At 40.5% G+C, this 125942-nt stretch overlaps 6 protein-coding genes across 23 annotated transcripts in view; 3 read left to right on the top strand and 3 right to left on the bottom strand.

Moving 5' to 3' along the window:
• The window catches only part of pigc (phosphatidylinositol glycan anchor biosynthesis, class C), a 7603-nt gene extending 2640 nt beyond the window's left edge, over nucleotides 1-4963 (top strand). For both annotated transcript variants that reach the window (XM_061978231.2, XM_061978232.2), the window contains exon 3: nucleotides 3607-4963. In XM_061978231.2, the coding sequence (XP_061834215.1) occupies nucleotides 3607-4257 (651 nt within the window). In that variant the 3' untranslated portion in view covers nucleotides 4258-4963. The remainder of the gene's footprint in view (nucleotides 1-3606) is intronic.
• Nucleotides 4964-6191: 1228 nt separating this feature from the next.
• Nucleotides 6192-53644, bottom strand: dnm3a (dynamin 3a). 6 transcript variants are annotated; one of them, XM_061978221.2, is made up of 22 exons: nucleotides 53305-53644; nucleotides 52549-52792; nucleotides 43667-43757; nucleotides 39576-39725; nucleotides 39298-39501; nucleotides 39129-39227; nucleotides 34228-34388; nucleotides 34023-34165; nucleotides 33810-33945; nucleotides 31270-31337; nucleotides 31054-31192; nucleotides 30898-30984; nucleotides 30730-30800; nucleotides 30597-30657; nucleotides 28865-28891; nucleotides 28373-28477; nucleotides 25071-25180; nucleotides 17157-17268; nucleotides 16606-16767; nucleotides 12755-12972; nucleotides 12594-12689; nucleotides 6192-6428 (listed from the first exon to the last, which is right to left on the bottom strand). In XM_061978221.2, exons 1-22 carry the CDS (start codon nucleotides 53316-53318, stop codon nucleotides 6392-6394), a joined length of 2535 nt encoding a protein of 844 aa, XP_061834205.2. In that variant the 5' UTR covers nucleotides 53319-53644; the 3' UTR covers nucleotides 6192-6391. The 6 variants fall into 6 exon arrangements, with proteins under 6 accessions (XP_061834205.2, XP_061834208.2, XP_061834207.2 ...); XM_061978224.2 differs by having other exon boundaries at nucleotides 43667-43740; nucleotides 53305-53643; XM_061978223.2 differs by lacking the exon at nucleotides 12594-12689.
• Nucleotides 53645-56195: 2551 nt separating this feature from the next.
• mettl13 (methyltransferase 13, eEF1A lysine and N-terminal methyltransferase) lies at nucleotides 56196-114496 on the bottom strand. 2 transcript variants are annotated; one of them, XM_061978229.2, is made up of 9 exons: nucleotides 114338-114496; nucleotides 66694-66966; nucleotides 66163-66637; nucleotides 63426-63625; nucleotides 63180-63369; nucleotides 61343-61501; nucleotides 58093-58305; nucleotides 57882-58013; nucleotides 56196-57815 (listed from the first exon to the last, which is right to left on the bottom strand). In XM_061978229.2, exons 2-9 carry the CDS (start codon nucleotides 66859-66861, stop codon nucleotides 57550-57552), a joined length of 1803 nt encoding a protein of 600 aa, XP_061834213.2. In that variant the 5' UTR covers nucleotides 66862-66966; nucleotides 114338-114496; the 3' UTR covers nucleotides 56196-57549. The 2 variants fall into 2 exon arrangements, with proteins under 2 accessions (XP_061834213.2, XP_061834212.2); XM_061978228.2 differs by lacking the exon at nucleotides 114338-114496 and adding an exon at nucleotides 70450-70702 and having other exon boundaries at nucleotides 56200-57815.
• On the top strand, nucleotides 76323-87116 carry itpa (inosine triphosphatase (nucleoside triphosphate pyrophosphatase)). Its single transcript, XM_061978233.2, has 8 exons — nucleotides 76323-76523; nucleotides 76706-76763; nucleotides 76829-76893; nucleotides 76971-77044; nucleotides 80810-80841; nucleotides 80902-81014; nucleotides 81092-81168; nucleotides 86418-87116. Exons 1-8 carry the CDS (start codon nucleotides 76461-76463, stop codon nucleotides 86530-86532), a joined length of 597 nt encoding a protein of 198 aa, XP_061834217.2. The 5' UTR covers nucleotides 76323-76460; the 3' UTR covers nucleotides 86533-87116.
• On the bottom strand, nucleotides 98229-99060 carry rangrf (RAN guanine nucleotide release factor). Its single transcript, XM_061978611.2, has one exon. The coding sequence runs from the start codon at nucleotides 98877-98879 to the stop codon at nucleotides 98316-98318; it is 564 nt and encodes a 187-aa protein (XP_061834595.2). The 5' UTR covers nucleotides 98880-99060; the 3' UTR covers nucleotides 98229-98315.
• Nucleotides 104157-121213, top strand: vamp4 (vesicle-associated membrane protein 4). 11 transcript variants are annotated; one of them, XM_072915101.1, is made up of 9 exons: nucleotides 104157-104309; nucleotides 104769-104890; nucleotides 108657-108786; nucleotides 113854-113900; nucleotides 114091-114141; nucleotides 114416-114516; nucleotides 117632-117711; nucleotides 117797-117848; nucleotides 120294-121213. In XM_072915101.1, exons 3-9 carry the CDS (start codon nucleotides 108721-108723, stop codon nucleotides 120317-120319), a joined length of 423 nt encoding a protein of 140 aa, XP_072771202.1. In that variant the 5' UTR covers nucleotides 104157-104309; nucleotides 104769-104890; nucleotides 108657-108720; the 3' UTR covers nucleotides 120320-121213. The 11 variants fall into 11 exon arrangements, with proteins under 11 accessions (XP_072771202.1, XP_061834219.1, XP_061834222.1 ...); XM_061978235.2 differs by having other exon boundaries at nucleotides 108682-108786; XM_061978238.2 differs by having other exon boundaries at nucleotides 108685-108786.
• Nucleotides 121214-125942: the final 4729 nt, after the last annotated feature.

Consider the following 125942-nt stretch of genomic DNA (forward strand, 5'->3'; position numbering starts at 1 on the left):
ATCCGAGCTAATGTCGCTATACCTTGCTGTTCTATGCGCCATGTTTGTTTGTGTTGGCATCACTATGTGACGTCACAGGAAAATGGACGGGTGTTTATAACGATGGTTAAAATCAGGCACTTTGAAGCTTTTTTTAGGGATATTGCGTGATGGGTAAAATTTTGAAAAAAACTTCGAAAAATAAAATAAGCCACTGGGAACTGATTTTTAATGGTTTTAACCCTTCTGAAATTGTGATAATGTTCCCCTTTAATGATGCAGTTACATTATTATATCAACTATCAGAGACAGAAACTCTTCATTTAACATAATGTCATTTTTTGCCAAGACTGTGCAAAACGGTAATCAGAGCAATGGGTGGCTATTTTGAGGAAACTAGAATATAAAACATGTTTTCAGTTATTTCACCTTTTTGTTTAGTACATAACTCCACATGTGTTCATTCATAGTTTTGATGCCTTCAGTTACAATCTACAATGTAAATAGTCATGAAAATAAAGAAAACGCATTGAATGAGGAGAAGGTGTGTCCAAACTGTTGGCCTGTACTGTACATTTAAAAATAAATCAGTGTTATTAATTAGCATTAACATATATTTGTTCTCATATATTATTATGCTCTATTAATTCATTATTGATGCTTAATCTACGATGTATTTTGTTGAGAATCTTTCAAGTTACTACAGATGTATCCAATTCTTTGACTTTTTCTTTATTAAAACGAATAGCAACAAATCGAGCATCTTGTTCTGGTGTTATTGGAGGCTTTACTCGTGTTGAGGTACCTCTGTCCCTCCACGTCCTCGATTAACAGCGAGCATGACATCACACTTGAGCCTTTCTCTCCTTCAACGCAGCCGACACTCTTAATATTTGCACAAAGAACATTTTGTAGATCGCTGTACGCGGATGTATCTTATATATAATAAAGTATGTCCACATGGCAGACAAACGTGCGCTCTGCTTACGTCATCACAACATCCAGTTTCGCAGCACTGTTTTTGTGATTAAAGTGTTTTTTTGGCGGACACATTTTCGGTGCATCACTAGTAAATAGTGCGCAAACAATAGGCTACATATATATCCGTTCATTCTGTAACGACCTGCTGGTGTTAATGTGTGTGTTCATGTGTTGTTCATTGTTCCCATGACGGTGAACATATCGTGCCTGAAAAAGGATTGGCGGAGAATGAGGAAGTGTTGTGTGTCTGCGAGTGAAGCACGAAGACGGACGTGTGCGTAGGATACGTGTTGGAATTGTGCCAGTTGGTGGCAATAAAGATTGGCAATAAAAATTCACAAGGGCATCAGAGTTTGACTTCTTCTGGAGGCTACAATACATTTCTTACTTGAATTTATTTTCACGTGAAACATTTTTTTTAAGGTGTAGCGGCTTTTATTTTTCTGTGGCGGGCGGCCACGATCAATTAAATTAAGGGGAAACCCTGGACATCATTTTCAGCATTATTGAGACCCAAATAATCACTAATGTAATCCTAATATATAATAATACCAATGCAAGTATTCCTTTCAGTAGTAATAAAAACATTTGAACCATTGTAATTGAAAATAACTTTAAATTATACTAGGTAAGTAAACAATGAAAATACAATTTATTCTGAATCGCTGTGAGCAAAAATTGCACTTCAATAAGTATTAACGATCTTGAAGTGTAGCGTTTCACCAGTTGGAAAAGCTGGGTCGGGTGTTTGGTATTTTTTGTTTCTATCTCTTTCCAAAAAATTGGGAATACTTGCTTGTTCGTCCGTGTTGACGCGCTCATCTTTCTCACTCGTTTGAAGATGAAATATTCGCACTATGAAATGATCTTTTTTCCTCCTCATTTTTGTTAACCTGCGGTGCTTTTCCCTACACTGCAAAAAGTCAGTGTTCAAAAACAAGAAAAAAAATACAAAAATGAGGGGTATTTACGGAGCCCCGAAAGGGACATGGGGGAAATTTTATTTTTTTATAATTTTTTTTTATTTTATTTGTATTTTTTTTAAGACATGTATCTCATGTCTTAAAAAAATAAAAATAAAAAAACATTTCCTCATGTCCCTTTAGGGGCTCTGTAGGTATTTTATTTGAACTAAGCAAAATTATCTGCCAATAGAACAAGAACATTTGGCTTGTCAAGACTTTCCAAAACAAGTAAAATTAGCTAACCTCAATGGACCCAAAAATACCTTAAAATAAGTATATTCTCACTAATAACAAGTGCACTTTTCTTGGTAGAAAAAAAAGAGATATTTTTTGCTTAATATGTTGAAAAATATTCTTAAATGAAGTAAATGCTAGTGCCATTATCTTGACATGATGATATGCGCTCGGCATTACATTTCTTGAAACCAGCAAACTTACACTAAAAACTAATTTATTGTTCTTAATGGAAAGGCAACAAGGCAACCCCTTGTTACTCTCGGGGTCTCCTAGCCGCTCAGGCAAATCATATTGTCTAAAACTGCATTTTTCCATGGATAACATGACATCATCGCGCCAAGTGCGTGCTCTTTCAGTCAATTAGTACGCATATATACAGCCCGGCCCCCGGCAAAAAAAATTTAATTGTAATTTTGAAGAATTTATCTGAATGTGCATGAACTATTTCTGCTCAAAATTGTTAGAAATGTCGCATGTTAAATGTTTAAATATTAACTGTCAGTTTACTGTACTGTGCCAACTGTACTACTATATGAGTACGTATTTTCTATTGTTTCATTGAAAATAAAACAGCAAAGTCCATTTGGCTGTCATCTGTTTTAATTATGAGACACAGTTGTGTCAAAGTCATGATTATTTTTTTCAAGCTTGAAATAACAAATTATTACTTTAAAAAAGTAGTTTTATACTTGTGAGTGTTGATGACACAGCTTTGCAACACTTGATTTTCTAGTTTCAAGCATGTTTTACTCAATATAGGTCATCAAATCTCAGCAACAAGCTGTAATATTTTACTGAGATCATTTAGGACCAAAACACTTAAATCAAGTAAAACAGTCTAACATAAAATCTGTTTAGTGAGAAGAATTATCTTATCAGACAGAAAATAAGCAAATATCACCCTTATTTGAGATATTTCATCTTACCTAGATTTCAGTTTTTGCAGTGTGGCGACTGGAGTGTGTAAGCTAGCGGTCCCACCTTTGTCCACGGAGACAAACATTGTGGATGACATACAAGAAGATTTACTGTGATCATTTCATTCTGCTACTGAATAAACCCTCTGGTATGGCGACTAAGTTATCGTGTTCATTTTCATTGAATTGAGTCTGACAGTGAGTCATGTCAGTGACAATTGTTGACTACACCATAATGGATAAATGTTCATGTGTATTTGAAGACATTTGTGGAAAACTTGCTGGGGGAATAGATATTTTTAAACGTTTAATAACCCATAATTTCACAACCCCCATTCAGTAGGACCCCTATGCTATACACTACTACGCGTTGCGCTCCATAGTTTTGCGTTGTGCAGTAATAGTCATAATTAGCATGCTGTTTATCCTTTATTTACACATCAATCTTCTATACTGCTTGTCCTCAGTGCACTTATGATTTAATTGGCTGCACAATTACAATAAACGTATTGCATCATTGCTTTCAGGGCCTACTGTCCCCAGAGATTCTACTCGGATCCAGCCTGGCAAGCGCCCTGCTGGGCTACGGACTGTACCAAGTCCTCACACCTCCGACGGAGTGCAACACCCGTACTCGTCTCACCGACCTACAGAGCGCCATTAACTTCCTCTCCTTCACCTTTGGCTTCTCGCCGGTGCTAAAGACACTAACCGAGTCAGTGAGCACAGACACTGTGTACGCCATGTCGGCGGTCATGCTGCTGGCCCACCTGGTGTCGTTCCCGTACGCCCATCCCTCGCCGCCCGGCAGCCTGTCCTTGAACGCGGCGCTTTTCGCCTCCGTCTGCCTGGCCTCCAGACTCCCGGGCGCCCTCCACACCTTTGCCATGCTCAGCTGCGCCCTGCTGGTGTTCGCCCTGTGGCCGTGCCTGCTGCGGAGGATAAGGGACAACGCTCCGAGCCACTTCACCGCAGTGTGCGCCGGGGTGAGCGCGGCGGGCACGGGCGGCCTGGCGTCGCAGTCGCCCGGCGGCGCCCTGCTCTTGTCCCTGGCGGTCCTGAGCGTGACGCTGCTTTGCCCCGCGCTGCTGGTGTGGCTGCAGAGGCACAAGGACAACATCCAGGGGCCCTGGGACGAAGCGGAGATCCGCGAGGACCTCAGCCACTTCCTCCGCTGAAGACCTAAGCACATACAGCAGACACACTGGACACTTCATTAGGTACACCGGCACTATCAAGTGAGAGTTAGTACATGACTTGAAGATTGTGCAGGTGAAGCGGTGTGTTCAATCCACAGTACACCTTTTAGATCAAGTCTACTCTTGGACAACTTATCTGCGGGTAAAAGCTGTTTTTTAGTTGAAAATGCTATTTTAATATTTTAAATGCTGACCTCAATATTTTATGAATCACTGGACACTTCATTAGGTACACCGGCACTATCGAATGAGAGTTAATACATGGCTCGAAGATTGTGCAGGTGAAGCGGTGTATTGTTATATTTACTGTCAATCCACCGTACACCTTTTAAATCAGGTCTACTCTTGGACAACTTATCTGCGGGTAAAAGCTGTTTTTTTTAGCTGAAACTGCTATTTTAATATGTTAAAATACTGACCTCAATAGTTTATGAAATGTGTTATGGACACATGATGCTATTTTGCACACATTTTTAACTGTCATTACATACTGTGGATTTGCAATGTTGAATATCATAGTATTGATTACAATACTGCCGTATGAAGGGAAAAAAAGTGTCACCTGAAGCCTTTTAATACAATTCATGGGTTGTCAAGTTAAAAAAAAACCTGTAAATTGTTTAAGAAAACACTGGGATTATTTTTAATTTAGTCTGGGTTTTTCTTCACATGTTTCATGACATCAGTGAGTTTCCTATGTATTCAGTTGCAGTGTTAGAAATAACTGTTACTAATTCTAACTTGGTGTATTCAGGAGGCATTATAATGTAGTTCATGTAAAAGACAAGGACATTAAGTGCATGTCAAGTTTTTAAGATGTTTCAAAATAACAGACTTCTCTCAGTAACTAAACATATATATGAAGGGCTAGTTCCGTTATGAATTAATTACTTATTGGGAGAAAGGAAGTACATTTATAACAGTAATTTTCCCATCTCGGTTGTGTAGTAACGTCCGCGTTTTGCCACTATTTCTGACGTTTAGTGATTTAACCTCTAGAGGGCAGCACACTACAACTACAGTATATAAATGTAATGTACCACCACTGAAGGTTATTTTCCCATTGACTTTTATTACAGGCTGGTTTCATAGACACTCACCGGCCACGACATTAGGTACAGCTGCATGAAAGCTACTAGGGGTGCACAAAAAAATTATTCATTCAAATTTTAAATCGATTTGTAATTTTTAAAGTATCGATTAAAAAAAAATATTTCATTTTTTTTTCAGTAAGAATCCATTTAAAAAAATAAGATTTAAGTCCATCTCCGCACAACCAGAAGGAGCTTTTCTAACCTGTAACCTGTTTTGAAAAGGTTTCATTATAATTCTAAATAATACAGAATAGTGTTCAATCGAGAAACGATCCTATATCGAATAGTCGATCCAGGATTTGGGATCGCATCCGATCGTTAGGTGCCCAAATATTGTATTATTTATGATAGTGCAATCATATGTGCAATATGTAATTTTATTTTTTTAGTATTTTTTATTTGCATTTTACTTTTGGTAAAAATGCCGCCACTGAAGTGGTGAGTCGCCAATGTATCGCCGCACAAAAATAAAGAGGCCTCCTTGCTGCACTTTGCCGGCCGTCTCTGCATTCTGGGGTCCAGAACAACACTGACAGACCACCCTATTGTGGTTGTAGTCGGCATTTGTGTACAATTGTTACACACAGCTGTGGCAAAATGTTCCATACAACCTTTTCAGTATCACCGCAGCCTACAGACACGCTTGGTTTCAGACAACCACAATGTATGCTAACAGGCATCTTATACGTTAAATGTGTAACTAATGACGTGGCCAGTCAGTGACTGTTTTGCCAGTTGCGACGAGCCCTGAATTCACCACAGGTTCTCCGAATTAAAGACAATTGATATTCAAAAATAAAACACCTCTTTATTTAAAAAAAAAAAAAAAAGTTTTTTAAAAATAGTGTTTCGCAGAATAGCTGTTGTTTCTATTTACACAGGCACTTGAGGAAAGTCAGCAGACAGCCGAGGACATTCCTGCGACTGCGGCCAACGCGACTATGAACAAAACAGGCTCACGAATGGTGGCGGACGCTCCCGGTGGAGGGCGAGCCGGGGGAGGGGTGGACCGTGTCCTCCTACTTGGTGCTCGTTGGGATGGCTGGAGCAGGCCTCCTGGGGGGAAATGATTGGAATCAGTGATTAAAAACCAACCACCATGTTGTGTTCCCAAAAGCACCTTGTGATTAACACACAGGGAAAGGAAAGGCTCGTGGAAAGATGCTCAAAATATAGATGCAACATTCGGCTAACTTGCATAACGACTAGCTGAATAATGCTTAGTTGTTTTTCTTCAGTGCTTAATATGTAAGCCTGAACTTATTTTGTCATGCCACGGTCATAATGTAAAGTCGTCCCTCGCCACATTGCGCTTCAAATTTTGCGGCTTCACTGCATTGTGGATTTTTTAATAAAACCATTTTTGGCCTAAATTACGCATTTTTAAACATACACATGGCCAAACGAAGTAAACATATCAATACCACTAGATGAGACCAAACCAATTAGAGCGCGCTGTTCAGTATCTTCTTATAATCAAAAGACCGCAGTAATTTCAATGAGATTATTATGTTACTTAGAATGAAAATAACAAAAAAAATATTGTTTCTCATGAGCTATGTACTAGTATTGTATGTCTGGGTGGGGTCCAGCTTTGGGAATAATTTGTACCCCTTTCAGAGATCATTTCCCCTTGAAACATTCGCATGTTGCACAATGAGATGTAAACAGGGGCTTAAGTGCACATTCCTGTAACTTTGTCTGTAAAATATATCTTTATTAGCACTTCTGTAATCTTTCAACAGTTTTCATGATTAATATCCATAAATTAACATTCTTAATAAATGACAGTATAATAAGCACATATTCACAGTGCAACAACCTGGCATTCATAGTTTATGTGTGGTTCTGGAGATGTCCCGACTTTTTGTGCGGCCATAAACGCATCAGTGGCTAAGTGCCATGAGTGCAGGTGAGAGAGCGCCAGCGGGTGCTGTTGATATGACAGATGACGAAAAGTTGGTTTTGGCCTATGCCCAATTTTGCTAGATAGAAAGTTTTCACTAATGTTTTTGATGTGGTTACGGACGAAAATAAACAATTTTGCTCGATGAAGTGATCGATGGAATTTCTTTCCTCCTTAAAGCGTTTCGACAGACGTTACAATAATTGAACAGTGTTGATTTTGTTTAGGGTTCAGATTGGATTTGACTGTGCGCAGCGGACGCAGTGTGCAATGAGGAAACGTTGGTGGCCAATCACCTTGTTTCCATGCACTAAGTTAGTCTGATTTCTCAAAAATATATTTTTTTAATTTTCCCACCTGTGTGTGAAGTCCAAGTGTCCATGCACACACTCTAATGCAAATATTGGTCATACGCCATATGCCTCCTGTAAACTGGGGGGGGCGCTTATTTCATTTTACCGCGGATAAATTAATTACTTTTCCGGTTGACCTATGACGTCACACTAGGCATAGCGGATCCTTACAACTTGTTTTAACTGATGTCCGCTGTAATATTGGCACAGATTACAAATATTACAGTACAGGCCAAAAGTTTGGACACACCTTCTCATTCAATGGGTTTTCTTTATTTTCATGACTATTTACATTGTAGATTGTCACTGAAGGCATCAAAACTATGAATGAACACATGTGGAGTTATGTACTTAACAAAAAAAGGTGAAATAACTGTGTGGAGGGGGGCGTGGCCTGCGGGCCTGTCGCGGAACGGGGTGTGCCAGGACCGGCCTCGAAGACAGCGACGGGTGAGTAGATGGCCCAGGTGGACCTTGTTATCTAATCACCTGTCGCCTTTATAAGCAGCAGCCGGATTGAGACACGCGGTTGGGGGGAGGGAGGGAGGGGGAGAGAGAGAGAGAGAGAGAGACACGAACTCAGAAAAATAAATTTTGCTGGAAAGCAAAAACCTGGCACTATAGATGAAAATAAAACTGTGTTATACCCTGAATTCCGGGCTCTCCTGGCAGTGTGTGGTGGTCCGAAGAACCCACTATAGGGCAACCCCTACAAACTGAAAACATGTTTATATTCTAGTTTCTTCAAACGAGCCACCTTTTGCTCTGATTATCGCTTTGCACACTCTTGGCATTCTCTCGATGGGCTTCATTTCAGATGACTACCTCTTGCTACTGACTACTGACATTGCTGCGTTGTTTCAGTAAAAGTTCTCTAACTTTTCGTTCTGTCGTTATCCAATATGTCGGCTGTTCTGGTTTGGATTTCCCAGCGGCGCTCTCATCAGCGTCACGGGTTGATTCTGATGTGAGTGGTTGAAGTAGCACGTCATTCAAGGTACAAGTAGTTTATCCAATCACATACAATGATTTTTTTACAAGGCCCCCGCCTTCTGAAATACATCTCCGATTGAGAAGTCCCAGATCCTCATCGAGAGAATGCCAAGAGTGTGCAAAGCATTAATCAGAGCAAAGGGTGGCTATTTTGAAGAAACTAGAATATAAATCATGTTTTCAGTTATTTCACCTTTTTTTGTTAAGTACATAACTCCACATGTGTTCATTCATAGTTTTGATGCCTTCAGTGACAATCTACAATGTAAATATTCATGAAAATAAAGAAAACACATTAAAATGAGAAGGTGTGTCCAAACTTTTGGCCTGTACTGTACGTCTCTGATGGCTATGCTGACGTTAATTAGCGGACAGAATCAAGAAATTATCTTGGACTGCGCTGCGAACATGAAGGTGCGACTAAGTACGTATCGGGGCGGATGCCGGTCCGATGCAAAGAAAGAAGGAACTTTCGGACGAAAATCATGGAAACAAAACTTCTGAATGTCTCGAAGTTTATTCACAAGGCTCTGTGGATTTATGGGAGGAGTTTTAAATCTGAAGGAAAAGGGCCGTAGGACCCCCGACTGATACTGTTCTAGTGCTTTTGTTCTGGACTATCTTGCGAGTTGTGCGAAAAGTTAATCAGTTGGTTATTTATTAGTATTATTTTACTCTATTTTTATTTTATTATTATTACATTTTTTGTTTATTTTATTATTATTATTATATATTTTTTTATATATATATTTTTTTTTTCCTCCCTCTCTCTCCTTTTCAGCCCGTCTGTCTGTCTCTGGCCTCGTATGTGTGTGTGTGTGTGTGTGTGTGTGTGTGTGTGTGTGTGTGTGTGTGTGTGTGTGTGTGAGAATGTGTCTGTCTTTGTCGTCTTACTTGTTATATAATTGTGCCATTTGTCCCTCGTTGGTAGGACCTGAGTGGGGTGGGAGGGTGGGTGGGTGGTTTGGATTTTAAGGGAAAGGGTGTGAATAATTTACTGACTTTAAAATTGTACTGTTTCGACTTGGACCTTTTTCTGTCTATTTGAAAATGCCAATAAAAAAAGTTGGGGAAAAAAAAAAAAGTTAATCAGTTGGGAGTGCACAAATACAGCGGGAAGAGGTTTGTGTGGGACTAATTTAGTGCATGGACACGTGCTGACTGATTGGCTCAGCCTCAGGCAGCATTGCTATATTGGATTAAAAGAGTGTAAAGGTGACTAAATGGTGTTATTTAATGTCTAGAGGGCTCTAGTAATATTAAAACATTTTATAGAAGGTTATGGACAGGTTTATAGTTTAATTATGAAAATATTCTATTCATAATTTTTAAGTCCAACTTTGTGAAAATCTGTTAACGGCCATGTCCGGAACCAATTAACAGCAATAAACGAGGGACGACTGTATTGACTTTTAAACATGTAGTCGTCATGTTCATCCTCAGTTTGTTGTCAATGTAAAAGGACATTCATCCATTTTCACCGCTTGTCCCTTTCGGGGTCGCAGGGGGTGCTGGAGCCTATCTCAGCTGCATTCGGGCGGAAGGCGGGGTACACCCTGGACAAGTCGCCACCTCATCACAGGGCCAACACAGATAGACAGACAACATTCACACTCACATTCACACACTAGGGACCATTTAGTGTTGCCAATCAACCTATCCCCAGGGGCATGTCTAAACTATGTCTAATTCCAATTGTCTTTGTTTCCTTTAATACATGCATTCTGAGATTTAAAAAAAAAAAAGATGGTTTCAATCACGTTGTGTTAATGTCTAACCATGCAAAAGTGAGAGGCCCACTCAGCTTGATTTCAAGTCGACCAGGGAGTAGCGAGAGAGGTCATTGATGACGAGTGCGAAGCAGACTTTTGGAGGAGGGATGTGGGGAAGTGAGTGATTATTAGTAGATAACTACAAAACCCAAAACAAGTTAAGTTGGCACGTTGTGTAAATGGTAAATTAAAAACAGAATACAATGATTTGCAAATCCTTTTCACCTTATATTCAACTGAACAGACTGCAAAGACAAGATATTTAATGTTGGAACTGAGAAACTTAATTATTTTTATTGCAAATAATCATAAACTTAGAATTTAATGGCAGCAACACTTAGCAAAAAAGTTGGCACAGGGGCATTTTTACCACTGTGTTACATGGCCTTTCCTTTTAACAACACTCAGTAAACGTTTGGGAATTGAGGAGACACATTTTTGAAGCTTTTCGGGTGGAATTCTTTCCCATTCTTGCTTGATGTACAGCTTAAGTTGTTTAACAGTCCGGGGGTCTCCGTTGTGGTATTTTAGGCTTCATAATGCGCCACACATTTTCAATGGGAGACAGGTCTGGACTACAGGCAGGCCAGTCTAGTACCCACACTCTTTTACAATGAAGCCACGCTGTTGTAACACGTGGCTTGGCATTGTCTTGCTGAAATAAGCAGGGGCGTCCATGATAACGTTGATGGCAACATATGTTGCTCCAAAACCTGTATGTACCTTTCAGCATTAATGGTGCCTTCACAGATGTGTAAGTTACCCATGCCTTGGGCACTAATACACCCCCATACCATCACAGATGCTGGCTTTTCAACTTTGCACCTATAACAGTCCGGATGGTTCTTTTCCCTTTTTGGTCCGAAGGACATAACGTCCACAATTTCCAAAAACAATTTGAAATGTGGACTTGTCAGACCACAGAACACTTTCCACTCCTGCATCAGTCCATCTTAGATGAACTCGGGCCCAGCGAAGCCGGCGGCGTTTCTGGGTGTTGTTGATAAATGGCTTTCGCTTTGCATAGTAGAGTTTTAACTTGCACTTACAGATGTAGCGACCAACTGTACTTACTGACAGTGGTTTTCTGAAGTGTTCCTGAGCCCATGTGGTGATATCCTTTAACAGCTGATGTCGATTTTTGATGCAGTACCGCCTGAGGGATCGAAGGATCCCTAATATCATTGCTTAAGTGTAGTGATTTCTCCAGATTCTCTGAACCTTTAGATGAAATTACAGACCGTAGATGGTGAAATCCCTAAATTCCTTGCAATAGCTCGTTGAGAAATGTTGTTCTTAAACTGATGGACAATTTGCTCACGCATTTGTTGACAAAGTGGTGACCCTCGCCGCATCCTTGTTTGTGAATGACTGAGCATTTCATTGAAACTGCTTTTATAGCCAATCATGGCCGCCGCCTGTTCCCAATTAGCTGTTCACCTGTGGGATGTTCCACATAAGTGTTTGATGAGCATTCTTCAACTTTTTCAGTCTTTTTTGCTACTTGTGCCAGCTTTTTTGAAACATGTGGCAGGCATCAAATTCCAAATGAGCTCATATTTGCAAAAAATAAAGTTTTGCCAGTTCGAACGTTAAATATCTTGTCTTTGCAGTCTATTTAATTGAATATAAGTTGAAAAGGATTTGCAAATCATTGTATTCTGTTTTTATTTACCATTTACACAACGTGACAACTTCACTGGTTTTGGGGTTTGTACAATTTCAGTTTGCTACAGTGTGATAAGTACAACATATGTGTGCATCTATAGGGGGAAGAGACGGATAAGGTAGGGGGGAAAGGAAAAGAGGTGGACCGTGAGCGGGAAAGAACCTAAAAAGCATTGGAGAGCACAGAGGAAATGAGGCAGGGCGAAAAGGGAGAGACGGGCCAAAAAGCAGGGGAGGAACCAGTGAAGAAATGTACAAGACATAGGAGGGAGGGAGGGAGGGAAGAAAAATAACGGCCATTGCATGAGGGAAATCGGGGACGGCAATAAAACAAACGAGCAGAGACAGGAAGGAGGAGGGGTGCAGGAGAGAAAGAGGACAGCTTGACGGGCCTGTTGTCTCTGGCTGCAGTAGAAAGCATGCAGGTCCAGTCTGCTCCAACAGCCAATATGAGAAACACATTTTGCAGCACACCCCCGCCCAGCTCAGATTACAGCACCGTGCACCCGTGAGCCCACGCGGCTTCTACCTGGGCACGCAAGCCGGGCCGGCGTGTGCTGGAACAGGTGGGGCGTGGCCACGGGCTCGGGACTTGTCGCCGGTCGCCTTTTTAGGGAGCGTGGCGCTGCGTGGTGGAGAGGGGGTGATGCTGCGGTCTGGTCTCGGGCATTAGTGCGGGACGGCGCGTACCTGCAGGGCTGCGTCAAAGGCCGAGAGGTGTGCGAGGGGGCGGAGTGGTGCGAGGCGCTGATCTCCCCGATGACGGCGAGCGCGGCCTGCAGGGCGCCGTGTTTACCCAGCACTTTTTCCCGCCGCTGCCGCTGCTCGGGTGACTCATCCATCAGCGCAGAGGAGTCTCCCACAGCGTAGAGCTGGGCCAGGAGCTCCGAGCTAATGAACTCCTTCACCTAGCCAGGGGGATTACAAACAGATGCGACAAGTCAAACACGTTATACTCTTATATATTTAGATTTCGCCGTAGTTTACGGCTCTTCTGATGAAAATGATATTTCACCGTGGTTCAACAGCCCTTTTGATGAACGGCGGTTGAAAAAAAAGAAATGTGGCTTTGTACTACTTTTCTCTGTGGAGCCACTGGAAAAAAATAATCACATGCTGCAGAACCTCTAAAGCAAACACGGATGCCTCCGATTTGCAAACTTTTAACAATAATGGCATTAGAATTGATCTGTTCCGGGGTCAAACTGTCGCCATCGTAAAAAACGATATTGACATTCCAGGCAATGTTTTAAATCAGGGGTTTTCAAAGTAAGAGTATGTACCAGCTTGGGGGAAATAAAGAAAATCACATTTTTTTCCAAACCTGCTAAGCTAACTAACTTGTGTAACGGATTTTTGGTAAGCCATGCTGAGAGAAAACTCCAATAAAACACTGCATAACTGACCTATGCTCTGATGTTGTAAACACGACTCTCAATTCAGAATCAATTAGATGCAAAAAACAAACAATTTAGAAATATATTTAAAACATATGTTTGATAGAAAAAATATTTAATTTAATTTAAAAGAGGGTCATGTATTTCCAATTAACAAAATGAGGATGTAATTTGTGTTGTGATGTATCCTATAACTATTTATTGAATGAAGTGAGTATGCATTGTTTTTTGCAATAAATTAAGAATCAGTTAATTGTGTATAAAGAATAAAGTAAAGATGTAAAAAGGCAATATAAGTGATGAGGCAAGACATAAGCTTTTGCTTCTTCCTGTTCCTTTTTGTACACATCACGTGTTTTCCTTTCCCCGAATAACACCTTTTGTTTTTAGTAGTGCCCTTTTGCTTGAAATGATATTGATGGAGGTGATTTTTGATATTATTGTTGTGTTTGAAATGAAATAAATTAACTGAAAAACTTACAAGAAATATTACAAAAGTGTAAAAATACACTTTGGATTTTATTTAACTGTGTTATTTTAGTACATTGATTAATTGTATGATGTGTTAGAGTATGTATGTTATTTACTTGAAAGCCCAGACAAGAGTGGGAAATTAGCAATAACTATAAATTCTCTGAACGGCCCATTAGTTGCATTAATTGTTTTAGAACTATGTTGAACTGTATCATCCCTATTCAAATAAAATAAAATCATATTCCTTAAGCTAAGCAGTGGTCATTACTAAAACACTCAATGTTAACATAAGCTTTGAAGTGACAGCGTAATGCAGGGGTTCTTAACCTTTTTGACCTCGGGGCCCAACTTTTCCACTACAGAGGGGCCCGGGACCCACTCAGATATTGAGACTGAATTAGTAATCTGACTCTTGATTTTTATCGTAATCAATAATCATATATAACCTACTTGCAGCTCGCAATATTTATTAACCTTGTCGAATGATATTAAACCAAAATTATTATTTATCTAACACATAAACCTTAGGTCAGGCTGATTAGAAAAATTAGTACTTACCAAATATACTGCATAAAAAAGGGACTCATAAATAACTGACAAAAAAAACATTTACATGCAAATATGTTGTGCTAAAATAAACCAAATTAATAATGAATGTTTCTTAACTAAACTGTCAATAAATTTAAGTGCAAATGAAAAGAAAGCTCCACCACTTTAGTCATAATTTTTTGCGCTTAAAAAAAACTTCCCTATGAATTTAGTTTCAGACTTCTTCTGTTTGTTTGATGTTGTCATTACTGCCACAAGTGGTGGACATGTGTATTACAACTGGAGTACCAATGCGGACCACACAGACCACAGCTGAGGAACAGATATCTTTTGCCGGCCCTCTAGGTGGCGCTTGTGGCCCAACAATGGACAATATTAAGAAACATTGGCATAAATAGCTCATTTTCACGCAAGTGTAAAAATTAAGTTAAAGACTAGAACAGGGGTGCCCATTACGTCGATTGCGAGCTACCTGTCGACCGTGAAGGGTGTGTTGGTCGATCGCCAGCCAGGCATTAAAAAAATAGACCTAAAAATTAGCAATCATCAATCTTCACCAAGACGTCACTTTCGCCATTTGATTGACATTCACGGCACCCGAGGGTCTTGTGAGATGACGCTAGCTGCTGCGAGATCATTATTAAGAAAAAATGACCGACAGGAAGGCGAGAATCACTTTTTATTTCTCGCGTGCCGTACCTACCGTCAAAACTCTAAAGACCGACTGCACAGAAGAGAAATATAATCTTGCAGAAAAATTTAATTTAAAACATCTGTACGCACGTACAACACTTAAGTCCTTCAGTATATCAGTATGTGGAATTAAATTATGGAATGGATTAAGCAAAGGAATCAAACAATGTACTAATATGATCCACTTCAAGAAACTCTTCAAACTTAAAGTGTTTACAAAGTACAAAGAAGAACCATGATAAACATTCTGAATTTATCTTATCCATCCTTTCATTTTCAAGATAATCTTACACATCTCACCATATGAAATGTAACTTACTTCACCGAGTAGTATTTATTTATTTTTTTATTGTGATTACTTATGGAGTTTATTGTGAATAAATTGAGAACAGGAAGTGAACAAACGTTTTAGCAACTGTTATGTGAAAGAAAAGGGGTAGGATTAAATAAGCTCTGCTTCTTCCTACTCCTTTTCGAACATGTTGAGTAGAGAAACTGGAAATTGTGATGTATCATGTTGTATGCATGCATGTTTCAAATAAACTCAAACTCAACTCAACTGAACAGTTCCGGTCTTCACAATAAAAGCCCTGCTTCATCCTGCCTGCGCTAACAAAATAAGAGTCTCAGAAAGCTAGTGTGCACAAGCTAGCACGCTACGGAGTTTGCTGCAAATGTATTTCTTGTAAAGTGTTTAAAAAGGAATATGGAAGCTGGACAAATAAGATGCCAAAAACCAACCACTTTCATGTGAGTATTGGACAGAAAGGAGGACTTTTTTTCTCCTCCATTTGAAAATGTGGATGTTATCATCACTACTGTCTGATTCCTATCAATGCAAGTCATCAGAATCAGGTAATACACCAACTTATACTCTTGTTTTCATGAAAGAAAGGAATCTATATGTGTTAAACATGCTTGTATTATCATTAAACACCTTTAACTTGTTAACAAAAACATCTCTTTTATAAATAAATAAATACAAATGATATATGTGAATGAGGTAGAGCCCCTCGACTTGGTCAATTGAAAAGTAGCTCGCCTGCAGAAAAAGTGTGGGCACCCCTGGACTAGAGTATGATTTTGTTGGAAAACTTTTGCTGTGTTTTGCTTTAAATCACTTTGTTGGGGCTGGCCCTCTTTTTGAACTGGTGTCACTCCCAAAAAAAGAGAGAAGAAAAGTGAACTATCTGTTGATGACGTGAGGTCTTGGGAGGTACTTTAAAATCTCTTGTGACATCTACACGTCGTTGTGGTTCTGACTATGACGTTTTGTGCGACTTTTATAGGTGTGTTTTTTCCAACCATCAAAGGTGTTTGACTTTAGGAGTTCTTCTGTGGTTTCTAATGGCGACTGACAAGACAAGTGTTGAAGATGGATGTTTGGGTCCATATAGGTGTGTGTGTGTGTGTGTGATGTTGGCATACACTGTTGATCATCAAGTGCATGATGGCCTTGGGCATCAAGTCCTTGACGGTCTTGTGGATAATGCCCATGTAGGAGTCCACCAGGTTGCGAATGGTTTCCACCTGGCGCTCCAGTTGGGGGTCGGTGAAGTTCTCGGGTGCCCCGTTATTCAGCTTTTGGACCTGGAAGGGAAACACACACAGAAGCATGTACAATCTCAGGCACTGATGATGCGTAGTGGAGAGTGCAAAATGGAGGGGATGCATACGGGGGAGTGGGCAGGAGAAATAATAAGAAAAAAGGGGGTGAAAAGACGGGGAACTGCTGATTAGAACCAGACTGGAACACACACACATTGCAGTGACATCACGGGCCAAGAATGTTGAGCCGAGGAGCCAACGACAGAGCGAGATGGAAGGGGTGGGGGTCCTTGCAGAGGAAAATGGTGTAGGGTTCAACAAAAAGGGGGGCGATGGGGTGCAAAGGCAATATGTGCATGGAGCTCAAGGGCATAAGGGTGCAGGTACGGGGTCACGACAAGGCTTTGACAACAGGGGGTCACGGTACTCACTTTGACATCTTCAGGGAAGACGCCGGCCCGGAGCATTGAGGACTTCCAGCTGTCCAGCTCCTCCCGAGAGTTACAGGACAGCTCCAAGAATTTGTGGTCCTTGTAGACATTCCTGCGAGTTCATACAATAATAATATGGTTATGTGTCACATACTGCATATGACAATGTGGCCAGAAGTATTGGGACAAATGTCTCAGTCTTATTTCTTCATTTTCATCTAGAGGTTGTGGACAATTCTAACTAGAACATAGTGAGAGAAATTATTGGCCAAGAGACAATACGATGGACACTACTTTAGAGGAGTCCGTGTACATCTTAAATAGCAAAACAGATTTAAAAACTGGAAAAAAAACCCATCTTTAAGCCGCTTCATAAATGTCACTTCAGAATGAGCTGTTTTGAGGGCGGTCTTATTTACATATCTAAGTCCTCCTCTTGGACTTTATCTTCTTCCCGTCAGCCATGTTGTAGTTTTGGCGCTTCCATATCAATACATGTTCAAACTATATGCTAGTTTTTATTACAAATGGCAACAGCTGAGGATTTTAGCAAGTATGTGCATGTACGAGCCAGTCTGCCCCACAACAAAAGGATGTCGAAAACCAAGGAACTTTGTGACTACAACTTAAAAATACATAATTTCGCAGAAACATTTTCAAAAAGTTGCGTAAAAGTTGAGCTTAATCTTTTCAATAACCCGTGGTTATGTAATTAATGTGTTAGTAATGCAGAACCTTTATGTCTTATTTAAGTTTTGTCTCCATTTTACCACCAGGGGGCATTACCATCTCAGTGAATCAGTTGGCAAAGCATGGATTTTGTTCTCGGCTTCCATAGGACTAGTTCTTCTCAAATAATGGGGCGAGCCACCCTCGGGGTGGGGCGGTGGAACGCCAAGGGGGACTTTGGGGGAGCATGTTTTATCAGTAGGGGCATCAAAAAAAAAAAGTAGATTTTTTTAAATTAATCGATTAAAGAAAAAAATCAAAAATCGATTTAAAAAAATGTACATTATTATTTATTTTTTTTTTTTATTTTTTTTTTACAAATCTGTCCTGTCCAGCCACTCAGACAAACCATATTGTTGATGTAGATCAGGGGTGTCAAACTCATTTTAGCTCATAGGCCGCATGGAGGAAAATCTGTGCACACACTATTAAAACCACGACATTAAAACTAAACAATAAAGACAACTTCAGATTGTTTTCTTTGTCTTACTTTGGCCAAAAATAGAACAAACACATTCTGAAAATATTACAATAAGAAATATATATATATATATATATATATATATATATATATATATATATATATATATATTTAAAAAAATACCGGAAGCGGTAAAGTTTAGATCCATGAAGGAAAGAAGAAAGTGAATGCATGTTTATAACTGAATACATTTACATATGCATAAACATGTGTTATTTTTTTGTATTATTTTTTTTAATGCATTAATAAGTAAGTAACATTTATGACAACCTTTTTCCTAAACACAATATAGAATGTGAGATATAACAGTATAATGCATACATTTTGTCATTTGTTTTCAATAAGCTTACAAAAAAGTGGGACACCCAAAATTTACTGTGGGACCCCATTTTTATGACTTGATGGGGTCCCTGGGACCTCATTTTGAAAATTCCTAGCGCCAACACTGATGGAGTATTGGTGCGTGCAAAACAGCAGCAGGCGGGGGCCATAGATATCCCGGGGGCCATAGATAATTAATCCGTGGGCCAGATCTGGCCCGCGGGCCTTGACTTTGACACATAGGATGTAGATGATCCTATCTGCTGTACAGATTTACTTTAGAAAAGAGAAGTGTTGGATACTTCCCTTGTTGCCTTGTTTGTATTCGACTTCATTAAATGTTTGGGTAGCATTTTGTTAAACAAAACCAGTTTTATTTTTGGTAATATGGACAATTATCCGAGCGGTTTGTCTATTTAATGAAAGAATGTAGTTAATTAAAGAACTGGCACCCAATGTTATTGAAAAAGTATTGATTTTGAATGGAATGGTGTGGTGCCCAAAGATTCACCGCCTTATTTATCCGTATCATGCAGTATCGCGCTTCAAAAAGCTGAGCACTACAAAACGTGCTCATTGTAGCCATTAATCTTGACTTCCTCAATTGATGAAGAAAAAAATCCGCACAAATTGTTTTATTAATTTTTGTCTTGTCGGTTCATATGTTTAATACGTATGTTGTGCTCCTGAGTTAATGCTAATTGACGATCAATTTGAATTTATTATTATTTATTGAGTTGATATAATTGTATTTTTCAGTATGAAATAGTCCAAGTCAGTAAAAAAATGTTTAGGACACAGGTGTCAAACAAGGCCCAGATCTGGCCCGCGACATCAATTTATCTGGCCGGCAAACACCTAGAAATGATATGTCTCAATAAAGTACTTAATATCCATCCATCCATCCATTTTCTACCGCTTATTCCCTTTGGGGTCGCTGGAGCCTATCTCAGCTACAATCGGGCGGAAGGCGGGGTACACCCTAGACAAGTCGCCACCTCATCGCAGGGCCAACACAGATAGACAGACAACATTCACACTCACATCCACACACTAGGGCCAATTTAGTGTTGCCAATCAACTTATCCCCAGGTGCATGTCTTTGGAGGTGGGAGGAAGCCGGAGTACCCGGAGGGAACCCACGCAGTCACGGGGAGGACATGCAAACTCCACACAGAAAGATCCCGAGCCCGGGATTGAACCCAAGACTACTAGGGACCTTCGTTTTGTGAGGCAGATGCACTAACCCCTCTGCCACCGTGAAGCCCAAGTACTTAATATTTCCTCACTAAATGTAATGGATTTTTTTTCCTTTTGACAGAAAAAAATTTGTAGTGCTGCAAATTGCATGCCTTTTAAACTTTAATAGTATCCAATATTGCAACAAATATTACAGTATATTATCATACTTTCCAAACATTCTTTGTCTAAATAAAAATACTTAACTTTACAGCAAAGTACCCATCAAATGAATAAAAATTACAATAAATTTTACGTTGTTCTTTAAAGCATATTACTGTAAATTGAAAAAAACAACTACAGTTTTTTGTGTTAAAATTTTTGTTGACTGAGCTGCCAGTTTTTGACTGTAAAATCCACAGTGGTTTTTAACGGTGTATTATTGTAAATGGAAAGACGGTACATTTGTTTTTACGGTAGAAAAACTGGCAGCTAAGTTGCCAGAATAAAAAAAGAACTTGTACTGTTTTTACATTATAATGTAAAAAACAATGTAAATTTAACACAAAAATGTAAATTTAACACAAAAATTCTGGCAACTAAGCTGCCAGCTTTTTCTGTAAACCCCCCCAAAAAAACAGCGGTACTGTTTTTCCATTTACCGTAAAATGTTGTAAAAAATTGTTTTACATTTTGTAAATGTAAAGTTTTTACTGTAAAATCCACCGTCTACTTAAAACAATTTATATAAGTAATAATGAAACCCAGAGGCAAATTCATACATTATTCGCTGTTACAAGCTGCCCTCTGATGGCAGCCATAACTGCAATGTGGCCCTCAATGAAAACCAGTTTGGCATCCCTGGTTTAGGATTTTAAAAATGTTTTCAAACACATTGATGCACTTTAAATATTTTCTGTTACAGACTAAAAAAAACTGTTAATAAAGTTATTTTTTTGTTTCAAGTTGATCTAAATTTCTTTCTTTCTTCTTTTCCTTAAATGTAAATAAAGATACAATGTTATGCAGAGGTGTACTTTTTACAATATTATAGACAAATGATACTATCGGTATTTATGGTTGCGGTAAAGAGTTGGGGAGAGGGGCGCGGGTTTTTGGTTGGGTGCAAAAATAATTGAGAGGCACAGAGTTAGACAGACGCAAGAGAGGAACATAATTTCTGTGTCCTTTACATGACCACATAATCTGTCTATGGGCCTCACCTCGGAGCGCGCAATTTCCATCTGCTGGCATTTCTACACATGTGACAGATGTGGTACGTAGGACTGGGGATTAGCAAGGACTTCACTATACGATACCTATCATAATACATGAGTCACGATACAGTATTGTGACATTGTAATATGATGATATATTGTGGTCTTCAACATAATTGACTGATTAATGTCAAATGTGGTTTAAAATACATGTGTACATGTACACAAGATGACAGTAATCGTTCAATAAATAAGTCAATAAATACATTTAAAAAAAGGATTATTTAGATTGTAAAGTTAGAAAAGTATTGCGATATATTGCAATTGGGATATTTTTACCCATCCCTAGTGGTGCAGCCATGTTATTTTATTGCCGTGCTTTTATTTTGAAGGCCTAATGAACCTGGGCTACAGGACTTGTTACCAGTGGTGTGCGGTCAGGGCCAGCAAGGCCTTCTCTGTTGGCCTAACATAACCAGAAATCATGATCATAATTCAAGATAAAAGTAATTTTTAATTTACTTTCCCTAAATATTTAAAAGTATTCATATTCTCTTCATGTCATATTATGCTCCTTCCAGCGCTGTTGTTTTTAGGTTATAGAGTTTTTATCCAATCAGAATTCAGCTAGCTTATGTTGCCATGCTGTACGAAATCTGCCCGAGGTCTTCAGAATCAACAATTCACTTACAGTGCACGGACACAAACATTTGACAGACAGTTGAGATAGCCAATCAGATCACGAGTTGTTGTCAGTAAGGCCTTCTAGCTGGCCTAAGGCAGATATATATTGTGATGTTATGAGCTAGGTAACATAAGAACTCCATTACCCAGCATGCGCAGTAGCCCCGTTTAGGTTGAATGTACACATGCCGGCAGCTGGATGTTTTTGATGAGCACGCTGTGGAGTAAACTTTAAGAACTCAGTCAACACGCCTCGTCTGCATCTTTTATGAGGAGACACGACAACACATATACTTGCAAGGCCATTTTCAAGAAGAATATTTAAAGAGAAAAACTACATCTTGTGAGACGATGTCGGCCAACCCCGGAAGCTCGAATGGGTGCTACAGATTGTGAGTTCAGATATTTTATTTCTCTATTTTTTCACGTTTAATATGTGTTTTGCAATTTTAAATTTGACAGTACCACATAAGATGTACTTATGTGGTACTTATACTTTACTTCCATAACGTAAATGACCGCCATAACCACAACACCAAGGGGAGCTCCACAAACCACGTCAAACCCAGATTCCGATCTAACAAAAGTCTTAACTCATTCTCCTTCTATGCCACATCAATATGGAATGCACTTGTAACACACTGTAAACAATCAAATGTAAATAATCCAATGTATATACTTGTTCTTATGCTTTCTGAACTCACTATGTTCACCGCTCGCTGTACATGTCATACGAAGTGAGACCTACACTGTTACAATGTCCATTTCTCAGATGATATAATTGTTGATGACTGAGGTATGCTGATAGCAACCCAACCTAACCCCCCGCCCCAACCCCTCCACATCCCACCCCCCGGATTGTAAATAATGTAAATAATTCAATGTATATACTCTGATGATTAACTTGTGTGATGACTGTATTATGCTGATAGTATATATTTGACTGTATTATGCTCATAGTATATATCTGTATCATGAATTGATTCACGTGGACCCCGACTTAAACAAGTTGAAAAACGTATTCGGGTGTTACCATTTAGTGGTCAATTGTACGGAATATGTACTGTACTGTACAATCTATTAATAAAAGTTTCAATTCAATATGTTTTAATTGCTGATGCGGGTTTATTTGATTTTTAAATGCGCCAGAAAATAACCTGTTTTGTACACTGTTGATGTGATTTCAAATCCCAGTAGTGCGTGAATGTGTTTCTGTATAGTATTTCTCCAGCAATGGTTATGTGGTGACATAAATGATGGGATTTTGAGAGGTAATCATTGGACAAAGGACATCACTGAAGGCCTAGGTGGGAAACGCACGGCCCGCCACTGCTTGTTACTTAGCCCTATATTTGCTTGTCAATTATAACCTTTCAATTATATTCCAACACATTGCATAATTTTCTCCCGCTTTTGTTGAGAACACGCTATAGCGGTTATTTTTGTTGGTAAACAACACAAAGTCCATCGACATCAACGGGGGGAAGTGAGGATATGGTTTGTGCGATGCAGGGACACGTTTGATCGGGGAGACAGGTGATGTGCGCCACGGGACAAAGTCGATTGAAGAAATAAAGATAAAATTTGCAAGAAAATTGCGGGTATTGGGCAAAGTTACAAGGCAGCGCATTATTGAGGGGATTGGTTGAATTTGTGTGAATTGAGGGTCTGACTCACCATCCTACTCATTTGTGTTGCAAGCTGTCAACTCATCTTCAGTGGATAGTAAATGTATACTGCTATACAAGCAGTGCACTGACTACTCTAAAGCATGTCCACGCTTAATTTTTTTGGTATTGGCTATTGAAAATCTATACACGTTGCTGAAATGTGAGGTATTGTAAACAATTAAACAGCAGAAAGTAACATATCATCTCAGTCACTGGCTGCTATTTACAAACCAGTGCAAAAGATGCAGACAGCACTTTTCCCCCTCAACTCGTCCTCAGTCCCACAGATATCTATGTAATTAAAATATAATTTGCTTATAATTTATAGTCCATGCAAAGCTCCAGGACTCCATGAAGCTTGGCCTGGGTCCACTTTGAGCGCGCAGCTTTCTTATGAGCTCTCTGGCAGCTTCTATTCTCAACTAATTGTACGGCTGTAACTGCAGGATAATTACCATGTAGCAATAACACTCAAGTCAACGTACATGAGGGAGCTGGGGTCAAAATTCGTACCGATCGGCATTTACTTTCCTATTTTCCTCCTTTGTTTGCATTTAGTGTCTGTGCGTCCACATCATCATCATGGAAGTGCTATGGCTGCGCAATCGACTCAACCAGAAAAAAAACCCCAAGCAATCTGTGTCCCATCTGTAAGACATTTTTGTTTAATCGCTTGGTTGTTTCTTCCCTCCTCTCGTTGTTCCCGTCTCAACATCACAACCTCAAATATGTGAGATCGTTGAGCGTGTATGAGACAACTGCAACGCAGAACACACCAGAGAGAGGGATCAACAAACAGGCCGGAGCTAACGCTGGGTGAGGCTAATAAGTCAGGGTGTGGTGGCTAGCAGTCAGGGCAGCGGGCCAACAATGACAATACTAGAATGCTATTACTCTACAATCAGGACACATGTGTGCACCGAGATTGCTGCGCACGGTAAAAAGTGTTCTCCGTGCGCATTTATCACACGGTCTAACTTTTTTTTTTTTACACATCTGGAAGTAACCCTGCTGCTTGAGAGCGTTTTTCTGATTAGTGAAAATAGAAGAAGAAGAAGAAAAAGAAAAGGCGGGGTGGTGCTAGTGGTCGGGGTTCAGAGTCAGAGGACAGATTTTGACACATTCCTGGCTGATGCCGCTGATACGATTCGGTCCTCCCCTCTACCCTTTTTCGCGTTCGCCTTTTTTTTTTTTTTTCTGCGGCGAGTCGAGCAATTCTTTCCAAACGAGAGCCGCATCGTCTCTGATCCAAGCACTCTGGCTTTGATTAGCTGCTTAATGAGCCTGCCGTCGGTATGCTGTGGTCCACACACACTCGCATTCTAATTCAGGTTGTGTGTGTGTGTGTGTGTGTGTGTGTGTGTGTGTGTGATAAACACAGCACATATGCGCTGGGTCCAATCAGCTCTGATTACACTCTTTCTTTCCCCCTCTCTTATGTTTAAGGCAACAAATCCATGTGGCGTAACCACACCCGCTGCCACCGGCACCACCGGTATCAAGAGGATATCTCAGCAGAGCGGGCCAGGTCACAGGAAGGGCATTAAAAGCATCTTCCCTCGTTTTTCCTAGCAGGTGACAGGAACACAACCCCCCTCCCGTCTTGCTGACTCACAAGCCTTTATGCACGCACCTTGACTCTGTATTGAAGACAGCGAAGGCGAATTTGCTGGACATGAAGCCCTTGTCCACGTCACGGAGCTTCAGGTTGTCCAACGGAAGCATGTACCTTTTCTCAGTCTCCTGCAGAGGGAGGGGGGGAATGTTTCAAAAAGGGTGATAAAGATAAAAGTTGACAGCAGTATGCGTGGTTAAAATATGACACAGGTGTTTTTTTGGTTTTCACAGAGAGAAAACGGTACTCTTGGGCCTAGTGAGGTCACATGTCTGGTGCTAAACATTTTTCAGGCTGCGTCCTGAAGAAGTCGGCCGCCAGCTGCACGGTGGGGATGTGTGTGCGTGATGCAGAAGAGGAGCCCACCAACTAACTGCTGTGTGGGATCCTGCATGTCCCTCATCACCCCCAGGAACATTTGCATGACAGTTAAAGTGTGGAGGCAAGGAACACAAGAGCCCAAGCTGGCAGTGAACGAGAGAAGTGGAAGAAAAAAAAAAGAAAAAAAAAGAGGTTGGTTCCACATGTGAAAGTGATTACTCAGATTCGGGCTCCAACGAAACACTTCTCTGAGAGTGAAGCCCACCCTCCGCCCCCTCATCTCTCTTTCTGTAACCTTCAGGGGAAAGAAGGAAGGGGGGGGGGCTTCCAAAAGGCTGTTAAGAGGTACAGCTGTTGATGAGGTAGTCTTGGAGGACGTGTGACTAACACGGAAAAGAAAAGTATGTCTTGCAAACATTTTCTTGGTGTGTGCGTGTGTTTGTGTGTGTGTGTGTGTGTGCGCAAGCAAGATGCACCCATAGAACAATTTGGTCTTCCCCTGTGCTCCCCTGAACCCTACAACTCTCTTCCTCTTGTCGCTCTTTCCTTTTTTCCCCCCAAAAGAGGCCCACTTCCTGTAACAGAGGCCGAGCGCACACACACACACACACACACAAAAATGACAGAAAGCGATTGGCGCTCATACAGCAACATCTGGGATCGTTTTAGACGTGAGGGGGGAGGAGACTGGATGGAGTATAGGGTGCTCCGAGAAGCAGAAAGTAGAGATGAAGAAAAGGAAGGATAGAGAAGGAGAGAGAGAGGTTAATTTTACAGGAGTTAGATGCGGCAAATGGGTCGAGGAAGGCTGGAAAGGTCCAAAAGTTGATCCCGGTCAAGCCATATAAGGCTTCTCGCTTCCTCCCTAATGCTCGCTCTCCCTTTCTCTATTTCCTTATGGCTTCCCAAGCTCACAGGGAGGACTCGTGAGCCCAACGAGTTGATGTGCCACGTCAAGACTGGATACTATCCCGGGACCTGAGGAGTGGAACGTCAGACGCACGAGAGACGGGACCAGAAAGGAGGGGAAAACGTTTTTTGCTAGGCCGTCCATCAGGCAGCCCGGGTGAGAAGAGGCCACAGAGTCAGTTGGCTCCTGCTCCGTCATCCCAGTGTTCAGACTACCTGTTCAGGATCTTGGTGGTGTACAGTAGTCTGCACATTGGTTAGACTGTGCACGGAAAGGCAACCTGAGAGCGTGCAGGCTCTCAATGAGCGGCAAATATGTGTACATTTTGTATTTTGTGTAGTTTTACGTGCACAATACTTGTTGCACTGTAAAATTCCGCCACCCATGTTGGGTGTTTTTGCATGGCCACATAATGAGCGCTTGTGTTTGCAGACATCTTGGCTCTACTTTTGGACGTGTGTTTGTGTGTGCGCGCCTTAAATCTGGTGGTGTCAGGGTCGTTTGCGAGGTATCATTCATCAGCGCTGTTGTGTCTGAGGTGGTGTCTAATGGAGGTGAGATAGGGCACAGGCCTTGCATGCACACACACAAACACACAGAGGTGTGTAGATTAAGTGTATGTATTAGTCAGACGTCTGTTTATCCTCAAGAAGGGGCTGCAGGAGGCCTGTCGGCTGAGGAGGGTGAAGGAATGTCTATCTGCTCAGTGCACAGCGGAGATAAGAGCGGTCGCTGCGATACGGGATGAGAGAAAAAACGGGTTGTAATTCAGGAAAAAAAAAAAAAAGGCGGGCAGTGTGGCGAAACAAGGGATGGAAAAGGTGGGGAGAAATGGTCATGTGGGAATTCTCTGGGCAAGCTCTTGGAAGCTGGTGTTTGGACAACGCTTCATTTTTCCAGCCAGGAATGTGCAAAGTCCCAGCGAGACTGCCAACCACAGAGAGAGAGAAAAGGGGGGAGGAAAAGGGAGGTAAAGAAATAGAACATAAAATCAAAGTTGGAGGGGAGGCAGCTAGTGTAGAAGGGAAAAAAATGTGTGTGGAGTTAGTGTGGGCGGAAATGTGAGAGTCGCGAGAGAGGAAGCAGACGCTTAGCCTGTATGCGTGCGCGCGCACACACACAGAGAGACGCATATGGGAATGTCACAGATCTGATCCGCGGCAATAAAGTGGATGACTGAAAACGCGTTCAAGCCTCCTACGCGCTTAAACCCAGATAAACCCTCCAAGGGACGCTACGGTGACGCCATCCCTAAACGCTTGCATGCCCGCTTGTGTGAAAGTTGTAAAGGCTAAGTAAGAAGTTGACAAGGAATCTGTGTATGTGGGAACGTTCAGTGTTTATCTCGAAAGCAACCATGTGTGCGTCCAAATGAGTGTATATTTTGTCAGCGCTATTTGCATGTCACTTTGTTTACATCAGGCTCTGTGTGTGTACTGTATACTGTATATACAAGTCTGTCCTCTGTGTGCGCTTGTGTGTGTGTGTGTGTGTGTGTTTGGTCTTTGTTTGGATTGGGGCAACTCCAGCTGTGTCAAAGTGAGCCGTTCCAAATGCCTGAAATCCCAGCGGAGGAAGAAGAGGGGGAGTAAGGGGAAGAGTGAATGGAAGGCGAGACCAAAGGGGTGGAGTATTGAACATGGGAGATGCAAGTGGCAAGCCCGGGTGGTAGAAGAAAAAACACACTGGTTTTGCTAATGCAATTGACAGGTTTTGCATGATGGCGACTATAAGCCACACATGCAGTCTTCACTGTCTCTCAACCAAGCGTCACAAGTGTTGATACTCTTGAGGTGCTTGCTTTTTTCCCCCTGCACATCTTCCCATGACGTCAGCTGCGACCAGACTGTTGTGGTGTGTCTGCCTGTCTACACTTGCTGTGCAGACCTTCTGCTCCTGTACAGCAGGCACAGACAGGCAGACAGATGGCAGCCCCACTGACACCAGGACCGCCCGGCAAAATGTGACGGAACATACCTCCTCTCCACTACAATGCTGTTGCAATGAGTTTTAAACTGAGCTGTTTTAATAAAAACATGGTGGATTCTAGTGCACTACTCTTGTTCTTTTACTACTAAGAAGTACACACCTCATTATCCTTGAACCAGGAGAGGCTCTCCGCAGTAAGAACGAACCAGTAGTCCTTGGCGATGATGCTAACGTTGGTGATGGTGAGCCAGCCTTTGTGTATAACCTGCACGATAAGCAAACATGAAGTACTTAGAAGCCTATATAGAGTATATGGACTATGATGGTAAAGCAGATCGTATGCAGCAAAAGTTGTGAAAATTGACAGAATAAAAAGATCAGAACGGGTATTTCCCAGGACAGATTGTGGCGCCAAACACAAACTAAATTCCATTCGGAGGTTCAAGGTGGAAAGAGACGATGAATAAATAGAAGAAAGAACTAAAGTAGGGAAGAAAGGCCAACATTAGTAGCGTACACGTATGACAAAACAAACAATTAATGAAGCCGCACAAGCCATTTTTGTCAGTGTGCACCATTGCAGCCGTCATGCCGGCCCAGAATCCTGTGCACACATTTGTCCGGTAGAGGCTTAAAGAGATTGGTATCCTACTATTAGACTGGAGGGAGGGGCCACACCCTGGAAGGAAAACACAAGAAATAAAGTGCTGGCTCATATCAACACTTTTGGCTCTTGATCCTGATCATATAACATATAACAAAAAGGTGACACCGCCATTAAAAAGTCTGGAGACTATTTAATGAATCCGCCAGAGCTTCCGGTTTCAAAAGCAGCATGTGGAAAGTGCTGCTTGCTGTTAGACGGCGAGAAGAAATCATCATCATTGGAAACACTTCAGTAAAGTCTTACTTTCGTGTGCAGCTACAGAGGCGCATTAATTCTGATGCGTGTGTGAAATGGTAAGAGGGCAAAAAAGCTTAATCTTGTAATTTAAAACATGTCCTGAAGACAAATACTAATTGTCATAACACAGTTGTCCCTCGTTTATTGTTTTCAATTGATTCCAAACATGACCGCAATAAATGAAGTAGGAATCTTTCATTATAAAATCATAAATATTTTCATAGCTCAAGCATAAAAAAACTTTTATGACCTTCTAAAAACATTTTTCAACATTATGAGAGCGATTTAGACATGAAACAACACCCATTAGTCACCTTTACAGGCTTTTAATCTATATAGTAATGCTGCCTAAGATTGAGCCAATCAGTGGCCACAATACTGGTTTGGTCTCATCTAGATACCAAAAATACTACTATAGTATTGACACTTTCAGTTTATCTGTAGAATTGTAGAATATGCTTTAAAATTAGGGATGTCCGATATTATCGGCCGATAAATGCTTTAAAATGTTGTATCGGAAATGATCGGTATTGGTTTCAAAATTATCGGTATCGGTTTCAAAAAGTAAAATTTATGACTTTTTAAAACGCCGCTGTGTACACGGACGTAGGGAGAAGTACAGAGCGCCAATAAACCTTAAAGGCACTGCGTTTACGTGCCGGCCCAGTCACATAATATCTACGGCTTTTCACACACACAAGTGAATGCAATGCGTACTTGGTCAACAGCCATACAGGTCACACTGAGGGTGGCCGCATAAACAACTTTAACACTGTTACAAATATGCGCCACACTGTGAACCCACACCAAACAAGAATGACAAACACAATTCGGGAGAACATCCGCACCGTAACACAACAGAACAAATACCCAGAACCCCTTGCAGCACTAACTCTTCCGGGACGCTACAATATACACGCCCCGCGCCCCCTAGATGCCCCCACCTCAACCCCGCCCACCTCAACCTCCTCATGCTCTCTCAGGGAGAGCATGTCCCAAATTCCAAGCTGCTGTTTTGAGGCATGTTAAAAAAAAAAATGCACTTTGTGACTTCAATAATAAATATGGCAGTGCCATGTTGGCATTTTTTTCCATAACTTGAGTTGATTTATTTTGGAAAACCTTGTTACATTGTTTAATGCATCCAGCGGGGCATCACAACAAAATTAGGCATAATAATGTGTTAATTCCACGACTGTATATATCGGTATCGGTTGATATCGGAATCGGTAATTAAGAGTTGGACAATATCGGAATATCGGATATAGGCAAAAAAGCCATTATCGGACATCTCTATACTATAGTATTGACACTTTCAGTTTATCTGTAGAATTGTAGAATATTCTTTAAAATAATATAAAATTCTGCAATGTGTTGAAGCCGCAATATTTGAAGCGCAATGTGGCGAGGGACGACTGCGCCATCAAAACATGCAACTCTGGTGGAATAAATACTGCAAGTATGTCAACTCAATTCTCACCTGTTGTGCTGGACTGCCTGGGATAGTCTTGTTATCGCTTCGGTTGAACGTGTTCTGAGCACTGATGGACACAACATTTGTATCATTCCACAGGTTTTTAATGCACTTATATGCTGCAAAAGCGTCAACTCACTGAGCAAAGCCGATAAAATCTTCATGCTTGGTGTTAATGTAAGCAAGCTGCATGTCGATGAGCAGCGAGATCTGAGGAAGAAGAGACGTACATTAAGTCGGAGGGGAACAAAGTCGAGCTATCTGGTAATAGAAAACAAATGTGCCAGTCCAAATGTGCGTGACTGACCTGATCTCGGCATGTGCTCTCTTGTTCTCGAATTTCAGCGGCGACAATTCGCTCCGTTTCATCCCGCAGTTTGGGAAAGGAGCTGAGCTTTAGGGAGAAGTCTGTTAAATTCGGCCAAGTTCTGTTGTTTACGGCGGCGCTGTTGCCGATATGTACCTTATTGATGCACTCATACACGGTGGCCGCGAGCTCTTTACTGACCATGTCGACAAATTCAAAACATGGCCCTTTCAGCCGTGAGATCTGCTTCTTCACGATGGCCTGAAAAGCCATGTCGGGGGTGAACAGACCTGTCCTGTAGTGCACCGGGAGGAGAGTGACGTCAACAAAAAGTCAGGAAACAATAACAGCAACCACCAAGGATGCAAGCACCTGACACCGTGGATGTTCCTGATGGCGTAGGCGATCTCTTGCCGCAGCTTCCTCTCATCACACTTCATCTGTCACAGAAACAACATAGGCAATATATAATGAAAGGGAAAAAAACTTGCTCCTACCACTAGTACCGGTACTTAAAGATAACTGCCACCTTACACCAGTCTTTTTCAACCTTTTTTTGAGCCAAGGCACAGTTTTTTCATTGAAAAAATGCGGAGGCACACCACCCGCAGAAAACATTAAAAATGAAACTCAGCAGATATAGACAGTAAAAAGTTGTCCTCGCAAGTGTTGGATATGAATTCAAACCATAACTAAGCATGCATCACTATAGCTCTTGTCTCAAAGTACTGTCACCACCTGTCACATCACGCCGCGACTTATTTAGAGTTTTTTGGTGTTTTCCTGTGTGTAGTGTTTTAGTTCTTGTCGTTTGGTGGCTTTTCCTGTTTTGTTGGTATTTTCCTGGAGCAGTTTAATTTCTTCCCTGAGCACTATTCCCCACACCTGCTTTGTTTTAGCAATCAAGACTATTTAAGTTCTTACTATCCTTGTCATGTACGGATGTAAGTCTTGTCTGTAAGTCTTTGCTGTCGTCCAGAATTCTGTTTTTGTTTACTTTGTAGCCAGTTTGGTTTTAGTTTCATTCTGCATAGCCATCCCTAAACTTCAATGCCTTTTCTTAGCGGCACTCACCTTTTGTTTATTTTTGGTTTAAGCATTCGATACCTTTTGACCTGCACGCTGCCTCCCGCTGTCATCTGCATATTGTGATGACGACAAAGCAATTAGCTACCTACTGCCATCTACTGATATGGAAGAGTATTACACGGTTACTCTGCCGAGCTCTAGACAATACAGACACTCAACGGCACATTATTTGCGGACTATAATAACTGGTTTGCAAAAAATATTTTTAACACAATTAGGTGAAAGGACAATCTCCCACGGCACACTAGACTGTATCTCACGGCACACTAGTGTGCCGCGGCACAGTGGTTGAAAAACACTGCTCTAGACAGCACCGACACTCAAAAACAACACATAATTTGCAGACTATAACTACTGGTTTGCAAAATATATTTTTTGCCCCAAATAGGTGAAATTAGATAATCTCCCACGACACACCAGACTGTATCTCACTGCACACTAGTGTGCCGCGGCACAGTGGTTGAAAAACACTGCCTTACACAATAGAAATGAAAGTAACAACTCAACCAGTGGAACCTGGATTTACGAATCCCTCTTTTTGCAAACTTTTCGATGTCTCAACTATTAGGTCAAGCCAGGTATGCCTCTGTGTGCCAACCATGTCCTTGTGTACGAATGCTATATTAATTCATTTTGTGTCCAGTGTGTGAATGGGAGTGTGAATGTTGTCTGTCTGTGTTGGCCCTGCGATGAGGTGGCGACTTGTCCATGGTGTACTCCGCCTTCCGCCCGAATGCAGCTGAGATAGGCTCCAGCACCCTCCGCTACCCCAAAAGGGACAAGCATTAGAAAATGGATGGATGGATGGATCTGCAAACTCTACTAAAGCACATCTGATTCGCCGCGTCATGTTATGTGGCCCGTGAAAGCTTGGCAATAAGAAGACACTTCATCTTTCTTGCGAAATGTATTTCAATTTTGACAGAAAAAAAAAAGTACTGCATGTAGCTGCAGTTATTCTTAATGGAATAGTATTTTATTATTAGATGCAAAAATGTATTCAATTATTTTGGTCATTGTAACCCATTTTCAAATAAATTCAACAATAGCTGAAATGTATTATTTGCTTGCCACCTTGACTTGTTAAAAGTTAAAGTTAAAGTACCAATGATTGTCACACACACACTAGGTGTGGCGAGATTATTCTCTGCATTTGACCCATCACCCTTGATCACCCCCTGGGAGGTGAGGGGAGCAGTGGGCAGCAGCGGTGGCCGCGCCCGGGAATCATTGATGCTGAGTGCCAAGCAGGGAGGTAATGGGTCCCATTTTTATAGTCTTTGGTATGACTCGGCCGGGGTTTGAACTCACAACCTACCGATCTCAGGGCGGACACTCTAACCACTAGGCCACTGAGTACTTGTGATTTCAAAGCAGGTTTGTAGGTAAACAATGATAATCATCAAATGGATTGGCAATTGTTTAAAAACATGACGTGCTTATACTCTACATTTATATGGTTGTATCATAGATGTTTCAAAGCGGCCCTCTAAAGGCAGACATACGTAACTGTGATGTGACCCATGATGAGAGCGAATTGGAAACCCATATTCTAAGGAATAATCACCGCAAAGCAAGTACCCTGTGGGTTTTGAACAATATCTGACCCCAGGTGGCTGACATAAATGTCGAGTCATCATTATAACCTATCTACTTTTACAATTGTTGTCATTTTAAGACGTTTTTTCAAAGTTGACCGCACAGTGGAAAAAACCTGTAATGGAGGAAGCCGTAAATCTCAGGGCGTCAGTGGGGATTTGTGGGTAGTGGCTAAGTCAAAATGCAGCAGGTTCGTGATGCATGATGAAAAACAGGAAACGTACTTTTAGCAGTTCATATGGGAAGCGCTCATGGAATAGTCGGTTGATCCTCGCACCGCCTGACAGGTTCACAGTGTCTACTTCATCTGCTGAGCCCTCGATGAACTTCTCAACGTTGCCAGCCAGGTGCTGCACGAGCCTGTGAAGACAAAGACGTATTAGGTGGCGTGAGGCAAAATAGCATATAAACGTAGACCCGCAGAGCAAGTGACTGACTTGATGAGTGCTTTGGTCCTGCCGATGGCGTCGTCGCTATCATACAGTTTACACTCTTCAACTTCTTTACTGATGGACACAAGCTGACACTGCAGCTGGCTGTGCAGCGCAGGCAGACTTTCCCAGATGTGCTTTGTCAGTTGCTGCAAACAAACGCCGTTAAAACGACAATGCACACGACATTACCTCTATGTGCTTCTGTAACCTGGTTGAGGGTCTTCTGTAAATACGGCGTGCCCATTCTGTCGCACATGTCTCTGTAAGCCGGGTGGGACAGGAAGAAGTTCTTCTCCGCAATCAGGGCTGCCTCTATATCCTTTTTCCCGTTGATGTCCTTCTGACTGCGGTTCACCAGCCCGATATAACCTTGGGGAGGAAAAGGAAGAGAATGTGATCGGTGTGAGGAAGTGACTAGCATGTGATACTTCATTTTTTTCAGGTTGTATAATCTTAAAGCAACTGTCAGCAAATTTGGACCTGTGTGAAGTTGGGCCCCCTTATCATTGCATATTAATAACAAAACTATAATAGTTACACATACATTTTTTGCAGCACAAACGATTGGGACAAGTTTGTTTTGACCATGTGGGAGACCGGGGGCTGGGTATGAATTTTAAAACATTAACAAAAAAACTATAATTGTTCCATCCATCCATCCATCCATTCTCTACCGCTTGTCCCTTGTGGGGTTCCGGGGGGTGCTGGAGCCTATCTCAGCTGCATTCAGGCGAAAGGCGGGGTACACCCTGGACTAGCGTTGTCCCGATACCAATATTTTGGTACCCGTACCAAAATTATTTCAAAACTTTTCGGTACTTTTCTAAATAAAGGGGACCACAAAAAATGGCATTATAGGCTTTATTTGAACAAAAAATCTTAGGGTACATTAAACATATGCTTCTTATTGCAAGTTTGTCCTTAAATAAAATAGTGAACATACTAGACAACTTGTCTTTTATTAGTAAGTACACAAACAAAGGCTCCTAATTTAGTCTGCTGACCTATGCAGTAACATATTGTGTCATTTATCCTTCTATTATTTTGTCAACATTATGAAGGACAAGTGGTAGAAAATGAATTATTAATCCACTTGTTCATTTACTGTTAATATCTGCTTACTTTCTCCTTTAACATGTTCTATCTACACTTCTGTTAAAATGTAATAATCAAGTATTCTTCTGTTGTTTGATACTTTACATTAGTTTTGGATGATACCACAAATTTGGGTATCATTCCGATACCAAGTAGTTACAGGATCATACATTGGTCATATTCAAAGTCCTCATGTGTCCAGGGACATATTTCCTGACTTTATAAAAATCATATAAATAAATAAAAAACGAAAGACGATGTTGTGATGCCAAAAAATATTGACGTAATCATAGTAGTATCGACTAGATACGCTCCTGTACTTGGTATCATTACAGTGTATGTTAGGTGTAGATCCACCTATGGCGTTTGTTTATATTTTGACGCCGGTGAGCTACAGTGTGTAGTGAAGCATGTTTACCTATTCCTCGTCCTGCAGGGATGATACTTGTAAGAAACATACTTTATTTGTCGCCGTGGAGGCGAGGATTAGTGATATAGAAGTAGCTAAAACACTGCCGACTGCAGGTGGACTTTAGCCGCTAGCTAACTAGCCATGTCTTAAAGCACCTCTTCCGGTCGGTGTTTCAGTGTTATAACTTCACCTTTATCTTTAGTTTTTAAGCCAAAATGCGTCCGTTCTCCCTTTTCTGTCTACACACTGTGTCTGCTTGTAAGTACTCCGTGATTGTGCGCTGCCGAACATGCTCCTCTGCTCGTAAACCAGCAATGACACGACGTGGCACTGGTACTTTTCAGAGGCGGTATAGTACCGAATATGATTCATTAATATCGTGGTACTATACTAATACCGGTATACCGTACATTCCTACACTGGACAAGTTGCCACCTCATGACAGGGCGTCAAAAAAAATTGCAGCACAAACAATTGGGACAATTCTGGGGGGGATTTTGACATGGTTGGTGAGCTGGTTTTGAATAACAACACGTTAATTGCATGTTCGTAACATAAATATAAACATTAACATACAAACTATAAAACAATATCATAAAAACTATAATAGACAAAACAATAGCAGCACAAACGTTTGGGACAAGTTTGAGGAAATTTTGACAAAGGGGGGCTGGTTATGAATGATAAAATGTTAACACAAAAAAATATAATAGACATAAAACAGCACAAAATAGTGGGACAAGTTTGGGGGGTTTTGACAAGGGGGTGAGGGGGCTGCATGACAGAAAATGTATTTAGAATACCTTAAAAACTGTAATGGACAAAACATGTTTTACGGCACAAACGTAGAACAAACAAATGGTAGTGTTATTTTAATATTTGCAATGACAAGGGGGTCTTCACACAGCAAAATACTGGACATATGGTGCACACAACTTGCTTGTCAATTCCCCGCTCAGCTGCAAATTCTCAAAATGACATTGAGGCCCAGGACTAATACAGTGGTCTATCACTTTTCGTTAGTAATACTTTCCAAAAGGTCCAAAAGCCTGTAAGAAAAATCAAATTATTCCGTTCCAGACACCCACAAATATGAACACCAAATACCTTTACTGAGAATAATCATAGTTTTACATTCAGGAAAATGTGAAATACATATGAATGATTAATAAAATGTATAAATTAACAGTGAAAAACACTAACTTACTGATGAGCAGGGGGACGACGCAGTCGCACTTTGCTTCGGGTCGTTTTTTGTTTTTTTTCTTAAATAGTGTTTCTCACCTTTTATATAAAAGTGCTGTCACTCACAACTTTCATTGGTTCCATGGTGGTTTATTTTGCAGTCGGACTCAAATTAAAATAAAAGCACATATTGAGTTACAAACTCACGAGGTTCCATGTTTGGGGAAACCATTATACGAAATTGTTTTAATTTTGTAAATTATCCAAAACGTCACTATGGAGTTATTGAGTCTGTTTAGCTGATTGGAGAGCTGGCTTCCAAGCTCGTGGGTCAAAGATGATCATTTCTGTTTTGTTTGATCAGCCATTTTACTGCCGTGTGACAGGAACCGCTTGGAAGCAGTTAAGGTATGCAAACAAATATTTACAAAATCTTTTGTACCGGTATATATCTGGGGCCTACAGTACAGTACGACTAATGTGTACAAATATTTATTTCTTCTAAAATTTGGTGGGTGCAGCTTAAATACTGGTGCGCTCTATAGCCCAGAAAGTATGATATTTGTATGACAGTTAAGAAAGTTAAAATGTTACTTCAAACAATGCCTATCATTTTTTTATTTTTGTTGGCAAGTCATATAGTTGATGTAGATTCCCATATAGTTGTTCAGATTTACTTTACAAAAGAGAAGAGTAGGATACTTCTCTTGTTGCCTTATTTGTATTTGACTTTATTAAATGTATTTATATTATCATTTGGTGCAGCCGGGCCGGAGCAGGAGGGGATAGAAAGAGGAAAAAAAGGAAGACAGAAGGGGAAATTGTGGGGACAAGAGGGGGATAAGACAGAGAGACAAAAGCAACAACAGCAAACACAACAATAACAACAACAATAGAGCAACATCAGCAAATTGGATATGTACAAATATGATAGTAAAAGTGATAGCAAAGAAGCAGTTAGCGAAATAAATAAATAATACAGAAATGACAATGAGCATTATTACACTACAAATGGAGCAATACAAATACCAATAGAAATAGCACTATTGATAATGAACAATACCTATAATTTACCTCTATTATCAACAATACAGTTGTTCAAATGCAACAATACATATACGTAATGATAACTAGAGATACAGAAGAATGCAGAAGAATGGAGGGGAAGAAAGAGAAGCAACTTATATTAACCTTGTAGATAGCTGTAGTAAAATAGCTTAAGTTTTGTCAGCGTGCCATGTGTTGCCCAGTTTCCCCTAGAGCAGGGGTCGGCAACCCAAAATGTTGAAAGAGCCATATTGGACCAAAAATACAAAAAAAAATCTGTCTGGAGCCGCAAAAAATTAAAAGCCATATTACATGCAGATAGTGTGTCATGAGATATACATTGAATTAAGAGGACTTAAAGGAAACTAAATGACCTCAAATATAGCTACAAATGAGGCATTATGATGCAATATGTACATATAGCTAGCCTAAATAGCATGTTAGCATCGATTAGCTTGCAGTCATGCAGTGACCAAATATGTCTGATTAGTCAACAAAACTCACCTTTCATGCACAACGTTAAAAGGTTAGTGGACAAAATGAGACAGAAAAAGAAGTGGCATAAAACACGTCCTAGAAAGTTATACATGTAAACAAACTACGGTGAGTTCAAGGACCGCCAAAATTAGTAGGACAAAACGGGGCTCGCCAAATACTCGAATCAGTGAAGCATGTTTAATATAAACAGTGTGCTTTATAACAATTAGGGAGGTTTGTGTCATGTTTGTCCTCCTACAGAAACCATATTAAAACAAAAAATAGATTGTTTTCCCCTCATCTTTTTCCATTTTTCATACATTTCTGAAAAAGCTCCAGACCTTTTATAACAGAGAGCTTTTGTAACAGAGAGCCACTAGGGCGGCGCTAAAGAGCCGCATGCGGCTCCAGAGCCGCGGGTTGCCGACCCCTGCCCTAGAGCAACAACGTTAATATATGTTTGATGAAACGTGATTATGTGCATGAGTGTATGTATGTATATGTACTTGTATATGTACAGAATGTGTATATGTATCAAATGTATCAATCCCTTTTCTACCGCTTGTCCCTTTTGTGGTGGTGGGGGGTGCTGGAGCATCAAACAATGCCTAGGCAGTTATTAAAGCTTATATAAAGGCAACAGTTTGAGCCTGACACGGTTTCCTATGAGAAAAAGAATTTGACAATGTCAAGCGAGAATGACAAAATCAGCTGTTTACAAAAAGTAATAGGTGTAACAGGATTAGGCTCCATGACTAAAGCTCAGTTTCTGTGCGGCTGACTTCAGGGGCTTTTCCGTGGATAATGCATTAGCTTTTTGGAAGAAGCATGAAGAAGGTGCACCTGGTTGTGCTTCGCTGGCCTCATCTCATCACGCGTAAACACCCGCCTACCTCTTCGGAGTGGAAGCAGCTTGTTCTCAAGTATTTCCCGTGCATCTGTTCCTTCATCCATAAGGTCCAGCATGGTGATCACTCCCATCGTGCGCCGACCTAAAAAGTGCAGCGAAATGAGACTTAACAAGCTGTGGTTGACTTAAGGGCTTAGACGCAGTCGACTCACCCAGCGGGTCCACGTCTTTGGCCAGTTTGAGCGCGTCCGAGGTGGCCAGGTCCATGTTGGCGGGAGTCACAGCCAGGATGAGGCAGTTCTTCTTAGAGATGTACTGCATGATCATGTCTCGTATTTGGTATTCGATGTCCGGCGGCTGGTCGCCCACGGGCACCTTGGTGATGCCCGGCAGGTCCACGAGAGTCAGGTTGAGCACTGTACATGACAAAACGTTATAAAAGAGACTTGACAGTGAATATGTTAAGATAAAGAGCAGGCACACAAGCTACCGTTAGGGGAATAAATCCGCAGGTTAATGGGGATGGGAGAGATGCCTTTATTGGATCCGGTGAGTCGGTGAGTTTCAACCTCAATTTCCTGGCGAATCTCATCAAAATCTGTGAACTTCTTTCCCCGGCAGTGTAAAAATTCACCGTACTCTAGGGAGACACAACACATCCGAGCAAAGACTTTGAATACAAGGAGTATCTGGTGTTGAACACTGTGTTGGTGGTTTAATAATTGAGGGAACAGAGTGATAACATGTCAGTAGAGAATGTTGGGAGCACAGCACGCTAGGCCAAACAGTCCTTACTTTTCTCTCCTGTTTGCCTACAACTGTGCCATCTAGTGGAGGCTTTTGACATGTTCTGAAAATCAACAACTATCTACATTCCATCAGTCAATTGTTTCTGAAAGCAGTAGACCATGAGTGACTGTCCTGTCCACTAACACAGATTGTCAATAACATTTGAGCTGGAGGTGAAATATTGTCGCTATTAACAGACATAAGGGGCATAAACAGGGGTCTCCAAATGTTGCTTTTTAATTAGGTAGGCAAAAGCAATATATTGTCGACGAAGCTAGTAAAATCTATTGAGGGAAAACACAACAAACAATTCAGCTTTGTGCTGACAAATACTTTCCCATCACATTACTATTTTTGTCCCTCAAAACATTATTTTCAGTGGGGGCTTGATCCTAGTTGGTAATGTGATGCAGGTTGTGTTGAATTATATTTCAAAGATCAAGCTGCATGCCACAAATTGCTTCCATGTATAGACTTTGGACCCTCCTGGCTGGGCACATATCAGGAATTCTGTGTTTCCTATACATTTTTTTTTTAAATTGTGGCCCGCCGACAAATTGATTCGGCGCTACTTGTTCTTTTGGGCGTATCAGGTGCTGCCCTGTGCCCCTCCCCCTTTTAAAAGCACCAACGGGCCGACCATTTTTTTGGTGACATTTAAAACATTAAAAAAAATAAAAACAGAATTGTCATTATGAACATGTTTGTTTTGAAGTTAATTATATTTATATAGCGCTTTTTTCTAGTGACTCAAAGCTCTTTACATAGTCCATCCATCCATCCATCTTCTTCCGCTTATCCGAGGTCGGGTCGCGGGGGCAGCAGCCTAAGCAGGGAAGCCCAGACTTCCCTCTCCCCAACCACTTCGTCCAGCTCTTCCTGTGGGACCCCGAGGCGTTCCAAGGCCAGCCGGGAGACATAGTCTTCCCAACGTGTCCTGGGTCTTCCCCGCGGCCTCCTACCGGTCGGACGTGCCCTAAACACCTCCCTAGGGAGGCGTTCGGGTGGCATCCTGACCAGATGCCCGAACCACCTCATCTGGCTCCTCTCAATGTGGAGGAGCAGCGGCTTTACTTTGAGCTCCCCCCGGATGGCAGAGCTTCTCACCCTATCTCTAAGGGAGAGCCCCGCCACCCGGCGGAGGAAACTCATTTCGGCCGCTTGTACCCGTGATCTTGTCCTTTCGGTCATAACCCAAAGCTCATGACCATAGGTGAGGATGGGAACGTAGATCGACCGGTAAATTGAGAGCTTTGCCTTCCGGCTCAGCTCCTTCTTCACCACAACGGATCGATACAGCGTCCGCATTACTGAAGACGCCGCACCGATCCGCCTGTCGATTTCACGATCCACTCTTCCCTCACTCGTGAACAAGACTCCGAGGTACTTGAACTCCTCCACTTGGGGCAAGATCTCCTCCCCAACCCGGAGATGGCACTCCACCCTTTTCCGGGCGAGAACCATGGACTCGGACTTGGAGGTGCTGATTCTCATCCCAGTCTTTACATAGTGAAACCCAATATCTAAATTACATTTAAACCAGTGTGGGTGGCACTGGGAGCAGGTGGGTAAAGTGTCTTGCCCAAGGACACAATGGCAGTGACTAGGATGGCAGAAGCGGGGATCGAACCTGCAACTCTCAAGTTGCTGGCACAGCCACTCTACCAACAGAGCTATACCACCCCATGCTCTTCATGTTTTTAAACGCACTTACTTCAAGTACAGTACAGGCCAAAAGTTTGGACACACCTTCTCATTTCAATGGGTTTTCTTTATTCTCATGACTATTTACATTGTAGATTGTCACTGAAGGCATCAAAACTATGACACCTTTGAAGTGAAAACCATGAGAGAATGCCAGGAGTGTGCAAAACAGTAATCAGAGCAAAGGGTGGCTATTTTGAAGAAACTACAATAGAAAACATGTTTTCAGTTATTTCGCCTTTTTTTGTTACATAACTCCACATGTGTCCATTCTTAGTTTTGATGCCTTCAGTGACATACAGTACAATGTAAATAGTCATGAAAATAAAGAAAACGCATTGAATGAAAAGGTGTGTCCAAACTTTTGGCCTGTACAGTATGTCGTGGCCAATTATGCAAATTTGACAATATAATAACGCCATTACTTCATTCCTGCGCTGCCACTAATAGATTTATGGGAAACACTGGAAAAGTCATGAAGTCCTGTCCATAAACATAGATGGTCTAACAGATGAGCCAATAGTTAAAGGGGACATTCTATGCAAAACCAACTTTTCGTACCTATTTTTGTGTATTCGCAATCTGCGTAAATCCTGAAAACTTGAAATAAAAACCATGGAGGCATGGTGGCGATATTTATAAAACAATCTTGCCTTCCTTAATATTTCCTTTGAAACGAACTGTTCGGAATTTTACCAATTTGTGACATTTTTACAAAAAGTGACATCAACGGATATTTCCATACATAGTACAGATTTACCCAAAGAGCGTCAATAAGTTTCTTTCTTCCTTTCCTCTATCCTCTTGTTGTGGGGCAGACTGGCTCGTACATGCACGTGCACACTACGCTTCTGCTATTTCTCATACAAAGTAGCGTATAGTTCTAACTTATATCTGTATGTAGACTACATACAGAAGCAGTAAAAACTACAACAAAGTTGGCGGGGAGAAGATGCAGTCAAAGTGGAGCCACCTAAAAAAATGGCACATCCTGTAGGGACTGTTAGAAAGCGGTCAGTATAACATTAACCATGCAACATTTACAAAGGACATACAACATAAAGAACCACCATTGCATATTATGTACACCACAAGGAAGTGTTTTAAATACAGAAAACAAAACATAAAATTTCGGCTTTATTATGCAGTATACTAACACTAGAGATGTCCGATAATGGCTTTTTTGCCGATATCCGATATTGTCCAACTCTTAATTACCGATTCCGTTATCAACCAATACCGATATATATACAGTCGTGGAATTAACACATTATTATGCCTAATTTTGTTGTGATGCCCCGCTGGATGCATTAAACAATGTAACAAGGTTTTCCAAAATAAATCAACTCAAGTTATGGAAAAAAATGCCAACATGGCACTGCCATATTTATTATTGAAGTCACAAAGCGCATTATTTTTTTTAACATGCCTCAAAACAGCAGCTTGGAATTTTGGGACATGCTCTCCCTGAGAGAGCATGAGGAGGTTGAGGTGGGCGGGGTTGGGGGTGGCGGGGGCATAGGGGGTGTATATAATAGCGTCCCGGAAGAGTTAGTGCTGCAAGGGGTTCTGGGTATTTGTTCTGTTGTGTTTATGTTGTGTTACAGTGCTGATGTTCTCCCGAAATGTGTTTGTCATTCTTGTTTGGTGTGGGTTCACAGTGTGGCGCATATTTGTAACAGTGTTAAAGTTGTTTATACGGCCACCCTTTGTGTGACATGTATGGCTGTTGACCAAGTATGCATGGCATTCACTTGTGTGTGTGAAAAGCCGTAGATATTATGTGATTGGGCCGGCACACAAAGGCAGTGCCTTTAAGGTTTATTGGCGCTCTGTACTTCTCCCTACGTCCGTGTACCACACCGTACAGCGGCGTTTTAAAAAGTCATACATTTTACTTTTTGAAACCTGTACCGATAATTTCCGATATCACATTTTAAAGCACTTATCGGCCGATAATATCGGCAGTCCGATATTATCGGACATCTCTAACTAACACTATACAATACTGTGTGACAGAAACACTTTTTAAAAAGGAAAAAGATATGGACATCATGCATGCACGGCTGATTGGGAAGTTCTGCTCACCGGCGTCCGCATAATGCAGCTGCAAGATTAAAGGCCTGCGAGTGACAATTCCTGAACCACGGGGAAGGAAGTCTCTGTCGGAGAAAACAAACTGAAAAGGAGAAGGAAATACACGTGTGCCTACACACACAAAAGACTTCTGTCTGGAGCATCAACATGACCTTTTAAAAAAAAAGAAATCTTTTTAAAGCAAAGTCTCATGGCTGTCTAGATAGAGAAAGTGTCATCAAAAAAAAAACTGTCCTTTCCCATATAAGTCATACCTCAGGAATTGTTTTAAGTGCATCCTGCCACAGAACAAATTGGGGTTGGGTGTCATAACACACAAAGACAAAGGAACTGCAAATATCAATGCACATTCAGGAAGGAAGGCCAGAATAAAAAGCCTTTCACGTGTGGCTGGAAACTATTCCTACTCGGTCTGCAGGGATTTCTGGACTGGTCTCTACTCTCTCCTTAACCTCACCTAGCCTGTGTTTTCCAGCCTTTATTGAGCCAAGGCACATACAGTATTTACCATTAGAAAAATCTTACATTTTAGGTGTTATGATTAATTTAAAGAACATTTGCCATAGAAATCACATATACATTATACAATGGTTAAAATAATCAAAAATGTAGCTTTTTTTACATAAGGTAAAGGAATTCCTGAAAAAAAGCATTGTATATTTTTCTCTAATTCACTGATTGTTCCATATCTGACATATTGCATTAAAGTGTGGGAAAATACCCGCAAAACATTTAAATCCAATCTTCTTTTTAAAGAAGACAGTTATAAGAGTCATTAGTGGAAATGTATTCAAGGAACCCACAAATTCAATATTTAACTTATTGAAATGTAATGAACTGGTAAAGTACAATATTCTAAGTTATGTTTTAAGGACAAAGAACAATTCTACAACAACATACATTGTAAAAAGAGACAGTAATTCTAACCTACAAATAAGTGAGACTTAAATTATATATATATATATATATATATATATATATATATATATATATATATATATATATATCGTATTTTTTGGAGTATAAGTCGCTCCGGAGTATAAGTCGCACCGGCCGAAAATGCATAATAAAGAAGGAAAAAAAACATATATAAGTCGCACTGGAGTATAAGTCGCATTTTTGGGGGAAATTTATTTGATAAAAGCCAACACCAAGAATAGACATTTGAAAGGCAATTTAAAATAAATAAAGAATAGTGAACAACAGGCTGAATAAGTTTACGTTATATGAGGCATAAATAACCAACTGAGAACGTGCCTGGTATGTGGTTCTCAAATGGGGGGTACTTGAAGGTATGCCAAGGGGTACAGTGGGGCAAATAAGTATTTAGTCAGCCACCGATTGTGCAAGTTCTCCCACTTAAAAGGATGACAGAGGTCTGTATTTTTCATCATAGGTACACTTCAACTGTGAGAAACAGAATGTGAAAAAAAAATCCAGGAATTCACATTGTAGGATTTTTAAATAATTTATTTGTAAATTATGGTGGAAAATAAGTATTTGGTCAATAACAAAAATTCAACTCAATACTTTGTAATATAACCTTTGTTGGCAATAACAGAGGTCAAACGATTACTATAGGTCTTTAACAGGTTTGCACACACAGTAGCTGGTATTTTGGCCCATTCCTCCATGCAGATCTTCTCGAGAGCAGTGATGTTTTGGGGCTGTCGCCGAGCAACACAGACTTTCAACTCCCTCCACAGATTTTCTATGGGGTTGAGGTCTGGAGACTGGCTAGGCCACTCCAGGACTTTCAAATGCTTCTTACGGAACCACTCCTTCGTTGCCCGGGCGGTGTGTTTGGGATCATTGTCATGATGGAAGACCCAGCCACGTTTCATCTTCAAAGCTCTCACTGATGGAAGGAGGTTTTGGCTTCAAATCTCACGATACATGGCCTCATTCATTCTTTCCGTAACACGGATCAGTCGGCCTGTCCCCTTAGCAGAAAAACAGCCCCATAGCATGATGTTTCCACCCCCATGCTTCACAGTAGGTATGGTGTTCTTGGGATGCAACTCAGTATTCTTCTTCCTCCAAACACGATGAGTTGAGTTTATACCAAAAAGTTCTATTTTGGTTTCATCTGACCACATGACATTCTCCCAATCCTCTGCTGTATCATCCATGTGCTCTCTGGCAAACTTCAGACGGGCCTGGACATGCACTGGCTTAAGCAGGGGGACACGTCTGGCACTGCAGGATTTGATTCCCTGTTGGTGTAGTGTGTTACTGATGGTAACCTTTGTTACTTTGGTCCCAGCTCTCTGCAGGTCATTCACCAGGTCCCCCCGTGTGGTTCTGGGATTTTTGCTCACCGTTCTCATGATCATTTTGACTCCACGGGATGAGATCTTGCGTGGAGCCCCAGATCGAGGGAGATTATCAGTGGTCTTGTATGTCTTCCATTTTCTGATAATTGCTCCCACAGTTGATTTTTTCACACCAAGCTGCTTGCCTATTGTAGATTCACTCTTCACAGTCTGGTGCAGGTCTACAATTATTTTCTTGGTGTCCTTCGACAGCTCTTTGGTCTTGGCCATAGTGCAGTTTGGAGTCTGACTGTTTGAGGCTGTGGACAGGTGTCTTTTGTACAGATAAGTTCAAACAGGTGCCATTAATACAGGTAACGAGTGGAGGACAGAAGAGCTTCTTAAAGAAGAAGTTACAGGTCTGTGAAAGCCAGAGATCTTCCTTGTTTGAAGTGACCAAATACTTATTTTCCACCATAATTTACAAATAAATTCTTTAAAATTCCTACAATGTGAATTCCTGGATTTTTTTTCACATTCTGTCTCTCACAGTTGAAGTGTACCTATGATGAAAATTACAGACCTCTGTCATCATTTTAAGTGGGAGAATTTGCACAATCGGTGGCTGACTAAATACTTTTTTGCCCCACTGTACGTGAGATTTTTTTTTAAATGTCTGTCAAAAAGAACTGTGAAAAGAAATGCAACAATGCAATATTCAGTGTTGACAGCTAGATTTTTTGTGGACATGTTCCATAAATATTGATGTTAAAAATGTCTTTTTTTGTGAAGAAATGTTTGGAATTAAGTTCATGAATCCAGATGGATCTCTATTACAATCCCCAAAGAGGGCACTTTAAGTTGATGATTACTTCTTTGTGTAGAAATCTTTATTTATAATTGAATCACTTGTTTATTTTTCAACAAGTTTTTAGTTATTTTTATATCTTTTTTTCCAAATAGTTCAAGAAAGACCACTACAAATGAGCAATATTTTGCACTGTTAAACAATTTAATAAATCAGAAACTGATGACATAGTGCTGTATTTTACTTCTTTATCTCTTTTTTTCAACCAAAAATGCTTTGCTCTGATTAGGGGGTACTTGAATTAAAAAAATGTTCACAGGGGGGGGTACATCACTGAAAAAAGGTTGAGAACCACTGTGTTAACATAACATATTATGGTAAGAATCATTCAAATAACTATAACATATAGAACATGCTATACGTTTACCAAACAATCTGTCACTCCTAATCGCTAAATCCCATGAAATCTTATACGTCTAGTCTCTTACGTGAATGAGCTAAATAATATTATTTGATATTTTACGGTAATGTGTTAATCATTTCACACATAAGTCGCTCCTGAGTATAAGTCGCACCACCGGCCAAACTATGAAAAAAACTGTGACTTATAGTCCGAAAAATACGGTGTATATATGTATGTATGTGTGTGTATATATATATATATATATATATATATATATACATATATATATATATACATATATGTATGTATGTATGTATGTATGTATGTATGTATGTATGTATGTATGTATATATATATATATATATATATATATATATATATATATAGCTCGTTTGGTAGAAGTGGCCGTGCCAGCAACTTGAGGGTTCCAGGTTCGATCCCCGCTTCTGCCATCCTAGTCACTGCCGTTGTGTCCATGGGCAAGACACTTTACCCACCTGCTCCCAGTGCCACCCACACTGCTTTAAAAATGTAACTTAGATATAGGGTTTCACTATGTAAAGCGCTTTGAGTCACTACATAAAAGTGCTGTATAAATATAATTCACTTCACACATATATATATATACATATATATTGCATTTCAATTAAGGGTGTTGCAAACTTAACAGTAGAACAAAACAATGTAATCTTTCTCTGTAATAAATACATTTTTAATCATGATGATAAAAACGCATTAAATTAATCCCCTCAATTCCCCCAAAAATTGATTAACTGGCTGGAATATAAAGACAATATAACATACATCCATATACATGGATGCATATGCAAAAGTGCAATATATTTATCTGTACAGTAATCTATTTATTTATATCTGCACTTTATTGGTCTTTTATCCTGCACTACCATGAGCTAATGCAACGAAATTACGTTCTTATCTGTACTGCAAAGTTCAAATTTGAATGACAATAAAAGGAAGTCTGTCTAAGTCTAAAAGATATGACTATGAGTAAGCTGATGTTTTTATTTTTCTGTTCTATGTTATGAAACATAAACATGGCTTTAATAGTCTACTGAGTTGAATAGCTAATATATATTGTATCAGATCTTCTTAGGCCATCTAATCACCAAATCATGTGTTGTATTTTTGTCTCGCCAAAAGTTTAGACACACTTTCGTATGCCACTGACTTAGAGAAGGGAATTATAGCTCCTTGAAGGGAGCCGTTCAGGTTATAGTTTAGTTTTTTTTTTTAAACTGTTCTTTTTTTTTAATCAAGGAAACAATCAATAGTATCAGTTTTGCAATAAGCTGTGGATAAGAATCATTAATTTTACACAAATATTACTCTATTGATGGGACTTATTCTGAAATATTGGCTATAATTGTATTGTTTGTTGTATTTTCATTGTTAACATTCCATCAAGCAGTGACATATTTCCATGCTTTGGCAGTTATGTCTACATAAGTATGATACGTCCTTAATCTTCGAAATAATATTTTTGGAGCAGTCCACAAGTTCTTCTCAGTTTGAATTTTGTGTAGTAGTTTAACAATATAGAAAAAGAAGCGTAGAGTGAAAACCAGTGGTGGTAATACAAGCCAAGATGGCTGTTGACAGCAAGCACTGTGCAAACTATCTGAATACAAAAGAGGCTTACATCTTCCTGCAAAAAGCAGATACGAGCAAAAAAAATCTAAAATATGCAATGAAAAAGATCCCTATAGTTTGTCAAAAAAAGATTTGTCGAGTAATAAAGGATTGTACGTCGGTCGCGTTCCCAGACGGCATTCTCCTCGACAAAACAGATGCAAACTTGGAAAAGCATGGAGGTCTACAACTTCTTTGTGTGTGGCTAGGTCAAGGACATTGGTATCAAGACTCTCCCGGATAAATATGCATCGTTTTTGCTGGGGTATGGTTGCATTTTATGATTTACCTTCACGTCTACAGCCATGTTTGTTGTTGTTGCACTTGCCCTTTAAGAGTAGCATGCTTTTCCCTGTCTTTATCAAAATATAACTATAGATGTAAACATTGTGTATGTGCTGAAAGCTTCATTTTTGATTGCTGCCTTTGGTAAAAACGTAATCCTTTAAGTATTTGCTCACGTTTGATTTCTTTTCGAAACACTCGTAGCAAACATCTGTTTAAGCAGTGTTTTCCCACAGGGCAACTTTAGCCTACTACTCCAACCATATTATTTACCAGCAACATAAAGTGAAACAGATGCAGAGGTGTATGTTTTGTCGTGGTGTGGAATATAAATTAGGACCCTTTTCATGAGAAAAGTGCATTTCTGATCTGACCCTGCTTTATTTTTCAGTGTTTGCTGAGTCTTACCTGTTCCCTCCGCCCTAATTTTTCTACTTGCCCAACTTCTCAAATCTACTTGCCCCAATATTTTTACTTGTCCTGCCTAGGTTTTTTTCTGGCTGTGTAGTGCTCATGGCTTATATCTTACTAAAATCCTTCCCGTTGACTATTTACAACACTACACAGTATTTATTATTATTATTATTATCTATAATTACATTTAAATGGCATTGCATACATGTAAAATTAAATGCTATTTCACATTATTTGACCAGTAGCAGTTACACCCATCTGAACAGGTCAGCTACCTGTTTAAAGCCCGATCACAGTTGAAATCTTGAAATGAAGGGCCTTTAATGGCCAAAACATTAACCTGGACAACATTTTAACAGCTGGTTGGCTCAGATTTTATTATTTTCATTGCATTCACATGCTGCAGTGGACAGTGGACATTTTAGCTTGAGTATTAATGTAGTATCTGAAGCACCGTCTCCATGTGTGTTTATTGACAACAGGGTTATAACCTGGACACGTTAGCTCGTCGGTAAGAAAACAGGTGATTGTTATTACGTGCGTCTGCCCCAGACTCCGAGTCAAACAGCGGCGGTGTTAATGAAGCAGTGTCAGGCTCGGTGAAATCGCGGATTAACGTTAAATATATGACGAGCCGCGAGCGATGCAGCTATAACCTATCTACCTATAAGCTGTATTACCCTCGTATTTTGATCCCGTCCGTCCGTCCGTCTTCGTCTTCTGGCCCACCAGGTGAATTAAGTGCTATTGGCGGAGTTACAATGCATAGTAGGCTACCGCCACCTACTGCACCGGAGTTGTGACTACAAGGTACATTCACAGACAGAGTCCCATTATTTTATGAGCGGTCGAGCGAGTCAAAAGCCGAAAAATCCAACTGTGGCGGACGTAATTCTTTCGTGGCGGGCCGCCACAAATAAATGAATGTGTGGGAAACACTGTAAGAAATAATAAATAACATCAAGACAATACTTAACTGGGAAATAGTAACCTTTAAAAGTGTATTAAACAAACCTTTAACGAAGTGATCTCTGTAAATTCATGTATTCTTCGACTATGCTCCCCTGGACTGGAGTTTGAGCTGCATGCTTTTCTCATCCTCGTTTCGTAAAATCGTTCACTCTGCCGCCCTTTTTGGTTACCCCTCGAGGAACTCTGAAGAAACGTTTATCCTTTTCACGATTCGTACAGCCGAAAACCATACAAGCATAGGGCATTTTTCTTTGAGAAATGCTAAGTGGCGCCTAGTACCCATTGAGAACAGAGCTAGCTTAACCACCACGCATTATTAATGGCTGGGACAGGAGACCGTCAGTAAAATCAAAGCAATACTGAATGGGAATTAGTGTCCAAAATTGTGATTTTTGATACTTTCCTTTTAGCAGTAGTTCAAATGTAGTGAAAGAGATTACAGTTCTAAGAACTTCGGCTTATTAGTGATTCCCAGAGCCCCAAAAAAGTCTGCGGGCTATAGAGCGTTTTCTATTGGGGCTCCAGTACTCTGGAATGCCCTCCTGGTAACAGTTAGAGATGCTACCTCAGTAGAAGCATTTAAGTCCCATCTTAGAACTCATTTGTATACACTAGCCTTTAAATAGACCCCCCCCCCTTTAGACCAGTTGATCTGCCGTCTCTTTTCTGCTCTTCCCCCCTCTACTGCGTGGAGAGGTTATTAGGTGACCACAGATGACGTGCTAGCTGTTCAAAGTCGGGACCCTGCGGTCTGCGATCCCCTCCTAGGTTTCTCATTGTACCCTATTGGGTTGAGTTTTTTTCTTGCCCTGATGTGGGATCTGAGCCGAGGATGTCGTTGTGGCTTGTGCACCCATTTGAGACACTTGTGATTTAGAGCTATATAAATAAACTTTGATTGATTGATTGATACTATTAAACATCGAAACCTCCACGATTTCCGAACCCTTTCCTTGGCGGATACATAAAAAAAACAGTGATATCGTCACAATTTGCAATGCTGCAAGTAATTCCTTAAAGCAGTGTTTTTCAACTAGTGTGCCGTGAGATACAGTCTGGTGTGCCGTGGGAGATTATGTAATTTCACCTAATTGGGTTAATAATATTTTTTTTGCAAACCAGTAGTTAGAATTCGCAAACGTGCTGCTGTTGAATGACTGTGCTGTCTAGACCTCAGCAGAGTAACCATGTAATACTCTTCCAAATCAGTAGGTGGCAGTAGGTAGCTAATTGCGTTGTAGATGTCGGGAACATGGTTTGTCATAGTCACAATATGCAGATGACAGCGGGAGGCAGCGTGTAAAAAGGTATCTAATGCTTAAACCAAAAATAAACAAAAGGCATTGAAGCTTAGGGATGGCTATGCATAATGAAACTAAAACTGAAATGGCTGCAAAGTAAACAAAAACAGAATGCTGGACGACAGCAAAGACTTACAGCGCGTGGAGCAGACGGTGTCCACAAAGTACATCCGTACATGACAATCAACAATGTCCACACAAAGAAGGATAAAAACAACTTAAATAGTCTTGATTGCTAAAACAAAGCAGATGCGGGGAATATCGCTCAAAGGAAGACCTGAAACTGCAACAGGAAAATACCAACAAAACAGGAAAAGCCACCAAAATAGGAGCGCAAGACAAGAACTAAAAGACTACGCACGGGAAAACACCAAAAAACTCAAAATAAGTGATGTGACAGGTGGTGCCAGTACACCTACTTTGAGACAGGAGCTATATTGATGCATGCTTGGTTATGGTTTGAATTCATATACAACAATTGCGACAACGACTTTTTATTGTCCACTGTGTTTCATTTTTTTATGATTTCTGCTGGTGGTGTGCCTCTGGATTTTTTCAATGAAAAAAATGTGCCTTGGCTCAAAAAAGGTTGAAAAACACACAAACTCTGCCTTGAAGGGCCAAAGGGTATTTTCAAAAGTGACAAATGTTACTGGTTTTTGCTCAAAAAGGTTATTAAAAACCTCAAGCTCATTTTTAAAAATCTGCATGTTCAAAATGTTTGTGGCTCTCATATTTGAGTTAAAAAATAAATAAAATAAAAAGGTCACCGAAGGGAAGCTTACCTGCCCACAAAGTTCTCCAGGACGGAGCTCTTCCCGCAGCTTTGGCCGCCCACCACGGCGATCTGCGGCAGGAGGAGGGAGTAGCTCTGCCCGGCGCCGCTTAGCGCGTCTTGGAGGCGGTTGATCGTGGAAATCATGCTGCTCAGTCAAGGTGCTGCTGGGAAGTCGGAATTTCCGAGCCGAAGAACAACCCCTGAACTCCACCTGAACTTCGACGAGGTCTGCTCGGTGTTTCAACAGCAAGCTGAAGCGAAGGGGGGGTAATTGCATTTTACATAAACCACTTTCTAACTTAAATAGTGATTAAATTGATAACACTCCTGTCATATTTTTACACGCTCGACCTATGAGCTGAAAGCATTAAAGGCGACATAACGCTGTCATCGTCAGTTGCGTTCAAGGTCCCTTCCAGTGGCACATTCTTGGGAGTGTTGCGTTCACGTGCAAAACTCCATCCCGCGGTTGCCCCTAGCAACGCCGGAGTACAAGTACTTTGAAAAACCATTGAAATTCAACACCACTTTTCCGATAAATGGTCGAGTGAACTCTTACTTATGCCTGGGTAACGCAATTAAAAAGTTATCGTTCAAAATATACGCGTAACAAAAAACGGCATGGGCGTGTTGCTAGCTTGTTGAACGCAAGTTCACGGGACGGCTAGCAAGGAAGAATGTGCGGTTGCGGCTAATAATACAATTCGAAGACCATTTTCCGCTCGTTTAGCTCACTATTCACGGAGTTCAAGTTCCTCCTTACCTCCGGGGAGACATTTAGCGGTGTGTCCGCGGCGCTGAGTGGGCTCCACGGCAGAGAGAAGCAGGAGGGGAAGAGGGGGGAAAAAACTTTTTGACAGCTAGCTAACGGGCGCGATGTGAGTGCGCATGCGCGGAATTTAACACATTTGCGTTACTCATGCGAGCAATGTCAGGCAAGTTAAGGTTAAAGTCATACATTTATCCCGTCTAATCTACTTAAATGCATTTTACTGGCTATGTTGCTTTAAAAAAGAAGAGAGCCAGGAGGGAAGAGCCCAGCACTCTCTAAATAACTCTTCCTCATTCCTGGCCAGTGAGGTGTGAGGGGACTGACTACAGTGCAGAGAAACACTTGGAAGCTAAATCAGGAATGAAAAAAAAAGCTAAATCTTTTGGCAACAGGGAGCGCCACGTTTTGGTGAACCATAAAATAAGATGCCGCTTTAATTAACATCGAACACGCAGCAAATGACAGGTCTACGCGTTTCTCCTCATTGAGCCAAATTGAATTCTGTCTCTGTTGAATTCCTCGCTTCTTTGTCTGTTTAATAGATGTCGTCAGTGTTTGAACCTGACAATTATCGGCGGACGAGACGACTCCCTATTACTTGCATTGTTGGCCGCCTCTTGTTTGCAGTTTTTTACGATTTAGGACAGATGGAAAAGTGAAAGAAGTGTTGTTAATTCACATAAAACATGTGGGTGACGGGCAATATTTTAAAAAGTGAAGTTCTCCTTTAAGTGCCCATGAAGGCCATGATGAGAGTACACCGTATTTTTCGGACTATAAGTCGCAGTTTTTTTCATAGTTTGGCAGCTCAGTCAACAGAATTTTAACGCAAAAACCTGGTAGTTTTTTTCAATTTACAGTAATATGCTGTAAAGAACATCGTAAAATGTATTCTATTTTTTATTAATTTGATGGGTAGTTTGCTGTAAAATCATAAGTCAAGCAGATATTTAAGTACCGTATTTTTCGGACTATAAGTCGCAGTTTTTTTCATAGTTTGGAGTGCGACTTATACTCAGGAGCGACTTATGTGTGAAATTATTAACAAATTACCGTAAAATATAAAACAATATTATTTATCTCATTCACGTAAGAGACTAGACATATAAGATTTCATGGGATTTAGCGATTAGGAGTGACAGATTGTTTGGTAAACGTATAGCATGTTCTATATGTTATAGTTATTTGAATGACTCTTACCATAATATGTTACGTTAACATACCAGTTGGTTATTTATGCCTCATATAACGTACACTTATTCAGCCTGTTGTTCACTATTCTTTATTTATTTTAAATTGCCTTTCAAATGTCTATTCTTGGTGTTGGCTTTTATCAAATAAATTTCCTCCAAAAATGCGACTTATACTCCAGTGCAACTTATATGTTTTTTTTCTTCTTTATTATGCATTTTCGGCCGATGCGACTTATACTCCGAAGCGACTTATAGTCCGAAAAATACGGTACATACATACATACAGTATATATATATATATATATATATATATATATATTAGAGATGCGCGGTTTGCGGGCACAACCGCGGAGTCCGCGGATTATCCGCGGATCGGGCGGATGAAATTAAAAAAAATTAGATTTTAAATAGATTCAGGCGGGTGGCAGTTAAACCAATTCGGAAATATATATACATAGTTAAATGTTGTTACCCACATACGAAAAACGAGCAGGCACCTGCTGCATATGCCACAACAGAAGAAAAAAAAAGAAAAGAGATGGACACTTTTACGGAGCGGAGAAGGGACGCCTCGCCGGGGTCCGGGACCGAGGCCCCTTCCCCCGAGAGGGCACCACCGGGAGCCGTAGCTGAGGCGATCCGCGAGAAGGGCCCGACGCACGTCCAGGGTCACCACCGCGCCCACCGCACCGACACCCCGCCTCGTCCGCCTCGTCCGCCTTCGCCGCGGCCGGGGGCTCGTAACAGGGGTCACTCCGCCCGCGCAGCTTACCTGCCCGCCACCCCTGTTGCCGGGGGCGCGTAACAGGGGTCACTCCGCGCGCTCACGAAAGGGGTGGGGCTCACCCTGGTTGATATAGACAGCAGGACGGTGGCCATGGAAGTTGGAACCCGCTAAGGAGTGTGTAACAACCCACCTGCCGAATCAACTAGCCCTGAAAATGGATGGCGCTGGAGCGTCGGGCCCATATACCCGGCCGTCCCCGGCAGCGAGATGCGCTTGGAGGTGCGCTCAGCGCGGCTCCCATATGATTGCGCACTGGTGTGCGTCTGGGTCGTGACAGCGTGGCACACGAATGTCTGTGCTGCATTGGATCAGTCTCCTTTCTTTAACAGGCAAAAGCTTTATAACCTCACTAATGCCTTGCATCGTCTATATTAGATATATAACAACGGGCGGGTGCGGTTCTGATCAAATGTTAGATCGGGTGGATGGCGGATGGTTGACGACTTTCTGATGCGGTTGCGGATGAAATAATTGCCTATCCGCGCATCTCTAATATATATATATATATATATATATATATATATATATACACCTCACGCACTAACTGACTAAAAAAAAAATATATATATATATATATATATATATACCTCACGCACTAACTGACTAAAAGAGTGCGCCGCGTGTGCACGCTCACCCGACACTGCGGCACGAGCGCAATGATGTCATGTTATCGATGGGAAAATGCATTTTTAGACAATATGATTTGCCTGAGCGGACCCCGAAAGTAACAAGTGGTATAAAATAGATTAAAAAGGACAAATTAAAAAAAAAAACTTGAGACTTCCCGCGGGCCGGATTTTGGACGCTGGCGGGCCGTAGTTTGGGGAACACTGATGTAAACTTTACCGCTGCCTGGTATTTTTTGCTATACTTTTGTTGTCGTATTTTCAGAATGTGTTTGTTCTGTTTTTGGCCAAAGTAAGACCAAGAAAACAATCTGAAGTTGTCTTTATTTTTTTAGTTTCAATGCCATGATTTTAATAGTCCGGCCCGCGTGTGCACAGATTTCCCTCTATGCGGCCCCCGAGTTAAAATGAGTTGGACACCTCTGATGTACAATATTACAGTATATGCAACAGCTGCAGCAAATAAAAGGGCAGCATAAAATAGAGAGTAGATCCAGCAGAAAATAAACATTATAAACAAAGAGAGGCAGCTAACAGAAGCGGTCCATAAAAAGACAAAACTTGAGACTTCCCGTGGGCTGGATTTTGGACGCTGGCGGGCCGTATTCAGCCCGCGGGCCGTAGTTTGGGGACCCCTGCTCTAACGTTTGTCTGCTCTTGAATGGGATTTTGCTGAAAATCTCAAATTTCCCCTCTGGGATTAATAAAGTATTTCTGATTCTGATTGTTTCTCTCTCACACACACACACACACACACACACACACACACACACACACACACACACACACACACACACACACACACACACACACACACACACACACACACACACAGAGATTTGTTTTTACAAACACACAAATCTAAATATGGACATAAAATAAAATATGCAAATCTCATTACACACACACAGAGATTGAAATACAAACAAGCAAATTAGTACACGGGTATCGGATTACAGACGCACTGATTGAGATAGGCTTCCTGCGCTCTTTTACTATGAAGGTGTTGTAACACTTGGCAGGGGCGTCCATGATAACGTTGCTTGGATGGCAACATATACAGTAATATCATCGCTTACGTGCAGTGATTTCTCCAGATTCTCTGGACCCTTTGATGATATTACAGACAGTAGATGGTGAAATCCCTAAATTCCTTGCAATAGCTGGTTGAGAAATGTTGTTCTTAAACTGTTGGACAATTTGCTCACGCACTTGTTGACAAAGTGGTGACCCTCGCCCCATCCTTGTTTGTGAATGACTGAGCATTTCATGGAAGCTGCTTTTATACCCAATCATGGCACCCACCTGTTCCCAATTAGCCTGTTCACCTGTGGGATGTTCCAAATAAGTGTTTGATGAGCATTCCTCAACTTTATCAGTCTTTTTTGACACCTTTCTTGAAACATGTTGCGGGCATCAAATTCCAAATGAGCTAATATTTGAGAAAATAAATAAAATTCCAGTTCGAACGTTAAGTATCTTGTCTTTGCAGTCTATTCAATTGAATATAAGTTGAAAATGATTTGCAGATTATTGTATTCTGTTTTTATTTACCATTTACGCAACGTGCTAACTTCACTGGTTTTGGGTTTTGTACATTAATACTTCCGTACTTAGGTGCCCGGTGCTCTCACGCGACTCTCAAGTCTTTCAACAAGTCGGCAATGTCTATCTGGGGCCCCCTGCTCACGTCTGAGCGCAGCGCGCTCTGCAGGCGGCCGCTCGCTCGCTTCAGCGACGCTAACGGGGCGCTTTCCCCGCGAGCGCAGAGGAGCACCTCGTTCACCTCCCCGTCGATCGCCCTGAAGAGGATAGTCGGGAACACGCGGCTCACACGCTCCAGCACGTCTTTCCTCAAGGCGGAGTCTCGGCACACCAGGTTAAGTATGAAAACACCTGGGGGCAAGAGGGAGGTATGAAGTCGCTCGCATTTTTCATGGTTATTAAAAATGTAAAGCGTACCTTTGGGGGTTAGAAGGCGACTGACTTGGTGCAAGACGGCACTTTCTACAAAGGCAGCAGGCGGACTGCTCATACCCACCGTGCTGTCTTTGTTGTCCACGTCGAACATGATGGCGTCAAAAAAGCGTCCGCCTGTTTTTAAAAGAAGAAAAAAAGAAAAGAAAAGCTACAGCCGGGTCTAGCTCTGTATTGTTTACATCCCGCCATTAACCTTCTTTTTCCAAGGCACAGATGCGTTCCAGGCCGTCCCCGAGCGTGACGGTCAGGTGATCGTCGGGCCGAAAGCAGAACCACTCCTTGGCCACTTCCAGCACCGCCGGATCCAGTTCCACCACCTCCACAGAAACACCGGGTACAAAGTCCCGCAGGAACTGAGGCAGGCCTCCTCCTCCCAGACCCACCAGGAGCACCGACACAGGGACATCTACGGAGCGGGGGAGGAAAGAAGGGTTAATATTAGTCGATCCGTATCGTCACATTTTTGTGAAAAAGTATGTGATCGCTATAGCCGATTAATGCTTTTTATCCATCCATCCATCTTCTTCCGCTTGTCCGAGGTCGGGTCGCGGGGGCAGCAGCCTAAGCAGGGAAGCCCAGACTTCCCTCTCCCCAGCCACTTCGTCCAGCTCCTCCCGGGGGATCCCGAGGCGTTCCCAGGCCAGCCGGGAGACATAGTCTTCCCAACGTGTCCTGGGTCTTCCCCGTGGCCTCCTACCGGTCGGACGTGCCCTAAACACCTCCCGAGGGAGGCGATCGGGTGGCATCCTGACCAGATGCCCGAACCACCTCATCTGGCTCCTCTCGATGTGGAGGAGCAGCGGCTTTACTTTGAGCTCCCCCCGGATGACAGAGCTTCTCAACCTATCTCTAAGGGAGAGCCCTGCCACCCGGCGGAGGAAACTCATTTCGGCCGCTTGTACCCGTGATCTTGTCCTTTCGGTCATAACCCAAAGCTCATGACCATAGGTGAGGATGGGAACGTAGATCGACCGGTAAATTGAGAGCTTTGCCTTCCGGCTCAGCTCCTTCTTCACCACAACGGATCGATACAGCGTCCGCATTACTGAAGATGCCGCACCGATCCGCCTGTCGATCTCACGATCCACTCTTCCCTCACTCGTGAACAAGACTCCGAGGTACTTGAACTCCTCCACTTGGGGCAGTGGAGGAGTTAAAATGCTTTTTAATGTCGATCAAAAATGGCTTATACTGTATTTATTTATAGTCCCGCGGCTGACGAGTGGCTAGAAGCTAATTATGTGTAGAACCGCTTCTCTAAGCTATTATTAATCACATCCATCACAGCAAATAGACTGCATTTCTTAGCATTTGAAGTATCATTATTAAGCATCATTATCACTGGAGGACAAGCATAAACATTTTACACACCGAGATAGGGTTGTACGGTATACCGGTACTGGTATAGTATCGTGGTACTAATGAGTCAAAAACGGTACTATACCGGTTCTGTCTATCTGTGTTGGCCCTGAGATGAGGTGGCGACTTGTCCAGGGTGTACCCCGCCTTCCGCCCGAATACAGCGGAGATAAACTTGAAATTGCATGCCTTTTAAACTTTAATAGTATCCATTATTGCAACAAATATTACAGTATATTATCATACTCTCCAAACATTTTTTGTCTAAATAAAAATAAATACTTAAATATCTGCTTGACTTATGATTTTACAGCAAACTAACCATCAAATTAATAAAAATGACAATACATTTTACGGTGTTCTTTCCAGCCTATTACTGTAAATTGAAAAAAACTACCAGGTTTTTGCGTTAAAATTTTGTTGAGAGCTTGGCAGATCTATAGATGATGGAGATTGGGATTCTGCCTTAACCCAAATTAATAACAGTACATCCTGTTCAAGGCTTAATTTAATACAATTTAAGGTTGTCCATCGTATTTATTTTACTAATTCCAAACTCTCCAAAATATACCCCAATATCTCGGATACTTGTAACAGATGTTACATGTCACCTGCAAACATGACGCACATGTTTTGGTCTTGTCCCCATTTGCTGGATTATTGGACAACTATTTTCAAACACCTTGCTAAGGCATTGGATTTAAATCTGACACCATGTGCAGAAATGACTATTTTTGGGACGGTATCAGATCCCCAAATAAGGAGAAAATTTAAGAATAGTATCGCCTTTGCATCCTTATTAGCACGTAGGAGAATTTTGCTGGAGTGGAAGTCACCAGTTTGCCCCAAAGCCTCCTTATGGCTTAAAGACCTTATGATGTATTTAGATCTGGAGAAAATAAAGTTCAATCTTAGGGGGGGCACCTGGGAAGTTTTATTCTGTTTGGGGCTGTGTGGTTGACTACATAGCTAAATTAAAGACGCTACAGGACACATGAAAAGTTCACCTTTCATAAACCAGCTTCCTTTTTGTTTTTTTTATTTATATTTATTCTGGGTGTATATTTACTATCTGCCTATGTTGAGAAGAAAGTGATGTACTAATTATTTTCCATTTGTGACTGTACCTTTAACTTACTGTATGTAGGACCTGGGGGGGGGGTTATGTGTGTATGGAGTATGTGTCGGGTTGTTGTTCTTGGAAGTGGGTGGGAAAAAAAAGGGGAAAATGTGACTACTGTTCTATTGTATATTGTAATACCTGTCAAATTTAATAAAAACATTTATTTAAAAAAAAAAAAAAAAAATTGTTGACTGAGCTGCCAGTTTTTGACGGTAAAATCTACGATTGTTGTTTTTAACGGTGTATTACTGTAATTGGAAAGACGGTAACATTTTTTTTTTACAGTTGCCAGAATAAAAAATGAACTTGTACTGTTTTTCCATTAACAATATAATGTTGTAAAAAACAATGTAAATTTAATAGTAAAATTCTGGCAACCAAGCTGCCAGCTTTTTCTGTAATACCCCCCCTAAAAACAGTGGTACTGTTTTTCCATTTACCATAACATTTTGTAAAAAAACAACAACAAAAAAACACCATATTTTACAGTCAAATGTTTTAAATGTAAAGTTTTTACTGTAAAATCAACAGTCTACTTAAAACAATTTATGTAAGTAATAATAAAATCCAGAGCCAAGTTCAAACATTATTCACTGTTACAAGCGGCCCTCTGATGGCAGCCATAACTGCCATGTGGCCCTCAATGAAAACCAGATTGACATCCCTGAGCTAAACAATCCAAGCAAAATACAGAACACTGGATACCACTACTTCGCAACAGCCAGCAGAGGGCGCACTTAATTCAAACCCAGCTCAAAAGCAAAGTAAATAGGAAGAACATGACAATAGTCCAGGGCCACTTGAACTACAAACAAGAGTGATTGATTATTTTGATTGATTTATTGATTGATGGCAGCACAATCAATACAGTGATGTTCTCCGGTACGGCAAAAGAGTATTCATTCTAACAACTTCTGTAACTTTTCAATAGGCGAAAGTGTGAGCGTGAGTTGATGTGTACCTTTGTCGTTCTCCATGTCCAAGTCCAGCATGGCGAGGGCAGCGACCATGACTTTGTGGTGAGCGCAGCACAGGAAGCCGCTGTGCACTGACAGAGAGGACGGCGGCGCCGCCGAGGATTGTTTGCTTTTCTTTTTGCTCTTCTTCTTGTGACTGGATGCTGGCGGAACAGAAACGTTTTTGTTTTTTTACATGCATGTTTTTTTTATTGTTTATTTGTAGTAAATATCAATACCAAACTACACTATGCAGTGTTATTGTCTAAGAATAACATTTGTTTAAAAACATGAGGGATTATCTAACTCACAGGTGTCAAAAGTGCTCATTGCTCAAAAAATAATCAACAATTAAAATCAATGTTGTTATTAATTATTGACCTATTTAAGACTCCAATTACTTCACATCAAATATTGCACTTTGAATCATTTTTGGGGAGAAATATTGCCATGTATAAAAAAGTTTTCTTTGACAAAAAGGGCATAAAAAAACATAGCATAAAAAATTATAAAAACTGTATAGTGGACTGATAGATCTGAAGATTATCTGGAGACTTTAGTGTTGAAAGTAACAAATGTAAAAACAAAGTAAAAAAAATGTATACCATATTTTATTTTAACATTTCTATTACTAGGGATACTTTGGATTCCCAAGATTTTTTGTGGATTTTTTTTAAACAGTCATTGCTTAAAAATGAACAATACATTGAAATTAACGGTGTTATAAACTATTGACCCACTTAAGACTCCCATTATTTCACATTAGATATTCCCCATTGAAATATTTTACAGGGAAAATATTGCATATTTTGTGTTTTTGTCATAAAAAACAGGATTTTCTTTGACAAAAAGGGCATCCTCTTTTTTTTTTAAAACTTTATATCAACAGATAGACCTGAAGCTGATTTAGAGATATAAGCCTTGAATAATAAAAAATAAAACAATATATTACGTAATTTTTGCATTTTTATGACTAAGACCCTTTCAAGTCACCGGGACCAACCTTGAGGAGAGCCCTAAGGATAAAAGAAATCTATATGTACTGGTTTTAAAAATTTAAAACATTAAAATGGCCTCCACATGCTTTAATTTTTTAGCTACTTACATCATGTGTTGCCATCATTATAACACTTACCGTATTTTTCGGACTATAAGTCGCAGTTTTTTTCATAGTTTGGCCGGGGGTGCGACTTATACTCAGGAGCGACTTATGTGTGAAATTATTAACACATTAGCGTAAAATATCAAATAATATTATTTATCTCATTCACGTAAGAGACTAGACGTATAAGATTTCATGGGATTTAGCGATTAGGAGTGACAGATTGTTTGGTAAACGTATAGCATGTTCTATATGTTATAGTTATTTGAATGACTCTTACCATAATATGTTACGTTAACATACCAGTTGGTTATTTATGCCTCATATAACGTACACTTATTCAGCCTGTTGTTCACTATTCTTTATTTATTTTAAATTGCCTTTCAAATGTCTATTCTTGGTGTTGGGTTTTATCAAATAAATTTCCCCAAAAAATGCGACTTATACTCCAGTGCGACTTATATGTGTTTTTTCCTTCTTTATTATGCATTTTCGGCCGGTGCGACTTATACTCCGAAAAATACGGTATATAAGACTTTTAATTTTTTGCGGCTCCAGACAGATTACTTTTTTGTATTTGTGGTCCAATATGGCTCTTCCAACGTTTTGGGTTGCCGACCCCTGCTTTAACTCAACGGTGAGATGGAAAAAATAAATAATTCCAAGAACTTTTTGAACCTTAAAATGACAAAAAAACAGCAGTTTGGAAACGACGATGAACAGGCAAATGTAAAACTGACCGCTGATCGAGGAGACGAGGCGACTCTCAGACTGTACCAGATCCACGTTGGACAGGAAGACCAGTCTGCGGTACAGCTCGCCGTCCTCCCCTCTGACGTTCTCCACGCAGTACTCGCCACTGTGCTCGCTCACGCCCCTGCTGACCACCTCTCGCCAGCCCAGGTCGCCGCCGACGGACAGAAAGGGGACCTGAAGTGGGGTTCCAGTCAGTACAGACAAAATCCCGGTGATCGAGCGCAACCTACCTGCTGATTGTCGGCCATTCCCGGTGGAGCCAGGTCCATCACCATCGGCGAGAGTTCTGATTGGACGGCCTGCATGTCGGCGTACTCCTGATTCCTGTGCATGGCCACAATGAGCAGGCGGCGAAAGTTAGCGCTGGCTGCCAGCTGCCGGCGTCCCTCGCTGGAGCTGTAGAGCCACGCTGTCTCACTCCCTTGAGGCACTGAAAGCACGAACGCATGGCCACTACATTAGGTACTCCTGCACAACATCAAAACAATGCACTGGACAGTCATGACTGGATGCATTTGTATGTGTAACTCTTCTGAGCCCCTGCACACAAAAACAGGAAAAACTGGTTAAAATATGCACCTCTACCCCAGCAGGCACAAGACGTTGATACAACGTTGATTATACGTACATGTCCTTTAAAACTGACATTGAAACAACGTTGCAAAATAGTCGCATATGTAAATTGAGACAACGTTGGATCCGCGTTGTTGGTTGGGAAATGACCAAATTTCAATGGTCAAATCAACGTCACAACATGACATTGAATAAATGTCGTCAAAAAGCATGTTGTTTCAACGTTGTATTTGTGTTGTAGAATATTGGTTGAGAAATGACCACATTTTAACGGTTAAATTGTCAGAACTCAACATTGATTAAACGTTTTCAAAAAGCATGTTGTTTCAATGTTGTATTTGTGTTGTAGAATATTGGTTGGGAAATGACCAAATTTCAACGGTCAAATCAACGTCAGAACCCAACATTGATTAAACGTTGTGTCAACGTTGTATTTGTGTTTTAGAATATTGGTTGGGAAATGACCAAAGTTCAACAGTCAAATCAACGTCACAACATGACATTGAATAAACGTTGTCAAAAAGCATGTTGTTTCAACGTTGCGTTTGTGTTGTAGAATATTGGTTTGGAAATGACCAAATTTCAACGGTCAAATCAACATCACAACCTGACATTGAATAAACGTTGTCAAAAAGCATGTTGTTTCAACGTTGTGTTTGTGTTGTAGAATATTGGTTTGGAAATGACCAAATTTCAACGGTCAAATCAACATCACAACCTGACATTGAATAAACGTTGTCAAAAAGCATGTTGTTTCAACGTTGTGTTTGTGTTGTAGAATATTGGTTTGGAAATGACCAAATTTCAACGGTCAGAACTCAACATCGATTAAACGTTGTCAAAAAGCATGTTGTTTCAACGTTGCATTTGTGTTGAAGAATATTGGTTTGGAAATGACCAAATTTCAACGGTCAAATCTTCAGAACTCAACATTGATTAAATGTTGTCAAAAAGCATGTTGTTTCAACGTTGTATTTGTGTTGTAGAATATTGGTTGGGAAATGACCACATTTCAATGGTCAAATCGACATCAGAACTCAATGATTAAATGTTGTCAAAAAGCATGTTGTTTCAACGTTATGTTTGTGATGTAGAATATTGGTTGGGAAATGACTAAATTTCAACGGTCACATCGTCAGAACTCAACATTGATTAAACGTCAAAAAGCATATTGTTTTAACGTTGCATTTGTGTTGTAGAATATTGGTTGGGAAATGACCACATTTCAACGGTCAAATCAACTTCAGAACCCAACATTGATTAAACGTTGTCAAAAAGCATGTTGTTTCAACGTTGTGTTTGTGTTGTAGAATATTGGTTGGGAAATGACCAAATTTCAATGGTCAGAACTCAACATCGATTAAACGTTGTCAAAAAGCATGTTGTTTCAACATTGCTATTGTGTTGAAGAATATTGGTTGGGAAATGACCAAATTTCAACAGTCATATCGTCAGAACTCAACATTGATTAAACGTTGTCAAAAAGCATGTTGTTTCAATGTTGCATTTGTGTTGTACAATATTGGTTGGGAAATAACCACATTTCAACAGTCAAACAAACTTCAGAACCCAACATTGATTAAACGTTGTCAAAAAGCATGTTGTTTCAATGTTGCATTTGGGTTGTAGAATATTGTTTGGAAAATGACCAAATTTCTATGGTCAAATCAACTTCAGAACTCAACATTGATTAAACGTTATCAAAAAGTATGTTGTTTCAATGTTATATTTGTGTTGTAGAATATTGACCAAATTGCAAGTGTCAAATCAATTTCAGAACTCTACATTGATTAAACGTTGTTAAAAAGCATGTTGTTTCAATGTTGTGTTTGTGTTGTAGAATGTTGGTTGGGAAATGACCAAATTGAAATGGTCAAATCAACGTCAGAACCCTACATTGATTAAACGTTGTCAAAAAGCATGTTGTGTCAACGTTGTATTTATGTTGTAAGAAATACAAGTAGGAGATCCCCACTTCTGCTCTCCATTAGTTTGGGGGGTTTTGGCCTGAAAAACATTGAAGACTCATTATTTAAAGCAGCGGTACGTGTACCACTAGTGGTACGCGGGCTATATCTCATGGTACGCCAAAGAATCACTTAAATATTCAAACACAGTGTTACTGTTCAAAGTGTGTGTAATGTTATATTGGCCAGAAATATTAAATATACTTGTTAAATAAAACCTTTGCCTTGTTGTTAATGAGCACTTAGGCCTACTACGCTACTGTATTTTAATGTTGGTCATTATGGTGGTACTTGGAGTGTTTTGAGGTGGTACTTGGTGGAAAAAGTTTCAGAACCACTTAAGTATTTAGAACACAACTGAGAATGTGAAAAAATGAGGAGACTCAATGCATGTCGTTGAAGTGAGTCAAACAGAAAAGACACTCACCAATAAAAATGGCAAACGGGTTGGACCTCGGCACTTTGGTCCCGGGTGGTGAATCCTGCACAGTCAGCGTGTATCTGGGCAGCCCCGTCTTGGCCTGGCACAGAGTGAGCGACAGGTTGGCGGCGGCGTCCGTCCCGGTGCGGAGCCTCTTCCTCAGGACCGAGTACGCCTGACGCTCCCGCACGGCCGTCAGCAAGTCCGCCACCCGCGCGAGGCGGGTCGGGGCCCCGTCTTCGCCGAGGCACATCTCCAAAATGGGCGTCGGCATGGGCTGGCGGAACTTGGTGCAGACCAGGACGAAAACGGGCAGAGCGAAGGAGCCCTCCGCCTCATCCGCGCTAGTTTCTTCCTGCAGGCAGTGAAGCCTCACCGCCCATCCAAGCTGGGCAAAGTGCTCCACAGCCAGGCGGATCACGGCCTCCTGAGCCAGCGTGACGCACACGTATCTACCGCCCACACTCAGCACGCGGCCTACCTGCAAACACAGACCGTCACTCTCCTGTCCGTCCACGCCACCATTTCCTGAGCTACCTCAGCGAGCATATTCCTCGCCAGCGCTCCTTCTTCCTCGGCCGCCATGGCATCCAGAGTGCCCTTGTCCAGAGCCGCCTGGAAGCACGCGTCCTCGTACGGCGTCCGAGTGGCGTCCACCTGCTGGAACGTCAAGCCGGGCCGACGGTCGGCGTTCCTCTGGTTCATGTGGGACACGACGGTCTCGCTGATGTCGATGTTGGTCAGATGTTTGTAGCCGACGTCATACAGCTGCTCGCTCAGCTCCGAGTTGCCGCAGCCGACCACCAGCACCTGCAATGGGGAATAATAATGAGGCTTCAAACAGGATACTCTCATAGGGAAGTGGTCATTGAGCTTCGTGTGTCATCAGCAGATTACAACAGAAATACAGAAAAATAATGAAATTGTCCACGGCGCCAACCCTGATTGAATAACAATTGAAATGTGGGTGGTTGATGAGCCTTTTGTGTGCCCATGGGTTGCTACGTATATCTCAAGTCTAAGGCCATTCAGGAATGCAGCTGTCTATGGTTTTATGTTGACATCTGTCCATGGTTTCTTAGACTAAGACAAACTTTAATGATCCACAAGGGAAATTGTTCCACACAGTAGCTCAGTTACAAAGGATGGAAAGGTTAATGCACACAAGGGCACAAAAAAAAGGCAAAAACAAAAGGTATAAAGTAGACTAAAAATGTACCATAGTAGCAATATACAACATAACATATAAGTAATATTTACATATTATATATTAGGGCTGCGAATCTTTGGGTGTCCCACAATTCGATTCGATTCAATATCGATTCTTGAGATCACGATTCGATTCAAAATCGATATTTTTCGATTCAACACGATTCTCGATTCAAAAACGATATTTTCCCGATTCAAAAGGATTCTCTATTCATTCAATACATAGGATTTCAGCAGGATCTACCCCAATCTGCTGACATGCAAGCAGAGTAGTAGATTTTTGTAAAAAGCTTTTATAACTGTAAAGGACAATGTTTTATCAACTGATTGCAATAATGTAAATTTGTTTTAACTATTAAATGAACCAAAAATATGACTTATTTTATCTTTGTGAAAATATTGGACACAGTGTGTTGTCAAGCTTATGAGATGCGATGCAAGTGTAAGCCACTGTGACATTATTGTTCCTTTTTTTTTATTTTTATAAATGTCTAATGATAATGTCAATGAGGGATTTTTAATCACTGCTATGTTGAAATTGTTACTAATATTGATACTGTTGTTGATAATATTCATTTTTGTTTCACTATTTTTGGATTGTTTTGTGTCTCCTCTCAATTGCTCTGTTTATTGCTGTTCTGAGTGTCGCTGGGTCGGGTTTGGTTTTGGAACTGGATTGCATTGTTATGGTATTGCTGTGTATTGTTTTGTTGGATTGATTAATTAAAAAAATAAAAATAAAATTAAAAAAAATAAAAATCGATTTTTGAAAATTGACAATCGATACTGAATCGTACAACGTGAGAATGACGATTTGAATTCGAATCGATTTTTTCCCACACTCCTATCATATATACATATACACAACATACAACAAATCCCAATTACCATGTACAATATTACAGTATATGTAACAGCTGCAGCATAAAAAAAAGAGTAGATCCAGCATCTTACTTTATTTCTTACTGTTGCTATTTTTTCTTTTTTACATTTTATTTTACTTATGGGGGGGAAACATCCCATTTGATGTATGTTTGACATCTTGTTTCAAATAATCAAATGTTTAAAAAAAATTAAATGTCCACGACGCCGCACTTTCTTAGTGTTTATATTTCATTTCAGATATGATGCGTCATTTTAATAACAGATCACCGCACAAAATGACAAGGTTCATACTGTTTGAGTGGATTAACATGCATGCAAAACTCACCAATTTTTGCAGGCACGTCCCGGCTCTTTCGTAAAAATTGGCTCTCTAGCGCCCCCTTTAAAATTGGAAAAATTTAGCCCCTGCTAGGGCTGGGCGATATGGATCAAAACTGATATCTCTGTATTTCTTAGGCCAAATGGGGATAAACGATATACAGTACAAGCCAAAAGTTTGGACACACCTTCTCACATCAATATGTTTTCTTTATTTACATGACTATTTACATTGTATATTGACACCATACTTGCCAACCTTGAGACCTCCGATTTCGGGAGGTGGGGGTTGGGGGCGGGGGCGTGGTCGGGGGTGGGGGTGGGGCGGGGGTCGTGGTTAAGATATATATATATATATATATATATAAGAAATACTTGACTTTCAGTGAACTCTAGCTATATATATATATATATATATATATATATATATATATATACATAAAATAAATACTTTAATTTCAGTGTTCATTTATTTACACATATACACACACATAACACTCATCTACTCATTGTTGAGTTAAGGGTTGAATTGTCCATCCTTGTTCTATTTTCTGTCACTATTTCAGAACACACACATTATACAAATATACATTATAAAATCAATAAGAAAACGGGAGCTCTAATTTGGGAGTCTGAATTAGGATCAGAAGTTCCTATATAAACATTGCGTACTCACGTCGCCTTTTTGTATTGATTACTGCAGCTGTGCACTGGATTCATTCACAAATACAAACTACAACTCACAAACACTTTAGAGTTAGGCTCCACCATCAGAATGTGTACTTAAACTTATAAAGATCACATGGATATTATTCAGTGAGTTGATTCACCAAAACTAACCTGTTATACAGGAGGAAAAAGCACACAGGACGTTTCAATTGTTGACAGACTGGTCGCTCTCATCAGAATGACAAGACACTTCCGGTCTGCAGGTGATAGCTTTCAATTGGGAAGAAACGCCCTACTGCCCCCTACTGACCAATGTGAATACTGATAAATGTGTAATGACAGCTCCAAAAACGAATTCAAACCACAAAATAAAATAAATAAATCAACACAAAAATGTGACACATTGTGGGTGGGTCACATATGCATGTACAGTAGATGGCAGTATTGTCCTGTTTAAAAGTGTCACAACATTGCTGTTTACGGCAGACGAACTGCCTTACGGTAGACGCTGTTGTTGTGTGTTGTCAACACGTCACTCAGGTCCGCATGGAGCTGGAGGGGGCGTGGCCTCCAGTTCCGCCTGAATTTCGGGAGAAAATTTGTCCAGGGAGGTTTTCGGGAGAGGCGCTGAATTTCGGGAGTCTCCCGGAAAATCCGGGAGGGTTGGCAAGTATGCTTGACACTGAAGGAATCAAAACTATGAATGAACACATGTGGAGTTATGTACTCAACAAAAAAAGGTGAAATAAAAAAAAACATGTTTTATATTCTAGTTTCTTCAAAATACCAACCCTTTGCTCGGATTACTGCTTTGCACACTCTTGGCATTCTCTGGATGAACTTCAAGAGGTAGTCACCTGAAATGTTTTTTACTTCACATGTGTCATAGTTTTGATGCCTTCAGTGACAATCTACAATGTAAATGTGAAGTGAAGTGAATTACATTTAGTCATGAAAATAAAGAAAACACATTGAAATGAGGTGTGTCCAAACATTTGGCCTGTACTGTACGTGGGTGGTTCTGAAATTTCCTTAATAGCCTTTTTTATCGTTTCCATATCAATTGTAAGATCTATTTCGTCAGTAAAGTACAATTCAATGTGCGAAAGTAGCTCTAACAGTAAAGAAAGTGCAGTGTTGAGTTTTGTCCACTCTAGCTTTCATTAGCATAGTCGACATGAGTATGTTTTATTGAAGTGACGTTTTTCTCACCTTGTCTTGTATTTTGATGTACTTATGTAGCACCCCACACAGTTTGTTGTAGTCGCCATACCACTCGAAGGACTTCTCTCCGCGCTTCTTAAAGAATCTTTCCCAGTACTCTGCCGAACTGAACTCCTCGGCGGTACGCGGTAACAAATTCATATTTTTGCTCAAAAAATATTATAATACTAGAAGAAATGTAGGGCTAACTAGGACATATGACACTCCACATGGTGTTTTTGAGCCGATGTTTCGAGCCGGACAACTTTGTATTTCGGACAACTTGCCAATTGGGCCAGTGTACTTCAATTCGGTCTCCGATTGGTTGAAACTGACACCCCTAGTCTTTGCTCCGTACAGCAACAAAACCGGAGATCATTGATTCCTGTTTGCAATCAGATAAGTATATAAAAACATTACACGGGAAATTCAAATGGTGCTTTTGGTTTTCACCAAACAATGCATTAGTAACACGTTACATATCATTTCTGGTTCTGGCGGTCATGATTTTGCGCACTTTGAATGAATGAATGAAATTAGTTTATTTCGGTCATATAATTAACCATTTTGTGTGATCAATTTAACAGCACAATATTAGCAATCATACACACCCAAAAAAAGAATGACCAAAAAAAGGAATAGGCTGAAGCCAAGGCTTATATTTGCATATTCTATAGATCAGGGGTGCTCACACTTTTTCTGCAGGCGAGCTACTTTTCAATTGATCAAGTCGTGGGGATCTACCTCATTCATATATATAATTTATATTTACTTATTTATAAAATATATGTTTTTGTTAACAAGTTAAAGGTGTTTAATGATAATGCAAGCATGTTTAACACATATAGTTAATAATGTTAAAAAATTAAAGGTGTTTAATGATAATACAAGTATGTTTAATACATATAGTTAATATTGTTAACAAGTTAAAGGTGTTTAAAGAAAATGCAAGCATGTTTAACACATATAGTTAATATTGTTAATAAGTTAAAGGTGTTAAAGATAATACAAGCATGTTTAACACATAGATTCCTTTCTTTCATGAAGACAAGAATATAAGTTGGTGTATTACCTGATTCTGATGACTTGCATTGATTGGAATCAGACAGTGGTGCTGATAATGTCCGCATTTTCGAATGGAGGAGAAAAAAAGTCCTCCTTTCTGTCCAATACCACATGAAAGTGGTTGGCTTTTGGCATCTTATTTGTCCAGCTTCCGTACTCCTTTGTATACACTTTACAAGAAATACATTGTCGGCAAACTCTGTAGCTTGCTAGCTTGTGCACGCCAGCTTTCTGAGACTCTTATTTTGTTAGCACAACTGTGCAACTGTGCAGTCTGTCTTTGAAGTTTTGACGACAGGTACGGCGCCAGAGTCTGTTGAAATAAAGTGTTTCTCGCCTTCCAGTCGGTAATTTTAATGAGCTGGCAGCAGCCAGCGTCATCTCAGAAGACCCTCGGGTGCCGTGAATGTCAATCAAGTGACGAAAGTGACGTCATAGTGAAGATTTATGATCGCTCATTTTTAGGACTATTTTTTTAATGCCTGGCTGGTGATCAACTGACACACCCTCCGAGATCGACCGTTAGCTCGCGATCGACGTAATGAGCAACCTTGCTATAGATTCACTGAAAATTAGATTGCATGGAACATCAACGTTCAAAAACTAAATCAGATAAAAGTAGTCGTTTCTATATTTTTCCATTATTTCATCTTTCAAGTCTTTCTTAAACCGTAACAAAGAACTACATGTCTTCAGCTCATCACTGAGCTTGTTCCACCATTTAACTCCTAAAACTGAAATTAATTTGTATTTCATGTTCGTTCTTACTTTACATATTTCAAAAATCAATATCCCCCGTAAATTATAGTTTTCTCCTCTTAATTTAAATGACCTAAGAAAACAAGCTGGAAGGCTGTTGTTCTTTACTCCAAACATCATTTCCATTGTTTTTAAAAACACAATATCTGAAAATGTTAACACATTAGAACTTATGAATAATGGATTGGTATGTTCATTGTAGCACACTTTGTGTATTATTCTAATTACCCTTTCTTGGAGTTTAATTATTGGGTCTATGTTTGTTTGTTTTATAAACATTTCCCCAAACTTCAACACAATATGTTAAATATGGAAAAATAACATATAAACAATGCAGACATTTCTTATTCAGCATGTTTTTTTACTTTATAAAGCATAGCAATGGATTTGGATATTTTCCCTTTATATATTCAATCTGCAGTTTCCAACATAATTTATGATCAATTATTATTCCCAATAATTTACTTTCATATACTCTATCAATTTCCACTTGATTTAATTTTAATTTTGCTTCACAATTTGTCCTTGCACCACTAAACATCATACATTTATTTTCATTATCATTTAATGATAACTTGTTAATATCAAACCATTTTTGTAGCTGAATCAACTCAACCTCTACTATCCTCAACACTTCCTTCAAGTCTTCTCCTCAACAATATACATTTGTATCATCTGCAAACATAATAGATTTCAATTTATTAAAGTATAAATCAATTAGGTCCCAATACCAAGCCTTGTGGAACCCCACAAGTTACTCTTATTGGCTGTGTGTATTAATCAATCAATCAATGTTTACTTATATAGCCCTAAATCACGAGTGTCTCAAAGGGCTGCACAAGCCACAACGACATCCTCGGCTCAGATCTCACATCAGGGCAAGGAAAAACTCAACCCAATGGGACAATGAGAAACCTTGGAGAGGACCGCAGATGTGGGCAACCGGTGCAATGGACGTCGAGTGGATCTAACATAAAATTGTGAGAGTCCAGTCCATAGTGGATCTAACATAATAGTGAGAGTCCAGTCCATAGTGGATCTAACATAATAGTGAGAGTCCAGTCCATAGTGGATCTAACATAATAGTGAGAGTCCAGTCCATAGTGGATCTAACATAATAGTGAGAGTCCAGTCCATAGTGGATCTAACATAATAGTGAGAGTCCAGTCCATAGTGGATCTAACATAATATTGAGAGTCCAGTCCATAGTGGATCTAACATAATAGTGAGAGTCCAGTCCATAGTGGATCTAACATAATAGTGAGAGAGTCCAGTCCATAGTGGATCTAACATAATAGTGAGAGTCCAGTCCATAGTGGATCTAACATAATAGTGAGAGTCCAGTCCATAGTGGATCTAACATAATAGTGAGAGTCCAGTCCATAGTGGATCTAACATAATAGTGAGAGAGTCTAGTCCATAGTGGCTCTAGCATAATAGTGAGAGTCCAGTCCATAGTGGATCTAACATAACAGTGAGATTCCAGTCCATAGTGGATCTAACATAATAGTGAGAGAGTCTAGTCCATAGTGGCTCTAGCATAATAGTGAGAGTCCAGTCCATAGTGGATCTAACATAATAGTGAGAGTCCAGTCCTTAGTGGATCTAACATAATAGTGAGAGTCCAGTCCATAGTGGATCTAACATAATAGTGAGAGTCCAGTCCATAGTGGATCTAACATAATAGTGAGAGTCCAGTCCATAGTGGATCTAACATAATAGTGAGAGTCCAGTCCATAGTGGACCTAACATAATAGTGAGAGTCCAGTCCATAGTGGATCTAACATAATAGTGAGAGAGTCTAGTCCATAGTGGCTCTAGCATAATAGTGAGAGTCCAGTCCATAGTGGATCTAACATAATAGTGAGAGTCCAGTCCTTAGTGGATCTAACATAATAGTGAGAGTCCAGTCCATAGTGGATCTAACATAATAGTGAGAGTCCAGTCCATAGTGGATCTAACATAATAGTGAGAGTCCAGTCCATAGTGGATCTAACATAATAGTGAGAGTCCAGTCCATAGTGGACCTAACATAATAGTGAGAGTCCAGTCTATAGTGGATCTAACATAATAGTGAGAGAGTCCAGTCCATAGTGGATCTAACATAATAGTGAGAGTCCAGTCCATAGTGGATCTAACATAATAGTGAGAGTCCAGTCCATAGTGGATCTAACATAATAGTGTGAGAGTCTAGTCCATAGTGGATCTAACATAATAGTGAGAGTCCAGTCCATAGTGGATCTAACATATAGTGAGAGTCCAGTCCATAGTGTATCTAACATATAGTGAGAGTCCAGTCCATAGTGGATCTAACATAATAGTGAGAGTGCAGTCCATAGTGGATCTAACATAATAGTGAGAGTCCAGTCCATAGTGGACCTAACATAATAGTGAGAGTCCAGTCCATAGTGGACCTAACATAATAGTGAGAGTCCAGTCTATAGTGGATCTAACATAATAGTGAGAGTCCAGTCCATGGTGGATCTAACACAATAGTGAGAGTCCAGTCCATAGTGGACCTAACATAATAGTGAGAGTCCAGTCTATAGTGGATCTAACATAATAGTGAGAGTCCAGTCCATAGTGGACCTAACATAATAGTGAGAGTCCAGTCTATAGTGGATCTAACATAATAGCGAGAGTCCAGTCCATAGTGGATCTAACATATAGTGAGAGTCCAGTCCATAGTGTATCTAACATATAGTGAGAGTCCAGTCCATAGTGGATCTAACATAATAGTGAGAGTGCAGTCCATAGTGGATCTAACATAATAGTGAGAGTCCAGTCCATAGTGGACCTAACATAATAGTGAGAGTCCAGTCCATAGTGGACCTAACATAATAGTGAGAGTCAGTCTATAGTGGATCTAACATAATAGTGAGAGTCCAGTCCATGGTGGATCTAACACAATAGTGAGAGTCCAGTCCATAGTGGACCTAACATAATAGTGAGAGTCCAGTCTATAGTGGATCTAACATAATAGTGAGAGTCCAGTCCATAGTGGACCTAACATAATAGTGAGAGTCCAGTCCATAGTGGATCTAACACAATAGTGAGAGTCCAGTCCATAGTGTACCTAACATAATAGTGAGAGTCCAGTCTATAGTGGATCTAACATAATAGTGAGAGTCCAGTCCATAGTGGACCTAACATAATAGTGAGAGTCCAGTCCATAGTGGATCTAACATAATAGTGAGAGAGTCTAGTCCATAGTGGCTCTAGCATAATAGTGAGAGTCCAGTCCATAGTGGATCTAACATAATAGTGAGAGTCCAGTCCATAGTGGATCTAACATAATAGTGAGAGTCCAGTCCATAGTGGATCTAACATAATAGTGACAGAGTCTAGTCCATAGTGGCTCTAGCATAATAGTGAGAGTCCAGTCCATAGTGGATCTAACATAATAGTGAGAGTCCAGTCCATAGTGGATCTAACATAATAGTGAGAGAGTCTAGTCCATAGTGGCTCTAGCATAATAGTGAGAGTCCAGTCCATAGTGGATCTAACATAATAGTGAGAGTCCAGTCCATATAGGATCTAACATAATAGTGAGAGAGTCCAGTCCATAGTGGATCTAACATAATAGTGAGAGTCCAGTCCATAGTGGATCTAACATAATAGTGAGAGTCCAGTCCATAGTGGATCTAACATAATAGTGAGAGTCCAGTCCATAGTGGATCTAACATAATAGTGAGAGTCCAGTCCATAGTGGGGCCAGCAGGAGACCATCCCGAGCGGAGACAGGTCAATTAATTTCCACATATTGAGATCTATTACTTAAATAACTACTTAACCACTGTTGTGAAACAGCTCTTATGTCATAGTTTTCCATTTTTTGCAGAAGTAAGGAATGATCGATTGAGTAACTTTAAATGTATAAAATATAAAACAGGACATACGCCAGCTAAGCGACGTGTCTACTTGGCGGCCATCTTTGTGGGGGCAAAACTCCAAGCAATGCACGTACTGTATGTTAGAATGAATTATAACGTGCTCATTTCTTAACCGATTTCCATGCAGTTAACTTCAATGCCGACTTCCAGACATGTGCTGTTAATACGCATTTTGTTTGGTTTTAAGGTTACCCCTGGCGTTCTTGTTTAAATTGGCGCGGCCCATCTAACTATTAATATCTCGGCGGAATACCGCCAAGACACCGTAGAAGAAGAGGGAATACAACGAAGAAGACGACCAACATGGCGGTACCGGTAGGAAGGTCTGTCGTGTTTGTGACAGGAAACGGAAAAAAACTTGAAGAGGTAAGCGAAATTCCATTATTCGGGATGTAGCCATGTGCAGCTTTCTTTCCGGAGGTGTAGAAAATGTAATACATTAAAGCGCGTTTAACCGTTCATTCGAGACGCCTGCTGGTCAACCCAAAAGAAGGAGGAACGCTCTCAAGGCGTACTAATCAATTGCCGATGTTGTTTTGGTTCTGCAGGTGATTCAGATTCTGGGCGACACCTTTCCCTACAAACTCATCTCAAAGAAGATTGACTGTAAGTAAGAGTTATTACCACTCTTATTAAACCATGAAATATCACGTAACCACTTATTTTGCTAGTGCCTGAATACCAAGGGGAGCCAGATGAAATTTCTATTCATAAGTGCAAGGCGGCTGCGCAGCAGGTACACTTGTTTCTTTATATCATATTAAAACGGAAATAGAAATACAAAAAGTGCTCTGTCTGTCTGTGTTTGTTTAGATTGATGGCCCGGTCATCGTGGAGGACACCTGTCTGTGTTTCAAGGCACTGGGAGGCTTGCCTGGCCCTTACATGTTAGTTTTACCACTCTGATTACAAAAAGGAGCCATAGTGCCCATTAACACAGTGTTTTTCAACCACTGTGCCGCGGCACACTAGTGTACCGTGAGATATTGTTTGGTGTACCATGGAAGATTATGCAATTTCACCTAATTGGGTTAAAAATATTTTTTGCAAACCAGTAATTATAATCCGCAAATGTGCCGTTGTTGAGTGTCGGTGCTGTCTAGAGCTCGGCAGACTAACCGTGTAATACTCTTCCATATCAGTGGGTGGCAGCAGGTAGCTAATTGCTTTGTAAGTGTCAGGAACGATGATGGTGGTTTGCAGGTGTAAAGGTGTCTAATGCTTAAACCAAAAATAAACAAAAGGCGAGTGCCGCTAAAAAAAAGGCATTGAAGCTTAGAGATGGCTATGCAAAACGAAGCTAATACTGAACTGGCTCCAAAGTAAACAAAAACAGAATGCTGAACGACAACAAATACTTACAGCGTGTGGAGCAGCAGACGGCGTTCACAAAGTACATCCGCACATGACATGACAATCAACACCAAAATAGGAGCGCAAGACAAGAACTAAAAGACTACACACAGGAAAACACCAATAAACTCAAAATAAGTCAGGGCGTGATGTGACAGGTCGAGACAGTACACATACTTTGAGACAACAGCTATAGTGATGCATGGTTGGTTATGGTTTGAATTAATATCCAACAATTGCGAGAACAACTTTTTACTGTCAATATCGGCTGCTGAGTTTCATTTTTTGATGTTTTCTGCTGGTGGTGTGCCTCGGGATTTTTTCAATGGAAAAAAATGTGCCTTGGCTCAGAAAAGGTTGAAAAACACTGCATTAACACATTCTCTTTGTGTTTTTTGCTCCTAAAAACTAATCTGGCAGGCTATCAATTAGTTTTTGAGTGATGTGTATTTGGAACGCCCACTTTCCATCGCCAGACTCGATGTGCCACTCCCTCTTGGTGTGACGTCATCTACAGAATTAGAGCCCATTTCCCCGCATTGACAGTGTGTCCATTATGTCAAAAGTAATATGGTTAAAAATTCGAGCAAAAATAAATATAAAAGAATCACAGTATAGATCATAGCCTGCTGTTTCAGCATTTCCTAAACATCTTGAGGAAAACATCAGTAGAAGAGGACGCAAAACAGAACTTATATATAGACTTATATTCTTTTTGTACACCAGGTTTTCTCTTCTTTCTGCGTCTTTGGTTCTGACTTAGTCTTTCCTCTCCTGATTTTAGGGATAGCTTTTGGCTTGAGTCTTTTCAAAAAGTTCCATTCAAACTCAGACTAAAAAAAATGTCTTTGAAGGCAGAATCATTAAAATGTCCGCCGCAAATTACACTCATCATTTGGTCAGTTTGATAGGAGAGGGCCAGACTTTTCTTGTATTACAATCATTTGGAAATGTACGCAGGCTTTAGTTCAGGGGTGCTCATTACATACCTGCCAACTTTTGAAATCAGAAAAACCTAGTAGCCAGGATCCAGGGGCCGCAGGCCCCGGTAGGTCCAGGACAAAGTCCTGGTGGGGGGTTCCCCGACGCAAAATGATTATTAGCATTCAGACAGGTTAAAATGTTGCTAAAACCATCACTTTTCTATCAGTCACAGTGACTTTTCAAAATTATCGGTGCTGCCGTCAGTCGACGTGCTAAATGGTTCCGTCTTCATGACATCGGCGATACTTTTTGAGGATTCTGTTCCAAGACACTGAATAATGTTTGATGTTTTGGTTCGACCACATCCATATTTTTTGGCGATTTTCGAGTCGGGAAACATTTTCCGAAATAACTGTCCCAAGTGATCAGCCAGTGCGATTGGAAGTCCATGCTCAATTATTGCCTCCGTAAATAAAACTTCGGCATTTATCACATCCAAAGAATCTGTTTGGGCGACGAAAAACGTTGAAAGTTTTCCACTTGTATCGCTAGCAACGGCATTAGACTTGTGTTTTTTTGTCCCAACGTGGTCTTTTACATCGCTAATTCCTCCGTGTCCGATCGAAAAATCTTGTCTGCACAAGGTGCAATTCGCGTAGTTTTCACCCTTTTTGGAACGGATAATTATTCCCGGATAGGCTTTTGAATATTCTTCACGGAATGACTGCAGTTTTCTTTTCGGTTTAAGACTCGTTTGCGATTTTTCTCCGGCTGATTCCATGATCGTTCGCTCGTTTGGAAACAATGGCAACTGGTGCCTCGTGCTTGGCAGCGGTGCTATAAATAGCCTCGCGCATGGCATTCGGAATGGCTCGATAGGAAGTTACGGGAAGCAGTGTCGATTGTCATTGTTGTTACGCAATTTCGTGAATAAAACATTAAAAAAAAATTCTTTTTTAAATTAATTAAAAACCGTATTTTTTATCACTGCAACCGTACTAATTACGGGAAAACCGGAGTAGTTGGCAGGTATGTCATTACGTCGATCGCGAGCTACCGGTCGATCTCGGAGGGTGTGTCAGTCGATCACCAGCCAGGCATTAAAAAAATAGTCCTAAAAATGAGCGATCATAAATCTTCACTATGACGTCACTTTCGTCACTTGATTGACATTCACGGCACCCGAGGGTCTTCTGAGATGACGCTGGCTGCTGCCAGCTCATTAAAATTACAGACTAGAAGGCGAGAAACACTTTATTTCAACAGACTCTGGCGCCGTACCTGTCGTCAAAACTCCAAAGACCGACTGCACAGTTGCATAGTTGCGCTAACAAAATAAGAGTCTCAGAAAGCTGGCGTGCACAAGCTAGCAAGCTACAGAGTTTGCCGACAATGTATTTCTTGTAAAGTGTATACAAAGGAGTACGGAAGCTGGACAAATAAGATGCCAAAAAGCAACCACTTTCATGTGGTATTGGACAGAAAGGAGGACTTTTTTTCTCCTCCATTCGAAAATGCGGACGTTATCAGCACCACTGTCCAATCAATGCAAGTCATCAGAATCAGGTAATACACCAACTTATATTCTTGTCTTCATGAAAGAAAGGAATCTATATGTGTTAAACATGCTTGTATTATCTTTTAACACCTTTAACTTATTAACGATATTAACTATATGTGTTAAACATGCTTGTATTATCTTTAAACACCTTTAACTTGTTAACAATATTAACTATATGTGTTAAACATGCTTGTATTATCATTAAACACCTTTAACTTGTTAACAATATTAACTATATGTGTTAAACATGCTTGTATTATCTTTAAACACCTTTAAATTTTAACAATATTAACTATATGTATTAAATATACTTGTATTATCATTAAACACCTTTAACTTTTAACAATATTAACTATATGTGTTAAACATGCTTGCATTATCATTAAACACCTTTTAACTTGTTAACAAAAACATATATTTCATAAATAAGTAAATATAAATTATATATATGAATGAGGTAGATCCCCACGACTTGATCAATTGAAAAGTTGCTCGCCTGCAGAAAAAGTGTGAGCACCCCTGCTTTAGTTGTATTCTTACAACCTGCAACAGTGCATCTGGCAGACATATTTGATCCTTCTTCAAATTCTGTGTGAAAATCGTGATTCGGGATGAAGATGCTACCTAATCACAAACTACGTAATGTGAAATTGCCTCCAGTAGGTAAAAATGGGCGTTTCAAAATGTGCTTAAACTCAAAAAGTAAAATCACTACTGTGTCTATTTTTACGTCCGGAACTGTAAAATAAATGTGGATTTTGTCATTAGAGGGCCCCAGGAAGCTTTAAGTAACCTAAATGTCATTGTTTTACAGAAAGTGGTTCCTAGATCAACTCAAGCCAGAAGGTCAGTACTAGAAAATCAGGATGTTCCTTTGTAATTAAATGACCTGTGTTCTATTTAAAGGCTTGTACAAACTCCTGGCCGGATTTGAGGATAAGTCCGCGTGGGCCCTCTGCACCTTTGCTTTCACGCCCGGAAAAGACAAACCAGTGGAGCTCTTCAGAGGAATTACTCAGGTGACACAATTTCTCTTGACAGTTCTTCACAAGTGTTAAAGGGTTTTGTCTCGATCTAATGTGATTAGTCTTTTTAGGGGCACATTGTGGAACCAAGAGGACCACGAGACTTTGGATGGGATCCCTGTTTCCAACCAGAGGGCTATGACAAAACGTAAGGGGGATTTTTGTGTTTTGTTGCTATGTATCACTAGGGGGAGCCAGAGATTAAGGGCGTACTGGTCCAGGCTATCTGTACTGTCCTGCTTTAACACTGTAAAGTCAAGCCAAGCATTCTTTACTTCTCCACTCACCTCTATTCTGCTGTATTGCTGCAATTTCTCTGACTTGGTAGAGTTATAAATGGGGTCTTTCTGAGCTTTTGTGCTAGTTTCTAATTAATTACAATAATCAAATGAGGCAGGAATGTAGTTTTGGGTTAGCAAGCGTGTTGGTTTTATGTTTCATTTCGATTAGGGTTTTCCCGATACCAATATTTTTTTACCGGTAGTACAATATACAGTACAGGCCAAAAGTTTGGACACACCTTCTCATTCAATGGGTTTTTTTAATTTTCATGACTATTTACATTGTAGATTGTCACTGAAGGCATCAAAACTATGAATGAACACATGTGGAGTTATGTACTTAACAAAAAAAGGTGAAATAACTGAAAACATGTTTTATATTCTAGTTTCTTCAAAATAGCCACCCTTTGCTCTGATTACTGCTTTGCACACTCTTTGCATTCTCTCGATGAGCTTCAAGAGGTAGTCACCTGAAAGGGTTTTCACTTCACAGGTGTCAAAGTTGTGATGCCTTCAGTGACAATCTACAATGTAAATAGTCATGAAAATAAAGAAAACGCATTGAATTGAAAAGGTGTGTCCAAACTTTTGGCCTGTACTGTGTAATAATAAAACATAATAAAAGTGACCAAATACAATTTAATTATTGTCTTAATTTTAACAGAAAATGTTACGATACATTAAACATATGCCTCCTATTGCACGCAAAGAACAATCTTAAAAGGTTAAAATAAAATTTAAAAGGCATACTGCGCTCGAAGAACATTTTACAAGTGTATTAAAAGCGTCATGATTGCTCATTTTGATCTGTGCTTTAAAAAAGATATATCCATCCATCTTCTTCCGCTTATCCGAGGTCGGGTCGCGGGGGCAGCAGCCTAAGCAGGGAAGCCCAGACTTCCCTCTCCCCAGCCACTTCGTCCAGCTCCTCCCGGGGGATCCCGAGGCGTTCCCAGGCCAGCCGGGAGACATAGTCTTCCCAGCGTGTCCTGGGTCTTCCCCGTGGCCTAAACACCTCCCGAGGGAGGCGATCGGGTGGCATCCTGACCAGATGCCCGAACCACCTCATCTGGCTCCTCTCGATGTGGAGGAGCAGCGGCTTTACTTTGAGCTCCCCCCGGATGACAGAGCTTCTCACCCTATCTCTAAGGGAGAGCCCTGCCACCCGGCGGAGGAAACTCATTTCGGCCGCTTGTACCCGTGATCTTGTCCTTTCGGTCATAACCCAAAGCTCATGACCATAGGTGAGGATGGGAACGTAGATCGACCGGTAAATTGAGAGCTTTGCCTTCCGGCTCAGCTCCTTCTTCACCACAACGGATCGATACAGCGTCCGCATTACTGAAGATGCCGCACCGATCCGCCTGTCGATCTCACGATCCACTCTTCCCTCACTCGTGAACAAGACTCCGAGGTACTTGAACTCCTCCACTTGGGGCAGGGTCTGCTCCCCAACCCGAAGATAGCATTCCACCCTTTTCAAAATTAAATTACCATTGCTAAAAATAGATCAGTAAGAAATACAGCGGATAAAACACACGTTTGTTAAAGATAATACACAAATTGTAGGAATTTGTTACAAAATTCAGTAATTTCACTTGCATTAGTTTACGTTGAGGTGGGCGGTTTGGACTGCGCTAATTGGCAACAAGCCAACCAGCTGTGTGCGTCTGCGTATCTATATGTGCACAGCAGGGAAGCTGTTAACTATATCACCTGTCACTCCTAAAACTCCTTGTGCAGATTTGAAAGCTTCTTATTTAAATAAATGATAAATGATAAATGATAAATGGGTTGTACTTGTATAGCGCTTTTCTACCTTTAAGGTACTCAAAGCGCTTTGACACTACTTCCACATTTACCCATTCACACACACATTCACACACTGATGGAGGGAGCTGCCATGCAAGGCGCTAACCAGCACCCATCAGGAGCAAGGGTGAAGTGTCTTGCTCAGGACACAACAGACATGACGAGGTTGGTACTAGGTGGGGATTGAACCAGGGACCCTCGGGTTGCGCACGGCCACTCTCCCACTGTGCCACGCCGTCCCTGTTTGTGTTTACCTAAGTTTGAAGCAAAGATGGCAATGCTGTATTGACACATTTGGCAAGTCATGTTTTAAAGCACCGCTTGCAGAGCAACGCTTCTGTGTTAAAGCATCATGTTTATCGGTAGTTTTGAAGCCCAAATACCTCCTTCATGCACCCTCTTTATGAACTAGAGCAGGGGTGCTCATTACGTCGATCGCGAGCTACCGGTCGATCGTGGAGGGTGTGTCAGTCGATCACCAGCCAGTCATTAAAAAAATAGTCCTAAAAATGAGCGATCATAAATCTTCACTATGACGTCACTTTCGTCACTTGATTGACATTCACGGCACCCGAGGGTCTTCTGAGATGACGCTGGCTGCTGCCAGCTCATTAAAATTACCGACTGGAAGGCGAGAAACACTTTATTTCAACAGACTCTGGCGCCGTACCTGTCGTCAAAACTCCAAAGACCGACTGCACAGTTGCACAGTTGCGCTACCAAAATAAGAGTCTCAGAAAGCTGGCGTGCACAAGCTAGCAAGCTACGGAGTTTGCCGACAATGTATTTCTTGTAAAGTGTATACAAAGGAGTACGGAAGCTGGACAAATAAGATGCCAAAAACCAACCACTTTCATGTGGTATTGGACAGAAAGGAGGACTTTTTTTCTCCTCCATTCGAAAATGCGGATGTTATCATCACCACTGTCTGATTCCTATCAATGCAAGTCATCAGAATCAGGTAATACACCAACTTATATTCTTGTCTTCATGAAAGAAAGGAATCTATATGTGTTAAACGTGCTTGTATTATCTTTAAACACCTTTAACTTATTAACAATATTAACTATGTGTTAAACATGCTTGTATTATCTTTAAACACCTTTAAGTTGTTAACAATATTAACTATATGTATTAAACATTCTTGTATTATCATTAAACACCTTTAATTTTTTAACAATATTAACTTTATGTGTTAAACATGCTTGTATTATCTTTAAACACCTTTAACTTGTTAACAATATTAACTATATGTGTTAAACATGCTTGCATTATCATTAAACACCTTTAACTTGTTAACAAAAACATATATTTCATAAATAAGTAAATATAAATTATATATATGAATGAGGTAGATCCCCACGACTTGATCAATTGAAAAGTAGCTCGCCTGCAGAAAAAGTGTGAGCACCCCTGAACTAGAGGAATTGTTTTTTTTTGCCATTCTTCCTGACAGTGCTGCTTGTTTGTGCTTGTTGACACACTCAACATCATGCGCCTCAGCATGCGGCTGATAAAAAGTACCGGTATTTTTAAAAGGGGTATAGTATTGTTTTAACTCGATAGTACTTTAGTACCGGTATATCATACAACCTTGGTTTTATTATGAATTGTGTCGGTTAATAAGAATTTGCAAGGAGCTGTCTCATTCTTGTCATTCTGTGACTCCAACTCATCTTTGCATGAGTGGCATTGTTGTTTTTATGGAAAAAGCTTTTAGAATTACAAATTAACCTACCGGTACTTTTACTGCTTCTTCTCGTATTTGTTTTATTGTCACAAGCAAGACAAAGCCCCTTCCAAGAAGAGGGAGGGGCACCGCAGCATCAACTCGGGTGAAAAAAACAGTGTTTTCACCTTAGAGCAAGGATTAAGTCATTAAATGGATTTTGCTAAAATGAAGGCTTTGAATGGCATTAAAACCACGACATATGAGGTCCCGAGGCATTAAAAGAATTTAATACAATTGCAATAGGCGACAAAAAAGATTAAGCAAATCATCCTACCCATTTTTTCCAATTGGGAGGGGGGACTGCATTTCAACATGTTTTATATTTATGGAAGTGCAATTTTTGCTAACAAATATTAAGTCCATTCTGTTCTGATGTTTGTTTACTTAAGTTATTCACCTATTCCAATAGTACAAAATACTACAGTAATGAAAAATGTTTATTGCTGTTGAAAGGGTTACTTGCATTTTTATTATTTTATGTTATGATTACATTAGTGCCTAATTTGGCCACAATTTATTTTCAGTTATTTTTTAACTATACAACATTACTATTGTGAAATGCTTACAATTCTGTCTATACATCCAATTGTATGCTTTTGCCTGTATATAATAACGCTCTGCAGTTTGACACGGCCATTACATTTGTTTTAAGTTGCATTAAACTAGATATGCTGATACTTGCAGAAATCCTAACCTAGTCTCGAATAAATCTAGAAAAGTCGCTAAATGTGTTGCTGGTTACTTCTTATTTTTTTTGGACAAAACAAAATCTAGAGGGGTCTTAGTACTCGTTAAATATAGCGAAAACATTTCTAAATTGGCAACACATTCTCCGTCAGACCCCTGCAAATGAGTTGTGTTGCATCAGAGTTATATAGACATCTACTGTCCGGGGTTGGAACGACAAGCTACATTCACACACAGTCCCATTATAATGTGTTTATAAGCAATTCATGGCGGTTTGATTTTATCCACAAACGTTCGTCTCTTCCGGAGACATATAGTGACCGGCAGACTAATTCTTTGTCCTCCCACTAGGTGGCAGAAAGTACACAAATGTTTACTTTGTCAATTCTGTGCCTTAAGCAGTGATTCTCACTGTGGTATGTGTATCACTAGTGGTGCACAGGCTCCATCCAGTGGTATGCCAAATAATCGCTTGATTAAAGTACAGTGTTTTCTTTTCCTATATTCAAACTGTGTGTAATGTTACAGTGGCCAAATGATGAATTATACTTGTTAAATAAAACCTCTGTATTGTTTTCAATGAATACTTAAGCTTACTACGCTACTGTATTTTAATGTTATGGTGTTACTCGGAGGGACAAGTTTTTCCCGAGGTGGTACTTGGTGAAAAAGGAATCACTGCTCTAGCCTAATAAATGTGGGCCATCCATAGTTTTGTCATGTACATTATTTGTAACTCTATGATCCTTTTATTTCAAAATAAAACTGTAAATGGTAACAGGAAACAGGTATTGGAATATAGTTGTCGAAAAACAAATATTGTACATAAAATCCCTCTTTTTTTCCTCACATTCTCATGATTGCTTCCTCTTTTTTTGTGTCCAGCTACGCAGAGCTTCCCAAAGAAGTAAAGAACTCAATTTCTCACCGATACCGAGCCCTGGCGGCCATGTCGGAGCACTTCTCGCCGTACGGCAAGAAGAAGAGGGCGAACAATTGAATCGTCATGTTTGTTCATACAGTGGAACTTTGATTTAAGAACTTAATTGGTTCTTGAACAGGGTTCGTGAACCAAAAAGTTTGGAAACTGAAGCAAATGTTTCCATAAAAAAACAATGTAAATATGAATAATGGGTTCCAGCCTCAACAAAAGTTCATATTTTAGTAAAAGTTTGTACACTTTGAACACAATATCAAGTGAAATACAGTACTGTATGTCAAACAAACATATCATGGGGTGATAACTATTTATTAACAAGCCAAAACAACTAATGACAAGCTGCGCCAACATGCGCACAGACATAAGTCAATTTGGTGCCCTCACAAACGATCAGAAATTCCCAAAAAATCCTTAACTTTACCAACCATATTGCTACAATAATAAACATGTAAAAAAGTAAATTCCACTTACATTAACATTGGCGAAGGAGGAGCTGACAAGAAAGGAGGGATGGGGAGAGGGGCTGTATGTGTGCTTTGGAAAAGGCCTCGCTGAATGAGAGGTAGCTTTTCTACGCTGTGAATTGAGTCTGCTTTGGCATATTTCTCCAGTCTCATCACAATTAAAAGTTACTGTGGTACGAAGCCTGCTTTGTTTATTCTTCCATACTTGCGAGTGCCATTAACGTACTCCTCACAAATCATATTATTTTCTTTTTTTTTTTAAATCCACTGCGAGTCCCTCCTTACCACGCTGGGGTGTTGTCTTTTTGGGACATATATTAAGTTAGCAAAATGGACCGAACTTGTCAAAAGGCGAAAAAAAACAACAGAAAAGCCCCACACAGTACCATAGTGTGACGTTGAGAGCTCCGCCTCTCTAAAAATCCTGCGCCCTGCTTTTTGTCTGCAGGCGTGACACAAAATGAAAAAAGCGATTGTACAGAGACATGGTTCGCACACGGAGGCATATTTAGCTTGATCTAAAAGTTCGCAAATCAAGGTTCCACTGTACATGACAGATCCTCTAAAGCAAATTAGCTTTTATATCATCTACTCATAATAAATGTCTCTTTGCTAATTTTTTTTAATAAACATGGCCGTTATTTCGAGTGACCTGAGATGTGAGGTTCTAGCTTCCAACATGGAGCATAAGTCATACGCAAGAAGCTCCAGATGATGAGAGCAGCAGATTGAGGCCGAGAATTGGCCAGGGAGGATGATGATAGTTCAGGATGGAGGGAGAATGGAGTCCAAACACAACATTAATAACAAATCAGGTTGGTTATTAAATGAACCATAAAGTCTACATGTGACTGGTAAATACCTCGAAGTGCCACACGTGCATCGGCTTCTTGAAACAAAAGGCCTTTATTTCGTCTTTGGAGGAGGGAAAAAATCTTTCAAAATTTGATAAAGATACAATTATCCTGATTGTGTCATGGTAACCACAAAAATAATAGGTAAAACTCCAAACTGGATGACTTTTGTCTTTGACTTTTGTCCATTGTATCGCACACAGAAATAAAATATAATAAATGGAATAACCAGTGTCAATATAATGTGTTACAGGGGAACTACACATTTTTTCGTTCAATCATTCAAAATCATGAGGGACAAGAAGACACGTCTCTTTATTTTTAGGATTCTAAAGATGATAAACGCTTGCAAGATGCGGCTTATGGGAGTCACCATTGTAGCCTTCAAAGCCCTCTAAAACTACTTCAACGTTTTATATACACACTGCAACATACATAAATACATTTAAAAAATGTATATCTATCATATATATATATATATATATATATATATATATATATATATATATATATATATATATATATATATATATATATACGTATACACAGTACGGGCCAAAAGTTTGGACACACATTCTCATTCACAACACAACTGATGGTCCCAACCCCATTGATAAAGCAAGAACTTCCACTAATCAACCCTGATAAGGCACACCTGTGAAGTTCATCCAGAGAATGCCAAGAGTGTGCAAAGCAGTAATCAGAGCAAATGGTGGCTAGTTTGAAGAAACTAGAATATAAAACCTGTTTTCAGTTATTTCACCTTTTTTTGTTAAGTACATAACTCCACATGTCTTCATTCATAGTTTTGATGCCTTCAGTGACAATCTACAATGTAAATAGTCATTCATATATATATATATATATATATATATATATATATATATATATATATATATATATATATATATATATACATATATACACATTTGTAGTGACAGACACGTTCATAACAACATGTAATATGTTCAATATTTACCGTGTTTTGTCATTTTAAGCATTACCAGAACTTCTTTCCTCAGCGCATTTATTATTTCCGTTCCCATTGCAACGCACTTCCGACAACAAATGTGTGTTCCAACTTCTGGAAACAAACGCATGTGTGTGTTCTAATCATGGCAAACTTGGTAACAGACAATGGAAACGACTATTTTTGGACAAATTAGTATTCACAACCTTATCTTTTTGAAGCTGAATATACAGAGGATGAACTACCGCTTATAGAAGCGAGCACGAAGGAAGGGGGAAACGTTGGAGCGGACAGAAACCGAGAGTGCCAAGACCGGCATGACTTGATGCTGCAAATGTGGAATTTGAGCTAAACTACAGTATGCCGACATAAATGGCATGTTTACCCAAAATCAACTGGAAAAAAACGTCCCCGTCCAGCTTGACCAAACAGACAACTGTCCATTGAGTGAGTCACTATTATATTGATCGTGATACACATCATGCTAGGTATGACAACTACAGTATATACACTGTCTGGCTAGCTGTGTATAAACAAAACATAAAATGTGGGCTAATACTTTACAGTATTATTGTGTTGTGCATTACAAACACGCTTTGTGTCGTATAGTGTTGTACATTACAAACTCAAAAGTGATTCGGGTGCTGACGCAAAAGCTAGCTTACGGCTTATACCGTGGCATGCCGTCGCAAGGTGATGATTTATTATTGTTGCTACAGCTTGTTTATTATACAGGTTACGAAACGTAAATGAAGTATTGTTGGCGGTTTTTGGATGCATTTTAAAGTGATTTAGAGGCAGAATGAATTGTTCCCATTAGCTGCATGGCTCGCCACCAAGAATGATCCGATTTTTCCAAATTAGAATGCAAAAAAATAATAAAAAGCCTTTAATCTTCCTGTCTCTCATAAGGATTGTGAACGATAGGCAAAATCCCCCAAAAAAGTGCAGTTCCCCCTTGAACGCTGTGGCACAAAATGTTCTAAAAACAGGAAAAGGATGATTTTTTTAGGAGGTTTCCAGGTGGCTTCCAGGAGACTAGACAAATATTTGCATTTATGAGACATACCTGACTCACTCCTGCTGCTTCAAATTGAAACCTCCAGATGCTCCTGTGTCACATTTTAGGAATAACAGGAAGAAAAGGGTTACTTTGTTCTGCATACCAAACCAGTGACTGCTGGGTTTTATTTTGAAACACCCATGAATGAAATTCAAACTCCTCTCCATGTTTTTTTAAAGGTAACAAACTAGTGATTGATGGAAGAGTTGACCTCAAACACATTTACACGGGTATTTGTGGACTAAGTCGAGTCTTTCTAAGGACATCCTGAGCTCTATGGCTGGGACTTAAGTGTTTCTGGACGTTAAATTAACCGTTTGTTTTTTAAACGATCCTAGTAGGAAAGTCTGTGCAAAATATTAGATATTTTAAAAAAATGGTTCGATGATACACATCTCCAGCATATGCTGAAGTTGTGTCCTTATGATTCATGCACTAGAACAGGGGTGTCAAACTTGTTCTCATTGAGGGCCACATCGTTATGGCTGCCCTCAGGGGGGCCGCTTGTAACAGATAATAATGTATAAATATGGATGTATAAGGATTCGCTCCATGATATTGTTACACAGTTGCCTATGCAATTTTTTTAAAAGGAAAATTGTAAATTAAAAAAAACCTCTCGATTTTGTGATTAAAAAAAAACTGGCAACTCAGTTGCCAGAATTTTAGCGTACAATTTACGTTTGTTTTTGTTTTTTTCCCAGCATATTACTGTAAATGAAAAAAACGTGCCCCTGTTTTTTACAGTACAATTGTGGCTACTGAGCTGCCGGTTTTTTTTATACTGTAAAATCTGTGGTTGTTTATTTTAAACAGCGTATTACTGTAAATGAAAAAATGGTAACTCTGTTTTTTACAGTAAAATTTTGCTGTACAATTTGATGGATAATTTGACGCAAATCCCTTAGGGGTGATGGACAAATGAGCAGCGCCTGAAGAGCTGCAGCCTGCCTCTGCAGCCCCCACTCCCTCCCCTTTGTTGCAAGTCTTGAGATGTTGACATATGTACAGTATATGCATACTTGCCAACCCTCCCGAATTTTCCGGGAGACTCCCGAAATTCAGCACCTCTCCCGAAAACCTCCCGGGACAAATATTCTCCCGAAAATCTCCCGATTTTCAGCCGGAGCTGGAAGCCACGCCCCCTCCAGCTCCATGCGGACCTGAGTGAGGACAGCCTTTTTTCATGACGGGAGGACAACAGGGTGACAAGAACTAAATCATCCAGACTAGAGATAAATTGTATTATTATGTTTATCTTACCTAAAAATAAATATATTTATTAATTTAAAAAAAAAAAAAACTAAATACATTTTTACTATATTTTGCTAAAAACATCAAAATTAATTGTATTTTTATTTGTATTTTTTCGTGACTCCTTATTACATTCAGCCATAGAATTATACATTAAAATAAACATATTTGAAATAATTGATTTTAAATGATCATAATAATTCATTTAAAATTACCATATTTCATTATTAAAATAATTGCTTGTTTATCAACAACTTTAGCATTTTATTCATTACATTTTGAAACTCTCAGAAGCCAAGTTATGTTACATTCCTTAATATTTATTTATGCAAGTTTGAAGTATCAATTATCTAAACACAGTTTTGTTTGCATATTTTCAGGATGTAGATATCTATATATATATATCTATTAGAAATGCGCGGATAGGCAATTATTTCATCCGCAACCGCATCAGAAAGTCGTCAACCATCCGCAATCCACCCGATCTAACATTTGATCAGAACCGCATCCGCCCGCCATCCGCCCGCACCCGCCCGTTGTTATATATCTAATATAGACGATGCAAGGCATTAGTGAGGTTATAAAGCTTTTGCCTGTTAAAGAAAAGAGACTGATCCAATGCAGCATTCGCGTGCCACGCTATCACGACCCAGACGCACACCAGTGCGCAATCATATGGGAGCCGCGCTGAGCGCACTTCCAAGCGCGTCTCGCTGCCGGCGACGGCCGGGTATATGGGCCCGACGCTCCAGCGCCATCCATTTTCAGGGCTAGTTGATTCGGCAGGTGGGTTGTTACACACTCCTTAGCGGGTTCCAACTTCCATGGCCACCGTCCTGCTGTCTATATCAACCAGGGTGAGCCCCACCCCTTTCGTGAGCGCACTGCGCGCGGAGTGACCCCTGTTACGAGCCCCCGGCCACGGGGGTGGCGGGCAGGTAAGCTGCTTACCTGCTGCGCGTGACGCCGGCCGCGGCGAAGGCGGACGAGGCGGGGTGTCGGTGCGGTGGGCGCGGTGGTGACCCTGGACGTGCGTCGGGCCCTTCTCGTGGATCGCCTCAGCTACGGCTCCCGGTGGGGCCCTCTCGGGGGAAGGGGCATCGGTCCCGGACCCCGGCGAGGCGTCGGGGGCCTTCTCCGCTCCGTAAAAGTGTCCATCTCTTTTTTTTTTTTCTTTTGTTGTGGCATATGCTGCAGGTGCCTGCTCGTTTTTCGTATGTGGGTAACAACATTTAACTATGTATATATATTTCCGAATTGGTTTAACTGCCACCCGCCTGAATCTATTTAAAATCTAATTTTTTTAAATTTCAATCGCCCGACCCGACCCGACCCGCTGATAAAATCTAATTTTTTAAAATTTCATCCGCCCGATTCGCGGATAATCCGCGGACTCCGCGGTTGTGCCCGCAAACCGCGCATCTCTAATATCTATATATCTATATATATATATATAAATATATATATATATATATGTATGAAATACTTGACTTGGTGAATTCTAGCTGTCAATATACTCCTCCCCTCTTAACCACGCCCCCAACCACGCCCCGCCCCACCCCCGACCACGCCCCCACCACCCACCTCCCGAAATCGGAGGTCTCAAGGTTGGCAAGTATGAGTATATGTGCTTTGCTATGGAGGTTTTTTCCCACTCCAGACTGGGCCCCCTTCGGAGCCCAGTCAAGATTGTATTTTTTTTTACTCATCCTTCCCCAGCGTTTACCTTTTTCACATCTTTTACAGGGCGCCTAGTGGCGAGCCATCAGCGTTCCCGTTCTGTAACCCTGTACACTGTTTGTTTGTCTCATCTTTAACGGGTTTGTGCTGAAAACAAAGTTTTGTTGTACTTGCAATGACATTAAAGACCTACCTACCTACCTAAGTCAAGCTATTTAAGTATTCTTATTTTATTTTAACAAAATATGTTTGGAATGTATGTTAAAAATGTTTGGTGCATTATTAGATATTACTGTTTAAAAGATATGCAAAACATGTATTTGTATTCGTTGAAGTCAAAATGGAGGTCGAAAGAAATTTTAAAGTACTTTTGACGAATATTATTTTGAGGTTTTTTTTTCTTTCAGTTTACCAGGCCTGCCTTGAGTTTTGACACCAGTGCACTAGAACAAAAGCGGAATAACAGGTGTACACTCTTTATGGGGCGGCGTGGCTAAGATAGTAGCGCAGCCGGATAGAAACTTGAGGGTTCCTGGTTCGAATCCAGCTACCGCCATACTCACTGCCCTTGTGTCCTTGGGCAAGACACTTCACTCGTGGCTTGAATCTAGACTCAGCCCAGCCTCCAAAACTCTTGTAATTTTAGGTAGTGACTTAAAAACTAGGGACATGATTTTTTGAGCAGTTTTTTTTATTTAAAAATTAAACCCACAATAAATGTAAGTCTTTCAACCACAATTTGAACTTAATCATAAATATATTTTAAATTACACCATTGAAAAAAAAAAATCTAAAAATTGTTTTAGGCGGTATTTTCATAAATTAGGCGTCAGGATTGGGGACAGCTACTTCTCAATAGAAAGTACCCTATAAATCAAGCCTGGGCAATTATTTTGACTCAGGGGGCCAAATTTAGAGAAAAAATGTGTCTGGGGGCTGGTATATAACACTAATACAAAACCTTTGAATGCTAAAAACGTTATGACAGACGGCCTTAAAAAACGGAATGGAATGGTTTTATTTTTTTACTGAATGAGACACCCAGAATGTACAAGAAAATAAAGAATGTGGGTTTTACAATATTAACTATGAAGGATAAAACACTGAATATTGACAACATATGAACGTCACACCCCATTTTGATTGACATATTTTACAATCAAGCGAAACGCAACAAACAGCGAAATATGAACGCGAAAAAACTAACAAAAAAAACACCAACAATCTAATATATCTGATATATCACTAAGCTTTAGAATTTTGTTGTAAAAATCTCCTTCCGCGTCTGTCCCCAACACCCGCATTTCAGGCTGGTCGCTCTGGAAACACTCTGTGGAAACGCTCCCCACCCACACTGCTTGGTGCCTCATCTGAGCTGCTGTGATTTACATTACCATAGTAACTAATTAGATTACCATAGTGACTAGTATATCATGCAAAAGCGCAGATTCCAACCATTGAAATACTTTGTATAGTTCAAGACTTACGGTCATTTGAAAACATCACTGCACATCATAATGGCAGCTACAGTTTCCACCTTAAAAGATATAAAAAAATTATTTGGGAATGTCTGGTGAGCCAGATTGAAAATCTTAACGGGTCGCACCAGACCTTACTTTTCCCAGGTCTGCTATAAATTATGATTTTGTATTTAGTTATCGTAACACTATTTCAGTTAATGCCGTGGGTTTACACAGATCATAATATAATCTCAGTAAAAATCCATGTCTATATACTTAATTGTTCTGTTGAACCCCTTTTTTAGTAATGGAACAGCACTTTGAACTAATTCGGTAGAATGCCCCATAAACACATTACGTTTTTTTTGCTTTATCATAAAAAAACACCCCATAACCTATACAATTAAAACGGAAGATAAACATGTTCGAACAGTCAAATAAAATAATATGGGTTTTAAGTACTAATGGAACAGCACTTTGAACTAATTCGGTAAACACATTACTGTCTGAGCAACTAAGATAATCAATTGTGCACATTAAATCTACAGGATGTGCTCTCTTAGACAGAGAAATCGATCAATACTCGAAGCAATATATATACACTACCATTCAAAAGTTTGGGGTCACTCAAACAATTTTGTGTTTTCCATGAAAAGTCACACTTATTCACCACCTTATGTTGTGAAATGAATAGAAAATAGAGTCAAGACATTGACAAGGTTAGAAATAATGATTTGTATTTGAAATAAGATTTTTTTTTACATCAAACTTTGCTTTCGTCAAAGAATCCTCCATTTGCAGCAATCACAGCATTGCAGACCTTTGGCATTCTAGCTGTTAATTTGTTGAGGTAATCTGGAGAAATTGCACCCCACGCTTCTAGAAGCAGCTCCCACAAGTTGGATTGGTTGGATGGGCACTTCTTGCGTACCATGCGGTCAAGCTGTTCCCACAACAGCTCAATGGGGTTCAGATCTGGTGACTGCGCTGGCCACTCCATTACCGATAGAATATCAGCTGCCTGCTTCTTCTCTAAATAGTTCTTGCACAATTTGGAGGTGTGTTTTGGGTCATTGTCCTGTTGTAGGATGAAATTGGCTTCAATCAAGCGCTGTCCACTGGGTATGGCATGGCGTTGCAAAATAGAGTGATAGCCTTCCTTATTCAGAATCCCTTTTACTCTGTACAAATCTCCCACCTTACCAGCACCAAAGCAACCCCAGACCATCACATGACCTCCACCATGCTTAACAGATGGCGTCAGGCATTCTTCCAGCATCTTTTCAGTTGTTCTGCGTCTCACAAACGTTCTTCTTTGTGATCCAAACATCTCAAACTTGTATTCATCCATCCACAACACTTTTTTCCAGTCTTCCTCTGTCCAATGTCTGTTCTTTTGCCCATCTTAATATTTTTCTTTTATTGGCCAGTCTCAGATATGGCTTTTTCTTTGCCACTCTGCCATGAAGCCCAGAATCCCGCAGCCGCCTCTTCACTGTAGATGTTGACACTGGTGTTTTGCGGGTACTATTTAATGAAGGTGCCAGTTGGGGACCTGTGAGGCGTCTGTTTCTCAAACTAGAGACTCTAATGTACTTCTCTTCTTGCTCAGTTGTGCAACACGGCCTCCCACTTCTTTTTCTACTCTGGTTAGAGCCTGTTTGTGCTGTCCTCTGAAGGGAGTAGTACACACCGTTTTAGGAAATCTTCAATTTCTTAGCAATTTCTCGCATGGAATAGCCTTCATTTCTAAGAACAAGAATAGACTGTCGATTTTCGGATGAAAGTTCTCTTTTTCTGGCCATTTTGAGCGTTTAATTGACCCCACAAATGTGATGCTCCAGAAACTCAATCTGCTCAAAGGAAGGTCAGTTTTGCAGCTTCTGTAAAGAGCTAAACTGTTTTCAGATGTGTGAACATGATTGCACAAGGGTTTTCTAATCATCAATTAGCCTTCTGAGCCAATGAGCAAACACATTGTACCATTAGAACACTGGAGTGATAGTTGCTGGAAATGGACCTCTATACACCTATGTAGATATTGCACCAAAAACCAGACATTTGCAGCTAGAATAGTCATTTACCACATTAGCAATGTATAGAGTGTATTTCTTTAAAGTTAAGACTAGTTTAAAGTTATCTTCATTGAAAAGTACAGTGCTTTTCCTTCAAAAATAAGGACATTTCAATGTGACCCCAAACTTTTGAACGGCAGTGATATATATATATATATATATATATATATATATATATATATATTCTCCCCGTGCTCCTCCAGCCTTATTGATAGTTTAAAATTACATTTCTATTTTCTAGAACTTCAGTTGCACTTTCCTTCCGACTTAAAAACTTAGTACAAGCAAATGGTATTTATACAGTAGTCTAAGTGATATTGTACAAAAATATCATTTTGATTTCTGTGAAAACATCTCCTTCCCAAATAACTCCAAATTCTGCGTTTCTTACAAGTAGTCATGGAGTTTTTTTATTTTGCCAAGGTAAAACAAATCTTATGCCATTTTTTTTAAAGGAAAATGTACCTTGGACAACCCAAGTGACTTTGAAATTGTAAACAAATTTCTATAAAATATATATCTTTTTCAATTCCTCCAATAAATGTATCCTAACTGGAACCTGTCGTTTGTTGGTGCCCGCTTTGTGTGCATGTACGACTGAAATGCGTTATGATAAGAAATGTTTCCATGCTACTCTTTTACCATGGATTGATTAACGTGGACCCCGACTTAAACAAGTTCCATCCATCCATTTTCTACTGCTTATTCCCTTCGGGGTCGCGGGGGGCGCTGGAGCCTATCTCAGCTACAATCGGGCGGAAGGCGGGGTACATCCTGGACAAGTCGCCACCACATCGCAGGGCCAACACAGATAGACAGACAACATTCACACTCACATCCACACACTAGGGCCAATTTAGTGTTGCCAATCAACCTATCCCCAGGTGCATGTCTTTTTGAGAGTTGCCTTTTGTATTTTACATGAGTTATTATTTGTACAAACATGGTGCAAAGTAATTCATGATTTGTTAAAAAAATGTTAGTGGCGAGCAAGTTAAAATGGGATATTGTGATTTCACAAGACTGTCTTAGAAGTGATCATTTGAAAATGTTCAATTTGAAAAATGTGCACTTAGAGAAAATATAAAAATAAAATGTTGCATATTGATATTTATCTGTTTCTATATATATTTATTGTGAGAAATCATTAAGATGATCAGTGTTTAGGGGCGGCATGGCGTAGTGGGTAGAGCAACCGTGCCAGAAACTTGAGGGTTGCAGGTTCGCTCCCCGCCTCTTACCATCCAAAAAAAATCGCTGCCGTTATGTCCTTGGGCGGGACACTTCACCCTTTGCCCCCGGTGCCACTCACACCGGTGAATTGAATGATAGGTGGTGGTCGGAGGGGCCGTTGGCGCAAAATTGCAGCCACGCTTCCGTCAGTCTACCCCAGGGCAGCTGTGGCTATGAAAGTAGCTTACCACCACCAGGTGTGAATGATTGATGGGTTCTACATGTAAAGCGACTTTGGGTACTTAGAAAAGCGCTATATAAATCCCAGTTATTATTAAATCCCAGTTATTAGTGTTTCCACAAAGAAGTTTTTCAACTTGTTTAAGTCCAAAGACTTAAACAAGTTGAAAAACTTATTGGGGTGTTACCATTTAGTGGTCAATTGTACGGAATATGTACTGTACTGTGCAATCTACTAATAAAAGTCTCAAGCAATCAATCAAACTCGAAGCAATATGACAACAGGAAGTGGATTGGTGTGACGTCACAAAAACGGACGTGACGCAGCCAACACGTTTTTTGCTTTATCATAAAAAACACAAAAACCTATACAATTAAAACGGAAACACTCAAATAAAATAATATGGGTGTTAAGTAGCCATATGTATATATATACATATACATATAAAGTTTAGTCTTATTTTGCGAATAAATACTCCTATGTGCGAGTGAAAATGTGAACAAGACACACAAATCTTAGGACTATTGTATTGAACGACAGTGCATTTTATTGTGGTTAAAAATAGTGGCTTTGACTATTTTAGTTGCATGATGGAGGATTCAGAGAGTTCTACCCGAACAGTCCCGGGTTGTGCAGCGTCAAGGACCGCAGCAGGTGCTGGAAGTCTTGCACAGTCCACGGTTCTCCGTCGGTGCCCGCGGCAGCCGCTGCACTGCTGCTGGCAGGGTTGATCCCCTGCGGGTCGTTGAACGTGACCAGAACTTCCGTGTCGAACTGCGGGAGGCGGAACACACCCAGGTGGATGCTCACCTTGTTCCTCGCCTCTTCGTTGTACTTGGACACGCACTGGGTGCCCGTCAGCGCCCAGGCGGAGCTGCACGCCGAGAGGGAGAGCTCGGATTTGGGCAAGGGGACCACGTCCGTCACCTCCTGTGCGCCACCGTCCTGGGAGACGGCGTTGCTGCTCGCGATGTCCTCGAAGTGGAACCGGGCTGCGTCCTGGTCCTCCACATGGGCTTGGTACTCCAGGATCTCCACGATCAGGCTCTGGTCGGTGTTAGGGTGGACGAACACCTCCTGGTTGTCCGGAATCTCTCGTAGGTTGCTGATGTCCGCGGCGCTTTCGGGGAAGAAGGCCGAAAGCGCGCCTCCGAACAGCGGGCGGGGATCCATGTCGACACGACCGCTGGATTTATTCCACAAAACAACGCCGAATAGGTTGAAAATGTCCTAAAATGAGGAAAACTAAGTCACCATAGCTACATGACGAAAGTTGCTTTAATCCTTCCGCGTAGGAGTTCTTCTTCGTATTGGAGACCTAACCTAACGCACTGCTGCCACCTACAGGTCAGGCGCAGAGTGCCCAGGACCTCTGGCCGAGGGTTTGATTGATTGATTGAGACTTTTATTAGTAGATTGCACAGTACAGTACATATTCCGTACAATTGACCACTAAATGGTAACACCCCAATACGTTTTTCAACTTGTTAAGTTGGGGTCCACGTTAATCAATTCATGGTAGGAGGTCCGGAAGACTCTGTACTAGAGATGCGCGGTTTGCGGGCACAACCGCGGAGTCCGCGGATTATCCGCGGATTATCCGCGGATCGGGCGGATGAAATTTTAAAAAATTAGATTTTATCCGCGGGTCGGGTCGGGCGGTTGAAATAAAAAAAAATTAGATTTTAAATAGATTCAGGCGGGTGGCAGTTAAACCAATTCGGAAATATATATACATAGTTAAATGTTGTTACCCACATACGAAAAACGATCAGGCACCTGCTGCATATGCCACAACAGAAGAAAAAAGAAAGAAAGAGATGGACACTTTTACGGAGCGGAGAAGGCCCCCGACGCCTCGCCGGGGTCCGGGACCGAGGCCCCTTCCCCCGAGAGGGCCCCACCGGGAGCCGTAGCTGAGGCGATCCGCGAGAAGGGCCCGACGCACGTCCAGGGTCACCACCGTGCCCACCGCACCGACACCCCGCCTCGTCCGCCTTCGCCGCGGCCGGCGTCACGCGCAGCAGGTAAGCAGCTTACCTGCCCGCCACCCCCGTGGCCGGGGGCTCGTAACAGGGGTCACTCCGCGCGCTCCGCCCGCGCAGCTTACCTGCCCACCACCCCTGTTGCCGGGGGCGCGTAACAGGGGTCACTCCGCGCGCAGTGCGCTCACGAAAGGGGTGGGGCTCACCCTGGTTGATATAGACAGCAGGACGGTGGCCATGGACGTCGGAACCCGCTAAGGAGTGTGTAACAACCCACCTGCCGAATCAACTAGCCCTGAAAATGGATGGCGCTGGAGCGTCGGGCCCATACCCGGCCGTCGCCGGCAGCGATACGCGCTTGGAGGTGCGCTCAGCGCGGCTCCCATATGATTGCGCACTGGTGTGCGTCTGGGTCGTGACAGCGTGGCACGCGAATGTCTGTGCTGCATTGGATCAGTCTCCTTTCTTTAACAGGCAAAAGCTTTATAACCTCACTAATGCCTTGCATCGTCTATATTAGATATATAACAACGGGCGGGTGCGGGCGGATGGCGGGCGGGTGCGGTTCTGATCAAATGTTACATCGGGTGGATGGCGGATGGTTGACGACTTCCTGATGCGGTTGCGGATGAAATAATTGCCTATCCGCGCATCTCTACTCTGTACTTATTAGATCAGTGGTCCCCAACACCGGGCCGTGGCCCGGTACCGGTCCGTGGATCGATTGGTACCGGGCCACACAAGAAATAAAAAATAATAATACAAAAATAAAATATATATATATATATATTATTTTTTTTTTAAATTTATTAAATCAACATAAAAAACACAAGATACACTTACAATTAGTGCACCAGCATTATATATCAATATAGATCAGGGGTCACCAACCTTTTTGAAACCAAGAGCTACTTCTTGGGTACTGATGGCGTGTCTTAATGAAATTAAACAATGGATGTCCGCTAACTTCTTGCAACTCAACACTAAGAAAACGGAAATGCTGATTATCGGTCCTGCTAAACACCGACATTTATTTAATAATACCACCTTAACATTTGACAACCAAACAATTACACAAGGCGAATCAGTAAAGAATCTGGGTATTATCTTCCACCCAACTCTCTCGTTTGAATCACACATTAAGAGTGTTACTAAAACGGCCTTCTTTCATCTCCGTAATATCGCTAAAATTCGTTCTATTTTATCCATTAGCGACGCTGAGATCATTATTCATGCGTTCGTTACGTCTCGTCTCGACTACTGTAATGTATTATTTTCGGGTCTCCCTATGTCTAGCATTAAAAGATTACAATTGGTACAAAATGCAGCTGCTAGACTTTTGACAAGAACAAGAAAGTTTGATCATATTACGCCTATACTGGCTCACCTGCACTGGCTTCCTGTGCACTTAAGATGTGACTTTAAGGTTTTACTACTTACGTATAAAATACTACACGGTCTAGCTCCGTCCTATCTTGCCGATTGTACTGTACCATATGTCCCGGCAAGAAATCTGCGTTCAAAGAACTCCGGCTTATTAGTGATTCCCAGAGCCCAAAAAAAGTCTGCGGGCTGTAGAGCGTTTTCTATTCGGGCTCCAGTACTATGGAATGCCCTCCCGGTAACAATTAGAGATGCTACCTCAGTAGAAGCATTTAAGTCCCATCTTAAAACTCATTTGTATACTCTAGCCTTTAAATAGACCCCCCTTTTTAGACCAGTTGATCTGCCGTTTCTTCTCAGCGCTGCTGACCCGTCTCCGCTCGGGATGGTGTCCTGCTGGCCCCACTATGGACTGGATTCTTACTATTATGTTGGATCCACTATGGACTGGACTCTCACAATATTATGCCAGACCCACTCGACATCCATTGCATTCGGTCTCCCCTAGAGGGGGGGGGGTTACCCACATATGCAGTCCTCTCCAAGGTTTCTCATAGTCATTCACATCGACGTCCCACTGGGGTGAGTTTTTCCTTGCCCTTATGTGGGCTTTGTACCGAGGATGTCGTTGTGCCAGATATAGCCAATTTGCTCAATTTACCTTTAACTTTATGTTATTATTAATAATTAATGATATTTATCTTTGTGGAAACAATGATCATCTTAATGATTTCTCACAATAAATATATATAGAAACAGATAAATATCAATATGCAACACTTTATTTTTATATTTTCTCTAAGTGCACATTTTTCAAATTGAACATTTTCAAATGATCACTTCTAAGACAGTCTTGTGAAATCACAATATCCCATTTTAACTAGCTAGCCACTAACATTTTTTAACAAATCATGAATTACTTTGCACCATGGTTGTACAAATAATAACTCATGTAAAATACAAAAGTCAACTCTCAAATTTTTAAATAAATCATGTCACACTTTGAACTAGACACCAAATCTGTTATCTGTTTCTTTGTCAGTTAGTGAAGACCAAGTCTTTAAAATATTTTCTTGGGTTTTCAAATTCTATTTGAGTTTTGTCTCTCTTAGAATTAAAAATGTCGAGCAAAGCGAGAGCAGCTTGCTAGTAAATAAATAAAATTAAAAAAAATAGAGGCAGCTCACTAGTAAGTGCTGCTATTTGAGCTATTTTTAGAACAGGCCAGCGGGCTACTCATCTGGTCCTTACGGGCTACCTGGTGCCCGCGGGCACCGCGTTGGTGCCCCCTGATATAGATCAATACAGTCTGCAGGGATAAGCACGCATGATTGTATTTTTTTATGACAAAAAAAAAAAAAAAATACCATTTTGACTCTAAGGCAGGGGTGTCAAACTCATTTTAGATCGGGGGGGCCACATGGAGAAAAATCTACTCGCAAGTTGGCCGGACTGGTAAAATCACGGCAGGATAACTTAAAAATAAAGACAACTTCAGATTGTTTTCTTTGTTTAAAAATAGAACAAGCACATTCTGAAAATGTACAAATCATAATGTTGTTGTTTTGTTTTTTTACACTTGCGATTAATAGTATTCTACTTTTATTTGTCGTTATTTATACTTTCTGAATAATATATGTGATAATGTTCATCAGTCAACTCATTGGTGTTCATTTTCAATCTATCAAGATAAAAAAAAAGGGAATAAGCGGTAGAAAATGGATGGATGGATGGAAATTACAGTATGTTATTTATGTAGTTTGCCCATTTTCCTCAACTGATTTACTAACATGTGTTTTTTTGTTTTTGTTTTTTTTGACATATGTATCATAATCTACATAGATACAAAGAATTGATATTACAACATCTAGTGGACACATTTAGAACAGCAGTTTCTTTCATTCCAAAATTTTGGCTCATTTTTGTACTTAGCAAACTCGTCCCGTGGGCCTATTAAAACCTGTTAGTGGGCCTGATCCAGATCATATTGAGAGGAGACAAGTCAGCAGCGCAGAGACGTCCCCAACTGATGCACAGATGAGTGGTCCACCCCGGGTCCCGACTTTGAACAGCTCGCGCATCATCTGTGGTGCCCTAATAACCTCTCCACGGACGAGAGGGGGGCAGAGCACCTAGTCAGTGGCCTAGTGGTTAGAGTGTCCACCCTGAGATCGGTAGGTTGTGAGTTAAAACCCCGCCCAAGTCATACCAAAGACTATAAAAATGGGACCCATTGCCTCCCTGCTTGGCACTCAGCATCAAGAGTTGGAATTGGGGGTTAAATCACCAAATAATGATTCCCGGGCGCGGCTACTGCTGCTGCCCACTGCTCCCCTCACCTCCCAGGGGGTGGAACAAGGGGATGGGTCAAATGCAGAGGATAAATAATGTGGGCTCTGAACCGAGGATGTCGTTGTGGCTTGTGCAGCCCTTTGAGACACTTCTGATTTAGGGCTATATAAATAAACATTGATGACAAATGTCACCACACCTATTGTGTGTATGACAATCATTGGTACTTTAACTTAAACTTAAAAAAAGAGACGGCAGATCAACTGGTCTAAAAGGGGGGGTCTATTTAAAGGCTAGTGTATACAAATGACTTTTAAAATGGGACTTAAATGCTTCTACTGAGGTAGCATCTCTAACTGTTACCGGGAGGGCATTCCATAGTACGGGAGCCCGAATAGATTGGTTGTATTTTGTAAATCCAAGATAAATGTACTGTATTTATGTACACCACCAACATTTTTGTCAGCGAGCTAAGCTAAGATGAAAATCAGTTTAGTATTTACAAAAGTTATGATGGATTAAATGCGCTGACACTTCATTACACCTGTCAGCAGATGGAGATGTTGCCCCTTTCAAGATGGCGGCCCCATTACAGTACTTGTGGGTTTGCAATATTTTACTACTATTTGGTTTACTCTACAGAAGCACGTTATTAGTGTGTTTTATTGTGCTGTTTCACACATACAAAGCGACCCGTATGATACAATTAATCGTTTGCAATAAAAGTAATGATAATACAAATCGACATAATAGTAGCATCTGTCCGTTTCTACAGGTTTGTTTGCGTTCACTTCCTGGTCACGTGACCAGACGCTAGCTAGAGCGGCGGAAAGGTGGGCAGACATCCACAATCATGGTCCCCTTCTTGACGTCTCATCCTCCGGGTAGAGTTTGGTGAAACCTCGCAGCGTTTTCAAAGAAGCTCTTACGTTGAAGCCACAGCGTGAGTTACCCCCAGTTCGGTTGTAATGTGATGGGAACACACTCAGTGGCTAGCGGCGACGTTAGCGTGCTTAGCTTAGCATACATGCTACGACACGTCAAAGGAGCAATGACACAGCTTAATTAGCGAGGTTTGATGTCATTTTGGGGGTATGGAGACTTGTGCTGTAATGCCGTAATGGGTATGTTTTGTAAAATAAAATATATTGGTTAAAATAAACCCAGTCTATTTGGTAGGGATTTAAATGTCCCCTCTACAGCATTGTTAGAGCCTAAAACTATTATTTTAGATTTAAGAAATGTATAGCTTATTGCATCTTTCTTTTCACTTAATTTGTTGACAGTCCCTCCTCTGATGCTGCTGTGCATGTTACTAACACCTGCTTTCCTAGATTAATGTTTCCCACAATCCTATCATGTTAGACATTTCCCTCTGCCTCTCTGTCTTTTCATGCTGTAGTGACTTCTCTTCTCTTCGTTTTCTGGAAAGTTGCTCTCTCTGAAAGTCCACTTTTCCAGTTGCCGTGCCAGAATTGGACGCGTGGAGAAAGACACAGTTTCAAAACTGAACTCGATTCAATGGTACATGTTTTATGGTCATCTTGAGATTCAAGTGCATTTGGTCACTTTGAGATAGAATATAATAAACAGGCATGTTTTTTTTATGACATAAAAGCATGTTTGTAGTCCTAAAATATACAGATTACAAAAAAAACTTTGCTTACCTATGGGCATACTTGCCAACCCTCCCGATTTTCCCGGAAGACTCCCGAATTTCAGAGCCCCTCCCGAAAATCTCCCGGGGCAACCATTCTCCCACGATTTCCACCCGGAGACAACAGTATTGTGGGGCGTGCCTTAAAGGTACTGCCTTTAGCGTCCTCTACAACCTGTCGTCAAGTCCGCTTTTCCTCCATACAAACAGCGTGCCGGCCCAGTCTCATAATATATGCGGCTTTTACACACACATAAGTGAATGCAATTCATACTTGATCAACAGTCATACAGGTCACACTGAGGGTGGCCGTATAAACAACTTTAACACTGTTACAAATATGCGCCACACTGTGAACCCACACCAAACAAGAATGACAAACAAATTTCAGGAGAACATCCGCACCGTAACACAACATAAACACAACAGAACAAATACCCAGAATCCCTTGCAGCACTAACTCTTCCGGGACGCCACAATATTTACCCCCCCCCTTATGGGATCTACATAAGTCCTGAAAAGTTAAAACCAAACCGTGGCAACATTGCTGTGATATTTATAAAACAATCTTGCCCCATTGATGACGAGGGCTGGGCAATATGGTTGGAAATTGTATCAAGATAAAAGTTTTTTTATATTGGTCGATATCCATTATTATTGATATTTTTGTATGGCCTATGGGAAATATGGAACAATATATAAAATGTGGACATTTTTATTTCAAATGTAGTGGGGACGGCGTGGCGAAGTTGGTAGAGTGGCCGTGCCAGCAATCGGAGGGTTGCTGGTTACTGGGGTTCAATCCCCACCTTCTACCATCCTAGTCACGTCCGTTGTGTCCTTGGGCAAGACACTTCACCCCTTGCTCCTGATGGCTGCTGGCTAGCGCCTTGCATGGCAGCTCCCGCCATCAGTGTGTGAATGTGTGTGTGAATGGGTGAATGTGGAAATACTGTCAAAGCGCTTTGAGTACCTTGAAGGTAGAAAAGCGCTATACAAGTATAACCCAACAACTGTGACAAACACTTAAACAATCATCCATCCATCCATTTTCTACCGCTTGTCCCTCTTGGGGTCGCGGGAGGTGTTGGAGCCTATCTCAGCTGCATTCGGGCGGAAGGCGGCGTACACCCTGGACAAGTCGCCACCTCATCACAGGGCCAACACAGATAGACAGACAACATTCACACTCACATTCACACACTAGGGCCAATTTAGTGTTGCCAGTCTACGAAGTCAATGTGAACAAAAATATAAAATCAAATTGAATTCATCAAACCTCTTGAATTCAAGTGCAAAAATAAACTATGTAAGAAATGCTTAACAAAGTGTAACAAAATAGTGCAAAGTGTGAAAATGTAAACAAAAAGAATCCTAAAAACAATTTTTTGGCAGGTTTACTGGCAGGAAGTTACATGGTCTGTGTTATAATTAATTTCGTCTGTTATTCTTATTGAAGTATATGCTTTAAATATTACTGGACTATATTATTTTAATGCGTGTGTATATATATATATATACACACACACACACACACACACATATATATATACATATATTTATATTCGCACACATATATATATATATGTGTGTGTGTGTGTGTATATATATGTGTGTGTGTATATATATATATATATATACACACACATACTACACGCATAGAAATATATCTATATATATGTGTGTGTGTGTGTGTTTGTATATATATATATATATATATATATATATATACACACACACACAGTAAGGAAGACATTAATATGTCTCACGTAGGAGGGCGGGGTAATCATTTTGCAATGCAGTCTGCTTAAATTGATAGAAAGCACCACTCTACATAGCAACTGACGCTGTGGTCAAAGTTGGATCTGCCACAAAACACATTTTAAGATATTTAACACTTTACTGCCATCTGGCCGCTAAAGTGAATAATGCACACCCCCAATTCGTCACGTTTCATGTGTCAAGTAAACCGTGATAAATCCCCTTCCTACTTTAAATATATATATATATATACGTATTTATATACTATATTTCGTTTAGTATATTCTAAATTTGTATACATAACACATCTATATGTTTATACGTATATATATATATATATATATATATATATGTATATGTATTAGAGATGCGCGGATAGGCAATTATTTCATCCGCAACCGCATCAGAAAGTCGTCAACCATCCGCCATCCACCCGATGTAACATTTGATCAGAACCGCATCCGCCCGTTGTTATATATCTAATATAGACGATGCAAGGCATTAGTGAGGTTATAAAGCTTTTGCCTGTTAAAGAAAGGAGACTGATCCAATGCAGCACAGACATTCGCGTGCCACGCTGTCACGACCCAGACGCACACCAGTGCGCAATCATATGGGAGCCGCGCTGAGCGCACCTCCAAGCGCGTCTCGCTGCCGGCGATGGCCGGGTATGGGCCCAACGCTCCAGCGCCATCCATTTTCAGGGCTAGTTGATTCGGCAGGTGGGTTGTTACACACTCCTTAGCGGGTTCCGACGTCCATGGCCACCGTCCTAGCTGCTGTCTATATCAACCAGGGTGAGCCCCACCCCTTTCGTGAGCGCACTGCGCGCGGAGTGACCCCTGTTACGCGCCCCCGGCAACAGGGGTGGCGGGCAGGTAAGTTGCGCGGGCGGAGTGACCCCTGTTACGAGCCCCCAGCCACGGGGGTGGCGGGCAGGTAAGCTGCTTACCTGCTGCGCGTGACGCCGGCCGCGGCGAAGGCGGACGAGGCGGGGTGTCGGTGCGGTGGGCCCTTCTCGCGGATCGCCTCAGCTACGGCTCCCGGTGGGGCCCTCTCGGGGGAAGGGGCCTCGGTCCCGGACCCCGGCGAGGCGTCGGGGGCCTTCTCCGCTCCGTAAAAGTGTCCATCTCTTTTTCTTTTTCTTCTTCTGTTGTGGCATATGCAGCAGGTGCCTGCTCGTTTTTCGTATGTGGGTAACAACATTTAACTATGTATATATATTTCCGAATTGGTTTAACTGCCACCCGCCTGAATCTATTTAAAATCTAATTTTTTTTATTTCAACCAAGTACAACCCATTTATCATTTATTTATTTATAACCGCCCGACCCGACCCGCGGATAAAATCTAATTTTTTTAAATTTCATCCACCCGATCCGCGGATAATCCACGGACTCCGCGGTTGTGCCCGCAAACCGCGCATCTCTAATATGTATGTATGTATATATACATATGTGTGTGTGTGTGTATATTGATGTGTGTGTGTGTGTGTATATATATATATATATATATATATATATATATATATATATATATATATATTTAAAAAACTTGTGAGTATTACCTGTGACTAATCACAGGTTATATTTACTTGCATATAGAACATTAGTACCTTAATATTTGGATACAAATGCAATTTGGTAGAATGTCATACAGGAACGTTTGCAAGTCATTGATTTGCTCAAAACTTGGTGACATAGGTATAGTAATAATTAAGTGCACATTTTATGAATGTCTTTGCAATAATATAGCAAACAATGTACAGGTGTACATTAAAGACCTAATAAACAACTTAATATAGTGCACTATGTTAATGAACCTTCATTAACCATTTGCTAGCTATTATTGTTTTTTTTGTTTGTTTTTTAGTAATCTACCTTCTCACTTCATCCAGCAGAGGGAGCCTGAACGGGAGGAGCAGATCAACACAGATATGCCCCCGAAGTTTAAACGACACCTCAATGACGACGAGGTCACGGGATCCATTCGCAGCGAGAGGGTAAAAGAAAGAGAGAGACTTGACTGCCGATGATGATGCTGATGTGTGTGAAAGTGTTTATGTACGTGCTCACCAGACCTAAGATATATTTAGAAATAAGTCACGTAAGTCCACTTGTAATTTTAACTTCCGAATGATGTAGATGCTAACAACACAAATGTGTTCTGTTGTTGCAGTGGCGACACAGCATCCTTTTTTGAAGTATCTGCCTTGACGCCTCTTGTTGTGTAAGCACTAGCAATCGATGCTGACTTGCAGAGCTTAATGAAACAATACACAGCGAGTAAATACTACTTCCCAACATTAGGTAGCGCCATGGAGCAGAAGAAAAAAAACCTTGAGAACTATTATTACACACTACTGCTTCAAAGGGGTCATATTATGATTTTTTCCCCTACATTTAAAGCACTTCCTTGTAGTCTGCATGACATGTAACAATGGTTCTGTGGTCCAAATGTTGCATGGATTATGTTTAACAGACCGTTTTGTAGCTCCGTTCTGATCGTCTCTTCAAGATGTGCCGTTTTGTGGGTGGTCTTATTTATGTGCCTCCACTCCAACTGCGTCTTCTCCCGGCCATCTTTGTTGTCATTTTTTAGCACTTCCATAACGAGTCTACTGACAGATATAAGTTAGAACTATACACTACTTTGTATTAGAAATGGCAACATCGGAGAATGCATGTGCACGTATAAGACTGTCTGCCCCACAACAAGAGGATAGAGAAAAAGGGGCTTATTGACTACATCGTCGAACTACAAAGGCGCAGGATTGCAAAGCGCTTTAGGTAAATCTCTACCATATATGGATGGATGGATACATGGATGACATCAACAATGGAAAAAGCATCACCAATTAGGCAAATTCCGAACGCATTGCTTCCCAGCAGTATGAAGGAAGGCAAGATTGTTTGTCTATGCAATACCTCCACGGTTTGATTTCAAATTTTCTGGACTTATGCAGATCTCAAATACACAACAGCAAGTACCAGTAGGTTAGAAAAGTTGGTTTTGCATGATATGGCCCCTTAAAGAGCAGGGTTTCCCCTTAATGTAACTGTTGTTGGCGCACCGCCACGGCAAAATTAAAGCCGTCCCACCCTAAAAAAAGGTGTTTTTACGTGAAAACAAATTAAATGTATTGTATTGTAGCCTCCAGAAGAGGTCACACAAAGTCTGACACTATTTTTAACTTTTATTGCCATTCTTATGCTAACAACCGACCCAATTCCAAGATATATTCCCTCCGTGCACACACTTGCGTCTCTGTGCTTCCCCAGACACACAACAACACTTCCTCATTCTCCACTAATCCCCTTTTATGCACGGCCGGTGTGTTTGAGATTGTGGAAACAATGAACATCAAATCAAACCACACAAACACAAAAGATTAAGATTACCACCAGCAGGTCGGTACAGTATGAATGGATATAGTATGTAGCCTAATATTTGCGCACTATTGACTAGTGATGCACTGAAAATGCATCCTCCGAAAAAAGACTTCGACCACCAGAAAGCGCTGCCAAAACAGGATGTTGTGACGACGTAGGCAACATGCGCGGCATTGTCTGCAGCGGAGGCAGCATGTCTGCAATGTGGACGTATTTCAATACATCCCAGATATGCCCGCAGACAGCCAGTTACAAAATGTGCAAATATTAAAGAGGTCAGTGGTGGCTATTAAGGAGAGAAAGTCCAACAGTAGCAGGAATGCAAAGTGTGGCGTCATGCTCGCTGCAGCTCGTCTCTTTTGTTGCGGACAGAAGTAGAGTCTCTAATCACGAGTACAGTTTCCAATACCACAAGAAAAAAATGCTAGATTTGTTGCTACAAAACAAAGTCACTAACATTCTCTAGACCAATGGTGTCTAAGTCAAGGCCCGTGAATGAATTATCTATGGTATTAGAACCGGCCCGCAGGCCACAGCCGCCTGCTGCTATTTTGGACGCACCAATACTCCCATCAGTGTTGGCGCTAGGAATTTTCAAAATGGGGTCCCACAGTAAGTTTTTGTCCCACTTTTTTGTAAGCGTTTTGAAAACAAATGATGAATGTATGCATTATCCTGTTATATCTCACATTCTATATTGTGTTTTGGAAACATTTTGTCATAAACATTAATTAATTAATTTAAAAACATAATACAAAAGAAAACAAATTTTTATGCATATGTAAATTTATTCAGTTATAAACATTCATTCACTTTCTTCTTTCCTTCATGGATCTAAACTTTACCGCTGCCGGTATTTTTTTCTCTATATTTTTCTTGTAATATTTTCAGAGTGTGTTTGTTCTATTTTTGGCCAAAGTAAGACAAAGAAAACAATCTGAAGTTGTCTTTATTTTTTAGTTTTAATGCCATGATTTTAATAGTCCGGCCCGCGTGTGCACAGATTTCCCTCCATGCGGCCCCTGAGCTAAAATGAGTTTGACACCCCTGCTCTAGACACTTGAAACATTCTCCAAAAAGTACATTGTACAATAAGCAGTAGGAACAATTAAGAAATGTAACACAATGATATAATATATAAAAAATATATATGTTAATACTAGTTACACAGATTTGTTTTTAAATATGTGTATAATTTTTTTTAGCCTTTTTAAAGAAAATCATATACAGTAGATTATACAATGACATCATTGTGACTACGCCCCTAAACAGGCTCCCACCACCACAGGTATCTTGGCAATCTAAAGAAAATAAAAATTTGATTGTTTTTTGACCAAGGAAGGGTTGGTTTGTTTGTTTGCAACTTCCTGTTAACAGATTTTGTTGCACAATTTGTCTTTGTATTTAAATCGTTTTTTTCAAAGGCGTTGACTTAATTAGTCATCATTTATCATAGGCAAGACTGTATTTGAATGAAACAAATACAGCTGAGATAAGCTCCACCACCCTCTGCGACCCTGAAAGGGACTAGCGGTAGAAAATGGATGGATGGATGGATCGATCACGCTGATGCAAGTTTTAATCTTAAATCAAATACTTAGGTCCTCGAAGTGCTTTTTGCCACAAGGTTCATTTTGTTCTCCACAATCCTGCACGTGTTGGTGTGTTAGCCAACCTGAGGACACTCACATCATCCCACCCCCTTGCCTGAACTCTGTTACTACCCAATGTGTGCTGTGGATACTCCCATCAGCTTTTGTTTGCCACTAGTCTCTGCGATTCCAACAGAGCCTGGAGGAAATGTCGCCTAAACTCCACATAATCTTACGGAACATTCCGTAATAATGCATGTGCCGTGTTTAGATGAACCCATGATGCAGAGGCCGGTCTCTCCTCACCCGGCGACAGTGAGCTTGTGACCCCTCGTCCAATCAGAAAGCCACATTGGGAGAAAAGTCCTCTTGTTAGGAATATAGTGCACCTGTCCTCTTTAATTCTCCATGAATAGCATGTGGTGTCTGATGGCTCTCCTTCTTTTAGACTGCTGCTCTTGATCCACACACACTTTGGATCATTTCCCTTGCTGGAATGCATTCAATACTCTTTTGATGTTAGCTGAGGTGCAGACAGCAAGTCATCGTAGTAAATCCACGCAAATACTCTGGTCACAGCATTAGGTACACCTCCAATACAAGAGCATTGTGCCTTGTATTGGCACAATGATGCTCAATTTTTATGAGCTATTTAACAATATGTATATGTTATTTACATTTATTTCAGACACTACATATGAATTGCATATTTATCTTTCAACAAAGCAGTGTTAATTTTGTTGACTCATAATTTCCGTCATAGTTATCGTCTGACAAAAATAAGACGATAACTATCGTATTTTTCGGACTATAAGTCGCAGTTTTTTTCATAGTTTGGCCGGGTGTGCGACTTATACTCAGGAGCGACTTATGTGTGAAATTATTAACACATTACCGTAAAATATCAAATAATAATATTTAGCTCATTCACGTAGACGTATAAGATTTCATGGGATTTAGCGATTAGGAGTGACAGATTGTTTGGTAAACGTATAGCATGTTCTCTATGTTATAGTTATTTGAATGACTCTTACCATAATATGTTACGTTAACATACCAGTTGGTTATTTATGCCTCATATAACATACACTTATTCAGCCTGTTGTTCACTATTCTTTATTTATTTTAAATTGCCTTACAAATGTCTATTCTCTGTGTTGGGTTTTATCAAATACATTTCCCCAAAAAATGCGACTTATACTCCAGTGCGACTTATATATGTTTTTTTCCTTCTTTATTATGCATTTTCGGCCGGTGCGACTTATACTCCGGAGCGACTTATACTCCGAAAAATACGGTAATCAAAACAAATGTGTAAACTGTTGAGTAAGACAATGAGAAAATTAACTGAATTTTTAGTCATCGAATAAAAATGAGACGAAAAAGTTGACAGAAACAAAATCCAATCATCTTTGATTTCGTCTTTTAGTTGGCTGGGACAAGTTCGGAATAGAACCAATCACAGCTCTTTTTACTTTTTAATTATTACCAACGAAAGGCTACAGCCCCCCTGTGACTTCAAGAGGGACTAGTGGTAGAAAATGGATAGATACAATTTTCCTCACCAGATACAGTATGTGTATTTGCTGCTTTCGGTTCTCTCGCGCTCATAAACAAATTATTATGAAAGCATGCATCGTAACTTCGTTTCACAACACACATACATACTTGCTTTGCTAGAGATGTAACATTTTTTTATTTTTTTTTATTTTTTTTAAGTGCCTGAAATACAGTATATTTATTGGCTTTGACCTATGGAGGAAGAACTGACAAACATAAGATCATGCTACTTTTGCTTTGCACGTAGTCTAAATAAAGGTGTTTTCAAATAAACTTTAAAGTGCCCTTATCTTTTATACTTTATATTTTAGTCGACTAAATTTTGCTGTAATTTTAGATTACTAAAATGTGAAATAATTTTGTTGACTAAAACTAAAATACATTTTCATCAAAAGGCTATGAATAAGAATAAATTAAAAACTGCTGTCAAAACTAACACTGCGACAAGGTGCAAATAACCAAGATATCTTATTTTATTGTCTAAACAGCTTTGTAACTTTGTAATCGGTCATTTTGTGTTCACAGAGGAACCTGCTTGAGGAAGAGTCTGATGAGGAGGAAGACTTTTTCCTGTGAGTTTGTGTCCTACATGGTGCTTCAAATCCTCAAAAATGTTAAAATGTCCAGTGTTGCATTTCTAAGGCTTAAAAGTTGCTCACATCTTGAAAAAAAATTTTGAACTTGTAAGCATGTACATATCAAGTAACTGCCTGATGGTTGTTCTTATTTATTAAACTGACTTGTTTCCTACCTGTTCACTAGGCGGGGGCCAACAGGACCCAAATTTGGACCCCAGAATGACAAACTCAAACAGTAAGTCCAAGACACATTCCTCAGTCAGTGCCAGAAGTCAGACGTTGTGTTTCCAGTATAGTTTTTGGTGTCTGCGTTACATAACCAAGCGTGTTGTGTTTATTCTGAGCTGCAGGTTGTTAGCGTATTGTGTAAGAGGGATCCTTAACACAGCCTATGTTTGTGGGGACCAGGTCCAGAGTTCATTCTGACTTACTTGATGTTGTCAATGTCGTTATGGAAACTTCTGAGATAGTTCAAACTCAAAGCCACCATTGTTGTCGACTGTCTTCAGTGTGCAGTCGCAGGTGGACGAGGTGATCGATGTGATGCAGGAGAACATCTCCAAAGTGATAGAGAGGGGCGAGCGTCTCGACGACCTGCAGGACAAGTCAGGTGAGCGCTACTAGAGTGGTATAACTCGTACAAATCACTCGTGATAAATGCATCTGAATATTGTCATTGAATCGCGATTGCAACTGGTCTGCTCAGATTGTCCTAAAATACGTTTGTCTCTCATCCGAGCAAGCTTAATCAGTTCACGCTCACAGACTTGGATCTAGTCTGAGGACCTTGTGCAGGATCCATTGTATTTATCTTCTACAAGAGGGGACATGCCCAGTGAATAAAGGTTCCACTCTATTGTGGTGCAGAACGACAGTTAAAGGGGAACATTATCACCAGACCTATGTAAGCGTCAATATATACCTTGATGTTGCAGAAAAAAGACCATATATTTTTTTTAACCGATTTCCGAACTCTAAATGGGTGAATTTTGGCGAATTAAACGCCTTTCTATTATTCGCTCTCGGAGCGATGACGTCACATCGGGAAGCAATCCGCTATTTTCTCACTTTCGTCGGTGTGTTGTCGGAGGGTGTAACAACACGAACAGGGACGGATTCAAGTTGCACCAGTGGCCCAAAGATGCGAAAGTGGCAAGAAATTGGACGAAATTTGTTCAAAATACGAGGCTGCGGGGAAAGCCGACGAAATGGTCAGTCGTTTGTTCCGCACACTTTACCGACGAAAGCTATGCTACGACAGAGATGGCAAGAATGTGTGGATATCCTGCGACACTCAAAGCAGATGCATTTCCAACGATAAAGACCCTAGCTTCCCTGGCCTGCTGACATCAACTCCAAAACTGGACAGATCAGCTTTCAGGAAAAGAGAGCGGATGAGGGTATGTCTACAGAATATATTAATTGATGAAAACTTTATTCATTACTCGCGGTTTTACGTAAATTATTATACATAAACTGTGTTTACCAGTAATTTAGCTTAAAAACATTTATTTTTTTCAATCATTCGAGTACATTCGGGTAGTCTTGTGTAATGCAGTATTTTGTGTCTATTTAGGTATGGTTAACCTGAGTGCTGAAATCGTGGAAAAATATATGTTCTTAGCGCACCTGAAATAGGCTGTCTGCACTCTCAAAGTGCATGTTGTTGCCAAATGTATTTCATATGCTGTAAACCTAGTTCATAGTTGTTAGTTTCCTTTAATGCCAAACAAACACATACCAATCGTTGGTTAGAAGGCGATCGCCGAATTCGTCCTCGCTTTCTTCCGTGTCGCTGGCTGTCGTGTCGTTTTCGTCGGTTTCGCTTGCATACGGTTCAAACCGATATGGCTCAATAGCTTCAGTTTCTTCTTCAATTTCGTTTTCGCTACCTGCCTCCACACTACAACCATCCGTTTCAATACATGCGTAATCTGTTGAATCGCTTAAGCCGCTGAAATCCGAGTCTGAATCCGAGCTAATGTCGCTATACCTTGCTCTTCTACCCGCCATGTTTGTTTGTGTTGGCATCACTGTGTGACGTCACAGGAAAATGGACGGGTGTATATAACGATGGTTAAAATCAGGCACTTTGAAGCTTTTTTTAGGGATATTGCGTGATGGGTAACATTTTGAAAAAACTTCGAAAAATAAAATAAGCCACTGGGAACTGATTTTTAATGGTTTTAACCCTTCTAAAATTGTGATAATGTTCCCCTTTAAGATACAAAGAAGTGAAACGGTTGTTCGGACGGAGTCACTTTCATTCGCGTTTCATTCACTTGTACCAATGGGAACCTGAAACCTCTGTGACTATGAACTGATGAAACCTGCTTGGACGAGCGACAAATTGTGTCCCAAGACAATCTGAACAGTCAAGTTGCAATGGATTCAATGCTCTAAGAACTTCTGATAAATATACTAGCATATCACATTTGAGGGTACGTTCCATATGAAACACATCAAATACAATCAATCAAGTGAAGAGAACCACCCAGGGATTCTCAAATTAGCAAACAATAAAGACATCTTAACTGGAACCAAGACTTACTGGGGTGGCCTTTGTCAATACACAACAATACAATACCATGCAATGAGCCTGTATCAATATTTACCTTGCTTGCCAAGTGATTGGTGATCCAGTTTGAACTCAGCCTGGTACTAGTCTGTAGCCCAAGGGTTGAGAACCCCTAGAAAAGACAAGTAACGGGTTGATAGAGGTAGATGATGATCCATGTGTGAAGAAGGTAGGGACAATGCACATAACTGCGTTAAAAGTTGTAGAATTGTATGCAATACAAGACTACTGCCTATACCACAACTAAAATATTACATCACATGTATAGGAAAGTAGTGTAAAGTTAACTTGCTTATTTCAAAACACCTAAGACTGGCTGACTGACGTCAACATAACCACAACTGGTCAATGCTTGCACAGGAGGATCAATGAAAAAGGTTTTTCTACCTATGGCAGTTTGTTACTGTGTTTTAAGTTGTGTGCTTGCACTTGCACGTAAAGATGTGACTAATGGTCAGGTTTCACATGTTACATTAACAACACACATGCACGCACTCCCTGTAGTCTCATCACTGCCATGATCAAGTCATGAAACGATTGCCAGTCTTTGGCATCCAAATAGCATCGAAGCAGCTAAACCAGACAACAATGCACATCTGGAACACATTTGTGTGCGCTGATTATTGCGTTTGTCCCCTCAGGCGTACAGCGCAGGTGCATGACTGCTAACCCTTGCAGTTTGACTCCATGCGCCTCTTCATGTTTATAATGTGGTTAGATTAACAAGCGTCTTTGCAGGAGCCTTGTAGCCTCTGTAGTGGCGATGTACTAGCGGTCACATGGAAGCGGAGGCGGCAGACGCATGACAGACTCCCAGTAGAACTCCGGCCTTGGACAAAGAGACGTGTTTGTGCGCCAACGAGCTGTAATCGTCCCGTTAGTATGCGTAAACAGCACGTTAACGAGAGGTATCCAGGCGACAGCGAGAGGGAACGTTGAGTATTAGGCAGGAAATGTGTTTTTGTAATGCTGTGTATAAATTGGCAACTTGTGAGAGAGCACTTTCATGTGTTCTGGAACTTTTACGTAACTCTGCATCAGGCAGTCTGAGTCACCTCCAAGCAAACATGATACGCCGCTTTTTTTATTTTACCTTTCCTGATCCTGAAATGACTTCTCCTCACGTGTCCTTGTGTGCCTTTCCCAGAAAGCCTATCAGACAACGCATCAGCTTTCAGCAGCCGAGCCAAACAGCTGCACAGGAGGATGTGGTGGCGGGACATGAAGGTGTGTTGTCGTCCACTTCTACTTGTGCGTCATGCTAAGTGGTGTTGAGCGTCATGTCAGGTGTTGTTTGGTTTGTCTCCCTCAGATGAAGATGATCATCGCTCTGGTTGTGTTGGGTCTCCTGCTCATTATCATCAGTGAGTATCCAACATACCTTGTTTTCCCAACAACCCAGTGAGATGCGGTGTGGTTCTCTATAGAGGTGGGAATCTTTGGGCACCTCACTATTTGATCCTGTTCCAATTCTTCAGGTGACGATTTGAGTACAACAGTTTTATTTGGTATAGTAATTTTACAGTGTGTTACAAAACCATTTTGTTACTGGCCTACACTTTGTTTGGAATTTTGCCTATTGTTCACAATCCTTATGAGAGACAAGAAGACAAAATGTTTTGGCTTTTTTTTTGCATTCTAACATATAAGAATTGTCTCGTTCTTGATGGCTAGCAATGCAGCTACTGGGAGCAATCAATTCCACCTCGAAATCACTTTAAAAATGCATTCGAAAACCGGCAACAATACTTAATTTACGTTCCCTAAACTGTTAAATAACCAAGCTGCAGCAACATTGTTTATGTAAGAGCGAACACTAAGGAACTGTTTTTCTAGCGTCGTAACATATTGGCATGCTTCGGTATTAGCCGTAAAAGCTGGCAAAGGAAAGAGATAAGGTAGCTTCTACGACAACACGTATGAGTTTGTAATGCACCACAATGCAATAGGACACCAATCTGTACTTACTGAAAAACATGCACAATCATAATACAGTATTTGAAGTATTAGCCCACACACGTTTGTTTGTGCGCAGCTAGCCAGACAGAAGTTTTAATAACACACATGTGCTGCGTGCATCATGATTAGGGGTGTCAAAAAATATATCGTTTTTCAGATTAATCGCGGTTCTTATTTGTAACGATTCCTAATCGATTAAAAAATATATATATTTTACTTTTTTTTGTCCTGTCCAGCCACTCAGGCAAATAAATCATATTGTCAAATCTCTTGGTGCCATATTTGTATATGACTTTATTAAATGCATTTTATTAAGCAAAACCAGTTTTCTTTTCAGTTATATAAAAATTGATCACAGCTGTTTATCTATCTTATGTAGGAATGTTGTTAATAATAGAACTGGCATCTAATCTTGTTAAAAAAAAAAAAAGTATAGATTTTGAATCGAATCGTTACCCCAAAAAATCTAATTGAATTGTGTGGTGCCCAAAGATTCACAGCCCTAATCATGATCGATATTATATGCGTCAATAAAGTACTGTCTTTTCTCAATATGTGTTTTTTACATTTTGACAGAAAAAAGACATTGCATATTTTTTTAAACCTAATAGTATCTAATAATGCAACAAATATTATGACATAACACATTCCAAAACATTTTTTAAATAAAAAAATACTTAAATATCTACCTAAATTATAATTTCAAAACAAGTTAGTTATCAAATTGTACACAATAAAAATAAAACATGATTTTATGGTCAAATCTGGCAGCTCAGTCGCCAGAATTTTACTGTATAAAACAGTGGTACTGTTTTTCCATTTACAGTAATATGCTGTAAAAATCAGCGTATACTTTACGGTAAAATTCTGGCGACTGAGCTGCTCTACAGTGGGGTTTTTACGGTGTATTTAAAAATAAAATAAAAATTTATCAAATGCATAGGCAATTGTGTAATAATAATATGATCAATCTTTTATAGTGATTTATTATTATTTACTGTTGCAAGCGGCCCTCTGAGGGCAGCCATAACAGCTATGTGGCCCTCAATGAAAACAGGTTTGACACCCCTGACGTACAGTATCACGCAGAGTGTAAGCACGGAGATGGCCTAAAACCTATCCATCCATTTTCTACCGCTTGTCCCTTGGGTGGCGGGGGGGTGCTGGAGCCTAACCCAGCTGCACACGGGCGGAAGGCGGGGTACACCCTGGACAAGTCCCCACCTCATTGATTGATTGAAACTTTAGCAGATTGCACAGTACAGTACATATTCCGTACAATTGACCACTAAATGGTAACACCCAAATAAGTTTTTCAACTTGTTTAAGTCGGGGTCCACGTTAATCAATTCATGGTAAGGGCATCGCAGGGCCAACAAAGATAGACAGACAACATTCACACTCACATTTGGCCTAAAACGTTCTTTTAAAAATTAATTATTTAAATCAATTTACAATCATAATATATAGAATCAAAATTCGGACATGAATCGATTTTTTTTCTTGGAGCACCCCTACTACTAAGATGCATCTGCAGATAAGGGCCTGATTAGCATAGCAATCAGTCCCTAACGCAACACATTGGTGGCAATGGCCACCCTCTGTCCATTCATAGCGTTGTCTTGAACCCGCAACAATCCAGACATTATGCTGCAGCATAGTCCCTAAACCAACGCCTTGATCCTTTTAGGGCTCTTTGTCTGGGTTAACTGTGTGGTATGCCATTCTCAGCAAAAGCTTAAAGTCTTCTGACATTATGCATGTCAATGGGTTGAACTCAAAGCTTTTTTTAAGCTTATTTTTCCAGAAAATGTTGTCAAAGTCCAAATGTCTCTGTCTCTTTCTCGCAGTTCCAGTGATTATGCGATATCGCTAGTGTCTTGAGGAGGAGGATGACGGATGATACTTCTCCCTCTTCACCTTTGGGATCTCGGCGCACGGTTCTTCTCTCCAGCTCAGGCTGTGCCAACCAACCAAGCAGTCTTCACCCCTCATCATTATATGAATTATTAAACATCATAGCAGCCTAAATCAATGGACCATCCAACAACAAAGAGGAAGGTCATTCACTGTCTGCCATCCCTACATTGCAGTCTTAAGTATTTTAGCTACGACTGCCTAACAGAAGAGCACGGACACTACTGACTATAGAACAAAAATACAGTTTGAACTTGAATCATTGTCTGCGACAGCCATCTTGTACTATTTATTAGGCCTGGAGATGTACCTCAGACGTCTGCCCGTGAGTCTGCACGTGAATGCTCTCTCTCAAGTGGGATGCATGGTGAGCACGTGCACGTTCCTTTGCACAAAAGCGATTGAGCGTCTGAGGTGCATCTTCTCTCTGCCCAGACCCGCCCATCCCAAATGTCCGCCATCGTCCTCCTTAGACGGTAAGCAGGGCTGCGTCAAAACCAAAACCTCCAGGTTAAGAATGTCTCCTTGTCCCACTTGCTGCAGATGGTTGAGTTTAGTCCAGTAGTGATTCTAGAGGTCTTTGTTTAGTCTCTTATCATTTCTGCTGGTAAAATGTGATGTATGTAAGGTGCGGGACTCTTCACCTCCTTCTGATCTTTGCATTCCACGGGTCATGTTGCGAGGAATTTTCAATTTCAAGCTGTGAATTGGAACTCCACCTTGCCATGTTATTGCTCTTAATTTATTTGAAGCTGTAAATATTGATTCTGTAACACGACACAATGCTTTGGCATTCCAACCCTTAGTTTTTTTTTCTGCCCCCTTTTCCTGAAATAAAGTGCTTTTAAAGGTCTGTTCTCCAGTTTGATCTGGTTTGAGCGAGTCGCCAGAGGAGGCCATCCAAGCCGTAAAAGATGGAGGAGACGGGTTGGAGGAACATTTGAAGGGGCGGTTGATGGAAACAAAGCTGACAGGAGAAGAAGAAGAAAAAATAAGTTGCTCATTAGGGCAACTTTTTATTGCGCTGCCAGCGTCAACTTCTCACTAAATTTCAGACCGCGGCGGACCTCATATTATCATAGACCCTTTGAGAGGGTTTTTCATTTCTTTCCGCTGAGAATTTTAAAGAGGAACTGTTAAAAACATCAACAAATGTCACGTCTGTTAAATATAAAACGTCTTTAACTAAGTGGAGTTCTGTCCATGTGCTCTGTGCAAGAGAGCGGGAGAATAAAAACATTCTATAAATGTCTGCATGAGTGTACGTTTTGGTCCCTCCCACCTTGGCAGCACAGGATGTTTTGGTCTTCTGTTTGAAGGCTCAGACCAATGACTTCAGATTCCGGGCATAGCGGCGGTAACGTGAGTCACATGAAAGGGAATCAAACTCACAAGATGAAGGCTAGGATGAGGCTGCCAAGCTGTATTAGTCGGCCACTGCTTAGAGGACGATATGGGCATGTCAGTAGCTGGAAGTTAAATCTCCAGTGAAAGATACTAGAAACCCTTCGGATCGAGTTCATCAAAACAACCATGATTTAATGCTTAATCCTGCACCCCAACTTAAACATTTTGCTCCTGCCAACTTCATTCAACCATCTTTTGAATCCATCAGAACCCCTTTAGTTTCTTCTAAAATCCAATTTTCAAATGCAATGCTTCCAACTTCAAGAGAACAATTAAGGAAAGCCACTTTCATGTGCATAAAAGCATCCTGGGATGAGTTTGTTGTCGGAGAACGTGTCTACTACCCCGTCAAACACCTTTGGGATTAATATCAAACAGGGATAAATGAACAAAGATTCCCACAGACGCACCCCAGGGTCATCAAGAAATTATCCACAGAAAAAGTTATTGACAGTGCAACCTGCTTAAATGGACAACCTCACCAAGTCTTGGTCCACCGCGTTCTTTCTAATACTGTGATAAAAAGTGCCCACGAGTATACGCCGACATACACAGCTTTTGTCCACAACAATGGAGAGCCAAATAGGTCATTTCCATGAAAAATGTTTGTTGTATTGTTAACTTTTTCATTCGTGCAGTCCTTCTCAAATAGGGGAGCGTGGTGCGATGCCAGGGTGTGACCTCAGGAAACATGCTTTTTTTTGCCGTACCAGAATATGATGAAGCGTATGTAGCATTTGGCTTTACTGTAACCACGGTGGGAGACAAGGAAAGACCGGTGCATGTTTTTTTTTTTTTTATGTTAATAAGCTTATAATGTTATGCAGAGGTATAATTGTAACAATTGTATAGACAAATTATACTATTTATAGTCATGGTGTAGAGTGGGGGCGCGCAAAAAATATTTTTCTTACTGGTGGGGCGTCACAGAAAATATTTGAGAACCACTGCAATTAGTGCAACATAACAGGCCAAAAGTTTGGACACACCTTCTCCTCTTTCAATGGGTTTTCTTTATTTTCATGACTATTTACATTGTAGATTGTCACTGAAGGCATCAAAACTATGAATGAACACATGCTTGCTCTGATTACTGCTATGCACACTCTCTGAATTCTCTCGATGAGCTTTAAGCACACCTGTGAAGTGAAAACCATCTCAGGTGACTACCTCTTGAAGCCCATCAAGAGAATGCCTAGAGTGTGCCAAAAAGTAATCAGAGCAAAGGGTGGCTATTTTGAAGAAATTAGAATATAAAACATGTTTTCATTCATGGTTTTGATGCTTTCAGTGACAATCTAAACCAGGGGTGCCCACACTTTTCAGCAGGCCAGCTACTTTTTAAGGGATCTACCTCATTCATATATATAATTTATATTTATTTATTTATGAAAGAGACGTTTTTGTTAACAAGTTAAAAGGTGTTTAATGATAATACAAGCATGTTTAACATATATAGATTCCTTTCTTTCATGAAGACAAGAATATAAGTTGGTGTATTACCTGATTCTGATGACTTGCATTGATTGGAATCAGACAGTAGTGCTGACAACGTCCACATTTTTGAATGGAGGAGAAAAAAGTCCTCCTTTCTGTCCAATACCACATGAAAGTGGTTGGTTTTTGGCATCTTATTTGTCCAGCTTCCATACTCCTTTTTATACACTTTACAAGAAATACATTGTCGGCAAACTCCGTGGCTTGCGAGCTTGTGCACGCCAGCTTTCTGAGACTCTTATTTTGTTAGCGCAGGCAGGATAGAGTAGCGCTTTTATTGTGAAGACAGGAACTATGTGGTCAGTCTTTAGGCTTTTGACAGGAGGTATGGTTGAAATAAAAACTGTTTTTCGCCTTCCTGACGGTCTTTTTTTCCCTTCACACTGAGCTCGCAGCAGCCAGCGTCATCTCACAAGACCCTCGGGTGCCGTGAATGTCAATCAAGTGACGAAAGTGACGTCATAGTGAAGATTTCTGATCGCTAATGTTTAGGACTATTTTTTCAATGCCTAGTTGGCGATCGACTGACACACCCTCTGCGATCGACCGGTAGCTCGTGATCGACATAATGGGCACCCCTGATCTACAATGTAAATAGTCATAAAAATAAAGAAAACGCATTGAATTAGAAGGTGTGTCCAAACGTTTGGCCTGTACTGTATGTCTCTGGTAAAGTAAATGTAGAGGCAATAGTTAGTTTGGGTGTTGTTATTGTTGACAACCGCACTTGTCGACGTCAGTTAGCCAATCCAACGGACGTCGACGTATGAAGGACTAACTCTCTTACATATTTCATCAGTAAGTGGCCACTGTCCCAATACTTTTGTCCCTACTGTGTAGTCAATTTCAAATGAGAAGGTAGCAGCTTTGACCTCTCAAAGCGGCCAACAAAGAGGAGGCAGGAGGGAGCTTAGTAACTCCAACAAGCCTGCAGGCTACGAGTCAAAAGGTGAGGAGAGTGGTCCTGCATATTGGTGTGTCTATCTGGGATCAAGTGTTTCATCGTGCAACCCGGCTGAAAATAAACAGGGATCACGGCGGCTATGGCATGACGGTAAAAAGCCAGAGTCGCATGCGAACGGAGCTTCAGCTTGGGAAGAGAAGAAGAGCGGCAAATCCAAGCTGGAAAGCAAACTGCCAGGGCCTCATTGGGAGGGGGTGGGGGGGGGCAACGGCTCTTGGCAGACCCTTAGTTGTATTCAACAGGTTTTCTGGCGACGGGATATGCACACACACTAAATGGACAACAACAAAAAAACGTTCTCAACCGAAATGTGTATCGCTTTTGAAATACTAGACTTTTTAGTGTAGCTCTGAAGGACAAGAAACCATATTTGGTAACTTAATGAAAACATTTTTTTTTATTGTTTATTGTTAAATGTATTATTTTAACCTTGAAGATTGTGTTTTAGCTGAAAACGAAAAAACAAAAGTAAATAAAATGGTCATGATTTTTTTTTTTTTTTTTTAATATTACTCTAGTAAAAAAATTATTGAAATATGTTTACTAAATATATACATACACAGTACATTCCAAAAGTTTGGACACACCTTCTAATTTGAATGAGTTTTCTTTATTTTCATGACTATTTACATTGTGGATTGTCACTGAAGGCATCAAAACTATGACACCTGTGAAGTGAAAACCATTTTAGGTGACTACCTCTTGAAGCTCATTGAGAGAATGGCAAGAGTGTGCAAAGCAGTAATCAGAGCAAAGGGTGGTTATTTTGAAGAAACCAGAATACAAAACATGTTTTGAGTTATTTCACCTTTTTTTGTTAAGTACATAACCTTTTCCATGGCCAAATTCAAGCACTTTTTAAGGACTTTCAAGATCAATTTCTCAGTTTTTTCCAGTACCCTTCAAAAGGCGAAAACCAGTGTGAATCAATCCATAGCCTTGTTGTTTGAGGTCACCAAATGCTGTCTGTAAGAAAAATTGGGAAAATCTGCTAAAACCTAAGCCTAACATTGAACCAGCAGTTATCATTAACTGAATGGGGTATAGAAAATGAAGCAGTGTTTCTGTAGACTACTCAATGTCATTGGTGTTTGCAAACATTGTTTACTTGTTTGTATCATCATCATTCATGTACACATCATTCATCACAAGAAATAACATCAATTATTGTTTACTTGTTTGCTTGTATCATAATTCATGTACACATCATTCCTTACAAGAAATAACACTATTATTGTTTACTTCTTTGTTTGTATCATAATTCATGTAGACATCATTCCTTACAAGAAATAACATTATTGTTTACTAGTTTGTTTGTATCATAATTCATGCATACATCATGTTCATTAAAACGACAATCTCCCGGCATGATGGACCGATGCACCACTGTCCTTTTGGGGGCGACACAGAGCCGTATGTATGGCTCTGGCATGACAACAACCTAATGTAAGGGCTCATGCAAAGCCAACAGGTCAAGCGTGTAGCTTTCATTTTTTAAGGAAACCTATTTTATTTTTTTCCATTTTATAATTAGCCTATTGAGTCAGACTGCCGAGAAATATGATGAACATTTCCAAGCACTTACAAGCACTTCATCCAAAATTCAAGCATTTTTCAAACCTTGAAAACACAACATTAAAATCCAAGCCTTTTCAAGGTTTTTAAACACGCGTACGAACCCTGATAACTCCACATGTGTTCATTCATAGTTTTG

Source organism: Nerophis lumbriciformis, linkage group LG18 (assembly GCF_033978685.3).
Source record: "Nerophis lumbriciformis linkage group LG18, RoL_Nlum_v2.1, whole genome shotgun sequence".
Taxonomy (NCBI): domain Eukaryota; kingdom Metazoa; phylum Chordata; class Actinopteri; order Syngnathiformes; family Syngnathidae; genus Nerophis; species Nerophis lumbriciformis.

Excerpts from the sequence above, each read along its gene's own strand:
- vamp4 (XM_061978235.2), top strand. Across the intron at positions 108,787-113,853 it reads GATCCATTCGCAGCGAGAGG|AGGAACCTGCTTGAGGAAGA; the intron begins GTAAAAGAAAGA and ends TTGTGTTCACAG. Across the intron at positions 114,142-114,415 it reads CAGAATGACAAACTCAAACA|TGTGCAGTCGCAGGTGGACG; the intron begins GTAAGTCCAAGA and ends GACTGTCTTCAG.
- itpa (XM_061978233.2), top strand. The coding sequence starts at position 76,461 with ATGGCGGTACCGGTAGGAAGGTCTGTCGTGTTTGTGACAGGAAACGGA. Across the intron at positions 76,894-76,970 it reads GCAAGGCGGCTGCGCAGCAG|ATTGATGGCCCGGTCATCGT; the intron begins GTACACTTGTTT and ends GTGTTTGTTTAG. Across the intron at positions 81,015-81,091 it reads TCTTCAGAGGAATTACTCAG|GGGCACATTGTGGAACCAAG; the intron begins GTGACACAATTT and ends TAGTCTTTTTAG.
- rangrf (XM_061978611.2), bottom strand. The coding sequence starts at position 98,879 with ATGGATCCCCGCCCGCTGTTCGGAGGCGCGCTTTCGGCCTTCTTCCCC.
- dnm3a (XM_061978221.2), bottom strand. Across the intron at positions 34,389-39,128 it reads GCTGCTTCCACTCCGAAGAG|GTTATATCGGGCTGGTGAAC; the intron begins GTAGGCGGGTGT and ends TTCCTCCCCAAG. Across the intron at positions 33,946-34,022 it reads AGGACCAAAGCACTCATCAA|GCTCGTGCAGCACCTGGCTG; the intron begins GTCAGTCACTTG and ends TTGTCTTCACAG.
- mettl13 (XM_061978228.2), bottom strand. The coding sequence starts at position 70,602 with ATGAATTTGTTACCGCGTACCGCCGAGGAGTTCAGTTCGGCAGAGTAC. Across the intron at positions 63,626-66,162 it reads CCCGTTTGCCATTTTTATTG|TGCCTCAAGGGAGTGAGACA; the intron begins GTGAGTGTCTTT and ends TCGTGCTTTCAG. Across the intron at positions 57,816-57,881 it reads TCGCCTTCTAACCCCCAAAG|GTGTTTTCATACTTAACCTG; the intron begins GTACGCTTTACA and ends TCTTGCCCCCAG.